At 32.6% G+C, this 144179-nt stretch overlaps 5 protein-coding genes, 1 non-coding gene and 1 pseudogene across 17 annotated transcripts; 3 read left to right on the top strand and 4 right to left on the bottom strand.

Annotated features, from left to right (window-relative positions):
* Positions 1-961: 961 nt before the first annotated feature.
* On the bottom strand, positions 962-5061 carry LOC145949594 (uncharacterized). 12 transcript variants are annotated; one of them, XM_083060023.1, is made up of 9 exons: positions 4416-5059; positions 4134-4187; positions 3571-4054; positions 3055-3256; positions 2537-2668; positions 1865-1998; positions 1720-1772; positions 1491-1518; positions 962-1160 (listed from the first exon to the last, which is right to left on the bottom strand). In XM_083060023.1, exons 3-8 carry the CDS (start codon positions 3605-3607, stop codon positions 1516-1518), a joined length of 561 nt encoding a protein of 186 aa, XP_082916149.1. In that variant the 5' UTR covers positions 3608-4054; positions 4134-4187; positions 4416-5059; the 3' UTR covers positions 962-1160; positions 1491-1515. The 12 variants fall into 12 exon arrangements, 9 of the variants coding, with proteins under 9 accessions (XP_082916149.1, XP_082916150.1, XP_082916151.1 ...); XM_083060024.1 differs by having other exon boundaries at positions 962-1150; XR_014427959.1 differs by having other exon boundaries at positions 1491-1772; positions 4416-5061.
* A 17532-nt stretch (positions 5062-22593) lies between these two features.
* On the bottom strand, positions 22594-30357 carry LOC109803762 (uncharacterized). The gene is made up of 3 exons (XM_020365438.3): positions 30129-30357; positions 28811-29298; positions 22594-22786 (listed from the first exon to the last, which is right to left on the bottom strand). Exons 1-3 carry the CDS (start codon positions 30143-30145, stop codon positions 22758-22760), a joined length of 534 nt encoding a protein of 177 aa, XP_020221027.2. The 5' UTR covers positions 30146-30357; the 3' UTR covers positions 22594-22757.
* Positions 26532-28331, top strand: LOC145953848 (acyl-lipid (9-3)-desaturase pseudogene; annotated as a pseudogene).
* Positions 30358-79541: 49184 nt separating the features above from the next.
* LOC109803903 (Riboflavin synthase-like superfamily protein) lies at positions 79542-91270 on the top strand. Its single transcript, XM_083060005.1, has 14 exons — positions 79542-80413; positions 80845-81004; positions 82442-82490; positions 83729-83842; positions 85686-86108; positions 86839-87222; positions 87310-87405; positions 88012-88127; positions 88221-88394; positions 88641-88800; positions 88879-89082; positions 89190-89318; positions 89448-89526; positions 90974-91270. Exons 1-14 carry the CDS (start codon positions 79822-79824, stop codon positions 91081-91083), a joined length of 2790 nt encoding a protein of 929 aa, XP_082916131.1. The 5' UTR covers positions 79542-79821; the 3' UTR covers positions 91084-91270.
* A 22434-nt stretch (positions 91271-113704) lies between these two features.
* On the bottom strand, positions 113705-116013 carry LOC109803761 (uncharacterized). The gene is made up of 2 exons (XM_083067698.1): positions 115447-116013; positions 113705-114830 (listed from the first exon to the last, which is right to left on the bottom strand). The coding sequence occupies exons 1-2, from the start codon at positions 115813-115815 to the stop codon at positions 114375-114377; spliced, it is 825 nt and encodes a 274-aa protein (XP_082923824.1). The 5' UTR covers positions 115816-116013; the 3' UTR covers positions 113705-114374.
* An 11205-nt stretch (positions 116014-127218) lies between these two features.
* Positions 127219-130768, bottom strand: LOC145949592 (uncharacterized). Its single transcript, XM_083060002.1, has 2 exons — positions 129519-130768; positions 127219-128795 (listed from the first exon to the last, which is right to left on the bottom strand). The coding sequence occupies exon 2, from the start codon at positions 128273-128275 to the stop codon at positions 127394-127396; it is 882 nt and encodes a 293-aa protein (XP_082916128.1). The 5' UTR covers positions 128276-128795; positions 129519-130768; the 3' UTR covers positions 127219-127393.
* Positions 130769-133293: 2525 nt separating this feature from the next.
* Positions 133294-133399, top strand: LOC145954009 (small nucleolar RNA R71). Its single transcript, XR_014431220.1, has one exon. It is a non-coding gene; the product is annotated as a small nucleolar RNA R71 (small nucleolar RNA).
* Positions 133400-144179: the final 10780 nt, after the last annotated feature.

Here is a 144179-nt window from a genome sequence, read left to right as displayed (position 1 = left end):
AACTCACTACAAAAAAATGTGTGATTTATGGTGGTTATTTTGGCAGTTAAAAACCGCCACAAATCGCGTTACCGACGTCATTAATAACCGCCGGATCTACAGTCGCCAAAAACAGTTTCAGGCAGATATTTCCTAAACGCTGGTTTTGAGCGCCAGGAAATTCAATCTCTTTTGTGGAGGTTTGAAACAGCCACAAAATGCATTTTTGTTTGACTTGTTTGAAATTTTGTGACGGTTTAAAACCGCCACAAAATGTATGTCAACTTTTCTTTTTACTACATTTCTGGCGGTTTTAAACTGCCACAAAAGAGATTGAACAATTTACAGCTGATAGTGAGCTCCTGGTCCTAGACTGCATAAGATTGTTCAACAGAGATTGATGAATGACAATATATATAAGGTACTAAGCAGCAGCAAAGGTGCCTAGAGGATAATTTAGCATCAAAATATGTTCAGGTTTATCAACCTTCTAATTTTTCTCAGTTTTCTATTTTTGTCCCTGCTTAGTTCAGAAAGTTAACAATTTCTTAATCTCCTTTACTCCCTAAAAGGGATATTATCAAGCCTCTGCAAGGGAATTAATTAGGATCAATGGAACCACAAAAACTCCTGTCATGAATTTTGCATCTGAGACATCACTTGGTGTAGTTACTGTAAGAGCATATAACATGGCAGACAGATTCTTTAATTTTAATGGAATGGTTAGTTTTAAGGATTAAAGCACTTCAAAATTTGACAGTCATCATTGCAGCTTTGTTGCTTATTCTAGCTCCTCAGGGATATGTGTCTCTAGGTATAATTATATGAAATGTTAATTACCTCGATAAGAGAAATCAGAGGCTGTCAAACATAACAAGAGTACACTACACTATGTTGCTAAAAAAAACAATGTTACAAAAACTCAGTGGAAGGACCAATGGATTAAAGTATAATATTCACATGAGATAAATCTACAAAAACCTTTGTCAAAAATATCATATGACATTGTGAGCATTTTAGAATCTAAAAACAAAACCAGAGGCTGGAAAATGAGAATCCAAATAAGTTTACATCTAATAAGATTATTTATACCTCCCAACTCTTCCCACAATGCAGCCAAGAGATTTAGCAGAAAAACGATTGGTATAATGAACTGTTGTCTCAAAAGAACCTGTGCCAAACTAAATGAGTTGAGAAAGAGTTAATTCAGTACAGGAAAAGATGATTTTTTGTTGTCTAAACCAAGAGGATATTGATGAATTTAACATTATTATGTAGCGTCTAGAATATCACTATATATTAATTAATTGTGAAGATATAAATGTTGTAGTTGAATGCATTTTTCCTTAAGGTACTTTACTGATTTAGTAGAAGGTTTTACTTGTCAACTAGATCTCCACATGATTTCAAGTTTGAAACATTATTTACATCTTACAATTTCTACATGATTTCAAGTTATACTTATGCGAGTTTTATACTATTTCGACTTTCAAGGTGTAAGTGACACTCACACATAGGGGCTATAACATAAATTTGCTAAGCACTTTCGGAAGGAATCATGAAAAAAATTTAACTCCTCTGAGGGCTTTCTTAATCTGTTAGACATCTTAAAGTAGCTCTGTAAGTTTTCATTATTAAGACGACACAAAAAATGAACTAGGCAAGCTTTGTTCATATAAGTACTTTAATGCGATTAGCATCAGACAATTGCCTCGCCAGGATATCTTTTCCTAATAGCTGGCCAACATATTCCACAACTGGAAGAGGTTCAATGAATGCAACAGAAGCCATATCTATGAAATGCAAGAAGAGTACAAAGAGAAATAAAAGGTTAAGTAACGTACTTTCATTAGCAAACAAATGATATCTATGGTGAGTAATATACCAATATTGAGGGAAAGACCCATTTGAGTAGGCCTTATGCTTTGGTAAAATCCACACCATGACTCCAAACCCTCTCCAAGCCGTTGAGGTGTTCTAATATCAGGTGAAAAGAAGGATCTCCCGATTGGACAAAACCTTTAGAAAATGCAGATTTTGTGAGAAAATTTAAAAACACATACTTTGGACAAAATCTGGAGTGCTTCCTGTGGAGCATCAGCACGCTTACTAGCTAAAAACTGACCCAAGTGGTGCAAGTTTTCCCTGGCAACAAACTTGATCACCACTCTATATTCTCTTTCCCTTCTGAAAATGGTGCAACTGTCAGTTGGAAAATGAACTTAATTCTAATATCAGTTGGAATTCAAAACAGAAGTGAATGTGATTAGCCAAACTCATCACAAAAACTTGGTTCGCCTACTTGGATATTGTGATGAGGGAGAACATCGCATTTTGGTGTATGGGGCTACACATTTAATTATATATTTTTCTTTTAACTATTTGGTATATAATTAAAAAAGAAGAGTTGGTTAATTAGGCATTCTTGTAATGTTTCGAGGCAAGAGACAAGAATAGGGAACTTAACTACAAATTGTAATACAAGATTTTTAAATATATTTGTAATACTTAAATATTCAAGAGAGAATAAACATAGGGGAGAAGAAGATCCACTTACTTTGGTCCATGAATTAGAATTGCAAGATCTTTAGTCATCTTTTCTGACTCCACTGTCTCAACACATGCAACACATGCAGCTTCCAACTTATAAGTAAAATCCCCTAATTTTTCATTATTATCTAGCTTGGCTCTAGTAAATAATAACATAATCATGTCAATAACAGGTTCAGAGAAAAGGGAGAGAATAAGGGAGAACATGAAAGAGGTTAAAATAAATAAATCAGTTTATACAAGAACATAAATATAACATAATTAAACCAAGCGCAAGGGACAAGTGGGCAATTAATCCGACTGATGAGGCAATGGCAGCATGCAAAGGGAAAAATTGCTAAAATATTAATATTCTAATTCGCACCAGCACAGAAGTCATGAGACCCAATGAGCCAAAATCTAATAAACACCTAAAAATCTAAACAAAGAAACAATAATCAGTTGTTATATACGAAAAAGAGGAAATTATCTACATGTAACATCCTCCTAATGCAACAAAAGCTAGTCATAAAATGATGAAAATACCTTCTGTCATGTCTAGATTGATTCTTCTCTCTTTTCAACATTCCATTAGGGAGAAACATCAGTTTGGTTTTCCGGCTCCCAGCAACATTCCTTAAGTTTTTAAGGGGATAAGGCAACTTAAAATATGCATAAATGCCCAATTTGGTTCTCATTCTATGAGCAGATTCAGCCACCCTCTTCACCTCCTCCAGCAAATTATAATCTACACACAAAACATCACAAAATAAATAAACATAGCAAAATTAGAAAAACAGAATTGAAATGAAAACCATTAAATAGTAACGAGTTTTTAAATTATAGGCTAAAATATATATTATTTTTTCTATTTTCTTATACATAGCAAGTGCTACACTTGGGCCTTTGAAATTGTAAACATCAAGCTCCGTTGGAGCATCACCATCTTCTGGGACTAAATTCGACATAAACACAAGTTTGTAAACTACATGCTTGATATTCTAATGAATAAATTAAAAAGTTTCAATTCCATTGAAAGCGAGGCTTTGGAAATTAACATACCAAATACCAACTTAAGTGATGGGATCCTCCCTTCCATGGATGATTTCGGCTCCTTGAAGAGAGTCTCCTTGCCCAAAGATCTTAGGCTCACCAAAGGGAAAAGGTCACGAAGATGAGAGAGTGAAGGGTGATTTTGGACGTAAGGTGATGAAGGGTGAAGGATGGTGTATGGTTGCTCAAGTAGGTTGGCTAGGACTAAAATACCCCAAAATACAAGGGTAAAATTGGCAAATAAAATAACCCTATACTAATGAGGCTTAGGAGAGAAACTAATACTCTATGATCATGAGGAGAGTGTCCCTTGGTGTGTGAACTCCCTCCTCCTCTTCAACTCTCCTAGCCATGGACCTAGTGATGGGGCCCACATGTGTCTTCAAGGATGGTCCTCCATCATCAAGCTTCCATGGTTTGCTGATTATTGCGTCAGTGGCCTTATACTGGTCACCAAAAGCATGCCTACCAATACAAATGGGTATTTTCCATCCTGTAAACTAAAAAATAAGTAAATGGTGCTTAGTTGTATTTCAACTCCATTAATGATCAAACTAGAGTTGAGGCATTACCAGAAACAATTCTCAGTATGTTGCGGCATATTATGGGTTCATGGAAAACAGTACCTAGAAGGAAACATAAAAGAAACATATCACGAAAAATTTTGAAAAAGTTTTGGAATAGAAGAAAAATTTTAAACAAACAAAGAACAAATTCCAGAAGTATTTGCATGCTTCAAACTAAATACTCATCAAAATATGATTCCAAACCGTAAGCCCCAAACCATTTGGATCCCAAATTCCAATAAAATCATCAATAACCCTAACAGAATCAATGTTTCCAACACAAAATACCTGTAGATTCATCATTTGAATGCCAAATTATCGCAATCAACGAGCGAATCAAAGTAATAATCACAAACGTTGCCTCCGAATATGCCCAAGCTCGAACGCACAACTTTTTCAAACCGAAACCATCGAGTCTACCTCTCTCCATCAACGAATCTATGTAACGTCTACGTGAATTGAATGCTCACGCTCACGGCAGTAGCATGGAGAATTTTGAGCGAAGAAAATGCTTTAACGAAGGAGAAGTACGAACGTGCCCCTCATCGCTCGAACATTTTTATTTTTATTCTTTTAACAATAATAAAAAATATTTTAATTGAATTGGCCACGTGGTTGCATAAAAGCTGGTAATAACATAGATAAGTATTTTGAATATTGTGGAGGTTTTAAACCGCCAAAAATTCAAATTTTTTGTGGCGGTTATAATAACCGCTAGAATTACAACATTTTTTAGCGGTTTAATAAAATCGCCAGAAAATAACCGTTATTAACTACATAATTTTTTGTAGTGTTTACACTCTTCATCCTTAAACTCTCAATCATGGTCATTTCTAATGGTTGAGATGCATAAACCTTATTTACTCTACAATCGCTTACAAAATTTTAATATTTCAAGTACACTTAAAGACTCGTGTTTATGGGCTAACTATTTAAGAAGTTTTGCCTTGAGAATCTAAAATAGTCATTCATAATGACTAATAAATTTTTTTTTCCACCAAGCCTCATAAAATACTTTAATAAGAATTGCTTGTGAAGTTCTTAGACTTGAGAATCGCTTTTTGGTTAGTACCACCTTGGAGGAAGATGAGTTAGCTACCAATTGTAAGAATTAGTTCATGCAGAAGAATCAAACCATATACATGAAAAATAATTAATTTGTGTATATGAATAATTTCTTGGAGGGTACACTATTGGAAATGTCGAGAAATAGATTGAAGAACAAAAAAAAATTATATACTAAGTAAACTATATATTAATTGTAGCACTTGCAAACCACTCCTTTAAGATTGCTTGAAAGTTAGACTAAAAAAAACCTAATCATTGCATGTTTGCTTTGAAATAATATTTTAACAGCTAGAAATTGAAAAATGAGATTTTATAATTTGTTTTTGAAATTGTACAAAAATTATTAAAATAACACACACGCACACACTATAGCAACCTTGGTTACCACGGGATGACAAAAATAGATTGAAAAATACGGATTCGTCACTAATATTTATTTCCATGGAAAAACATTAGAAAAATTACAAAGTAGAAAATGGTCTACGAAAATCAGATTTTTGAGTTCGGGAATCAATTACGTGTAAGGAATATATTAGCACCTCACAACGTTCGTCCTAAGACGATTACCTTTAATTAATTAAACAAATTATTTATAATTTATAAAATATTTATCTCACCCTAGATTAATCGAAATTAACTATAACAATTAAATATATTTTATTTAACTAGTGCATTTATTTTTGTAAAAAATCAAAATTATTATATAAAAAGATAATATTATTTTTTGGGGCTCGACAATATTTATTTCTTGCTCCTACGTATCTCCATATGCAATGGAGAATCAGAGTCACGTAGTTCTTTGTAGAAAATATTTATGTGTTGATATTTTTTAAATTAAATTCTATTTTTATTTAATTTAGGATTCTTGAACTGTTTCAGCTCATTCACCGTAAAATATAAAATTGACTGAGTTGTACACCAAAGTCAACTCAATGAAATTTTAATTATAATTGTTATAGATATTATTATCTTGAAAGAATTTTTGGTTGAATATTTTTGTTTTGGAGAAGAAAAAATTAAAGATATCAAGTCGTCACAACTTGTATTTTAAAATCAATGGTTAAAAAGATGTCACACCTAATTAACCATTCCTCCAATAAATTTTTGATATAATGACTTCCAATATTTATATTGAATATTGTAAAAATATATTTTTGATATCTAGTCATACTTTGAATTTAAATAAAGACTTTAAGATGACTAATTGTCACGACTTGCACCTTTAAGCTCTAGAATCAAGAGAATGTTACATTTAAATAATCCTTTTTTAAAATGATAGATTATTAATATAAATGTTGATAAGAGAATATCACGTTAATTATTATTGTTATTATTATTACTATTATTATTATTATTATTATTATTATTATTATTATTATTATTATTATTATTATTACTGTAGGATCTTTGAACTGTCACAATTCACGTGTCTTGCAGGATGAAATCAACTAAGGTGTACTCCTTAGCTAATTCTTTTTATAAAATGGTTTGACATATTTTAAAGTTCTAAAAAGAAGTTTTAGAACTATCAAATTATCACAGTTTGTGCTTCCAAGCCTCTAGGATTAAATAAATCTTTCATCTAATTAGTTCATTCTCTTTAAAACAAAATGTTAGAAAAATCCTCCCCTTTTTATTGTAAATAAAATTATTTTTTTATTATTTTATTATAATGACTTAATCTAGATTAACAATTATGAAATATTTCATTTTTAGGAGAAAGCTTAGAACTACAAAGTTATCACAACTTGTACTCTGAGACTTCAAGATTAAGAAGACATTACATCCAATTTATTTCTTAATAAAATAAATTTAAATGATGATTAAGAGTATTATAAGAAGGTAATTTAAAAAAAAATGATCAAATAAACATCCAATAGAAAAATATAGATTACTTAAAACTTAATTTATAATATTACTTATCTTTCTTCTTTTATTTTATTTTTAATATTGCCTCGTTAGTTTAGTGTATATTTTTATTAATTCCTTATTGATGATATTAAGTATGTACAGGATTTAGGCATAATTCTTACAATATAAACTAATCTAAGTCTACACAATAGTAGAAGTAATATATTTGACGAATAACTTGTCACAAATTACATAGCTGAGAATTACCAAATACATATTACTAAATTCATTATTGACTAAAAAGGTAAAACATGTTTAAGATAAATGAAACTAAATAAATGGATGAATATAATGAGAATTGCGCGCAACAGTGACAATAGGAAAACAATTCGTGCGTGATTTCTTTGCTTTTCATTGTATATATATATACTTTTAGAAAGTGACTTGACGTGAATGTAAGAATGACATGAAACGACAAAGGCTTTGACGTTGTGACTTCTTGTGCAGGTTCCGTGTGCAAGCTAATAATATAATCTAAGCTAAAAAAAAAATAAATGAATAAAGGGGGTAACGTGAATAGGTTGAAAAACCATTTACCTTACTGCTTCTTCCTTCCGCTACGGATTCTTCCTTCCTTTCTCTGCTTCCGAACCTCTCCTCCTTCCACTCTGGATTCTTCCTTCCTTTCTCCACTTCCAAAACCTCTCCTCCTTCCACTGCGGATTCCTCCGCTTCTAAAACCTCTCCCCCTAGAAAATGAACCTCGACCCCTATATATCGTCCCCTATCCTCACCTATGAATTCCTTCTTTTTCTCTTATGCTTATGTCGAGGATTTTTTTCAATCAAAAGGGAAAAGCCGCAGGGGTACCATAAACAACCTTTAAGGAAAACAGGGCTTGTACTACCTTGTATGAGAATAGGAGGAACGTAGGGTGCAAGAGAAAGTCTTTGTTTCTTAAACTCAAAATGGTGCCTCCCAATTCTTTTACTTGGTTTTGTTTTCTGACTCATTTATACACTATTTGATTTTCTTATTTCTTTCTATTTTTGTTATTTTATTTTATATTATATTTTAGAAGGAAAAACTATAATTAATCACTCTATTTTTATTTTAAATATACAAATCACAAATATATATATATACATATATATATATATATTATTCTTTTATTCTTTTATTCTTGAATAATTAATTTGGAGATTTGAGAAAGAAATTATTAGAAAACTTGATGGAACAAAATTGGTGTTTACACACACACACATATATATATGAGGAGAGATCTCTTTACTTCAAGAGTAATTTTACCTAGAATTATTTTGTTTCATAACTCACGTTCTACATCAACTTTCAATGATCCAACTCTTGAAACTAAAGTTTTTAATGCATAGGTCAAGTCTATAATTTTTTTTAAAAATTTGAAAATTATTTGATACTTCGTTTCATTAATTTAAATTAACATATAGAATATTTTTATGATTATCCATCAATTTGAATTAATGAAACAAAGTATCAAATAATTTTTAAATTTTTTAAAAATTCACAAACTGGACTTATGCATTAAGAATTTTAAATTCAACGGTTGAATCGTTGAAATTTGATGTAAAACATGAGTTATTGAACAGAATAAGTCTAGATAGACTTACTTCTAAAGTAAATGAAGCTCTCCTCATATATACAGATGAAGTTTGCAAATTTTTACAAAATTTGAAAAACTATTTTATACTTCATTTCATTAATTCAAATCAACATATAAAATGATTTTATGATTATTCATCAATTTGAATTAATGAAACAATGTATCAAATAATTTTTAATTTTTTTTTAAAATTTGCAGACTTGATTTATATATTAAGAATAGGGATGACAAGTAAACACATACCTATAGGTAATGTCTGAAACCACCTTGACTTTGACAGGAAATATCTGATTTGACCAAACAAGGATATGGGTACGGGTAATACCCGATTCATTAAATCGAGGACGGGAATGAGTAAATACATATTCGCCCTATACCCATACTTGTAGTTGTACCCACTTAAAATTTATAAATATTTAATTTTTTTTTTAGAATTTACTTAAAATTTATGTAATTTCTTGCTATTTTTTATTTATGTTAAATAAAATTTAATTAATGTAATTTTGTAATTATTATTCTATGTTGAAATCCTTATTTTTATATTATTTTTTGCAAAAAAAAATAATATTTAATTAATTTTTGGACGGATACGAGATGAGTACTGATATACTCGGTACCCGACAGGTACGAGAATAAGAATACAAATTTCATATCTGTCGAGTATGGAAACAATGATAGATATAAGATACAGGAATAGTTAGAGAATCAATAAATCTCCCTTGATTACGGATCCTATAATCATGGATGATCATGAGAATCATGATATGAATTAGTCAATCCCTATAGTTAAGCTATTCCATATTTTAGACTTTAATGTAATCAATAATTGTCATTATTGTAGAATCATTGCTATAATGACTAGCATGATTATAGGATCAGCTACTTCTCTTTTTACTGTATATATTCAGGTATTCACACATGTAACATATGAAAGTGAATATACAATATTCAGTTTTCTATCTTGGTATCAGAGCTGTTACGCCTTGAAGGCTCTTGATCCGAAAAACAAACCATGTCATCCGCTACCAATTCCAACCCCAAAAATGACCTTCCATCCACTGTATCTGTCAAGCTGGACAGAGACAACTTTCCCCTATGGAAATCACTGGTATTACCTATCATCAGAGGTGCCAGGCTCGATGGTTACATGTTAGGGAAAAAGGAGTGCCCTGAAGAATTCATCCTTGCTGCAGATTCAATCAGAAAGACCAATCCTGATTTTGAAGACTGGCAAGCAAGTGATCAACAACTCCTTGGTTGGTTAATGAATTCAATGACTGCTGACATGGCAACACAGTTATTACACTGTGAAACCTCAAAACAACTTTGGGATGAAGCTCAAAGTCTAGCTGGTGCTCACACAAGGTCACGAGTTACTTACCTTAAATCTGAGTTCCATACCACCAGAAAAGGAGGCATGAAAATGGAAGATTATCTGTCCAAAATGAAAATCTGGCTGATAAACTCAAACTTGCAGGACATGAAATCTCAAATTCTGATCTACTCATTCAAACTCTGAATGGTTTGGATTCTGAATATAATCCAATAGTTGTCAAATTATCTGATCAAACAACACTCACTTGGGTTGATCTACAGGCTCAATTGTTGACCTTTGAAAATAGAATTGAGCAACTAAACAGCCTCACCAACCTAAACCTCAGTGCAACAGCAAATGTGGTTACCAAAGCTGATCACAAGGGTAATAGGTTCAACACAAACAGCACCTGGAGAGGTTCCAACTTCAGAAGTTGGAGAGGAGGCAGAGGAAGAGGTAGACCATCTAAGCCTACATGCCAGGTCTGCAACAAGATGGGACATACAGCAATGTACTGCTACTACAGGTTTGACAAAGCCTACTCAAACTCTAATAATTCAACAGACAATGAAAAACAAGGACCTCCCAATGCCTTCCTAGCTTCTCAAAACTCTGCTCGAGACTATGACTGGTACTTTGATAGTGGTGCAAGCAACCATGTCTCACACCAAACAGACAAGATTGGTGATCTAACTGAACATCATGGTAAGACTTCTCTAGTTGTTGGAAATGGTGAAAAGTTACAAATTGCTGGAACTGGTTCCTCAAAACTTAATTCTATCAACTTACATGATGTTTTATATGTGCCAAATATTACCAAAAACCTATTGAGTGTGTCCAAACTAGCTGCTGATAATCATATTCTTATTGAGTTTGATGCAAATTTTTGCTTTGTGAAGGACAAGCTGACAGGGAAGGTACTTCTAAAAGGGAAACTTAAGAATGGATTGTATCAACTCTCAGAAAAAGAAAAAGACCCATGTGTTTTTGTATCTGTCAAAGAAAGCTGGCATAGGAAACTTGGACACCCTAATAATAAGATCTTAGACAAGGTCTTAAAAGACTATAATGTAAAATTATCACCTAGTGATAATCTTAGCTTCTGTGAGGCTTGTCAGTATGGCAAGCTGAATTTTTTACCTTTTAAATCCTCTTCCTCTTATGCTCAGGATATCCTTGAATTAATCCACACTGATGTATGGGGTCCTGCACCAATAATATCATCATCTGGTTTTAAATACTATGTCCATTTCATTGATGATTTCACTAGGTTTACATGGATTTATCCTTTAAAACAAAAATCAGATACTGCTCATGTCTTTATCCAGTTCAAAAATATGGTAGAAAATCAGTTCAACAAAAGGATTAAAACAATTCAGTGTGATGGTGGTGGTGAATATAAAGCTGTTCAGAAGCATGCTATAGAAACAGGGATACAATTCAGAATGTCATGTCCATATACATCACAACAGAATGGCAGAGCTGAAAGAAAACACAGACACATTGCAGAACTTGGGTTGACACTGTTGGCACAAGCTAAAATGCCTCTGAGTTACTGGTGGGAAGCATTCTCCACTGCAACTTTCATTATAAACAGGCTGCCCTCACCAGTAACCCAAAATAAAAGCCCTTATTATGTTCTATATAAAAAGGAACCCGACTACAACTACTTAAAATCATTTGGATGTGCCTGCTACCCTTGTCTCAAGCCTTATAATCAACACAAGTTGCAGTTCCACACAACAAGATGTGTGTTCTTGGGCTACAGTAATTCTCACAAAGGGTACAAATGTGTCAATTCTCATGGTAGAATCTTCATCTCAAGACATGTTGTTTTCAATGAAGATCACTTCCCGTTCCATGATGGTTTTCTTAATACAAGAGTTCCTTTAAAAACACTAACTGAGAATCCATCTAGTTCTTTTCCATTGCGTGTTACAGGTCCATCACTTAGAGAAGACATTGTTCCTGCTAACAATGACTTCCACATTGAACCAGAACCACTTGGGAACCCAGAAGCTTCCAATGAACAGCTTCAGGAGAATGTTACTGAACTTGCTGACTTAGACACGAACACAGGTCTTCCTGAGGCACCTGCTGAATTAGACACAAACACAGGGTTTCCTGAGGAAGGCCGGATCCACACCAGAAGCAAAAGTGGTATTCACAAGCCAAAGCTTCCGTATATTGGATTAGCTGAAAACTGTGTTGAAGAAAAGGAACCAGCAAATGCACAAGAAGCCCTCCAAAGTCCACAGTGGAAAGATGCTATGCACAAGGAAATTCAGGCACTGAATCTCAATCATACTTGGACCTTAGTACCATATCAAGCCCAAGAAAGCATCATTGACTCCAAGTGGGTGTTCAAAACCAAGTACAAAGCAGATGGCACCATTGAAAGGAGAAAAGCCAGATTAGTTGCAAAAGGATTTCAACAAACAGCTGGATTAGACTATGAAGAAACCTTCAGCCCTGTGGTTAAGGCCAGCACAATCAGAATCATCCTTGCAATTGCAGTTCACCTTAATTGGGAAGTAAAGCAGCTTGACATAAATAATGCCTTCCTCAATGGTTATCTAAAGCAAACCGTATATATGAATCAACCAGAAGGCTTTGCAGATCCAACCAAACCCAATCATGTTTGCAAATTATCTAAGGCAATCTATGGACTTAAACAAGCACCAAGAGCCTGGTTTGACAGCCTCAAAAATGCCTTGCTAAAATGGGGTTTTCAGAACACAAAAAGTGATACCTCACTCTTTACTCTAAGAGGTAAAAATCATATTACTTTTCTTCTAATATATGTTGATGATATAATAGTGACAGGGAACAACACCAACTTCCTGGAAGCCTTTGTCAAACAACTCAACATTGTGTTCTCCCTAAAGGATCTTGGTCAATTACATTATTTCTTAGGCATAGAAGTTCATAGAGATGCAACTGGTATGTACTTAAAGCAATCCAAGTACATAAAGGACTTGCTAAGGAAATTTAAGATGGAAAATGCATCACCCTGTCCCACTCCTATGGTAACTGGCAAGCAGTTTACAATTGAAGGGGAGAAACTGAAAAATCCAATCGAGTTCAGACAAGCCATAGGAGCATTGCAGTACTTGACAAATACAAGACCTGACATTGCTTTCTCTGTCAACAAACTTAGTCACTTCATGAGCTCTCCAACTTTAGATCACTGGCAGGGTATCAAGAGAATTTTAAGGTACCTCCAAGGCACTATGCACTACTGTCTACACATTAAATGCTCTGCTTATCTAGACATAGCAGGTTTTTCAGATGCAGATTGGGCCACTAGTGTGGATGATCGAAAGTCTATGGCAGGTCAATGTGTTTTCCTTGGAGACACACTTGTTTCTTGGTCCTCAAGAAAGCAGCAAGTAGTGTCAAGGTCCAGCACAGAATCAGAATATAGAGCCTTGGCTGATCTAGCTGCTGAAATAACCTGGACTCGTTCACTTCTTACTGAATTAAAACTCCCTCAGCCAAGGAAACCGATACTATGGTGTGATAACTTGAGTGCCAAGGCATTAGCTTCAAATCCAGTCATGCATGCTCGAACAAAGCATATTGAAACAGATGTGCATTACATTAGAGATCAAGTACTACAAGATAAAGTCATTGTAGCTTATGTTCCATCAGCTGATCAAATCGCTGACTGCCTCACCAAAGCCTTGACACATACAAGGTTCAATCAATTAAGAGACAAACTTGGGGTGACTCCTTCACCATCAGTTTGAGAGGGGAAGTTAGAGAATCAATAAATCTCCCTTGATTACGGATCCTATAATCATGGATGATCATGAGAATCATGATATGAATTAGTCAATCCCTATAGTTAAGCTATTCCATATTTTAGACTTTAATGTAATCAATAATTGTCATTATTGTAGAATCATTGCTATAATGACTAGCATGATTATAGGATCAACTACTTCTCTTTTTACTGTATATATTCAGGTATTCACACATGTAACATATGAAAGTGAATATACAATATTCAGTTTTCTATCTGGAATGAGGATGGGTTTAGAGAAACCCGTACCCACCCCGCCCCATTGACATCCCTAATTAAGAACTTTTAATTTAATAGTTGAATTATTTAATTTTTTTTGTAAAATATGAGTTATTGAATAGAGTAAGTTGGAGTAAGTGGATCTTTTTTTTTCCTCTCTCTATATATATTGTTTGTTTATTTGTTTACTTTTATAAGCTTATCTTTGTAAAGGTTTTAAATTAAATAAATGATTCTTCTTCCAAAATAAGTTGAATTATTATTTTTCTCTAATTCGAATACACCTTTACATCAATACTTGTTAGAACCCATTTAATTGTTAAGATAACAAAGATAGAATAAGATAAGTTTTGTATCCTATTTTACTCTATTATATATATATAAGACAATAAAATATGATAAACATATCTTATTTTCTTATAATATCTAGCCCAATAGTTAACTTTATGGACTTGTTGGATTGAGAGCGAATTGGATAAGGTAGAAACATTTTCATAATTATTAACATTTTTGTTTGACCACTACACAAACTACCACCATTACCATAGGTACTTATGATATTTAATTACTACCTAACTATTTTTGTCACAATCATATTATTATTGTTGTTTCTAATATTATCACTACTAGTGTTTGTGTTTGTCACTACTCCTACTACAACAACTACCATTGCTACCATGACTACAACTTCAATGCAACCACCAAGATCTTGACAATGTTTTAGTTACTAATGTTGTCATTTCCTACTACGACAACTACCATTGCTACCATGACTACAACCTTAATGCAATCACCAAGATCATGACAATGTTGTAGTTACTAATGTTTTCATTACTATTAAAGATGTGAAGTTTCCTTTAAATTTTTTGCCAATTAAAAAAGAAGTATAGAAACATAAAGTAGGTGTCTATTGAGCATATAGGTACAAAATTAATGATAACGAATCTGTTGACTAAAGGTTTTCCACCCAAGACATTTATTGGCCATGTTGAAAGGATATAGATAAGTCCTTCACTACAAAAAAAAGTCAATTTAGTCACTGAAATTAGCGACCGATTTTTTTTTGTCGCTAATAGCGACATAATTAGCGACCGAATATGATTTGGTTGCAAATTTTAGTTAGCGACCAAATTTTTTAGTGGCAAATAATCGGTCGCTAAATCGGTCGCTAAAATAATAATTATTGATTAAAATAGCGACGGAACGAGTTTCGATCGCTAAAAAAATAAAAATATTATTATTTATAATAATTTTAGCGAACAAATTAAAATCAGTCACTAAAAAAATAATAAAAAATATTATTTATAACAATTTTAGCGACCAAATTAAAATCGGTCGCTAAAAAAATAAAATATTATTATTTATAATAATCTTAGCGACCAAATTAAAATCAGTCGCTAAAAAAATAAAAAAAATTATTATTTATAATAATTTTAGTGACCAAATTAAAATCGGTCGCTAAAAAAGTAAAATATTATTATTTATAATAATTTTAGCAACCAAATTAAAATCGGTCGTTAAAAAAATGAAAATATTATTATTTATAATAATTTTAGCGACCAAATTAAAATCGGTCGCTAAATGTAAATTTTTTTAAAAATTTAGAAATATATTTCTTTTAAATGAAAGCAAATATAAAAATATATAATATTATTTTTATAATGATAAAAATATTAATGATAAGAAATAAAAATCAATACCCTCCTAATAAAATTAATTTTTTTTTAAATAATACAAATATATTTTAAAATTATATTAATTAAATATGTATATAATAGTTTATCTTAAAAATCAATTCATTTAGATATTATAAAATATTTTATTTTAAACATCAATTAAATAATACCTTGCTACTTATAATTTATTTAAATATTTATAAATGAATATTACATTAACTCCATTGATTATTTTAATCCTTGTCTTTAATTTTATTATATATAAAAATTATTTACCTAATATATTTTGAAATTATTTTCATGAATCTTATTTTATTTTAATTGTTATATATTTTAAAAGTTAGGCTTAATCATTCAATGCAATTGATATAATCGTGTTAGTTTCATTGTTTAAAAGCAATTGACATATACAAAAATTAGTAAGAATTTGTGAAACAATTATAAAATGAAATATTTTTTAGTAATTTAAAAAAATTATTATCCTTTGATTTTAATATACTCATAGATGTTCATAGTATTTAACTTATGATATATACACCTCCTTTTTATTACAATTACACCTGCTTTGTTTAAAAAGGCTAAAATTGCTGACACTAGAGTTCGAATCCACACACATACTTACGTGAAGAAAATCTTAAGTCTTCCCCCTTAACTAATTGGGCAAACCACCTACTGGTTCTTTTTTATCAGTTTTTAATACATCACAATGCATTTCCTTGCTTTTTTCTCTATCAAATAGAATATGTGACTGTTTTAACAAAGTTTTTTTTTATTTTCACATTTATTTTAAAGTTTCATGTTGAAATAAAATTCCAACACAAATTAACATATTTTATAACTAATATCTGGTTTTAAACTTGATATGAAAATATTATGATATAACTTGATAAGATTTTAAATTAGTATTTTATTAATGGTTGATAATTAGAAAATAAAACAAGGATAAATACATTTTTTGAATTTTATATCTTAGATTTAAGATGAATAAATATATTAAGTTAATTAATAATTTATTTAAAATGTGAAAATTTAATTTATAAAAATAATATTTTAAAAGAGAAGTGTTATAATAACACAGGTGTAACTTTTACTAAGTATTACATCGCTCAATAACTTTATATTAAATTTGAATTTTATAAATTCAACCGTTAGATTGAAAGTGTTTTACTCTTAGATCATATATACAAAATTTTATATGAATTCAAGATGATTTGATACTTCATTCTTGTAAAATAAAATTGACGTAACATATACATTTCAAAATATATTAAAATATGGACACTTTGATTACCTTCAAGTTGTTGTTCAATTTTAACAAAACTTGATATAAACATATAAAGTGATATGAACTTTCAATTTAACGGTTGGATTTACAAAATTCACATTTAATATAAAGTTATTGAACAATGTAATACTTAGTAAAAGTTATATCAGTGTTATTATAACCCTTCTCATTTTAAAATATAAAAATTATTATTTAAAATTTTAAATTTATAATAGATAATTTAAATTGTATCATAATATTAATTTTAAATAAAAATAAGTAGATTGTTAATTATAAAAGTAAGTATATATAAATAAAGATTAATTAAATATAATATAATTATTATTATTGGTAATATAATTATTAAATATATTATTATATTTTTATAACGGTTCGGATACACCGAAATGAGAGGGATCCAAAGATAGTATAAGTATGAGATTGTATATTTGAGGATGACTTAAATGAATTAATTTGTATTACCTATATTGACAATATGCATATGCCTTTCTGTAGCTTATCTCATAAGAACTCCACAGTTAAGCATGCTTGACTTGGAGTAATATAGGGATGGGTGACCTTTTGGGAAGTTTCCCAAAAATTGTGTAATTAAGGACAAAACATGCTGAAAAGTGAAGTATTGTGAAATAGAATCATTGAGAGGCCAAATATGAGTATTTCGTAGCGACTGAATTTGCAACCTCTATAAAATTTAATAAAATAAAAAATAAATATTTAGCGACCGATTTATTCGGTCACTAATTTGGTCTCCATACACATCAGCAACCAAAATCATTGCAACCATTTTGCGACCGAAAATTTCGGTCGCTAAACAGCGACCAAAATTTTCGGTCGCTAAAGAAAAATTTTCGGTCGCTAAATAGCAACCAAAATTTTTTTGGTCGCTATATAGCTTTGCGACTAGGGTTTTTGCGACTACTTAAATTCGGTCGCTAAGGCAAATAGCGATCGATTTTAGCAATTTAGCGACCGATTTTGGTGGTCGCTAAATCCAATTTTTTTTGTAGTTCTTGTTAACTATGTACTGTGGTGTGTGTGTGTGTCTATATATGTGTGTGTGTGTGTGTGTGTATGTATGTACATTATTATAGCTATAATACTCGTATTGTATGACACTTGTGAATTCAATTATAGTTGTTTCTATTTATCTTGTCATTCACATTATATGGTACAAATCATTGTTTTAGTGAGATGATAAAATATGTCTTAGAAAGGACAATAAAGACACATGTTACGGTATTAATTAAAATTGAGTTGAATTGAATGAATTGTAATACATGGAAGGAACTAAGTTAATATAACTTGCAATCGCCATTATTCAATTATTTTAATTTAATTATAAGGATGGTGATTTGTAATTTTAACATATGGTGCACTCTTACAATTTAATGATGAATCTTCAAGTCATCACATGAGCCAAGTGGAAGAGTGTTACATTATTTAATTTAATGGTGCATCATGTATTTAAGGAATGACTTTTAATGAAATAATGTCTAATGTGATGGTTGTTAGACTTAAAATATATTAATTAAGAGTCATTGGAGATTATTTTAAAGTTATTAAAATTAATTCCCTCCCTTCTCACTTCATCAAAAGGGTAATTTTGGCATTAAAGAAAAAGAATTTGAAAAATGGATCGAAAGTTAAAGGAGATTACAAAAGTTAAGTTGATTTTATTAACTAGCATAACTTCTTTCATCCTCTCTCTCTCTCAAGAGTTCCATATTTACGCTTCCTCACAAAACATGTTTTCATGGAGGAAATTATGAAAACTTAGAATTGCCAAGAATCAAATAAAAGAGGTTTACATACCATCATAAAGACCAATTAAAGGAAGTAAGAGAAGGGAGCATAACTTATTAGAGATACTATATTGCATTATGGATCCTGATATGTTTTCTAAACTTTCTCATAAAAATTATAGAGTATAAGAATAGTGAGAAATATGTTATTTGAGATCCTTTGAGTGTGATTCTCTTAAATGATGAATTCTATAAAATTACATGTGATCATAAAATTTACTAACAACTACCACAACCAATATTATCATTATTGTTGCTATCATCAATACCACTACCAGTGTGATTGTATTGTCACCACTAATATCAATGTTGTCATCATTCTTATTTTTGCCATTACAATAATTGTCACATCATTACCATTACAAAAATAATCGTTATTATTGTCATTATTCACGACCAATGTCACTACTATTGCTATGATCACCCACACCACTAAAATTATCACTACCATATCTTTTTGTAAGATAATTTCTTTCATTTTAATGTAATTCATATTACTATTTATTAGGCCATGTGATGTACATTAAACACATATTTTGGAATTTATAAATTAAATTTTATCTATTTTTTTATATATAAAACTCTCCCAATCTTTTTATTATTATTTAAAATAGTTGAAATTTATGATGAATTCAAGATCTATAATAATTTTAAAATTTTAAAAATTATATATATATATATATATATATATATATATATATGATACAAACTTGAAATTTATAAGATGAAATTATGGTTAGAGATGAGGGAAATTTGAGTTTATTTTTATTTTTATAAATTTTAGTATTAGATTATAAATTTTAAAGGAATGATTTTTGTTAAAAACCCACTAATTAACACCAATTATTTGTCTCAAAATGTAATAAATATTACTTAAATTTAAAAATATTTTATATTGTACTTTTAGTCTTTCAATTTTAAAACTAAAAAAAATGAAAGATTATTTTAATTATATAAAAAAAATTACTGAATTCTTCCGTTTGTTTTAGAAAGTTCACTATCTAGCATCATGGTATATCTTTGAATTTGGGTTTGAATTTAATTTAATTTTTATAGCTAGCTCATAGGATGAAAAATTGTTCTTTATTTATATATACCATTTTAACATATTCATTGGTGAGTTTAAAGAGACCCAAAATAAAGAAGATTAAATGACTTAAGAATTTTATAGGATGAGTCTAAAATATTATCTTGTAAAATTATTTAGTTTCTATTTTAATTTCTTAAAAGATTAGATCACGACACGTAAAATTGTCATTCATTTAGTTAGTTATTTGATGTAGGGTTCATCAATGAAAAAAAAGAAGAAGTTTTTATCTGTATATTTTTTTATAGTTATTTTTGTTATCTTCTCAGTGTAGTTTTTTAATTTGTAGATTTAGTTTTACAATAGTCAAATTTTAGCATTCTATCAATTATTGTTTTCCCTCCTTCTACTCTGACCTTGTTCCTCCACAATGCTTTCACTTACTCATCATAAATCCATGACTCCATTCCAACAACATCACGGTTACTGGTCACAACAACCACCACTTCACATGGCATATCCCCATCATTATCACCAACTATCTCAACCTCTACAAGTCCCTTGTTTCTCCTCTTCCATCCAATACTATCATTTCCAAACTATGTCCTCTAAATTGTAACCTTGTTTCCTAGTATACCCTACTAGTTTCATACCCACCATAAAATTTTTCCCCATTGAACCACCCAATTTCTTCTTCTTCATTGACCCAATTACCACATATATACACACATTTTTCTCCGATAAACAATTTTTCCAACCCATCTACTCCTTTGATTTTTCAACCACAACACTTTTTAGTTTTACCCGCACACATCTCTCCTATATGCACTTTTCTCTATGCATTTATCAAACAATCAATACTCAACAACCCACATCACTCTAATCATCCAAAAAAAAAATTATCCCATGCAAGTTTTGCAACAAAACCTTCTATGTCATTCATGATTGCTGATAAACTAAGCAGTGCACTGCCTATGGTTTCTACAAAGGGTAAGTAGTAACTCAGGTTTCTCTCCAATATCACCACAAACATCACCATTTGGTTTATTTTTTTGCAATTTACTATTCACCCTTGCAACAGTCTTAGCCTTTGAATCCTGTATTTGATTCCAAATTTAATATTGCAATGTCATGTGTTACCCAATGAGCCACCATATCCCGTTTTCCTTGGATTTTTTCACCACTTTTACGTGCCAAAAGTCCCAACTTCCTTTTTCAAGGACTAGTCTGATCCATATAGCTGACATCCATTATCCTTTTCACATGCCATTCCCTCCATTCGATGCTCAAAATTCCAACAATTTCAAAATCAAATTCACCCCTTTCAAGTTCAACATGCTTGTACTTATTCTAAATCCCAAGACATGCATTTCTTTCCAAAACTATTATTCACATGCTTTTCAAGTTCACCACAAATCACCATTATTCACCTTTTTTCCAAAAACAAAATCCACACATTATCAATTTGTGCAACTTGCAACATGCAATGCAACTTTAAGGACCAGGTTTTATGTCACCCTGACGACGATAATGATAGGTTAGGTTTAATGAGACCCAAAAGGAAAAAGATTATGTGTGTTAAAGATTTTATAGTATGTGACTAAAATATTATCTTGTAAATTTATCTAGTTTTTATTTTAATTTCTCAAAAGATTAGATGGTAACACATGTAAGGTTGTCATTCATTAATTAGGTTTGTTATTTAATGCAAGGTTTACACTATCGAGTTATCAATGAAGAAGTATCGGTTTTTGTCCTTATCTTATATGTAGCCTTTTATCTTCTTTGTAGTTTTTTAATGGTCGATTCTTATTTTTACAATAGCCTAGTTTTAACATTTTATCACATCTATCTCTTGTTCTCAATAATATTGGGTTTGATGCGTGACATGATACTTGATTAAATTATAACAAATTTAGGATAATCTTTTATATCATCTTAAAATTAAGTTTGGTCTTAACTCAATTCTCAAAAGTTAGCTCACAAAATGGAATTTATCATTCACTTATATACATTATTTTAGTACTATCTTATTTTAGCATTTTCTCTAATCAATGTAAAACTAGTATTTTTTTTAATAAATTCTATCTCCACTACTGCACTTGTCAAAGTATCTCTAAATCTAAAAATATTAAATTTTAAAATTTTTAAAGTTACAAGCAAAACATAATCAAAGATGGAAGAAACTAGTATTTTTTCGAATAAATTCTACCTGCACTGGTGCACTGCTCAAAGTATCTCAAAATCTAAAAATATTAAATTTTAAACTTTGTAAAATTACAAGCAAAACATAAGCAGAGATGGAAGCACAAGTTGCATTACTATTATATCAATTAAATGAAAAATATAGAAACTAAAAGGAATAAATATTTGTTTGAATATATACGAAGGCTCATGTCGACAATCAAGTTAAATTTATTTTTCATGCATGTATGAAAATGCATATGTGGATATCTAATGTTTCTATCTAAGAAGTATGCGAAGTTCAGAGAAGGACCTGAGATATGAATTTGAAGCAACCACCATCTCACAATGAAACATGATTAAGATGCAAACGAACCCTTAACCAAGAAAAATGTTGCTTGCATTGAGAACCACCCAAACAAAATTTATAGGCTTAAACAAAAATGCTCTTTTTCATCAAATCCTTGAATGGTCCATTAAAAGTTGTTCCATATGATAAAACAAATGCGTTTAATTAGTTAGAAAAGCACGTGAGTCTAGAAGATGAGATGCATAGGTCTTAACAAAAAAAAAAATATAATTATAACCCCTCTAACAAAAAATTGCTGCCAAGGCGCCTGAAATCTTTTTAACTAGTGTATTATATCATACATAAGAAATAAGAAATCAGTACAAAAATATGGTAACAAAGAGATCAACTTTTGCACCTTATGCCAACCTATGATCTTGGACGTGCAGACACATTGGAACAACTACTTACTCTTCCTCAGTTCCCGAGCATCCAGCTACAATTTCACCACAAATTCAAAGGTTACTAAAAATATAGCAAAAAGGAAAATACAGACAAATCTGTTAGTAGTTACAATGAAGTTAAAATTAATTGATTTTATGCACCCTTTAGAAAAGAACCATCTAAGAGAATGTTTAAATAAACTTCTCCAAAATGAAGTTTTAGAAGAACAAAATTAGGAAAAAAATTGAAATAATTTTATCTATAAACTAAAATTATCTTATGCAAAAGTTAAAAATAAGATTTTAGAGAAGTTAATATAAGAGAATTTCTACAAATTTATACTTACATTAATTTGAACTTATGGAGGAACATATTTCATTTATCCTTTCCATATTTCTCTTCTAGAAGTGCTTTTGAAAAAATTTAATCAAATAGGCATTTAGTTCATAATGGTTAATGATATTTCACCATAGAAAAATATCACTATAGACATGAAATTTGTATACCTACCTCCACCCAACATATATATAAATAAAATTAATTTTGTTCATAATTTATTAGAAACTAAATGAATTTAATTGTATATAATTAACAATATATGATTAATATAAAAAGTTTCATAATTGTTGATGTTATTAAAATATTTAATAATGATTAATTTTACATCACCAGTGACTGATAATGTCAAAGGTTATTGACCATTGTTAGTGGTTAAAACAATATATATAAATATGATCAATATTGTCTACAAGTGTCTACAAGTGTTATGAAGTTATTAATCATCACATGTGATTAATTAAATATATAAATATGGATAATTTTATTTCACTAGCAATTAAAACAAACGGACATGATTGTATTCATTATCAACATGTGGTTAATAATATTATGAGGTTATTGAAATGTCTATTAATGACTAATTTTGTCTCCAAAGTGGTAATAATGTTATGAGATTATTGAAATATTTATTATAGTAGTTAACCATTTGAAAAATAAAATTAACCATGTTATAAACATAATAATTAACCATGTGTGTTGGAGGTATACATGATGTAATTAACCACTTGTGTGAAAACCTTTCATTAGAAATCAAGCTTTTTTCCACTTACACCAACAAATGCCAAGAAAGTCTTTTGAATATATTATTTATAGTTAATAAAAAAAAATACTCAAAATCATATAGACTCCACACAATAAAATTTAGGTATAATAAGTAATAACTTTAGTGTTTTTAGTGGGGCTTGTTAATCAAATTTAGATTGATATATTGTATAATGAATATTAGCATTTAAAGTTGTTGAAAAAATTTAAGTCTAACATTAACTAAAGATACAATCAAACCAATGTATATATATGTTGAAAAACTTACACTTTACAAGTCAATTTTTTTAGTGTTGTGTTAGATACAAATCTAATTTTAAAATAATACTAGAGTTTATCCTAGATTTATTAATGAATATTATCCATGTATCAAGCTTGATGATGTTTATGATGAGGATGTATGTATCAGTAAAAATCCAAGTTTCTCATCGATTAAAAATAAGATAGTACTAATATATAAATGAGGGACAACAATTACCTTATAAGGCTCAAATACATATCGAAGATCATAAATATTTCAAACAACCTTTTTATGATCTTCTTATATAATAGGATAATAACCTAGTCCTTCAAATGAAACTATAATTCAAAATGAAAATAAAACCCTAAACAATTAAATATAAATTTTATCTTCCAATTTACTTAAAAAAAACAAAAAATTGTATAAAAAAAACCACTCTATCCTCTCTCAAATTACCTCTCATTTCATAAATTTTCTCTAACCCATAAAATATATCTTGCAAACCTAATTTCGATATTCATTCCCACAAATGCTTTTGAGACATTTTTTTATATTAAAAATGGAAGCAAGCCAAGATATAGAAATTGAGGCATTGAAAAAGAACAACATGGGAGTTGGTTTCTTTTACATAAAGGGAGAAGCCAATTGGTTGTAAGTAGGTATAACTAATAAAATATAAGGATGGGTCCATTAAGAGGTACAAGACGAAATTGGTTGTTAAGAGTTTTACTCAAACTTATGTGATAAATTACTTACTTTTCTCTATTGTAAGGATGAATATAGTTTGACTAATATTATCTCTTGCTGTAAATTATGGTTGAAAATTACAACAATTTGATGTGAAAATTGTTTTCTTGCATGGGGAACTTGAGGAGAAAATCTATATGAAGATCCCATCAGAATGTGAAATTGTTTCCAATTCTTTATGCAACTTAAAAAAGCTTTATATGGTCGAAACAATTCCCTTAGGCATGGTTTGAGAGATTCACCAAGGTCATGATAGCCTAAAAATACAATCAAATCCAAGAAGGCCACACTTTATTCATCAATTACTAAACTTTAAAGGAAATGACTCTATTATTTGTGTATGTGGATGATATTATTGTTATTAATGATGATCGAAAATAATAAAATCTAGCAAACGAGCTTGAGATAAAAAATTTTGGGAGTCTACTATATTATTTTGGATTTGAAGTGTCTCACTCCAACAAAGGCATTTTTAAATCTCAACTAGGTATTTTCATATCTCAACAAAAATATGTCACAAATTTTCTTTAAGAGATGAGTATGACAACTTGTAAACCTGTAAGTACTACTATAGATTCAAAATTTAAATTGGGTAAGCAGTAATGCACAATGAGGTCAACCAACATTTTGTTGAAAAAATAATTTACTTGTCTCACACACAATGCCAAATATCGGATATTTTGATAATTTTCTAGTGAATTTATTCACTGTCTTGGAGAAGTCCACTTAAGGAAAAACTAGGAAGAGGAATTTTATATAAAAGACAAAGGATTATAATTCTTGAAGCCTACCGTGATATTGGTATTGACTATGCAAGGACAATAATAATAGGAGATCTAGTACCACCAATTTTTGCACCTCAGAGGAAACTTAGTAAAAGTAAAACATAATGTTGTAGCTAGCTAGATGTAGTGCTTAAGTTGAAATTCAAGTTATGGACAAGGTATTTGTCACTTAATATAGACTTGAAGATTAAATGGGAAGAACCTATGAAACTCCACATTAATAATAAGTCAACAATTAAGATAACCCATAATTCTACTCAACTCAACATGGCTAAACACATTGAAGTGGATATGCATTTTTGTTGGGATGCAAGCAAAGTCCCACATCGTTCAAACAAGAGGATGGACATGGGTTTATATACACACAGTTGTCTCCATTGGTAGAGAGGCCTTTTGGGTGATGTTCAAAAGCAAAACCGTGAGGGCTTGGGCCCAAAGCGGACAATATCTTACCAATGTCGAGACATGGTATGTGTGTGGTAACCCCAATACTCAATAAGTGGTATCAGAGTCGATGGTCTAATTAGGTGACCGACTCGACGAGTGTGATGGCTGGCAGGTGGATCAAAGTTTGAGATCCCTTATGTCGAATGTCTTCCTAAATGGTGGAAGGTTAGGAGACGTGTCCCACTGTCATGAGGGAGGTCATGATGGAGCGGCGATGCAAGCACACTCAGAGTGTGAGTGAGCTTTGTGGGCCACCATCGGATAATACTCATAGTTTCCACTGCAGGGGAGGGGGTAAACCGTGGTCCTTTGTTTGAGGACAGGATTGTTGGGATACAAGCAAAGTCCTCCATCGTTCAAACAAGAGGATGGACATGGGTTTATATACACACAATTGTCTCCATTGGTTGAGAGGCCTTTTGGGTGGTATCCAAAAGCAAAACTGTGAGGGCTCGGCCCAAAACGGACAATATCTCACCAATGTAAAGACATGTGTATGTGTATGATAACCCTCGGTGCATAACAATTTTATTAAGCAAAAGCTGGATAGCGATTTGATTTGTTGATTTGTACTCCATATGTACCTTCACAAGGTTAACTTGATATTATTATTAAAGGATTGTGTGGTTCAAGTTTTGAAAGAATAATACATAAATTGGAAACGATAAACATCTATTCTCTAACTTGAGTGAGAATATTGAAAATATAGGCATTTAATGTTCATTATCCTCCAAAGTAGCTTAGCTAATTTTAGCTATGTTCAATGTCTCTTAGGAATTTGTGATATTTTAATTATTTTCTTGAAAATAGTTACAACTATTTATTATCTTGTAATCATTCTAATTACTTTTTTTTGTCTCATAACAACTTCAGTTTAAGATTTTTAAATACAGATTAAGAACAAGTATCACTTTTTTAATGCAAGTTTACTAAAATAGATTACTATCCCAATAAATGCATTATTTTGAATTGTAGTAGTTGAATAATTTATAAAAGAATATAGGCTAAAATCCTAATTTTGTCCCTTATAATATTAAAAAATTTTAATTTGGTCCCACTTTAATTTTTGGTTTCAATTTAGTCCCAATTTATTTTAAAATACTTCAATGTGGGACTTCCGTTGAAATTTCACAAGTAGTGTTAAAGGTCCATGAGAATCACGCCCATGATTCCAAATCACGACCGTGATTCTCACGGCCTGGGGACCAATCAAAATGTATTTGTAAAGGCCCGCAAGAATGTATTCTCCGACCTCTCCCATGCCAACCTCTTTGATCGCAAAGGCCACACCATGCTCACCCTCATTTCCCTCATCCTCCCCCTCCTCTCCCTCGTTGTCACCGACATCCTCCTCTCCGAGCGCGCCTCCGTCCACCTCCTCTCTATCACCCTCATCAACTTTGCCTGGATCCAGAGCCGTTGGATCAACTACTACAACGTCATGTCCGACCTTCAACACCTTCCCTTCTTTGTCGTTTCCTCTTCCTTCTTCACTTCCCGCTTTTACGACTGAAAACTCAACTTTGATTCCCTCGCTAGGGTTCTTGTCAGCTACCAGCATTTCACCTTTTACCCTGTCATGTGCTTTGCTAGGCTCTACCTCTTCACCCAATCCTTCTTCCTCTTGCTCTCCAACCGTAAGGTCGACCATAGAGGAGTAGAGCTTCTTGGCCTACTCTTGTTATGAATTTGGTATCCTCTCTTAATCTTCTTCTTGCCAAATTGGTGGGAGAGGGCTTTCTTCGTTCTTGTTAGCTTCTCTGTTATCGGAATTCAGCACGTCTAATTCTGCTTGAACCATTTCTCCTCCAAGGTCTACCTTGCCCCCCCTAATGGCTCCGATTGGTTTCAGATACAGACTAATGGCACTCTCGATGTTAGTTGTTCTTCTTGGATGGATTGGTTCCACGGTGGCTTGTAGTTTCAGGTGGAGCACCACCTCTTTTTGCACCTCTTAATCTCAGGTGGTTCCCAGGCCATGAGAATCACAGTCGTGATTTGGAATCACGGGCGTGATTCTCATGGACCTTTAATATTATTTGTGAAATTTGAACGAAAGTCTCACATTGAAATATTTAAAAATAAATTGGGACTAAATTGAAATCAAAAATTAAAATGAGACTAAATTAAATTTTTTTAATATTATAAGGAACTAAATTAGGGTTTTAGTCAAGAATATATTACGAAAAAAACTAATTAATATTACATTGAAAAGTGAAAACATCACTTATATATTTAAGAACATTTTTCAGATGTTAAAACTACAGTTATTGTGAAACGAAGTGAGTATAAATAAAGAGTAATATTATACATACAACAAAAATTATATAATAACTTCCAAAATATCATTTTTTGTATCTTTTTTTTTTTTATCGTTAATAATATCTCTCCTCATAATAAATGAAGTGATGGAAAAAGATACACTCAAAAATAATGTTATACAAATTGTATATTATTTTTTGTACGTGTAGCATTATTCATAAATAAATCAATCCCTAAGTAGAAATTACTGTCAAGCACATTCAAAAAAACAATCTTCTCACTTTCTAACAAAAGTTGATTTAATTATCTAGAGGAAACAATTTTGGATGAAAAATGATACTAAAAAAACCTACTATTTGTTTGGACATATTGACAATTAATTGGACTAATAAATCTCATAACTAAGTTTTAACAACTCCTAATTAGTAGTGTACATTGGAAATATCTAAAACAAGATCGCCATTAAGTAATGAATTGAATAGAAATAACTTACGCGCACTTTCACCATTCTTCTCATTCTCCATGCACTTGAGGAGGAACTTGAAGGTCTCAATCTCGCAAGGGAGCGTGAGTGCGCCACTGTGATCAAACCCAAACTCCTCTGCAGCCTTTTCCAGCAATACTTTGAACAAATGGTGGCTGAGGTAGCTCGTGGGAATGATGAACCTCCTGAGCTCAGGTCCAACATACACTGCCAAGTAACCCTTTGGAACATCCGGTGGTGGAAGCGGTTCGGGGCTTTGGCAACTCTCTTCATCTGATTCGCAACTCATAACATTCACCACCCTTTTGTTGATCAGTGGTGACATCGTCAACATGGTCCTCTCGTCGTTGGTGGTCTCGTCTTCGGAACTGGGAATGATGTTGGAAGCAGCTTTTGAGCGTAATGTCACGCTCTGCCACTTCTGCAGCATTTCCTTCAGTCTCACGATCTGCCTGATTCCAGTTAATTTAAAGCCTCCACGACTATCCATTGTTAAACTTCAATCACACAAGACAAAGGTATTAAAATCTGTACGTGGGTCATGATTGCATTTTCGAAATAAATGCAAAGAGTGCCAAATCTAACAGTAAATAGAGACATAGATTAAAATGTAAAAATTAATTGCTTGTATAGAAACTAAAAAAATGAATTTATACGTTTAAGGACCAACATAAAAAGTTAGCACTAATTTAAATTTCAAATGATTAATTAAATCTTTGTGAAAATAAATCCAAATGGTAAAAGGAAGAAAAAATGACTTATTTTCCATCGCCATGCAACCCACGTTTATTGCAGCTATTTCCACATCTCTCCAACTAATGAAAGGGAATCAATAATCTATGTTTATGGCAATCTCTGAGATTTTAATTAGTTTATCAAGGCAAAATATGGGAACGTTTTTGAATTTTTTTCAAAGCTCAACTTGTCTGAATTCAAAATTCATTTATCTTGATATGTATATTAATTAAGCTCCATGATCTAGTGCTCTTGTTTTCTCAGGTATCAAATTAACAGGTTCCACAAAACCTTAATTAGAAATGGGTATCAAATTAACAAATCCCAAGCCAAGATCCCCCACAAACCCTTAAGCCAAAAAAACAAAAAAAATCTGAAGTGCATACTATGTGCCTTTAATCTCATTCTCTGATACTTTAGCAGATTCCTTATTAAGATGATAAATTTAACCACAATTAGTAATGACTATGTTATCATTGAATTCACATTCAAAATATAATAAAAGGAAAGAAAAGGCATCATGCATGAGCCAGTAAGAAATAAAAGCGTTTGAAAGAGGAATAATAATGCATGAACATGAAGAGATTGATACCTGAAATAAGAGGGCATTAGCTATGAGCGAGATGAAAAAAAGCCATGCAGCTTCGGAAGTGGAAGCGGAAGTAGCGAGCTCTCCAAAGATAGAGGAAATGAAATGAGAGATAAGATCTGTTACGATAATGTTTTCTCTTTCTGCCTCTATTTCAATCAAATAATCCTCGCAACAAGTATTCGAATGATGACAACGTTGGTGTTCCAGCTTTATACGCTGAATTATCGGCGAAAAAAATAACTTCTTCTTGTGTTGTTTTGGTTTGTTTTACCTGTGTTTCATGCATCACTTGCTTAAGCGTCGCTGTCGGAAACACTATTTTTTAGTTTCCACCCAAGAATGAAGCCAACGACTTTTGTACACAACTTGCGTCCTCTTGCATTTTCATTTTATTTTAAATCAATAAAAGGAAAAAAAAATATAACTTATAAATTAGTAATGACAATGTTGTATTAGGGAACAGCACAGGACCATGGATCAAAGATTGAAAAATTATTTTCATACAACACATTATATGCGCGCTTACAATTCCTTTTACAATGAGAACAAAGAGAAGAAAATTAATCAATAAAAAGTGCAAGATAAAATGGTGGATATGACGGAAAATTATAAAAAAGAAAAAGTGATTTTATAAAAAAGGTTGTGAAAAGTGTTATATGAACAATATAATGATTAAAATAGATAATTATGGTATGAAAAAGATGGAAGAAATAGTTTTAAAATAAAGAAGGGTTTATTAATTTAGATGTTGTGCCTCCCAAGTGTATCTTTTCCGTGAATTTGTATAATTACTTAGTCTTTTTTAACTCTGTCACGAATACTCTCGGTGCATAGAGACATATATTAATTATGTTTCCATTAGTATAATTGTTGCTAGTCCAAATTTTTTTCACACATAATAAAGTGTACTTTGGTTTAACTACCTAATTAAATCCTTAAAACTACTTTTATTAAAAATAAAAATAAAATCTCCCATTAAAAAGTCAGGTTGGAATCTGACTTCCTATGGGTTGCTAAAATAATGAATGGAAATCGAGTTTTGAGGGGAGTGGGAAAGGGTGGGATTTTTTAGGGAAAAAAAAGTAGTATTTGGATAAATATATTGTGAGATGGTATTTTTTATAAATATTTTTTAGTATTATTTAAATAAAAATAAACTTGAACAACTAGGATCAGTTTAGTGTTAGAGAATTAGGACTAATAAACATGATTTTATATTCCAATTTTAGTAGTATTATTCGAATTAGGACTAATAAACCCTGACTTTTTAATGGGAGTTTTTATTTTTATTTTTATGGTTTTGTAATTCTGAAATAATTAATTATTTTTTATTTAATTAATATGTAGTTCAATTTTTAATGATAAAATATTAAACCAAATTACAATGTTCATATAACTTAATTATAACAATAAAAACATATATAATTATATATAATTTTAAAATAAAAACATCATACATATGTAATTGTCTCTTTAGTGCTATCCATCTCCACGTGGAAGTCTCTTATTTCGTGAAGGTTTTGTTCTTGTGTTAGGATACACACTTCACTTATCCTTGTTGTAGCGAGTCTGATCCTGGGTCTCGGTCTTCTCGTTCCTATCCGGGTAGTTCGATGTGAGGGGGGTGTGCCTGCAAAGACACTCCAACGCTCAAGTAAGTGCTCGGCGTAATAAATGCGGTAGTTGAAAGTTGGTTACATACCTCGTTGGGGTCCTATTTATAGGTGTTCTTATTGGGCCGTGATTAGGGATTGGGCCCCAGAAAATTAGGGGGGCTAATCCGATGTATTATATTAATTAAGCTCTCCGTAATCATCCTAGCGCAGGTACGGGGCTCGGCCGAGGGCACCGAACGTTCCGTTAAATCCGTGAGTGGTCGGAGATCTCGGGTATTCGACCTTAATGTTCCGTTCAATTCGCGAGTGGTCGGCGGGTTCGGGTTCTCGGGCTCGGGTATTCGGCCTGGTCGGCCACCATACGGTATACAACCCCCGCAGCGTCGAGGATGTGGAAGACGAAGACGATATTAAATGTGTGGTGTTGTGGTTATCGGCGCGGGAGAATAAGGGCCGGTTTCGATTGCTATCAGCGATGTGCGTATTCACTGGTTTAAATTGGCCTCGGTGATCATACCAGGACGTTACCAACTACTATGACCGAGCATGCGATCCTTATTGAGGGGCGACGATAGCGATCGGGCTGTAGCATAGGAGGCGTAATTGGTGTTTCTAGTGGATTTCGTCGACTGAACTCTAAGCCGGAATCCCTGGCGAACGAAAACCCCTGCCGAGGTCTCGAGTGAGAGAAGTCTAGGCTGAGATCTCAAACATGTGAAGCCATGCCACGGCCTCGGTTGGATGAGACCTAGGTCGACGCCTCAGGCGTATGAAACCTGTGTCGAGGCCTCGACTGAGAGAAGACTAGGCTGAGACCTTGGCTGAACGATGTTTAGGTCGATATCTTAGTGGAACGGAGCGTGTCGAGGCCTCGAGTGAGAAGTCTAGGCCGAGACCTCAGACATGTGAAGCCATTCCATGGCCTCGGTTGGACGAAACCTAGGCCGAGACCTCGGTTGAACAAGCTCGATGGAATGGAGCGTGTTGTGGCCTCGAGTGAGAAGTCTAGGCCGAGACCTCAGACATGTGAGGCCCTACCGTGGGCTCGGTTGCACGAAGCCTAGGCCGAGACCTCGGTTGAACAAGCTCGGTGGAATGGAGCGTGTCGTGGCCTCGAGTGAGAAGTCTAGGCCGAGACATCAGACATGTGAGGCCCTACCGTGGGCTCGGTTGCACGAAGCCTAGGCCGAGACTTCGGATGAACGAAGTCTGTGTCGAGGTCTCGAGTGGGAAGTCTAGGCCGAGGCCTCACACATGTGAAGCCGTGTCGCGGCCTCGGTTGGACGAAGCCTAGGCTGAGGCCTCAGACGTACGAAACCTGTCTCGAGGCCTCGAACAATTGGAACTTATATTGAGGTCTCGGTAGGCGTGGCCTGCCATGTTGGCTCTGGTGGTTACAGGCTCAACGGTTACTAAATCTGGACTGTTGGATGATCAAGATCCAACGGTTGAGGTTCCGAGGCGTCCTTTCACCTCCCCGTTTTACCCCGCCTATAAATAGGGGAGGGGGGTGCCTGGGATTTTACTTGTTGTAAATTCCCGAGCTCTCTGCATTCAAGATTTTGTCCGAGTTCACCGATTAAGGTATAGTTTTGTATTGTTTATTATTTGATAATAAATGGATAGGGGTTACTCTTCGGCTAGGAGCTGGACGTCCTCGGAGGTGTCGGGTGATGCGTCGAATAGAGAGGGGTCGGGTTCGAGTGAGGTATCGAGGCTACCCCCGCAGCAATGTGAGGTGGTGTTTCCCTCCGACCTTCCCGAACAGGACAGTGGGGATGAGGTGGTAGAGGTGTCGCCCCCGGTAACTCTAGCTGTGGCTTTGGCACAAGCAACCAAGGTTGACGACAGAGGCTTAGGGAAGGTCGGCCAAGAAAACCATGCCAAGGCCGTATACGCCGAGGCTAGTGGAGATGAGTTGGAGGTGATCAATGACAACCGAGGCAAAGGTGTGGCCGGGCCGAGTGCTCAGGTGAAAACGAAGATTGACTATGGCACCGTAGAGGTGCCTGGGTACGAGTGGGTGGACGGCGAGGTCGGAATATACTTCTCAAAGTTATCCGACCAAGCACTTTTAGACACGTTCGTGTCCTTAGAAAAGTGTTTTGGGGCTGGGGAGGACGAGTTTCCCTTGCTTGCCGAGGCGTTCGAGGATGATGGACCGAGCGCTGAGTTCGTCTTTTTGGCGTCGGGGCCTGATGAAGACGACTACTTCTACGCGTACATGTGCTGGTTCGAGGACCTCGACATAGAGTTGCCCTTTGATGATTTTCAGATGGGGGTTCTCCGAGCACTAAATGTAGCGTCGACCCAACTACACCCTAATGCTTGGGCGGCCTTGCAAGCGTTTCGGAACTTGTGCCTCTACCTTGCCCTTATACCCCGACCACTAGCCTTCCTCTTCTACTATACTTGCCGTCCGAGCAAGCCAGTGAAGTGGGTTTCCTTGTCTCGAGTGCCGAAGCGTGGATTTTTGTCGACGTTCACCTCGTCATATAAGGGTTTCAAATCCGGTTTCTTCAAGGTTCGCTGGGGGTCAGAAATGAAGAATTGTTTTTATGACCAAGAGGGGACTCCCCTATTCCCCTTCTACTGGACGAGGCACCCGACGCGTTTCGAGGCGATGCCCGCGTCCAAGCTCCCTGCCTAGGCCTTTTAGACATTTTTGAAACGTCTCATTTTGAGATGGCTTTGCTAGGTATGTGTTTTAGGCTTCGGTAATTTTTTAGTGTTTTGAATTGATGTTAAAATTTGTTTTGTTGTAGGATTGATGGCCGGAGGCAAGTTGGACATGACCGTTATGCTCGCCAAGAGGGCAAAAGAAGCAAAGGAAAGTGGACAGGTTCCGCCGGCAAGGTCGGCATTGAAGGCGCAACGGGATAGGCCTGCTCAGGTATTGATCCCCTTGGCCGACCCTAAGAAGAAGGGTAGTACGTCTCAGGCAAGCTTACCACTTCTGTGAGGTCCCGGCTGACTTTCAGTTTGACGTTAGCCGAGACTTCTTAGATGGTAAGTTCATGAGTTATGTTGAGTTCCCCCAAGGGGCCCAGCTCGACGCCGAGGCTCCTCGTCAGGGCATGTCCACCCGAGCTCCCGTGCAGTCGACCGAGGAGGAGGATCCGGTTATCGACGTGGTCGGCGATGGGAATCCCCCGAACTCGGCAGCAGTTTAGGGATCGGCTTTGGTAATGTTAGGGTAGGGTTAGGAATTTTTGCCTCTTTTGTAACCGGGCCGTCAGCGCCTTTTGTAACTTTGGCCGTTGGGGTCGGTGCATAGATGATGATTTGTTATTTGTAAGTAGCCGTTTTGCTCGGCCATAATTAATGGAACATTTTTCTTTAATTTTGCATGTATATTAACACCTATCAATAAAATAAACCGACTTCACACTTGGCAGAGGGGGATGATTTCGCGATTTGAACGTTATAATAAACCTAGAGTGTTCGGTTGGAGAGACTTCGCATTGTGATCTTTCAGGTTAAACATGCTCGGACCTATATTATGCGTTTTAGCGCCATGTGTTGGGTCACGCAAGGGTGATCGACATGAGAGTGCTCAGGTGTGTTTTTAAGGGTCTGGCCGAGGATTGCTCGGCTTCAACGTATGGTGTATTGCTCATGTACATCCTTGGCTGGGGAATGTACCCGGGAGGAAAGCCTGTCGGGCTCGCGTGCACCTTTGTGTGGTCGACCGAGGGTTGCTCGGTGTTGGTCCGTGGGCGCGTAGTGCTCGGGCTAGGTACATCCTTAGCCGAGGAGGGTACTCGGGAGGGAAACCTGTTGGGCTCACGTGCACGTTTGAGTGGTCGGCCGAGGGTTGCTCGGCGTTGGACCGTGGGCGCGTAGTGCTCGGCCTAGGTACATCCTTAGCCGAGGAGGGTACTCGGGAGGGAAACCTGTTGGGCTCGCGTGCACGTTTGAGTGGTCGGCCAAGGGTTGCTTGACGTTGGACTGTGGGCGCGTAGTGCTCGGCCTAGGTACATCCTTAGCCGAGGAGGGTACTCAGGAGGGAAACCTGTTGGGCTCGCGTGCACGTTTGAGTGGTCGGCCGAGGGTTGCTCGGCGTTAGTGCGCGTTAACCGAGGTCGGACTTGCATGATCGTGACCTAAACGTATGCATACAGTTAACTAGGGAGAGAGATGATTAATATTCAAAAATGTCTTTGCATTAATAAAGTGCCTCGTTAAAAACCTTGCCGACCCAAAACCCTCCTTAGGGAAAAAAGAGTCGGCCAAGGAAAAGAGTGCACTATTACATCAACTATAATACACTTTTAAATGTGAGGAGTTCCAGGTTCTCGGAATTGGTTCTCCTGATAAGTACTCTAGCTTGTATGCTCCGTTGTTTAGGTTGTGTCGTATTCAGAAGGGTCTGTCCCAATTTGGAGCAAGCTTTCCTTGTCTCGAATCTTTTCTCGCTTCGCCCGTGGCTCTCCAAACAAGATCTCCCTCTCTGAATTCTCTATGCTTCACCCTGCTGTCGAACCTTCTCTTGTAGCGTTGTTTCGTGGCCTCGGCCACGACTTGTGCTCGGTCTCGAGTGTTTTCTACGATGTCCAGGTTTATTCGGAGCTCGGCTTCATTATTCGACTCGTCAAAATGGGCTCGGCAAAATGAAGGCTCCCTGATTTCCACCGGAATCATCGCGTCAAACCCATAGACTAACCGGAAGGGGGTCTCTTGTGTGGTTGACTGAGGGGTGCATCGGTAGGCCCAAAGTACCTCGGGCAACTGTTCAGCCCATGCTCCCTTTGCTTCTCCCAGCCGCTTCTTCAACTCTGTCAGAATGACCTTGTTGGCGGACTCGGCCTGACCGTTCGTTTGTGGGTGCTCGACAGATGTGACCTTGTGTTGGATTCCTAGGCCGGCTAGAAACTCGTTGAGTTTTCGGTCGGTGAACTGAAGGCCGTTTTTGGTCACCAGGGTATGTGGGATGCCGAACCGAGTGATGATATTCCTCCATAGGAATTTTTGGACTTGATGGGCCGAGATACATGCCAAGGGCTCGGCTTCAATCCATTTGGTGAAGAGGTCCACGACAACAATGAGGAACTTGCATTGCCCCTTAGCAATCGGGAAAGGACCGAGTATGTCGGCCCCCCAAGTGGCGAGTGGCCATGCAGGAGGAATACAATGCAGCTGCTCGGCTGGTTGGTGAATCAGGTTGCCGTGTTTCTGACATGGTTGACACTTCTTCACAAACGTTTCGCAATCGGTGTTCATGGTCGGCCAATAGTACCCGGCTCGTAGTAGATTGGAGACGGTCGTTCTGGCTCCGAAGTGCATTCCACAAATTCCCTCGTGAACTTCCCGTATCACGTAATCAGCCTCGGTGGGGTCTAGGCACTTGAGTAGCGGAGTGGAGAACCCACGCCTGTATAGCAGGTCGGCGATGACGACGTATCTGCTAACCTGCGTTCTCAGCCGTTTTGCCTCGGTTGGGTCGGCTGGGGTGACACCATTGGTGATGAATGCCTTGATTTCATCTCGCCAATCCGGAGAGTCACTCTGGTCGGGGAGCTCGGTAACAACGTTTGCCACGACTTCTTCCTCAACACTAGGGTGGGCGAGTTCTTGCTGAATGATGGTTCTTAGTTGGCCTGGCTTCTTGGTTGCGGCTAATCTGGCCAATTGATCGGCTTTGGTGTTGTCCTCGCGCGGGATGTGCTCGACCAACACTTCTTGAAAGTTTGCCTTCAACTTTTGGTAAGCATGGTAGTACTTCATCATGTTGTGGTCTTTTACTTGGAAGCTACCGCCCACCTACTCGGCCACAACTTTGGAATCGGTCAGGCATTTGATTCTCGACGCACCCATGTCTTCGGCTAGTCTCAGTCCGGCCAACAGGGCTTCATACTCGGCTTGGTTGTTCGAAGCCTTGAACTGAAAACGGAGTGATTGTTCTAAGACTATCCTTTTGGGTCCCTCCAGGATCACTCCTGCTCCACTTCCTCGGCAATTCGAGGAACCGTCCACGTGGAGGGTCCAACAGTGCTCTTCGAATTGACTGTGGGGATGGAGCTCGTTTACGAAATCGGCCAGGCATTGAGCCTTGATCGGTCCTCTCGGTTTGAAGGTGATATCGAATTGCGAGAGCTCCATTGACCAGGCCATCATTCTTCCGGCGAGTTCAGGCTTGCCTAGGACTTTTGAGATCGGACAGTCAGTGTGAACGACTACTCGGTGGCTCTGGAAATAATGTCGTAGGCGTCGGGAAATGTGTATTAAGCCAAGCGCCACCTTTTTGATCAACTGGTATCGAGTTTCGGAATCTTGTAGGAGTCGGCTAACGAAATATACGGGAGCCTGGGTGCCTTCTTTTTCTTGCACTATAACCGAGCTGATTGCCTCTTCGGAAACGGTCAAATACACAAGTAGTGGGCTCAGAGGATCTGGTCTCACGAGGATCAGCGGCGTCGCTAAGGTCGTTTTCAATGTTGTAAAGGCTTCTTCGCACGATTCGTTCCACGAGAATGCCGAAGCCTTGCGTAAGAGCTTCGTCATCGGACTTATCTTGTCGGCCAAACGGGGGAGGAATCGGGACAGCGCGACCAACCTTCCTGACAGTCGCTGTAATTCCTTGAGGTTATTTGGGCTTCGCATGTTCAACACGGCCTGGCACTTGTCTCGATTTGCCTCTATCCCCCTTTCTGAAAGCATAAACCCTAGGAACTTGCCCCCCTTCACCCCGAAGGTGCACTTCTCGGGGTTGAGTCTCATGTTGTGCTTGCGTAGTTCACCGAAGATTTCGGCTAGGTCAGCTACGTGATCGGCCTGGGAATCGGACTTGACCACCATATCGTCCACATAAATCTCAATGTTTCGGCCGATTTGACCTTGAAACACTTTGTCCATTAACCTCTGGTAGGTCGCCCCGGCATTCTTCAGTGTGAACGGCATGACTCGGTAACAAAAGTTGGTGTTCTCGGTGATAAACGCCGTCTTCTCCTCGTCGGCCGGGTACATCTTTATCTCGTTGTAGCCGGAATAGGCGTCGAGGAAGCTGAAGATGGAGTGTCCGGATGCCCCGTCAACAAGTCGGTCAATGCAGGGTAATGGATAGGCTTCCTTGGGGCAAGCTTTGTTGAGGTCGGTGTAGTCGGTGCACATTCTCCACTTTCCGTTTGCTTTTTTGACCAGAACCACGTTAGCTAGCCAAGTCGTGTACGTAACTTCCCTTATGAATTTAGCCTGTAGCAATTTTTTTACCTCAGCATTTGCGGCCTTTCACTTCTCGTCCCCCATTTTTCTTTTCTTTTGTGCGACTGGTCGTGCGTCTCGGCATACGGCCAGTCGGTGGCACATGAATTTGGGATCTATTCTTGGCATGTCTGATGCCGTCCACGTGAAGAGGTCTCGGTTGTCCCTAACTACACGCTTGACTCGGTTTGAGTCGATCTCGATCAGCTGGGATCCCATGTTTGTTACTTTCTCGGGTGTTCTGCCAAGTTGAAAAGGCATGAGGTCCTCGACAGGCTCGATTCGTTCTTCTTCACCTAACCGAGGATCGAGGTCAATGTCTTCAGTCGTCTGCTGCCTTACTACATTCACACCTTTCGTCTTCGGGGGGTCGGCTAGTGGCTGCACTTTAAGGCTGGAGAGATAACACTCTCTTGCCGTTTTCTGGTCGGCATGCACGGTTATCACTTGTCCATCTCTCGAAGGGAACTTCATGCACAGGTGGGGGGTCGAGACGATGGCTCCTAGTGCGTTGATCGAGGGTCGGCCTAGAAGGATATTGTACGATGTGTTCGCGTGCACCACAATGTAACGGATTTTAATCTCTTTGAAAGACTTTTGATCGAAGCCGAAACGGGTGTATAGGTCAATACATCCTCTCGTCATCACTCTTTCGCCTGAGAAGCCTACCAGTGGTTCGTGGTATGGTTCTAGGCACTCCTCCGGGATCCCAAGCTGCACAAACGTATTCCAGTACAAGATGTTAGCCGAGCTCCCTTGGTCGACCAATGTTTTCTTCACAATGCAGTTGTGCATTTCGACTGAAATCACCATGGGGTCGTCTCGGACGGGGTCGACGCCCTGGAAATCTCGGTCGGAGAAAGTTATAGAAGGCATTCTCGGCATCTTCGGCTGGTTTACACTCACTGTTCACTGATCGTACGGCACGGAGGTGTCTCTTTTGCGCGGAAGATGTGGAACCTCCCCTGGTGAAGCCTCCGGCTATGGTGTTTATTACCTTCCTTGGTTGGTCATTGCCTTCTCGGGAATGCCGCGAGTGATCTCTCCTTTCGGCCGACCGGGATCGGCGCCGCCGATCCCTCGGCGGTGGTGCTTCCCGAGAGTTGTAGTCACCTCCCCTTGACTGGTGGTTTTGAGAGGTGAAGAAGCTCGTGAGGTGACCCTGTTTGATAAGGTCCTCAAGCTTGTCTTTTAGTGCTGAACATTCTTCCGTTGAGTGCCCCCTGTTTCGGTGGAATCGGCACATCTTGGCCTTGTCGGTCCTAGGGGGTGTTTTCGCCCTTTTCGGCATCACGAGGATCTCTGATGCAAGGGCCTGCTCCATTACTTTGGCCCTACTCGCATTAAGGGGAGTATACGCTGTATAACGTGGGCCCCTCGGGGGACGAGTGCTCGAGGGGTCGGCATTCGGCTTTCTCATCGGCTCTCGACCAAATTCTTTTCGGCTATGGCCCTCCTCGGCCCTGGCTTGATTTTTGGTCTCTGCCAGCTCCTCCATTTGCATATACTTTTCAGCTCGGCGTCGGAGATCATTCATATCAACAGGAGGCTTCTTGCACAAGCTATTCACAAATGGCCCCGACCTGAGAGCAGTGATCAGCCGGTCCATCGCCACGGTCGGGTTAAGGTCGTCGATCTCCATGGCGACTTTGTTGAATCGGTCCATGAAACTTCTCAAACTTTCTTTCTTCTCTTGATGAACCCCCGCTAAGGCTAAAGAGGTCGTCTTGTACGGTTTACTCGTCGTGAACTGGAGGGTGAATTGGGATGACAACTCGTTGAACAAGTCGATAGAGGAACTCGGCAACCTCGTGAACCAACTCAGGGCCCTTCCTTTCAGTGACATGGGGAATATTCGGCACAAGGCCGAGTCGTCTTGAGTAGAGAGGGTTGTTTGTGTTAGGAAAACATTCAAGTGTTCTTCGGGGTCGGTGGACCCATCAAACTTCTCGATTGGAAAGCTCTTCCAGTGGTCTAAGAAGGTTGCTTCCATTATCCTTCGGGAGAAGGGATGCCTTAGTGAATGAGTGTTGGTGTCGGCCTTGTTGCCTATCAAAGAGGTGGCTGGTGTTCGAGTGACCTGATCGATCGGAATGTGATAGGCTGACTCCTCTATGAGTGTAGGAGTGGTCGGCACGTAGGTTCGGTTCAGATTTCGGAGCTCGGCATTTTGTCGACGCAACTCTGCCAGCTCCTTGGCATCGACTTCTCTCTGTCTTCGGATAGCCGCCATTTCTTCGCATGCGCGCAAGTCATCTTGGAGGTCGGGCTGAGCTTGATTAATATTATGCTGGACCTCTTGTATCACAGGATCCGGTTGGGTCTGAGGCATTCCGTATGGAAAACGTTCCTGGTTATTCATGGCGGGATTGTTCTCGGGAATATGTATCGGTTGAGTCGTTGTTGATTGTCCTTTGCGTGTTACTACCATATCTCGGTCTCAGTCATAGAATTCTAAGGGGCTGAAGCGTCTCTTCGGCCCTACGGTGGGCGCCAAATGTTCCTGTGTTAGGATACACACTTCACTTATCCTTGTTGTAGAGGGTCTGATCCTGGGTCTCGGTCTTCTCGTTCCTATCCGGGTAGTCCGATGTGAGGGGGGGTGTGCCTGCAAAGACACTCTAACGCTCAAGTAAGTGCTCGGCGTAATAAATGTGGTAGTTGAAAGTTAGTTACATACCTCGTTGGGGTCCTATTTATAGGTGTTCTTATTGGGCCGTGATTAGGGATTGGGCCCCGAAAAATTAGGGGGGCTAATTCGATGTATTATGTTAATTAAGCTCTCCGTAATCATCCTAGCGCAGGTACGGGGCTCGGCCGAGCGCACCGAACGTTCCGTTCAATCCGTGAGTGGTCAGGGATCTCGAGTATTCAGCCTTAATGTTCCGTTCAATTCGCGAGTGGTCGGCGGGTTCGGGTTCTCGAGCTCGGGTATTCGGCCTGGTCGGCCACCATACGGTATAGGTTTTATTTTGTCAACCTTTTTTAAACTATTTTTAGTGTTTTGACTTAGCATTTGTCTTGTATCATTGCATATCCTTATTTTAATTTTAATTTAAATGTGAATGAGAATGTGATTGAAAATTTGTGTAATATCACCGTTGTCCGCCAAAGAACTACCAATCTTCTGGCAGTGGTACAATGAAACGCCAAGTTAAAATATATCTTGTATGCAAGGCATTAACGAATTTCAGCTGTTAAAAGTTTGCACCAAAAAGATTTGTCATAAAATCTTCCAAAATGTGTAGAAATAAATGTTGGTGATTGTCGAAATTTTCTTGAATTTGTTGTTGTGTTGGAGTGAATGCAAATGAATGAATAGATTGTTCCTTATATTCATTTTTCATAGTTTGAATTTCTAATTGTTAATTAACGGCTTTGCGGTTGTTGCGTCCTAATGCAAAGAAGTTTTTGAGAGTGAAGAGTGGAACAAAAAACAAAAATGGGAGAGTTGGAAAGTAACTTTATCAAAAAGACAAGTTTTGCGCTTAATATACAAACTACTATTTAATTATGTATAAAATATTTATTATATATAACTAAAGTTTATAGTATATATATATATATATTAATATATATATATATGCTATATTTAATATATAAACTATATTTAAAATGTATATAAATAGCTATTTTTAAAATTTAAGTTATATTTTAAACTTATGATAAATAATTTATATTGTGACAATTATTTTTATTTATTAATAATTTATTTTAAAATATTAAAATTTAATTTATAAATAGATGTTGATAAATAAAAATCGAATGAAATCAGAAGTTAAAAACAATTCTTGAAAACTCTTTCGTGGAAGAAATGCACTTAAAAACTTGTTTTTGAAAGAGAAATTTCTAAAAATATTTTCGTTCAAAATAAATTTTGATGTGTCAGAATATAATTAAAACCCAACAAAATGAAAACTAATAAAGTCCTCTTGGAGTTCTAATCCTCATAACATCAACTAGGAGATGGAACATGAGTTCAACTGGACAAACATCCCAATATGAGTGTCAAATTGCTAGAAGCACCAATCTTAGTTAATGTATATGAACATTTGTTACCCTAAAGGATAATGACCAATTTTGTTGCTGAAGGGACCTAATCTTTTGAATGATAAGGAGATAAGGATGCCACCATAACCAATTTCATCAATTAAAGATTTAAATTCCAAACTCCAAGTCAAATTCAAACCATGATCAATGGCCAAATGTTAAACATTTAGACTAGTAGAGATACAACAATTTCTTGATAATCCTTGTATCCAATTTCCATGATGGTCCCTAAGAATGCCACCATAACCAGTTTCCCTGGGGTTACCAAAAAAGTTTGTCTATGTTCAACTTCACTACCTTTGTAGTAGGATGACACCACTAAACAATGATGTTACCTTCGACATGCTCTATGTTGGTATCATCTTGAAGAATGGAACCATAGATATTATTTAGGATTTGTCACTCAGACCAAATAACTTGTTGAAATATTTTCTTGTTCCTAACTCTCTACAGCATCCAACACGTGACAGTAAAGAGGATTCCATCGTTCCCTCTAACATGTGTTTTAAGCTAGAAGTCACATCAAAGTTATTCTTATTTATATCCAAGTGAGACCCCAACTTAGATCAAATATGCACAAACTTGTGATAATCACAAAGCACATGATAAATAGACTCCTCCACATGGCCACACCTACAACAAGAAGCATCTAAAGAAATATGTCATTCAAACCAACATAAGTTAGTAGGAAGGGACTTTATGTAACATAACCAAAGGAAGTGTCTAATATTTTTGGGAACATTCAAAGTTCAAAACCAAGAGACATTTTCAAATTTTTGACCCTAAATGCATGGTACACCCTTTAGACAACCACTAGTAAGTAGTTTTGGTTAAACAATATCCTGATATCAAGGGCTCTTAAAATGATTACATCATCATAAGATGGATTCAACAAAAGACTTTTTCTTTTTGTTGAATGGCAAGTGGGATGTTTGTGTAACACCCGACTAATTCCAAGCATCATTCTTCCAAATATTCTAAACTTGCATGTGAACATCATGTTGAGAAATAGTGTTATTTGAGAGCCATTTGTCAAACCACAAAGAAATATTTTCTTCCCTAATCTTAATATGAAAGAAAAGTGTAAAGATATTAGTTGCCTTCATAAGAGACCATTAGTTATAAGAGTACCCATATTAAGTGCTCACTCAAAGGATAACACAAGAGGGGACGCATGTATCTACCAAAATTTCCCCTATAGGTTATCATATTCATGCATTCTAGACGTGCTTCCTGAATAAGAATATATTTGTTTCTTGGACAGGACGAATGCCGAGACTCCCTTTGTTTTTAGGAAGAATTAAGGTGTCCCAATTAACCTAATGAATGACATTATTTTCCATATAAATCATCTAAATGAAGAATCTATCGCATCACAAACAACTCCATGGATAATCCCAAGCGTGTGGTTCAGCAGTAGGGGTTGATCCACGCTTAAGCAAGGTCAAGGGTTCGAATCTTGCCTTGTGTATGTAGCCGCGTTAAATCTTGGGACTAGCTATCTCACCCTTTGAGGTGCCTCTAACGTAGCGAGGAGATTAGTCACTACTATCGGCGGTGGATATTCCAAGGACGAACAAAAAAAAAAACTCATCCATGGATCTATAAATTTTACATGGTATATAAAAGAATAATTGTATAGAAGTAAATTGGTTTTTTTATATAACAGATTGTATTTAATATATAAGAGTAAATTATTTTATTTTTTTTCAACTTGAAAGAGCTCTCATTCAATTATTGCTTTTGTGCAAAAATTACATGTTAGGAGTGGGCCAAATAAGACTTACTGGGCCGAATAGAAGAGTCGAAGTGGAACCCTGATTTTAGGCTTATGTCATCAATAAACCATTATCAGGCTTGACCAGTAGCGAAAATCATTAATGTAAGGCCGTGGATACAACTAAAGAATAAAATGATCAGGCCTTTGGGCCCGTCTATGTTTTAAAAAAAAAAAATCAGACGTCGTACACATACAACAACAGTAGAAACTAGAAAGCACATGCATGATTCTTTAGAGCTTCAACTAATTTCACCGTTTGTGGTTAATTTATAGGTGCTAAAAAAAAGAATAGAATTTTCTATTTTCAATTTTTTTTCCATTTAAATGTTTTCTTTGTTACATAGCAAGGAACTCAATACTCTTAAACTTTTTAAATTTCTACCAATAATCAATAAGTGCATTAATATTAACAATAGTTAAGGGTATAATAAAAAAGATATTTAATTTTGCATTAACATTGTAAAACAATAATCAAATTAAAATATATAAAAATTGTTAAAATGTCAAATAAAATAAATTAGGAAGAATATAATTTCTTATAGTGCAATAAATTATCTTAGAATCAACACTTCTCCTGTATGCTTATCAAGTTGCCACTGCATTTAAAGTCAAGATTGAAGTAGAATGAATTGAAGCAAGCTGCGATAGCTTGTTTTACGTTTGGAAGTTTGGTGTTCACCGTATGTTACTATGAATCTAGAACGGGGTTGGTGATCAACAACTTCCATGATTTTAAGTGTCAGAAGACTTCAATTTGACAATACTCCTAACATATAAAACACATCTAAAACGAACTATGACATAAGAGAAGATCGTCCATGCAATAAAAATATTTGATAGAAAATGTTTATAATTTCTCGTAATATCTCAACTTTCATATTCCGTGCCTACCATGTACTCGTAATCTTTTTTACTTTCGTACAAGTACTGCACCCAAACCAAATCATTGGTTATATATGCATGCAATAATTGACAACGATGTTTTTCTATAACACGGACAATTATTATCGCCAATATAGGACAATCATATATAACCACAGACAGAGATTAAAAAAAAACGTTTTTTGCTGCAAAGGGTAACGTGTAAGAATTAAAAAATTATCGAAGAATATAATATTTAAAAGGCTTAAATATGTTTTTAGTTCATAAAATTTAAGATAAATTTATTTTTGATCTCTTAAATTTAAAATAATTATTTTTGATCCTTGTAATTTTCAAAAATCTTGTTTTAATCTCTCATATTACTAATAATATATCTGAAAGTGACAAATTAAAACAATTATGTAATATCAATTAGATTTAATATGATATTTTCACTAATAAGAATATCAATAGATATATTTTATACAATAATATTTGATAAATTTATTAACAAAATTTGAATATAAAAATTAAAATATGATTTTTTTTTGAAGTTATAAGAACTGAAAATAATAATTTTAAATTTGAAGAACCAAAATTAAATTTGTCCTAAATTTAAGAAACTAAAAACATATTTAAACCTATTTAATATCATCAATATATTTTTTGTAATTTTTTTTTATTGATTTCTTGACCCTAACCGCAACTTTTTATTTATTGATTAATTTCTTAATCAGAACAGTTGAAAAAATGGGTGGAGCGGGAGCATTTATTGATTTATTCATGTCAAAGCAACAAAGTAGAACCAATTATTTTCTTGTGTCATCAGATGAACCAAGTAACCTAAATTTTGGACAAATTTAAGTGGCTTAGATTTCAGGCTTTTCTTTTAATCCGTCGAGTCATTCATGTATGGGGAGTCTGAATGAATAAAGAGAGAAGAACCACTTGCATGGGCTTAATTTGCTTGATTACGAAGTTAATAGGTCAAAAATAAATTGATGTGATGCCTTCATATATAGAGTCACGAAAGTGAATTGTATACTTAGTGTTAGATTTTGTGTAGTTGTCACATAGAATCATGTTTCCCATGACGATTCTACCCAATGATCGAGTATCACATATATAAATTGTCCATTTCAACCGACAATTTGTCATTTACCCACTGATTTGTAGGTTTCACCTAAATGCCGAAGTGCAGCACAAGAAAGGAAAACTCCTGCATTTTTCATGTCTCAGTACAATTTCAGTACCATATGAAAGTACACTATATATGCTTATTTTTAAAAGTTTATGTTTCATGCAGTAAATAATAATGAAAAAAAAAAGTATCTTTGAAATTATTTGTCAAAATGATCATACATTAATTAAGATCAATATGCTTTTTTTTATTATATTAATTCATATCCATAGGTCTCTGCCACAGGTGAAAAAGATATGATAGAATTGTATGAGACATCATCACCTTAATTTCCTTGTATATATTTAACAATTCTACTTGCTATTTAATTTCTCGATTAAAAGTTTATTATTATTAGTTTAAAGTGTCGGGTATTTATTTGGTTATGTTCACTATGAATTATAAATGGAAAGGTATGATCACGTAAGTAAATCGTTGGTTGAAAGTCATTCAGTCAGTTTTCTAACTGCACATAAATATATGCATCCTGAAAAAGAAATGTTCGCGTCCAATCAAATAGTTCAGTATGTTTTCACGATATACTAATGATTGATCACGTATTAATTACACATTTACAATTCTATTGCAATTTGTATTAATCTAACATATCATATTGACATAAACCAAGGAATTCTAAGGAATTATAAGGTGATTTGAGTAATTTGGAGAGGAACATAAGATTAGAATGATAAGGAAGGTATAAATTTGAATTCTCCATTAACATAATAATTAATAATTAAAAAATATTGACATAAATCTATTTTTTGAATATTAAAACTGGTATCAATTTTAAATACTATTTAAAATGAGAAAAATATTAATACAATTAATTTCTATTTATTATTGCACAATTAATTTTCTTTTGTTTATGAAATTAGATTTGAGACTTTATATATTATAAAAAAAAAATCCTTATCAAAATGTTGCTTAAATGACTCACATCCAATAATTATCAAAAGTTTTAGATATGATCATTATGTAATGTTGACTCACTTTTTATAATTTTCAATCATGCAATAGCTGTAAAAAAAAATGCAATTATAACTGCTCACATGTACCCTTATTAATTAATGAAAATGTAATGCTTAGTGACCAACTAATGAGGTCATCGCTTATACTTACAATCAAGAATAGAGATGCATATATTTTTACATAGGCTAATGATATTGTTAGTTTGATAACAAAATGACAAATGGTTATTTTACCCATGATTTATTTATAATTGATTGGTGTAGAAGAGATAATTAGATGTACAAATAATAAATTGATAAAGTTTACAGATTCATTCTCTGAAAAGCGTTAATTTATATAAAAATAAAGGATTTATAATTAAATTGTGCATATAATTTTTTTTTTATTTGAGCTACAATAATTAATTTTGACAAATGAGTCTCATCAAAGATATTTTTTACGTAATAAATTATACACAAACACATGGCTTTAATATATAAAAAGATAAGTTAACGATTTTTTTCTTATTTCTAATCGATAATATTTATCATATTTTATATTTATATATATATTGGTCCAAGTGATAAGAAATATAATTTCTTTAAAAGAAATACCTTTCTTTTTTTTCCTTACGAGAATATGAATGAAACTTTACATTACAAGTTTTTAGTATATGTTTAACATTTAATTCAAATTCAATGATAGAACTAACTTTTGAGTCGTAACTTTATAATTCTAAATTGGAAATTAAACCTCAATTCTTAATTAATCAAAGAATTTAAATGGAAAGTCACTTGTAATATAAAGCTACCTTGGTTATCATTAAAAAAAATTGTATCAATCCTCGTGAAAAATAGGTGTGTTCATATATAGGATTTTAAAAAAATTAAATTAAATTGAATCGATATGTTTTATAAAAGTGAGTTGGTTTTTATTTTTTTAAAATATTAATAAGATTTTTTTAAATTTGATTGATTTGGTATGGTTTGAATATCCATTTTATATTCATATATATGAGTTGATTTTTTAAAAAATTGAGTCAAATCGAACCATTTTATAAAAATGGATCAGGTAATCAAATTAGTTTTGCAAAATGGATTAGATCAACTTTTTTTCTGATAATGAATCAAATTTTTTTTAATATAAATTGGATCAGTTCAGATCGATTTGAATTTTTTGTACTCCCTAATGAAAGAGAAGACACATTCAATCGACCGAAACAAAAAAGAGTATACAATTATGATCACTTTGGTTAAATCAATTTTGTTGGAGATCCCACATAGACTAATGATAAAGACATAATAGTGCATATAAGTGAGAAATAATTCTTATCTTATTAATATTTTGCAGAGAGAATAACAAACTCATAAAAGTGAAAAATATCTCAATTGCTCATTAGATCAACTCAACTGAAAAGATACATGGACCTAGCTATATATATTGAGCCAAGAAACAAAAAATAAGTCTAACCACCTCTAACAGAATGTGGCAGCTAGTAACAAATAATATAAAAAATCTATTTCTAATACCCCTTCTCAAGGTAGGTTGTGGATGTCAATATGAAACCCAACTTGGACACATTTTCTTGAAATGGTGCTGGATACAAAGACTTGGTGAACATGTCGGTAAGTTGATGTTTGGAAAGAACATGAGAAAGAACAAAGAGACCTTCAAGAATTTTTGCATGTATAAAATGGCAGTCCACCTCAACGTGCTTGGTTCTTTCATGAAAGGAGGAGCCAATTTTATAGCAGATTCATTATCACAAAATGTGGGAAAAGGAAGAGGAATGTCAAGACATAAGTCATTAGCAACATATTTGAGCCACTATAGCTCACAAGCAACTGAGGCAAGAGCCCTGTATTCTGCCTTTGTATAAAGTTTTGAGAAATGGTGTTTATTTTCTTAGATTTCCATGAAATCAAGCAATTACGTACCATAAAAAATGCAGTATCCTATAATTGATTTTTGAGTGATGCAGCATGGAGCCCAATCTGAATCAGAGAAGGGTTGAATTTTGTGAGGATTGTGAACAGCATAAAATAGTCCTTTACCAAGTGCATTCTTTAGGCATTTAAGAATTTGAAATGGAGCTTGTAGGTTTGAATATCTAGGCTTGGACATAAATTGGCTAATCTACTACACCACAAAACTAATATATGGCCTAGTATTGGTTAAGTACAAGAGTTGTCCAATTAATCTTCTAAAAGTAGTAGGGTCAGTAACAGGGTCACCTTCATCTTCATTGAGTCTAATAGAAGGATTTGCAAGAGAATTGGTTGATTTACATCCAGTAATTCCAAATTCAGAAAGAATTTCAAGGCAATATTTCCTTTGATTCAAGACCAAACCTCCCTTGGATCATGCAACTTCAAAACCCAAAAAATACTTTAGTTCACCAAGGTCATTGATGTGAAACTGATTATCAAGGTAACCTTTGACTTGATTGATCATGCAAAGGCTGTTACTATTAAGAACTATGTCACCCACATAAACTAAAAGTTCTATGAAGGAATCAGTAGTATGCCCCACAAATAGAGAATGATCAGCTGGACTTTGATTGAAACCAAAGTTGGTTAAAGCATAGGTGAGTTTGGCATTCCCTTGTCGACTTGCTTGTCTTAATCCATACAAGGATTTTTGTAACTTATAAACAAGTTTAGAAGAAGGAATATCTAGACTAGGTGGTGGCCTCATATAAACCTCTTATTTGAGGTCACCATGCAAAAAAAAATTATCTACATCTAGTTGATGTAGCAACTAGTTGGAAGAAACTGCAATGGAGAGGAGAAACTTCACAATAGTTAATTTGACTATTAGAGAAAATGTTTCAAAAAAATCTAGCCCCTCTGTTTGTGTGGCACCTTTAGCAACCAACCTTGCTTTATGTCTTTCTATGGATCCATCTGCCCTGTATTTGGCTTTGTAAACCCATTTACATCCCACGATTTTCTTTCCTGGAGGATGTCTAACCAATGAACAAGTGTTATTCCTTTCTAGAGCTTTTAATTCAACTAGCATGGCTTTCCTCCAACATTCAAGTTAACTTGCTCCTTTGAAAGAAGTCGGATAAATTGTACCAGAAACAGACAAGCAAAAAGCAGTATGAGAATTAGAGCATTTGAAATAAGAAAGATAAGAATGTAAAGAATAATGAGTACTATAAGTAACATTAGATGAAGCTATTGTAGGACAATGATAATCAGCTAAGTATGAAGGAGGCTTCTTAGTCCTTGTGGAAACTCTTGTTACAGGCTGAGTGATTTGGGGAAAGTCATGATGAGGAGATTCAATATTCTCTGTGGGAACAACTGAATCATGATCATGTATTGAAGGTGTACTATCCGTACCGCGAATCCGAGCTCCAGCTCGGCTTCACAGCGCAGAACGACCTCGGATACGCACCTCGGACACGCACTGGGAGACCTCGGCTAAGACGAGGTCCGCTATCTAAATAGGTCATAACTGATCTCAGGCTCAAGGCCCAACAAAACCCTAATCCACACAAAGTACGTGCATTACTTATACGAGACTCATACACCCACAAAAACTAACTTTAGCATTGGAGTCTCTTTTGCAGGTACCACCCTCATCTTGGAGCAACAAATGTACTAGTAAAGGAGGCTCGCCGATCTTACCCAGCAGATCGTCCCCTACGACCGATCTCCGGTATGAACAGAAGGTAAAAATTTTGTTTTGATCATCAATGTTTAGATTCAAATTAGGAGTCTCAAAAGTAATAAGAGCATCAAACTTTGAAGTATTAGTAATGCTACTTGTAGTATCTATGTTAGAAGAATTTAAAGAGTTATTGGCATAAGGAAAATGCTTTTCATAAAAGATGACATTTCTAGAAATGGCCCATGATTTGTGTTTGAGATTATATAAAATCTATCCTTTAGTTCCAACTTTAAAAACTAAGAAAATGCACTTGGAAGCTTTTTTGTCATATTTCGTTCTTCCAGAACTGATTGTGTTAGCATAGGCCAGACATCCAAAGACTCTTAAAAGGTTTAAATTAGAAGCATGACCTTACTCTAGTTCATAAGGAGTTTTATATTGTAAAAAAGGAGTAGGTAGTCTATTAATTATGTGAGTGACATGTCTAACAGCAAAGAACTAAAAACAAATTGTTAAATTTGCTTGAAACAATAAGGCACGACTAACATTTAATAAGTGTTGATGTTTCTTCTCAACAATACCATTTTGTTGAGGGGTCTCAACATATGAAGTTTCACGGAAGATGTCTTTTGTAGAGAAAAAACTGTTTAAGTAAAACTCTATGCCATTGTCAGATTTGAGTTTCTTCAATTTTAATTCAAACTGGATTTTAATTAATTGAATGAAAGAAGGAAAAATGAATTTGACATCAGATTTAACTTGTAGTGGGTGAATCCAAGTAAACCTGGTAAAGTCATCCACTACAGTCAAAAAGTATTTAAAACCATCAATAGAAGAAGTGGAAACTAGGCCCTATATGTCCACATGTATGAGTTCAAAAATTTTGGGACTTCTAGTGTTACTAATAGAAAAAGGTAATTTCTTCTGTTTTGCATAGTGACATGTATCACAAGGATGTAAGCTATCAAAAACAATATCATTGTATTTAGAAGATAAATGTTTCAACACTTTATTTGAAGTGTGACCCAATCTAATACCACAACATAGAACTATCAGTAGTAATTACATTTTAAAATTTTGAAGAAAATAAAAGATTATTAGGAGGAGATCCACATGAGCCCAAGTCACTTGAGTCTTGCAAGTAGAATAAGTCATTCCATACCTTAGCTGCTCCAATCATCTGAAAATTGAATTTCTACACAATTAAACAATGTGCATCATAGAATATAACCATGCAACTAATAGTGGAAATAAGTCTAGGAATGGATATGAGATGGACAACAAAATTTGGTACATAGAGAACATTGACAAGAGTCAGTTTTCCTAGATGAATATTGCCAGAGAAATTAGCAATGATGATTATATTATTTGGTAATTTTATGTGAATTGGTTTTATAGGTTTTAGGAATCCAAAAAAGGATTTGGATGGACAAATATGGTCTGTGGCACCACTATCCAAAATCCATGAAAAGGGACAAGAAAGATTACCTGAATGATTCACAAGTGATGTTTGAGTATGGTTGGCAAATGATGAATTGTCCTTGGACTGTTGAAGAAGAGCCATAATAGCCTGATATTCACTACAAAAAAATATGTATTTAACTGGGGTTTTTTAATGGGGGTTATCCTAACCCTCGGGAACATAAGTAACTAACTGGGGTTTCAATAACCCTCGTTAAGTATTATTAAGTTACGGGGGTTAAAATTTAAAACCGTTGGTATATTTTAATAATATATTGTTTTTTTTTAATCTTTGTAATGATAATTATTTTTTTTTCATTTCCCTCTCATTTATCTTTTGTTTCCCTCTCTCACGAAACCCGTGAGGCTCTCTAAGAACACTCCTTCATCAGAAAAATGCAAATGACCTAGCCTCCCTCTCCGACGCTCTCCGACGTTCTTCGACGCTCTCCGGCGCTCTCCGACTGCCTGTGATTTCTATAGCACCGACCAAGGTATGTTTTCCACATTTATCTCTTGTATTACTCACACTCTTGAGATTTAGCATTGGAAAAATTCCCTCATTCGTTGTTCATTTGGGGTTTTTTCAGATTGTTAGCAGAAAATCCTTGAGCTTGGACCAGTTAGTGGTACCGGAAACTGTGTTTGCACTCACTGAAAAACCCTTTGTTCCTTTAAGGGCCATCTCGATGATGTGCTTGACCTTTGTTGGTCCAAGTCTCAGGTTAGCTACTATTTTGAAGATAGGTGTTGTTCTGTAATTCCACTTGTGTGTTCTATGTGTGAATGTAAGCTTGTTTTTCACTCGTATGTTGGCATTAGTTCACATTAAAACTAGTTGACAACCTCATTGTCTTCGATGGATCCTCGGAGTACAGCTTAAGCTTGTCCTCCACCGGCAACTTGAAGAATCCATGTGCCACCTCTTCCATTTCCTTCACTGCTTCTAGACCCACCCCATGATTAATTTCCTATTTAATTATTTCCAAGTTATATAATCATTCTAAAATATGTAACTTCCCAAGATATTTATCAATAGGTGTCTTCAACTTATATATATCAAATTGATAATAATAAAAATGGAGAAAAATGTTGAAACATGCCTGGAAAAAGCCATAGAGTCTGCAAGCTTCATCGATTAATTACCGATTTGTTGCCATAGAGTCTGGCAGATTTGGGTAGTGGATTCCAAAAGAAAGTACCTTTGTGTCCATTATTTGATACCCCTTCTTAAATACTACCAAAGAATATGTAAAAAGAAAAGAAAACTTTTTTTGGGTCCTGAGAAGTGGAAAGTGATGAGTGAGTAGCTTCCAGGAAGATAAGCCTAAAGGGCAACACAACATGCATTTATATACAACTGGATGCAGGGGAGTGAGAACAGGGGTACTCTATTTTTGCTTTTTTCTTTTTAGACCCTATTGTGGACCTTGTCTAAAAATCTTACTGTTTTCTTATTATTTTAAAGGTTAAAATAATAATTTGTTCTCTATACTGGACAAATTAGTGTCATATGACAAAATATATATAAATTTTATTCTCTAAGAATATCTTATGGTTACACTTTAATCCCTCTTGTTATTTTAACCTCTTTTTTTTTTTTTTTTAACAAGCTAACATGGCTAACGGAAATTTCAGGTAATGGCTATGTTGACAACCCCACCATATTTGATGACAGATTGGATGTTAATTTCCGAATTAAAAAGATTGGATGTTAATTTACAGCAAATATCTAATGTCATTCGGTTGTACTTATTATACACCAAAATAGCTAATTAGAAGAGGTCTTTTGGTTCCCATCAGTTATCAATATTATATTTGTTGTCATCATTGTACTTAATAAATTTTTTTTTGAGTAATCTTTACTATTCTGTGAATTTAATATTACAGTTCTATGACATAAAAAGTCTAGATTTGGAGTTGATTGAAATTTGAAATTAACTTTTCTACTGCAGAAATCAGTTTGAATTTATTTTTAATTGTAAAAATGAAAGTAAAAATCTAAAGATACTCAATGTTTATAAACATGCACGTTGAACCTCACACACATAGGGTGTGTTTGTATTGCAGTTACTTACGTTTAATGTAATTGAAAAAACAACACCACACTTGCTTTTGCTTTTTTACATTGAAAAGTGGAAAAAATCTGTTCAACGGGTGTTGAATGGTTTTCCAAACGCACTCATAATAGTAGAATAAGACTTTGTGTTGTCAATTTACTTTCTTATATCAATAATTGCAATAAATTTAATGGTTGCTATTTTCAGATACTTGGTTTCATCTGTGCTGGTGTGGTACTCAATCAGTTTGGTTTAATTAGAAACATTACAGATGTTAAATTTTTATCAGAATGGGGGATCCTTTTCTTGGTAAGATACATCTCACCACTCAGTAAAGGTGCCATTTTTTTATTATTTATTTATTTATTATTATTATTATTATTATTATTATTATTTTGTTTTGCATTTTTTTCTCACTCTCAAATTAAGCATTGGAACAGTGATATGTAAACATATTTTAGCATGTTGTTACTCTATTTCATAAAAACTAATAATCCAAAACTCCTAGGTATTAGCCTTTTTTTAGTACTCCATTTCATAATGCCTGTATTGATTGCTTTTATTTTCTACACAGTTTCTGAAACTCATAGGTATCAACAACCAACTCGATAGAAATTGAATAGTGGATCAAGGAGGAATGAAATGAGTCATTGACTATTAGACCAAAATTAAACCCTATAAATATTAATTAACAAGGTCATAAATTCTAATCTTGATATTGTCATTATAAATCTTATTGATGAAAAAATTGACACTAGTGTACCACTAAAAAGTGTATATTTACTATATTTTAGACTGCTGAAAAATTGTTTTTATATTTGAAGGTGCACCAAATCTGAAATAGATAATTTATAGTTTTTTATATTATATGTATCCATGTTTTCAAATTAGTTTATGAGGGATACCAGCAATTCAAAATGAACTTGAGGAAACAGAAGATACATAGATGTAGAAGATGGGCTTCTGTTTAGTACCCTTCTAAAGGCAACCTTGCTTTTTATAAACAGCTTTTAAAAGGCTCCTTGCAATATCTTTTGTTGCAATGGAATGACTATCGTTTGGAAGTTATTGGAGATATGATTGTGCTTTTTTTAAATAGTTATTTGTAAAGACTTGAAGCCGGCTGGGATTTATGCCTACCAGACCATGTTTACTGTCATGATTTTCCTCCGTCAGAATCAACAACCCCAGATTTTAGACCCAATATTTGGATGGTATCCTTACAACTAAACAAGCATTAGCCTTACATATGTTGTACATGTTTAAAAAAAATTATCTTATGAATGCATACATGATTAGTTTATTTTTTTATTTTTGTAATTTGTACTTTTTTCACCATTTGATGTTCCTATTATTCTATTTTTCTTTTTTGTTTTGTATGTATGATGGAGGAGAAATATCCTTTGTGCTCAAAGTTTATGTTAACTTATGTTAACAATATCATATAATTTTGATGTTTTGGTGATAACAGTTCTACGAGAGTTGTAGTTTGGTTGGCAAAGTGAAAGAGGAATACAATAAGCTTCAATTTTAAAGGTAATTTCTAGACATATAATTTTAAGTGTTTTTTCTTTTTTAATTATTGATGCAGAATATAATTATGAATTATATGTTATGTTCAAGAAGCATACTATTCTACAAATTCTATATATTATATCTTATACTATTATATATATATATATATATATATATATATATATATATATATATAACATGTAAACATGACAAGTCAATTAAAACTTTTAAATTTTATTACAATATTAAAACTTGTCTGTAATGAGTAAAAAGCTTTTTTAAATACTTCATATTTTCCCTTTATTTCAATTAACAAAAACATTTCATTTATATAACTGGTCCAATTTTTTTGACCTTAACAGATTTTTTTTTTCAATGGACAAGTCTTGGATTGACTTGCCTCGAAATAATCCTCTATATATAGAAGGATTGAATAAATTCTTAGACTTTGCATTTTCTAATCGAAGTGTTGATGGTAAGATAAGATGCCCATGTCCTAAATGCAAGTTCAACAAATGGCAAACTCGGGAATTAGCATACGACCACCTAATTCTTAAACCTTTTCCTAAAGGGTACACAGTTTGGTTGAGACATGGGGAGACAAGTACTCTACATACTACAATTGAAACAACTACAATGCCACAACAAAATGAAGAGAGAATTGTTATTAATGATTCCATATGTGACATGGTCAATGATGCATTTGGGCATCATTCTAATAATAATGATATGGAGGAAGATGGTGATGTGTGTCCAGAAGAAAGCCAAACAATACCAGATGATATTACAGAGCTTTTGGAGTTAATGAGGGATGGAGAACAAAGTTTGTATGAAGGATGTGATAAATATTCAAAACTTTCCTTTTTGATCAAGTTTTATCACATCAAATGTCTATGTAGAATGAGTGATAAAGCAATGTCAATGATATTAGAGTTGTTAGCAGATGCCTTTGAGCATGCTAAAATTCCACGTTCATTTTATGAAGCTAAAAAAATTATTACTAAGCTTGGCCTTCATTACACAAAAATTGATGCTTGCCCGTATGATTGCATGTTGTATTATGGAGAAGACAAAGATAGAGAAACCTGTAAGAAATGTAGTACATCCAGATGGAAACCAGAAAGTAAGAGAATGGTTGATGGTAGCATTATTCATAAAAGAAAAAAGGTGCCTGCAAAAGTTTTAAGGTATTTTCCTTTGAAGCCACGTTTACAGAGGATGTTTATGTCTTCTAAAATAGCTGAGCATATGCGATGGCATGCATCTAATAGTTCAGATGAAGGCATGTTAAGACATCCAAGAGATTCTGAAGCTTGGAAGAGATTTGACTTAATGCATCCTCAATTTGCTTCAGATCCTCGGAATGTACGACTTGGTTTGGCTACTGATGGGTTCAATCCATTTGGCAACTTGAGCAATAATCATAGTATTTGGCCAGTTATACTCATACCCTACAACCTTCCTCCTTGGATGTGTATGAAGCAAAGTTCGTTCATTGTTTCCATGATTATTCCTGGTAAGAAAGCACCAGGAAATGATATTGATATATATTTACAACCATTAATTAATGAGTTGAAAGAGTTATGGAATACTGGATTTAGAACTTTTGATTCATATAGTAGTGAAAGGTTTAACATGCACGCAGCTATATTGTGGACTATTAGTGATTTTCCAGGTCTTGGAACCTTATCTGGATGGAACACACACACCGGGTTAGCCTGTCCAAGATGCAACTTTGATTCAACTCCTACTCAACTTCATAATGGGGGAAAATGGTGTTTCATGAATCATCGTCGATTTGATGGAAATGTGGAAAATAGAAATCCGCCTTTGACTATAACGGGTGCAACTGTGTTACAACAACTTGAAAATCTTAATGTTGTCTTTGGGAAAGAACCAGAAGTTGAAGTGCCCAAAAGAAAGAAAAGGGGTGTTGGTCATGGTAAGGTAGACCCTTTACAATGGAGAAAGAAGAGCATATTTTTTGAATTACCTTATTGGGTAGACAATTTATTGCCCCATAATCTTGATGTCATGCACATTGAGAAAAATGTGTGTGATAATGTGGTATTCACATTATTGAACGATTCTCAAAAATCAAAAGACAATTTAAAGGCTCGCAAAGACTTACAAGAATGGGGTATTAGACCTGATCTTTGGCCTGATGTAAATGGTAGATATCCTCCTGCTATATACACGTTGACAAATGCTAATAAGGTAATTTTTCTCAAAACTTTGAAGAATGTTACTGTTCCAGATGGCTACTCAAGTAACATTAGTAGATGCATTGATGTCAAACAACGTAAGCTTGGAGGATTAAAAAGTCATGACTCACATGTATTAATGGAGCAACTTCTACCTTTAGCAATGAGAAACACACTCCCAAAGCAAGTGTCTGCTGTTCTGATTGACTTGTGCCTTTTTTTTAGACAACTGTGTAGTAAAGTATTAAAAGTTGATGAACTTGACCAACTACAAAGTAGAGTTGTCCTCACATTATGTCACATGGAAATGTTATTTCCACCTTCATTTTTTACTGTCATGGTTCATTTGATTGTGCACTTAGTTGAAGATGCCAAGCTTGGAGGACCTGTCCAATATCGGTGGATGTATCCTATTGAGAGGTATCTAGGAAAATTAAAGTCTTATGTGCGTAATAAGGCTCAACCAGAAGGCTCAATAGCTGAAGGTTACTTAGCTGAAGAGATTTTAACCTTTTGCTCTAGATATTTAGATGGAATTGAGACTAAATTCAATCGACTAGGCCGTGTTGATGATGAACCTGATGACATTGTGCCATCTAGTGTGAGCACTTTGTTTCCACCAATTGGAAAACCTGTTGGAGGTTTTACTTACTTTACTTTATCTCCAAGGGAAAAGTTACAAGCACATCGTCATGTCTTGACTAATTGTACACAAGTTGACCCATTTCTTCAGTAAGTACTATAACTTTATAACTTATTAATATTGGTTTTCACTTAAATAATTAAGAATATAATTTATGTATGCCATGTAGGGAATTTAGAGACATTCTACGAAGACAATTGAGGAGAAACACACGCTCATCCTCTGAAATAGACAAGAGGGTTCATAGGGAATTTGTTGAATGGTTTTCACGTCGTGTACGTATAATTATACCTTTGAACTTCAAATCTTTGTATTATAAAACTTTTATAATTTTTTATTCTTTTTTTTATTTAGATACGAAATGACTCAAATGGATCCTATTCAAATGATTTGAAGTTTTTAGCTATGGGTCCAATCACTTGTGCAAAACGCTATACTGCGTATAATATCAATGGACTCAAGTTTCGTACACTGGAGCGAGACCAGGGGCTTAAAACACAAAACAGTGGAATATTTGGAACATTTGGGACAAGGAGTTATGCAAGTAGTAGTGACAATCAAATGCAATTTGGTGGTGTTCCTTATTATGGAAAATTGGTAGACATAATTGAGTTAAACTACCATGGTCGATTCTCAGTTACTTTGTTCAAATGTATGTGGGCAAATACAACTACTCGTAGAGGAATTGTAACTGATGACCTAGGATTTACATCTGTAAGTTTTTCACACTTGATACATACTGGTGATAATGACGATGATGAGCCATACATCCGGGCTTCAGAAGCTCAAATGGTTTATTATGTAGAAGATGAGTTACATAAAAATTGGAGCATACCTATACACATAAAGCCACGAGACTTATACAACATGGGTGAAGATGATAGTGTTATTTTTCATGAATGTGAGCCATTCGAACATCAAAATTTGGAAATATTATTTCCACAAGGGGAAGAAAACATACATTTAACAAGGTTTTATTTTTAATATTCATTTTCTTTACTAAAAGTTGATGTCTTATTTACTAATTGTCATTTTTATCATATACACATGCGTGCATTATGTTATTTATTAAATTGGTGTTTGTCTTGTAATAATGTTATTATTTTTTAGGATCTTTGAAGATGAAGAAACCTTCCACCAAGAAGACTAGTGCAACACCACATAGGACCAAAAATGGCTCGTTTAGCCAAGTTCCAGCCACTCCTAATAATAGTAGTTCTCAAACTTCATCTACACAAGCAACTCATCATAGTACAATGCGTCCACCATTACCTATTCCAACTCATCCTAGTAAGTTTCCTTACTAATTATTAATATTTTAAAAAATTCCATTTAAATACAACACCTTAATAGTTTATTTATAATATTTATTGGTTGTTAGGAACCTTAAAGAAGCCTAACACATTGAAAAAAAATAACTCAACGCTTCTGTTGCATGCACATCATCCACAACCTAGTGTTGAACCTCCACCCCCACTTGTACATCAATGTAGAACATTACCTTCCCCGACATGTCAACCTCGTAAGATATCTCACGTGACATTTTAATTTAGTATTCAATATTCAATTGCATCACGTGATATGATTCTTAACTTTTATTATTCTCATGGCTTTACAGGAACCTTAAAGTTGAGGTTATTTTCCACAAACAAAACTAGCTCTGCACCTCAACTAAATCTGTCACCTCCACCTGAATCTCAATTTGATTCTCATCCTACACATCCACCTCAATCTCATAGTCAATCGAAAGATGTTTCTCAACCTGATTCTCAACCTTCACTTGCATCACCATTTGGTTCTCAGCCTATACTTAGTAATGAACCAGAGTCTGACTTTGATAGTGAAGAGGAAGCGAATGAAAACATTGAAATTCAAAAATTGCAACCTATAGCTCGTAAGAGAGCCTGGACAGTTGATGTGATTGGTAAGCACTTTACAAGATTATTGTATGTCCTAGTTTAGCAACATTTATTCAATCAATTGGGTCAATAAATAAAAATATACCATTAAATTAATTTTTTTTAACATATTTGATAATTTGTTAGATGACCAAGGCACAAAGAACACAAAGCCACTTACGGTGAATGATGTTTGGTCGTTGCCTTCTAATGAAAAGGTTGTTGTAGAATGGAATGATGAGGACCAAGCAATTGCAGATAGTGGAGCATTGTTAAATAGGTTCTTAGGTCACCTTGCAAGAGACTCTGATGTATTCCCTATCAGTTATACTAGTTGGAAGAAGATTCCTAAAGACTACAAGCAAAATGTACTTAAGGACATCATTCAAGTAAGTGGTTATGCATTTTACTTACATTATATATTCAATTGTGCTACAAATCGTCTCTGACTTTGATCATTGCATACTTTGAAGGCTAAGTTTGAAGTTGAGCATGATCTTCACGTGGCTTATATCTTCAAATCACTTAACATAAAATGGAGAGAGCATCGTCAAGAATTGTGGCAACAAAGGGATGATGGCACTCATAATAGAGATCAATTGATTGCAATGGTCCCAGAAGGATTAAATAAAGATCAATGGGCATCTTTTGTAGACTATCGTTTAGATTCAAAAACTAAGGTAAAATTAAATTTTAATTTATGTTTGATTTTTACTTGTATTTACAAATTGCTTTTATGTCAAATATTAGGAAAAAGCCCAAAAAAATAAAGATAATAGAAAAAAGCAAACAATTCCCCACACAGGTGGTTCCATGAGCATTGCACGCAAGAAGCAAAAGATGGTAAACATATGCTTCTTAATTTTTAATAATGAAATAATACTTTCTATTTTTTAAATATAATTCTTGTTTTTTTTTTTATTTTGTAGGAATTAGAGTGTGGCCGCAAAGTTAGTAGGGGAGAAATATGGATAGCAACACATAAACATACTAATGGGGAATTCGTGAATGACGAAGCCAAACAAATTGGAGTAAGTTCAACTATATTAATGTTGAAAATGCTCAATATATTTTTGAGGTTAACTTAACATGTTTCTTTGTGTTTTATGTAGGAAAAAATTGAATCATATGAATTGAGTGGAAGCATTTCAAAAGACATATCAAGTCAAGATTCCTTAGCTCAAACTTTAGGAAGTCAAGAACATTGTGGACGTGTTCGAGGATTAGGATTAGGACCTTGCCCATCCCGTGTGTTTGGACACACAGTACGCTCATATAGTGGGATATCATCATTTTCTCCTTCTTATAGAGAGTTACAAAATGAGGTTAGTAGTATGCTACAATTTCCTTTAGAATTTCAATGTTAGGTTTTAACTCCTTTAAATTGTTGTTTTATCTTCTTTGGATCTCAAAAAAATAGAATATTGAATGGTACCTACTTGTATAAATCATTTATCATTAACTAATTAGATGTTATTCATTAAAATAAAGATTAGTTTTATGTCCCATTCAATAATTCAGCTTAATTGGTGTTATCTATTCAGTCTGATATTCGTGTTATCTATACTGTTTGAATATATATCGGAATCTGCAGGCTTAACTACCTAAAATGTTGCAGCAACTTCACTTTCAATAAGCAGCATAATTTTGGATCAATTAATTTTTTAAAGTTAGATTCACCCCAACCTTTTGTTTCCAAAACAATTCAATTTGGTAAACAAAAATTAATATGGCTACTTATTTAAATCTTGTGAACTTAACTAGGTTTTTAATCGAAGTGAATTTGTTTCAAAAATTTTGGAGTGGTAAAATGAGAAGGCTTAAATTTATTCCCTTTGCTCAGCTCAGTATAGGAGGAATTGGAAATGAAAACAAGTAGGTTATAATTTCTAATCATACGGATTTAATTGTCCTAGGATTTTATTCTCTCATTTCTTTAATTACTTTATACTCTCTTGTAGCCAAACAAGGTGACATTTTCTCCTTTTAATTCAACACTTAAGAGTTGCCGAGTCCATAGAATTCACACCTAAAAAGGCATGGTGACATCACATCTAGTAAAAATGCTAGTCATAACATATACAGACCGGTACATATGTTACCCCTGATGGTGCATAGTGTATATATGTCTCAGTGTGGTCCTGCATCAATAAATTTGATTTATCATCTTGTACAAGATAAAATCCCACGCCTTTAATTCGGTACTTTTGCATGTTCTAAATCTTAACCATCGAGTCATTTTCACACCAGCTTGTACTATTCAGGGCTCTAAAATACTATATTTAGTTGCATATGTTAATATTAACATTAGTTGCATATGTCCTAGTTTTGCATTCTATTTATGTCTTTATTTGTGTTGATTTTTCTTTTGAAACAGGTTATTGAATTGAAATCTCAAATGGCTGAACAAAATCAGAAAATAGAAGAACAAAATAAAAGATTTGAGACAATGATGAATTTTTTTGCACAGAATTATCAAGGTCAAAGGCTTCCTGACTTGCCTGTATTTCAATCTTCACCGGTAATATTTTAAATTTGAATTAATTTTATAAATATTTTAAAATATACTTTATATTTCTAACTAAGTTTTATATTTAATTGTAGGTATCTGACCAAGGAAGTGCACAACCAATTAATGTCCCTAATCATTCTCCAACAAATTCTCAAGATAGACAATAGGGCTATATTTGTTAGGGAAAGATGTTGACCTTTTTGTTTTAGGAAAATAAATATTTTGTTGGATATGTTTTTATTACTTCTTAAAAGTCATTTTGGATATTACTAAACTATGGATGTTGCTTGTTAGGAATTTTTTTGGATGACTTGTTTATGTACATTTGCTTATTAATATATTAAATTTGTGGATTGTTTGTTCATTTTATTTTTTAATATTTATATAACTTGTGCATTTCAAAATTTATATATAGATTGAAATATTATACATGGTTAAAAACCATTTATAAGCTACAGGGATTTAAAAATTACAAGTACAAACAAGATATTAAAAATATAGTATGGCGTTAACCAAGGTTTACAACCCCTGGTAAATTACAGGATTATATAAACAGGTTATGTGATGACATTAACGGGGGTTTAAAGCCCGTAGTAAATTACGGGGGTTATCACAAACTGCCGAAATTAATGATGGTGTTAACGGGGGTTTACAACCCCTGGTAGACTATGTCGTTAACGTGGGTTACAAAACCGTGGGTATGCTATGGATTTCCGGGGGTTGTCAAAAACCGCTGGTAAATCGCTTGCCACGGATGCTTTCCCGGCGAAAATCACAACCGCAGGAAATACATTTTCCAGAGGTTTTAACCGCGGGTAATGCCAAAAATAACTCACGTTAACTCTATTTTTTCTTGTAGTGATTGTTCCTTTGAGAAACTAAATTGGTCACAGTTAGAGCTATCAACCAAGTTAGAGTGATGTGAAGACGAATTTGAATTTACTTACACTAAACTAGCAGAGGCATTTGAACCAGATGAATTGCCTTTGTTTGACTTTTTGTATCCAATAGGAAAACCAATCCTCCAATAACAAGTTTCAATGGTGTGATTGGTTTTCTTACATTTCTCAGAATATTTGTTGTTCGTTCCATTAGTTTTACCAAAATTAGGGTAGTTCTTATTCACTGTGGTATTACCTTTATTGTTGTTATTGTATTTGGTTGCATCATTTTGAAGAACATCAAAAGCAACAGAATCTTGAGAAGAAGGTTTGAAGTAGTTACCAACAAATTCTCGTTCATGCTAAAGTATCATGGAAAATCTCTTGACAATTGATGGCATTGGATCCATCATCATCACTTGAGATTGCACTTGAGAATATTCATCATTCAAGCCTCGAAGAAAATGAATGATGTAATCATCTTCCCTTTCTTTCAATAATTTCCAAAGGAGTCCACAAGAACAAGATGTCAAACAGGTGCAGATTAGAGCACACATGTATATTTCAATTTCTTTCCACAAGATCTTCAACTGAGTGTAATACTAGAGACACTTGAATCACCTTGTTTGTAGTTTTGGATCTGATCAATCAACAACAAGAAATTTGTCAACATGTGAGAAACGATCTTTGAAGTCTTTACACATTTGAGTTACGGTGTCCATCCCCATCACAGATTACTTAATCGATGGACTCATGGATCGTGTGAGCCAAGACTTCACCATACGATTACAGTTGCGCTAAGCATCATGAAGAGGATCTGTGACCGGAGGACACAAAAGCCTGCCATTGATGAATTTCTATTTGTTCTTTGTTTCAAGAGCAACCACCATGTCATGTTCCCATTGGTGAAAGTTGCTCTTAGTCAAGAGTGAAGAAACAAGAACGATCCCCAGATTTTTTCTAGGATGGAGATATAATGGATTTGTCGGATTAATGAGATGATCCAATGATGGAGTTTGAGTGAGAACACCATGGTCATTGTTTTGGCTTGAATTTTCCATGGTCGATCAACAATTTGAGCAAGAGATGAAGAGAATTTTCTTGCTGGAAAACGAAGAAGGTTGTTACAACATTGATAGCATATTAGTATTTTGCAGAAAGGATAACAAACTCATAAAAGTGAAAAATATCTCAATTGTTCATTAGATCAACTCAACTGAAAAGATACATGGACCTAGCTATATATATTGAGCTAAGAAACAAAAAAGAAGTCTAACAACCTCTAATAGAATGTGGCAACTACTAACAAACAATATAGAAAATCTATTTCTAATATATCTCATAGATTGATTTTGTAAGATTTAGTTGGACTTCAATCTATTTAGTAAGATAGTCATATTAGTTTGTTATGTGTTTTGAAAAATTATTCCTAAGTATTGTTCATTCATAGAAATGTCTTCATGCCATGTTTCTTACTTTTTTTATTCTCGTGTTGTAGGTGTGAGAATGTTATATTCCTAACAGAATATTGAGAGTTACATCTTAACACACTTATTACTTTGTCTTCTAATTATTTTATTTAAATTATTTTAAATTTGAACATATTCTAAAGAGTGTTAAAATATAACAAAATACATTTTCTAAAGATACTTGGGTATAACATTTTCTAATAATAATAATAATAAAAGTGTGCCTCTCAAGGATAACGAGAGAGGAGGTTTGCTTCTCACAAATGATCATCAACCATATATGTAATAGTTGACTTTGAATATATAAACCGTTAATGTTTTTAACTATAATTTTCAGTAAAACGTTAACTTCATCCATGATTTATTTTCATAGGTAGAATTGGTAGCTATTAACTCTAAACAACCTATTATCAATGAAAAATATGACATAATAGTCCAGATTACGTTTCAACTTTTATCCCTTTCATCCTTGTCATTATTTTTTACCTTTGACAAGCCATGTCAGTCACGTTGAAGTGACAAAAATATATATCCGATTAATCCATCCAATACTAAGACTACCGTTTATATATATAAATATCATCATTAAATCTTCACCTAAAATTCATATAGCCGAGAATTGAGATAATATGTTAATAGTTTTAGATTTTAATCATATTGTTGTCATTATAATTTTTAATAAAAAAAATTATCTTAAGTTTAGAAAAGTACAAGTTAAATCTCATGTATGGAAATAATGGTAAGTATAATTTTAGTTGGATCGGGTCCATTTTTATCTAAATTTGATTTAATTTTTTGATTGAACTGTTAGATAAATTTTTATGATCATATATAATTTCATAGTGTTCATCATTTAAGATAATTACATTCCATAAATTTTAAGAATTTTATATAATATATTTCTCAGTATTCTTATATTCAATCATTTTATGAGAAATTTAGAATTCATAATACAATTCAATTTTCTGCAAGTTATTTTTTCTTCTCTTACTTCCTATAATTGGTCTCTTGATGGTGTTGAAAACCCCTTTAAATATTCTTGACAATTCTCACAATTTTCTTTGCTTTCTTTTACAAAAAACTCCATCAACATAGTTATGAAGAAAAAGAGTAGTAATGAAAAGGAAAAAGGTTGTCCTTTTCTAAAATAAAAAAACACCTTTTAACTTCCATTTATTTATTTATTAATTTATTTGTCAAATTACTTTTTATTTATTGTCAAAATTATCCTTAATGAAGTAAGAAGGATGAGAATTAATTTAATAACTATAAAATAATTCCCAATGACTTTTAATATATTTTAAATCTAACAACCTTCATATTAGACATATTTTCATTAAAAATCATTCCTTAAATATACGAATCAATATTAGATTAAATAATCTAACATGAACCATTTTCTAAAATTCAAACTCGACTTAAGCAAGGCCTGAAAATGTATGGGACAAGGTTAAGGTTTATTATATTGATTATAGAGGGGTAGAGGGTGTCATTATTTTATTAATTATTTTTTCAAAAATATCTTTACTTAATTAACAAGTTTTTAGGTAAAATATAATAAGATAAACCCATTCTTTCACTTAATAGGATTGGAGAAGATGATAAGTCATAATTTTCAAGCATATTCATAAGTGAAAAACAATTAAGTGGAAAAATAAATGATTAATTTTAAAATGCTAATTTTTGAAAATTAATGACAAATTTAATATTAATTGTATAAAATAACCAATTTTTTTAAAAAAAAATTAAATTAGTTAAAGTGGTCTTTTATATATAGGAACAAGGTAGTGAAAACCATTAAAAAAAGAAAAATAAAAAGTACCAGTTATTAATTGAAACCAAATAAAAATCACAATTTGAATGGGACTGATATAATTTGGTATTAATTGATTTTATTGAATATATATATATATATATATGAGTAATGATTTATTTATTTTTGAAGTAAGATTATTTAGATTTACTTCATTCAATAACTTATATTGTATATTAAATTTTAATGACCAAATTGTTAAATTAAAAGTTCTTAATGCATAAATATACATACAATTTAAAAAAATTAAAAATTATTTGATACTCTATTTCATCAACTAAAATCAACATATAAAATATTTTTTATGATTATTCGTTAATTTGAATTAATGAAACAGAGTATCAAATAATTTTTAAAATTTTTTTAAGTAGATTTGATCTATGCATTAAAAAATCTTAATTTAACAGTTTGATCGTTAAAATTTGATGTAGAACAAGAGTTACTGAGTAGAGTAAGTCTAGATAGACTTATTCTTAGATTAAGTGAATCCTTCTCTACAGAGAGAGAGAGGGGGATGAATCAAAGTTACCTCAAGTAACTCTTGGTAAAGTTATTACATTTAATAACTCATGGTGAATGTTGAATTTCAATGATCCAACTGTTAAATAAATTTTTTTTAATGTATAGATTAAGTTTACAATTGTTTTAAGAAAAGTGAAAATATATGATACTTCGTTATATAGATTCAAATCAACATATAAAATATTTTTATTATTACTCGTCTATTAGAATTAATGAAATGAAGTATCAAATAACTTTCATAATTTTTAAAAATTTATAGACTTGATCTATACATTAAGAACTTTTAATTTAATGGTTGGATCAGTGAAATTCAACATACATTATGAGTTATTGAGTAGAGTAACTTTATCAAAAGTTACTCGGAATAATTTGATTCCTAAAGAGGGATCCAATTACTCTAAGAGTGAGTTTACCTATATTTACTCTAATTAATAATAACTCATGTTCTACATCAAAACTCAACTATCCAACCATTGAATTAAAAGTTCTTAATGCATAGATCAAATATGATAATTTTAAAAGATTTGAAAACTATTTGATACTTTATTATATAAATACAAATCAGTGTATAAAATATCTTTTATTACTATCTGTCAATTTGAATTAATAAAATAGGGTATCAAATAGTTTTCCAACTTTTTTAAAATTTACAGATTTGATCTAAGTACTAAGAAATTTTAATTTAACAGTTGGGTTGTTAAAACTTGATATATAACATGAATTATTGAGTAGAGTAAATGTAGATAGACTTATTATTGGAGTAAATGGATCCCTTCTCATATGTGTGTGTGTGTGTGTGTGTGTGTGTGGGTTGGTTGACTTACTCCATTCAATAATTCATGTTTTAATATCAAATATCAATGATCCAACCATTAAATTAAACATTCTTAATGCATAGATCAAGTTTACAAAGTTTTAAAAAAATTGAAAACTATTTAACACTCTGTTTATTAATTCAAATTGACAGACTGTAATATTCTAAATTTATGATACAACATTCTCAATTTTATATTATATATATATATATATATATATATATATATATATGTGTGTGTGTGTGTGACACCCTTACTACCCCAACACATATATAATATAATTTAGTTAAGAAGAATAAACTTTCAAAGGGTTCGTAAAAGGGTTCACATAAAACTTCGAAATTGTTCTTTCTTCAATATAAGAAAATGACTGAAAAATAAAACTTGAAAGGTAAAATTTAAGAGTTTACAATTTTAAACACATTACAATACCAAATCCATATAATATTCTGTCCTAGAAATCCTCTGCCCCGATGTCACATTATCAGAGCATTCCCATAATTTAACTGTTGGCATTCTAGATGCCACTCGTAGCCAGATCTTCTTCACCTAAAATATCCACAGTTTATACGGTGAGAAAAGAAAATATCTATATGCAAAGTACATACAAACACATCACAATATAATCTCATCATAATTCCTTATTTAATAAAATATATATCAATCATTCATCATCTTCAAATCTCAATTCACATTTAACATATCTCATTTCACATACATATCTCAATCCATCATAATCCACACCAATTATACAATTTACAACATCATTTCCATATTCATAATTCATGTCAATCTTACAATTAACAATATCATTTTCAAATCCATAATTCACATCAATCTTACAATTAACAATATCATTTTCAAATCCATAATTTACATCAATCTTACAATTAACACTATGCCAAGACCTCGCCACATCTGACACAAGTGATACGGGTTAATTGCCTCCCACACCAGACCAGGGTCACGCCCTCCCTGTAGCATCACTTACCCAGGGGCTGTGCCATCCCTAGTCATTAAGGAGTACGCTCGTCCCTGAAGCATCACCTACCCAGGGTTCGTATCATCCCTGATCATCCGGGAGTACGCTCGTCCCTGAAACATCAACTACCAGGGTTCGTATCATCCTTGATCCTTTAGTGTGAGGAACCACAATAAAATTACAATCCATACAATCTCTTGCAATTAACTCTATGCCAGGGCTGCCATAATCGACATAAGTGGTGTGTGTTAACTGTCTTACTCATCCCACACCATGCTAGGGTCACGCCCTCCCTGTAGCACCACTTACCCAGGGGCCGTGCCATCCCTAGTCATTAGTGTGAGGAAACACATCGCAATCATATTCTTAATCATTTCCATACAACATCTCATCTCATATCACAATTCCATATAACATACACAATTTCATATCACATACTCAACACAGATAAGTCTAACAAAATAAGGGTTTACAAATCCCTCAAGCAATTCATATCTCGATCATCAATTCTTATAAAATAATATAACAAGAACGTTAATAAAATAATTAATAGAATTAGTAATTTAATATAATTTCAGCACAGTAAAACCCCTAATTGTTCCAAAACCTAGTTCACAGACACTTTTCTACAATTTCGTTCTCTCTCCTAGAGCATCATTTTTACAAATTATTAGCATATTTATAATCCTCAACACATACCGAATCTAATGATATAATTAATTCCTCAAACAGGAATAATCCAATTTTTCCAAAACCTACCCTACAAGCACTTTTCTATAATTTCGTTCTCTCTCCTAGAGCATCATTTTTACAAACAAATTATATATTTATTGTCCCAATAATTCTTCAAACAGAAATAATTGTAAAATTACTCATAATCCTAAGGGCTCTTCTTCTACCCAATTCCCTCATGCAACTCCACATATAAATAATCCCCTTTTCCCCCGTACCTGGATACATAGGAACTCGGGCAGAACCTCCTCTTTTTCCTTAAATAAGGATCGGAACTAAGACTGGAGCAGAACCTCATCCTCTGAGTTCCCCTTGGTCTTCAGAGAGAAGAAGAGGAACGAAAGAGAGAACAGAAGAGAAGAGAGAGTGAGAATGAGAGGTGTGTAGAAATGAGAGGATTTGAGGCCTATTTATAGGATTTTTCGCCCACCTACCACTACGGCCCGTTCCAAAATCGGAACGGCCCGTTCTGGGCCCTTCAAACCTACGTAAATTTTTCAACTGGAACGGCCCGTTCCCAAACCAGAACGGCCCGTTCTCAACCCCAGCAGAACGGCCCGTTCTCCAAACCAGAACGGCCCGTTCTGCTTCTCAAATTTTGGGCCTTTAACTTATTCCAGAACGGCCCGTTCACTTTTGAAACGGCCCGTTCTGGGCAACGAATTGGGCCGGGCTGTTACAATATATATTTTTAAAAAATAGTATTTCTTTTAAATTTTAGTTACCTTATTTAAAATAAATAAAATTGGCTGTATTATTATTATTATTTAGATAACTCACATTTTTAGAATAATATTTTAATCATCATGTATATATAAATATATATATATATATATATAAATAATTATATTTAAATAAACATATATATAAATATATATATATATATATATGTATATATATATATGACATCCAATAATATTATAAATATTTATAATATTATAATTATATATAAAACTATCTATTATAATGTATATAATAACTTATATATTTTAATAAGTAATTAAATATATTTGTATAGTTAAATAATAAAAAATAAGTAAGGTATTACGTATGACGTGTGTGCTTAGGTGTAGATAATATGAATGGTGTACGTGTAATATGTGTGCAGTGAAAGATGGGTGGAGAATGGTATACGTGTATGTGACATGTGAATAGGAATAGATAAATAGGAATATGAAGGCAGTGAAATGATGAGTAAGATAAATATGAATGTAAATAAGTACAGCAGTAGATAACGCATAATGTATAAATGTGTAGAGTAATTATTGAGCAACACAAAGGTTACGCATGATCTTACGTAATCCAGGGGGTATTACACCCCTATAAATAGGAGTAACCATTGAAACGTTCGAGCATTGTGAAAGAAAGCGAGAACGTAAAAAGAAAAGTACGTGAAAAAGAAAGACATTGTTTTAGAAACAATTTTATATCTCTACTAAGGTAAGAGGGAGAAGAACTTTATCTCTTTAAAATTTTATATACTACTATGTTTATTTATTTATGTTATATTTTATGTATATTTATTTAGTGAGGTGTCCCTAACCTCATTTATTTGCTTAATCTATAATTATTGTTATCCATAATAATTATTAATATGTTCATATTTTATATTATTTAATTATTTTATAATAATTATCCTTGTCATTTAATTAATAGGTGCTGTTAATATATTTTATTTACGTATATTTTATTTAATTAAAGCTCAAATAATAATAAATTCTCAAATTTATTTAGCGTGATTATTTTTATGATTGATTATAATATAATTTTGTTAAAATGTCTTTGACTCATTTTAAAGATAAATATTATTCTATGGCCATAGAAGATAAAATTTGAATTATTTGTAGCTGGAGGTTTGACCTTGGGGATTTAAATGAGTAAAGAATGAAGGTGAAATATCTTATTGTTGGTTAAGGTGAAATATCCTTTTATTGGTGGATATTATAATAATGCTCATTTATCCTGATTAGTCACTACAAGTATAATTCAAATTTTAATGTTAATCATCATTAATATATTTTTTTAGTATTAATTATTGCTACGCATGTTATGTGATTATAAATATTTATTTGAAAATTGTTCTCACTCCTTATGTTTCTTGTGTAATATAATCATAAAACTAATTAAATAAATATAGATGGATGTTCCAGCAATTCCAGCTCCTTTTCCATCAGTAATTTCTGCAGTCTTCTCTGGCACAACATGGAGTGTTGATGTTGTAGCCAACTCAGTTACTTTCAATGGAGTAGTTGTATCTTCATTCACTTTTTCTCCAAATTAAGAAATTCCAACCGTGATAGATGGACCCATAGTTGTTACTTTTTACTTACCTCCAGCAAATCATGTGAGCCCTATTGTAAATTTGTTTCAACCACCCATGTAAATATTATAATAGAAGTAGAAAAAGAAACTATGATATGTAAATAGGCACGTATTGTAAATATTTTCAATAATATGTAATATATATGTAAAAGTAAGCAACTACGCACGTAGTGGTAAATATTTATGGTATGGTATGATGTATAATATTATTATTACGATACATGTGTTTTCTAGCTAGAAATATTATTTATATATATATGTATATTACTGAGATTAATATTAATACGACTAGGCGTTACACAGACAATCATAAAATACTTTACAAATTGATTTGAATTTATATAATGAAGTATTATATAGTTTTCAGAATCACTATTATTTCTTTCACAGCTATCAAAATCACTATTATCTCTTTCACAACTACCATTGTTGGTGCCAATATTGTTGCTACTGCTGCCACCACCATCGCTATCTACAATAGTTGCATTTGTGAGAACAATAACAATGATGACAATGATAGTGGTGCTAGTGGCATGCCGCCATTATCATCATCATCATTGTTACTACCATTGTCGTTACCACCACATGGCAGTGACAACAATGGTAGCAACGACAACATCAATGATAATGGTAGTGACAACAACAATTGTGATAATGACAATGACAATAATGGTGTTAATGACGATTTCTCCAACGTGGTTACCATTGTCATTGTCACTATCATCATGATTATTTCTACCATCACCACCATTGTTGACTTTGTCGTCGCACCACTTGACGATGAGAATGGTAGCATTGGCCACAACAATATTGATGTTGATAGTGGTGGGGATGGGTCATAGTGATGTTAATAGTTATAGAAGAGATCATGACGATGTTGATGATGATGATGATGATGATGATGATAATAATAATAATAATAATAATAATAATAATAATAATAATAATAATAATAATAATGTCTATAATTAAATTTTATTATTTAATTATTTTTATCTATAATCTAAATGTTATCATTTACTTCTCTCATCTCTCATAATAAGACACCCTCACATTGGATATACTCTCTCTCTCTCTCTCTCTTTATATATATATATATATATATATATATATATATATATTAATTTCCTAAAAATTTCATAAAAGTCGTTGGTTGTCATTGGTTCAAGTGGTACTAAAATTGGTCCCCTTAAGTAAGGTTTCGAGTTTGAGTCTTATGTATGAAAAGAACATAGTTTGGAAGCATTGTGAAAGATTCAGATAAAATAGACGATACAAAAACAAGAAAGAATGAACGTAAAATGAATGAAAAAAAATAACTCTATTGATTTTAGATCATGAGAATTACACTAGAAAATGATTGAACAATCGTGTATGTTAAATATATGGAATGGTTTGATTTGATATGATATATTTCATTATAATTAGGGAAACTTATATAGTGAAAATTAGGAATTCTACTCATTATTATTACTCATTATCTTTTATTTTTGTATTTTTATTCATTAATATAGATAGAGGGTTACATGTGTGGTAACAAACACACAATTTCTACCATTCTTTGGAAGCATGTACATTTTTTCGAGAACAATACTGCAAACCTCGAAGCTCTGTGGCCTACTATCAATACACTCTTTCTCTAGCTCAACCACAACACTAGAGTTTCCACTTTCACGTGACCACCATGCCATTAGAAATGTCATCACACATGTTTAGATGCACTGCCTTTCTTTGACGCGTGCGTTTTTGAGTAAACAATATTGTGCACAATGGTAGAGCTTTGTGAATATGATGAGATGATGTGAAAAATGATGATTATGTGAATATGATGAGATGATATGAAAAGTGATGACTATGTGAATATGATGAGATGATGTGAAAAGTGATAATGAGACATGATAATGTGATATGGGAATGAGAAATGATAATGAGATATGACAATGCATAGAGTCTTGAATGACATGCATCATTTGCATAAGTGTTTTAAGGGTACGATATGGAATACACCGCCAGAGAAGGCCCCCTAGTGTAAAAGCTTTGGGGATTAGTCCTTGGAGATAGCTCGGTTTGGAAGTCCCAGTCTCGCCCATTGTGTGCATGGGATGTATCTTGCGCGGCTTAGCTATCCCGACGAGACTCTGGTAGTATATCCTTCTAGTGAGAGTGCGCAGAGGGTGTGACCCGGCATGTACTCCTAGACTACTCTTCGTGTATTGCTAGCGGCAATATGCCATGTGATGTTTTACTGGCGCCACATGCATGATAATATGTAGTCCGTGTCCATGCATATGCATTCTTAATGTTATATGATAAAGTGATGGTTTATGTCTTGGATGAGTGTGATGTTATTATTAATTTATCTATGTTATACTTATTTTGTTTGTGTTTGGCTATTCGGCGTATATTTCTACACTGTGAGCCAGAGTGAGATGTTTCTCACTCCCTTTTCTCGTGTTGTTCTGTTTTGACTGTTATACAGGTGATCATTAGTGTGAGGCTGAGGATGTTGGTGATGAAGCTTAGGCTTCTATGTTGGGTTTTGCTCTGATAGGACATGTGACATCGGAACATAGATAGAATTAGTTTAAAGATGTTCTTATTAAATTATTTTAGAAAATTTAGTTTTATTTCTTTGTAATTTTATTAAATTATTTGGATTAAGTTTATGAATGTGAACTCTTTACCCTTACGTGGCTGGAAATTTGATTTTTAATGATGAATTTTTTTTTATATTTTTTTTATAATTACTGTATATGTATGTTGGGGTAGAGGGTGTCACATATAAAATTGTTAATAAAATATAAGTTCATTAAGATAATATACATAATATTTCAAAAAAAAACTTTTAAATTCTAATAAAAAAAATTGTCTTGTAGATTGCGACGGTTTATAGTAAACCCGTCGCAATGCTGAAAATTTTGCGACGGTTTATGACTAACTATCGCAATGTTAAAAAAAATTTGCGACGGTTTATGATTAACTGTCGCAATGTTAAACAAATTTTACGACGGTTTACGATAAACCGTCGCAATGTTGAACAATTTTGCGACGGTTTATGATAAACTGTCGCAATGTTAAACAAATTTTGCGACGGTTTTGAAAAACTGTCGTATGAAGGGTCGCAATATCAAAGCGACGACGGTTTCTAGATAACCGTCGCAATTTTTCCGTCGCAATTTATCATTTTCCTTGTAGTGACAAGAAAGAGTGAATGTAAAATGAATGTGAATGTAGAAGATCAATTGTATTGATTTCAGAGTATGAGAATTACACCAAACAATGATTGGACGATCGTGTAGACTATTACATCGATGTTTGTTAGTTCTATCTAGTTAACTCATACAACTGTCTCATATATATATATATATATATATATATATATATATATGGTCCTAACTCACTAACTAACAAAAAATGCAAAACTAATTGAAAAAGTAAGGATCTCATGTCATAGTTAACCAGAAGAAAGATCCCATTAAAGGTTGTCAGTTAGGTTCTTCAACGAAAATTGATCATCTGCAAAATTGATGAATACTTTGTACTACTAATATGGTTACTCAAAAAATAAGAAGTTAAAGGCTTAAATTTTCACAAAGGATTAATGAGTCACATAATTATTAAATGCTAATTTTATTTTAAAAAAAATATTATTGACACCAAATTAAAAAAAAAACTAAATCAATTTTAAGAAATAGATTAAGGGACGAAAACTTCAAAAGCCTAGTTTAATTTAAAAAGAGGAATTACGGATCAACTAAATATGAAACTCTAAATTCATTTTAGGAAATGGAATAAGGAGCCACGAAATCCAAATCGCTAATTTAATTTTAGAAAAGGGATTACTTGAGCACCAAAATGAAAAACGTAAATTAAATTTAGGAAACAGAGCAAGGACCAAAAATAATAAATAAAAGATATATAAATAAAAAAAACTAACTTAATTCCAGGGATTAAAAGGCCACAAGATTTTCGAAACCTAATGTGATATATTACAAAGAACAAAGGTAGTTCCACAAAATTTTCAAATCCCAATTTGATTTCATAAAGGAAATTAAGGTTCGACGAAATTTAAAATCCCTTATTCATGTGAGGGGAACAATTACGTACCATCAACTAATTTAAATAACCCTAATTTAACATCAATAGAATGAGATAGACCATTATGAACTCAGGGGCACACATGGGGACCATTAACATACTAAACCCTAAAAGTACTACTTTCTTTTTTTGCTAAAGTACTACTGTACACTGTACTGAATTTCCATTGCTCTTTGGTGTTTTACAATCTCTCATTGATTAAAGCAAAGCAAAAACACATAAGGTTTTGTGTATTTCACAAGAAACCATAATCATAATCATATTAAAGAAAAAAATGATAACGAGGTTGTGTTTGAGTAGGAATTCTAGAGGTGTGGCAAGTCCGTTTATAAGTTAGTCGTTAAAAAATGATTTGGGAAGTGGGAGACACGAACAACACAACAAGATTGGATTTTATTATCTAACTAATTAATTAAACATCATTGATAATATTACTACTTTTTTCTTTTCACGGATAATATTTTTATTATTTGAATATCAAAAAATTGACCCCATGTATAATATTTTCTATATAGTTATTTTTATCTACCACTTACCTTTTTCTTTTTATATATATACATACATTTTAAAATATTGTTAAAAATAGAAGGGTCAATTTTTTGTTGTCTCAAATTTGTGTTGAAAAACTAACATTTTCTAACAGTATATCTTGAGGGCCCAAATTATATCATCGATATATATTGTTCAGTAATTTAAATTAAATATAATTAATTAAAAATATAAATTAAATATTATAAATTATATGTGCAAAAAATATATATAATTAACAAAGATAGAATTAAAAAAATTAACTAAGAGTTAAAAATGATATAAATTTCTTTTCCATTAAGAATAAAATAAGAAATTAGCCTGTGCTTAAATTATATATGCAATGTTTTCTTTTATTTATTCATAAATCTCAAAGTTGAGACTTTTCTTAAAGGATTCAGATCTAACAGCATGTTGGTAAAACTACTCTAATAAAATGTACAAATTAAAATAAATTAATCAGTGACAAATATATTTATATATATACAATAAATAATAAAAGGCTACTTTGATAATAAATCCCAAAATATACTTACTACGCAATCGTCAATCTTGATAAGTATATATGTACAGCCTGTTTCTATATAAGAAACCACATATTCTAATTCTAAATATGATCATTTTTTAATCTCCAAATTAAATTGTAATCTGACAATACAATTATTTGGTAGAGATGATTACAACTTGTATTAGCAATTAATTAAATTATTCGAATAGTAAATTCACTAAAAATATAATTCACAAAGTTTAATTATAAAACACAATTATATATTCCACATTAGTGTTGATGACATGCTTATTCTCATTTAGAAATTTATCTAATGATTATTTTAAGGAAGGAAAGTCAATTGAAGCATCATGAAATTGATATATCCAAACATTAATATAATCGAAGAATTTGGATGTTACAACCGATTTATGTCAACAAGTGATAAAAATATAGACATGTAAATATTTAAAACGAAATCATCTTTAACAACTTGAAAGAAAAGTTTATAGTTCAACCCCTATAACTGGAGGGGTCAATAATGTTTGCAAAAGATGAATATTTTAATCTGACACATGATGCATATCCCCTTCTCCATGACCATTGCTTACGTTAATTTGGCTTTGGTTAATCCAATTCTAGGTCGCCTTCACTTACCTTACACCTTGACTTGTTCCCTATCCATCATTCACGAACTCGCCTCCATTATGGCAACCAAAATTTAACTACCCTATTTTACTAGTCTAAATTACTTCTATTAAGCATTTCCTTTCCTTTCTATTCATGCCTCAATGAACCCTTGAAAATAAAATATGAAATCTCAACAATGAATGAAAAAAATTATCACCTCATATGTTTGCAATTGTGTAACAAATGTGAATGTGATTCTTGTCTTTTTCTTATTTATTTATATCAATAATCAAGAAAAGATAAAACATTGCCGCAACAAAGGTTGGAGGTAGTACAAAAATGCTTTAAAGAAACCATTGACAAAGACGTACGTACTGCATTGTGTGTCTGCGATAATTAAAATTTTAAGCTAAGGTATATATATTGAGAATGAGATTATATAGAGCAAATAAATAGAATACAAAGGGTACAAAGATACGTCTCGTATTATTAGACGTACATGTGGATGAAAGAATTATAATATATATAAAGAATGTTTGGTCTAGAGTAAAAAAGAATGCATATATAGAGAAATTGAAGATCCCATTTCCCAACTACTCTCGTAGGTGCGGCAAGATCACATTGGCGTTGAAATCGTGTGTGCAAATTCGTTGAGAGGTGTTTGTCTTGTTTTCTAACCATTGCGTTTCTTTCTTTTTAATACAAACCTCCACGCCCAAACGTGTGAACCAAAAACCCTCTCTCTTCATACTCAAACTCTCAAACCTTTCTCTCTCTCTCTCTCTGATTCTAGAGAGAGAAGAGAAATCATAAACCGCATTGCGAAAAAAAAAACAAAAAAGAAAAAGAAAAAGAAAATTCGATGAGAACGGCGTCGTTCGGGAGGTGCAGCGCCGGAGAGCTCGAAGTGCCGGAAAGCTGCGGCACTTCGTCGCCGGCGGCCGGAGGACACGCCTACGGCGCCATGCTGCCGGTGTTCCTGAACGACCTGCGGAGCAACCACCACAAGGAGCTCGTGGAGATCACGCTGGAGCTGGAAAACGACGCCGTGGTGCTCTGCAACGTGGCGCCGGCGCCGTCTTTGGCTCCGAACGCGTCGCCGTCGTCGAGCGGTGAGGGAGGCGGCGGAGCGGTGGTGGCGAGGAGCCTCTCGATCACGTCGAGGATTCGGAGGAAGTTCCCGTGGCTGCGGTCGGTGTCGTCGGCGTCGTCGGCGGAGAGTGCCGCTGCCGCCGTGGCCGTGGAAGATCCGGTGGCGACGGCGCGAAACGCGCGGAAAATGAGAGCGAAGCTGGAGCGCACGAGGTCGAGCGCGCAGCGAGCGCTGAAAGGCTTGAGGTTCATCAGCAAGTCCGGCGAAGCCAGCGAGGAGTTGTGGCGAAAGGTGGAAGAGAGGTTCACCTTGTTGGCCAAGGATGGCTTACTCGCTCGTGAAGACTTTGGTCAATGCATAGGTAATAAGGAAATATATAATTCAAACAAAATAAAATAACATTACAATAACTCATTTAACTTGCATAACTAGTGTTCAACCCAGTTAATTATAGAGTTTGTTTATACAAAATTTATAAGTGATTTTGAGATTATTTTTAATAAAAAAATTTCAATTCTACTTACAAGTTTTTATTCGAAAATACTAGTGGTTAGATGAAGAGGGATCGAGCATAATTAGAAACATGAGAATCTAGGTTTTTATTTGGTATAGATGCAGATACAAATTTAAATATATTTTTGAAATTATTAATTAAAATTAAATAATAATTTTCAATAAAAAAGTTCTTAGAAAACAGTTTTAACTTGTACACAGATATACTGTGGAGTAACATGATTATGTGCATATATTTTGCTAAAATAATTGTGAATTTGGTGAATTGAATGATGAAAGGGATGGAGGATTCGAAGGAATTTGCGGTGTGTATATTCGACGCATTGGCACGAAGGAAGGAAAGGAAAGTGAGTAGCATAAACAGAGAAGAGTTGCATGAGTTCTGGTTGCAAATTTCGGACCAGAGTTTTGATGCTCGCCTTCAGATTTTCTTTGACATGTGAGTTTTTCATCACCTTCTACCACCGCTGTGTGTTTTCGTTACAATCATTAAGAAACACTGTCTTTTTTCCCATCACCGCCCGAGAAAATTCGTGGCTTATTAAATGTTTGGATAATGTATTTTTATACGTCATGTTTTTTTAGTTTCTTTAGAAAGAAAAAAAAAAAAAGTTTTGACTGTGCTCGGTGACTGTTAGCGTTATAAAATCACTAGTTAGAGGTTTTGTTTTTTTGGTACATCACTTGTTACAGTTATAAAGCAATAAAACATACGGATTAAATTGGAAATGAATAGTATGAACAAGGATTTATAATACTATTAGTTTAATTAATATTATATCTCAAAATAATTTTATATCAATCTTATAGTATTTATTACGTCAACAAATGAAAGGAGTGAATATTAAAAATATATAAAATAAATTAAATGAAAATAATTTTAATATAGAAAATTAATATAATCTGCACCGTAAAAATAAGAACAGAAATATATTTTTAGCGTAATTTTTTCATGACAAAATTGGATATAGGTTTTTGTCTAAATTATAAGATATTTGCTCCAATTTTTAATTTGTACAAGAGTTTACGTATATAACTTGTGCAATATTTTTTTTTAAAAAAATTTCCCTTATTTTTCTTTTGCTATATTAGTTAAGAGGAAAACAAAAAGTCCACGGGATGATCGCATGAGTTTTGTCATTTTTCTTTTAAGATTGCGTTGCTTAAACACACAGAACACATAGAATCTTATGAAAAATAATAAAATGAAGTTTAAGAAAGCCATTTAGCTTAAAATGAAGTTTAAGAAAGCCAATTTAGCTTGAAAAGGATTGTCCTATATATAGTTGCCAAAAAGGAGATCGCCGTAATTCGTAAAGAAATCAATTAAATTCAAGTAAATCAGTTTATTAATGTAATTTCAAGTACCATTATATCTATAAGTTTATTTAAACACAATTTGATAGCTCAAACTCAAATAGTAGAGTTAGGGGACATGTTGTAAAAAATAAAAGCAGGGTTCAATTGTTATGATCCTAAATATCCCACCTCAATATATCCAACTCCAATCGTTTGACATACAAACAACTCAGAATCTTATCTATATGTACTACTTTATATCAACCTATCTCTCATTTCAATCAATCTTTACTTTTGAATTTGATAAAAAAAGAAAAAGTAAACTATTTAAAGTCAATTTGATATTGACTTATAATTTAAGAATGAGATATTAATTTTCATATAAAACTTATATGATAATTTTCACTTAAGACAGTGACAAACAGCCCCTTGAATTAGGATGAATTATTCGTAAATTTTATTGCAACATCAATACGATTATTCTTTCACCTATAAACAGCTGCTTGCCGGGAGAACAAGCACTGAAATTTTTGATAATGTTTTTTAAATGTTAAATTAAAAATTGTATTTATTTCAGGGCAGACAGTAACGAAGATGGAAGAATTACTAGGGAGGAAGTACAAGAGGTAAGATTTAAGATACCGAAAAATATACATATAAATATACCTAACTCTTTACTGAAGTTTCACCGTACAGTACCATTTGTAAAACTATAATATAATGTAATATTCTATAAATACAATTCTTAAATGAATGATATTGAAAAACTGAATGAAAGATTAAAAAAAAAAAAAAAAGGAAACAGGACATGAAAATAATAGTTTTTGCAATTTTCTTACCACCACCATTATTATTATTATTATTATTATTATTATTATTATTATTATTGATAAAAAAATAAATAAATAAATCATCTTATATTTGTGAGTTGTGACCTTAATTAAGAAGCTAAAGTTTTGAACTAGTACGCTTTAAGCAAAAGATTTAAGAGATTAACAAACAGTACGGATAATGTTAACTAAGGAACGACAAGTTAATCTTCAAGCGGATTTAAACACTATTTGATGTGATGGCTCTATAGCTAAATTTTACCATATTTAGAAATTGAGATAAATATGTTTTTAATTTTTTAAATTAAAAGTAATTTTTTTAATTTTTAAATTTAAATTAATCTTTTTATTTTATATTTTTGTTTTTTAATTTTTATACTTAAATTTTATTAAAAAAATATGTTAAATATTATGATATAAAATCTATTTATCAAATATTTATAAATGAAAACATCACATTAAATTTAATTAATAATATATGATTATCTAAATTTATTATTTTAAAATATGTTATTGTTGTTTGAAAGACTATTTTTTTTTTATAAAAATTATATGATTAAAACTAATAATTTTAATTTTAAAAATTAAAAATAAATTTACTCTTTTAAGAGTTAAAAAGATATTTAACCATCATAGATTTTATTACATCTAGTAGCTTGATGTATGTGTTAACAAAACCCAACAGGTGATCATATTAAAATGACTTCATAAATTAATCATATAACTATCCACCGCTTTATTTTTTATTTATTATTATATATAATTGGTAAACGAAGGTTCCAAACAAATATTAATTTAATGGAAACCGTAGAAGTTTACATAATTACATTGTAGCTTACATTCATTCCGACAAATTAAATTGAATTAAAAATACATTATTATATTTATACTCATGAATCGATTGTAGAACAGAAATAAAGCGAGAGAGATATTGAATAGTAAGAGCGTTGGCAAATTTATTTTATTACTTTTCTTGTCGCTGACGTGAACATCACGTTCTGATCATACTCTCTGTTTTCAATTTTATTCAACAGCTCATAATGCTCAGTGCTTCCGCGAACAAGCTAGCTAAGCTAAAGGAACAAGCTGAAGGATACGCCGCGCTAATAATGGAAGAATTAGATCCAGAAAACCTGGGGTATATCGAGGTAAGAGTGTGACACAGAGAGAAGGGAAACGAGAATAATTTGAAACTTCAAACTATTAATTACATAAGAAAAAAAATATTCCATTCGTATCATCCAATTTTTTTATTTTATTATTTGTTTTTGCAAACACTTAAGTTGAGTGACATCACTTATTTAATTTTTTTTAGTAGTATCAATTATATCGTTACATAGTCTCTGTCTCTCTTTTATATATATACAGTTAATCATTTATATACTATTAGTGTAGGATTTTTTTACATTAATAACTAATTAAATATTTTAATATCTTTTTATTGTATAATGATACCAATCATATCATTATACATTTCTTCAATCTTTTTATATCTTTCAAGATCTTTACACGTTTTGTGAACACTGGAGTGATGTTAATTTATTTATATCTCTTCTTGTTGTGAGACACTATCAATCATATCATCACATATTTTTTCTTCTTTTTATATCTTTCAAGATGTATACATGTTTTGCAAACACTCGATTGATGCCACTTATATAATTTCTTTATCTCTCTCCTTGTAATGTAACATTATCAAATAATCATCACATGTTTCTTCTTTTCTTTTATATATTTTAAGGTGATTACACATTTTCCAAAAATCTTATCTCTTCTTATATATGTAACATTATTAATCATATTATCGCATTTTTTTATGTGTTTTTTAAGGTGCATGTTTTGCGAAAACTTGACACTATTTATTTTAATTTTTTTTATCTCTCTTCTTCTTGTTGCGTAACATTATTAATCATATTATTGCATATTTCTTCTTTCTTTTATATATTTCAAGGTGTTTACACATTTTGCGAATACAGAAATGATGCACTTGTTTTTTTTTTGTTTTTTTGTTTTTATATATTTTATTTTATCTTTCTTATTATTATGTAACATATTATCAATCATATTATAACACATTTCTTCTTTCTTTTTATATCTTTCAAAGTGTTTGCATGTTTTAGTGAATTCGTAAGTGACACCATTTATTTTAATTGATTTATCTCTTTTCATGTAGTGTAACATTATTGATCACATCATCACACATTTTTTCTTTCGTTTTATATCTTTCAGGTTGTCTGCATGTTTTGCATATACCCAAGTGATACCATCTTATTTCAATTTCTTTTTTTATCAATCTTTTTATTGTGTAACATTATTAATAATATTATCACAAATTTATTCTTTCTTTTTAAACCTTTCAAGGCATATGCTCATTTTGCTAAGTAAGGTGTCTTATTTTAATTCTTTATCTCTTTTTCTTGTAGTGTAACATTATCAATCATATAATTACAATTTTCTTTCTTTCTTTTTATATTTTTCAAGGTGCTTAAACGCTTTCCAAACATTCAAATGATACTATTTATTTTAATTTCTTTATCTCCTTTCTTATTGAGAAGCATTATCAATCAATTTATCAAAAGAAAAAATTCTCAATCACATCATCACATACTGCTTTCTTTTTATATCATTCAAGTATTTTGTATTTTTTGTGAACACCCGAATGGTGCCACTTATTTTAATTTCTTTATCTATCTTCTTGTTGTGTTACATTATTAATCATATCATCATATTCTTTTTGTCTTTCTTTTTATATCTTTCAAGGTGAATGTCTGAGCATTTTATAAATAGTCAATTGTTGAAACTTATTATAATATCTTTATCTTTCTTCATGCTGTGTGACATTATCAAACGTATCATCAAATTTTTTTTATACTTTTCAATGTGTCTACATTGAAAGGTACTATCACAGAATTTATTTCCTTTTGAATAGTATATTTTTGTTTACAATTTTTGTTACACTTTCTTGATCGCTTAAATTTGTCTTTTATTCAGTTGTGGCAACTAGAAATGTTGTTACTAGAAAAGGATAGGTACATGAACTACAGCAGACAACTCAGCAGTGCAAGTGTAAATTGGAGTCAAAATATGACGGACTTGAGGCCCAAAAATGAAATCCAAAGATTTTACAGGGCACTCCAATGTCTTGCATTGGAGTATTGGAGAAGGGGTTGGGTTTTGATATTATGGCTGGTTATCACTACTTGCCTTTTTGCCTGGAAATTCTACCAATATAAAAATAAATCAACTTTTCAAGTTATGAGCTATTGCATACCAGTAGCTAAAGGTGCTGCAGAGACACTGAAGCTCAACATGGCTCTCATCCTCTTACCAGTTTGTCGAAATACGTTGACATGGCTTCGTTCTACCAGAGCTAGAAAGTTTGTCCCTTTTGATGACAATATTAATTTCCACAAGGTATGTAAAATAGAGATGATGTCAACTTAGGATATTTTAAATGCAAAAAAAGTTCTGTATAATTTTCAAATAGTAAATCTCTTAAAACAGAGGTTTTAATTAATACAACTTAGGGTGCTTTAAATTATTCATTATCATTCTAGCTAATAACTACTACACCCATTTCAAAATAACTATAATTTAATATTTTTACACATTAATAACAACAACAAATATATCACTTATTTAATACAATTTTATTTCTTAATAAAAGTATTACTTTTAGTTGTAGTGGTTAAAGAAATTGTGAGCGGCTAAATTAGGAAAGAGAAAATTAATATTTCTTTGAAAACTGAGAACATGAGTCTTTTTGAAAAAAATTTCAAATGTTAAAATTGTAGTTATTTAGGACAGAGAGAGTACTTTGCTTAAAATTAAAAAGAAAAATCCAAATATAGTAATTGTAAAAAAAATATTTTTAAGAAGTAAATAGAAATTATTTTAAAAAAAATTGATTTTTTTTTTAAATAGCTTAGTCAAACATAAAAAATAAAAATTAATTATTTAATTAGAAAATATTTTTAAATTAAAAAATTAACAAACATGCCCTAATTTATTTATTTTGCTAATTATGAAGGCTCTACTTATAGTATTGAGACATGATATTACTTGCTCTCCAAAAATGGCAATATTTTAAATTAAGCTGGTATAAATTCCTCACAATTTGATTGTGTCCTTGTCCATTTTATAGATGATTGCATTTGCCATACTTGTTGGAGTTGTTGTTCATGCTGGCAATCATCTGGCATGTGATTTCCCTCTTCTCGTAAACTCATCTCCAGAGAAGTTTTCGATTATATCTTCAGATTTTAATGACAAAAAACCCACATATAAATCACTTTACATTAGTGTGGAAGGCATGACTGGAATCTCAATGGTTATTTTGATGATAATCTCTTTCACTTTAGCAACTCACCACTTCCGGAGAAATGCAGTGAAGCTTCCGTCACCCTTTAACAGATTGACAGGCTTTAATTCATTCTGGTACTCACACCATCTTTTTGGTTTGGTCTATGTTCTACTCCTCATCCATGGGTCATTTTTGCATTTAACCCACCGTTGGTACCATAAAACAGTAAGAATTTCGACTGCTCTACAACATGGGATAAGTGAGTGTTGTTTAAAGAACATACATCAACTTACCGTTTCCTTTTAATTTCAGACATGGATGTATATCTCTGTTCCACTGTTGCTTTACGTTGCAGAGCGTACTCTACGCACTCGTAGATCAACACATTATACTGTGAAAATTATGAAGGTAATGAAAACAAGTCCATGTTTATTTTTCAAGCTTAAATACATCCTCAAATATGGAGTAAAAAATTTTAAATTTGGAAGACCGAAAACAAATTTACTTCATATTTAAGCATATTTCTATTTCTAGTAGTGGGTGAATACACCAAGAAAAAAAACCACTTATGAGTAGGGAGTAATTTATGACTAGCCTTTTCTTTCTTTGATGAAAATTTGCATATGGTCTTTTCCTTGGTCATTATCTCTTTGATTTTTTTATGAACAAAATTGATTATTCTGACTTTTGAGTGTATTTGATTCCATGTTTGAATTGAAGGAAATGAGTCCCCTTTAGATAATCCACGTGTATTTTGGAATAAAAGAATTTATGGAGAAATATTTTAAGGAAAAATATGTCATGTCTTTTTGTATTTTGGCATGAAGAAAACTAGGATGAAGAAAAAATAAAACCTATCTAGACTTAAGAATATGGATTTGGACATAATTTAATCTTAGAAAAACTAACTTTTAACATGAAGATTATCCATCACTTATGCAATATATTTTGATTATATCTCTAATTGATATGAGATTTCTAATACATGTCAATTTCCTAACTTTGATCTAGCAGGTTTCAAGGTTGCCCGGAAATGTCTTCAGCTTAATCATGTCCAAGCCTAATGGATTTAAGTACAAAAGTGGACAATATATATTTTTACAATGTCCAAAAATTTCTCCCTTTGAATGGTGAGTGTTGTTCTAATTCTCAGGTCTACTAAAAAGTTATAGACATGAGAAAATTCAAATTCAAATTAAATATTTTCATGAAATATATTTTAGGCACCCATTTTCCATTACCTCGGCCCCAGGAGATGAGTACCTAAGTGTTCACATTCGCATAGTGGGAGACTGGACCCAAGAACTTAAGCTTCTTCTCACAAAAGAAGATGAGAGATTACCTTCACTTAATTGTCGTGCAACATTTGGTGAACTAATGGAACTGGATCAAACAAGGTAAGTAAGGTCAATTGTTTTTTCATAAATGCAATGGTAAAAAAATGTTAGATTGCTTAAGTTTTTGTCCTTTGTATTTTAATAACAATAGTTTTGATCATTATATTTTTTAAAATGTGGTGGGTTTGATCCTACAGTTTGTAAAATACTAGACTAAGATTAGTTTTGACCAAATATTAAGAGACTCAACATTTTACCCCAATTTCGTGAATGAAAATTATTAGACAAAATAGAATTTTGTTTCAGACAACCGAGACTTCTAGTTGATGGTCCTTATGGAGCTCCAGCACAAGACTACCAAAATTTTGATGTAATGCTCCTCATAGGATTAGGAATTGGAGCAACTCCTTTCATTAGCATTATCAGAGATCTCCTCAATAACACAAGAACAACGGATGAACTAGTGGTACTAACAAAACTCTAGCTCACTTTTCAGAAAGTTGATTCCACTTTTATCTTCAATTTTCAATTTTCTTATATTCAGGTGCAGGAATCAAACACAGAAACAAGTCAAACAACTAGATCAGACGAAAGCTCTAATAGTTTTACATCTTCAAATTTAACACCAGGAGGAAATAAGATATTAAGAAGGACTACAAATGCTTATTTCTACTGGGTCACTAGGGAACCTGGATCTTTTGAATGGTTCAAAGGAGTAATGGACGAAGTTGCTGAAATGGACCACAAAGTAATATATGATGTTCATAAATAAGTTTCAATCCTACTTATAAATAGTTCTCTACTATACTAGCTGTCCCTGTTTTTTGTTATAAATTGTTTTTTACTCTAAATCAGGGTCAAATTGAGCTTCACAACTATCTTACAAGTGTCTATGAAGAGGGGGATGCGAGATCAACCTTAATCACCATGATCCAAGCTTTGAACCATGCCAAAACTGGTGTTGATATCCTATCAGGCACTCGAGTAAGATCTTCAATACTTGAAATTGTTAACATAATGAGCAAGTTTTTTTTTTTTTTTTTTTTTTTTGCTTAAGTTGATAATGATTACTCACCAAAATATGACACTTTTTTAAATTGTTTTCAACTATAGGTAAGGACACACTTTGCTAGGCCTAATTGGAGAGAGGTTTTCACCAAGATTGCCTCTAAACATCCATTTTCTACAATAGGTAAATTTCTTGCTACAAGATGCAGAACACTTCCTCATAAAGGATATTTAATTTTCCTTTTCATCCGGTAATATTGGGACAACAAATGATTTTTATTCATTTGCCTATGATATGCTTCACATAAGGGTCAAGCCATAAGTCTTCTCCATTGATATCATTGGGTTCACAACACTACAAATATGGTGGTTACAATGAAAACGATTGATAAAAATGAAAATACAATGCAGTAGTAATTGACTGAAATTATGAATGATATCATGATATAGAATTGTGTAATGGTCAAAACAATCAAACTTATAAGGAATTATGAATCTATTTGTTCAATTGATCATGATGAAGAAATTGATATCTAATTAAACAATTTTTCAATTATTTTATGAAGACTAAATTTTATTGGTATAATTTTTTTTAAGAAAATAACACATATATAAAGATAGAGAAAAATAAAGAAAGAAGTAGGGGTATACCAACATTATGATATACTAAAGTATATATTAATATTTTTATATGAACAAAACTGAGTTGATTAGATGCATCGTATTAATAATACAAATTTATAATGTTTAGACTATAAATTCATTTCATGAAATTAAATTTATGTTAACAAAGATATTTCCAACACTTAAATCAAAGTAATCCTTCCTTTCAATTTTTTTTAGGGATTCTAATTGTTTTTTTTTTCTAAAAGAAAATGTTGTTTTAAAATTCCAATAACAAATTAGACTTTTTTCTCTCAATTATATCCCTATTTAATAATATTTCTCTCCACTAACTGCTCATTTAGTTTTACTAGAGGGTAAGCTACACAACCAATGAGCACACAAGTATTAATGTTACTAATAGATATTAAATAAGGACTTTTTAGTCCAACATTTTTAGTCCATGTTCATTAACCTTAAGCCATTAAAGAAATGAGGGAAAAGTAGTTAAAATGTACTTGTAATAGAAATTAACCCTCCTTTTGTATCCAAAAATAATCAATGTTATTTACGATTTACTACTTAAATAAGTTTGGTTGGTTAACTACTATAATGGAATAAACAGCCTTATAACCTTAATGACACAATTTTTTCCTTTTACTTTTAATATTTTGGAATGTATGTTCATTTTTTTTTTTGAAACATTTTAAATGGTTTCTAAACATGTCCTTAGTCATTGACTTTATAACCACTGTTGGAATACGATTAAATAGTTGGATAGTTAATTATCCCTAAAAGATTTAAAGTATCAACAATTGAGAAATTGTGATTTAGAACAAACAAATGTCAATTATGAACCAACCTTATTTGTAAACAAAGAATATTGATAGGTACGGATGAACAATTGGTTTGTTTAAGAGAAGGAAACAAGTAGTTTATTATATGTTCACTTATAAAGTGTGATCCATTTTTTTTTACTTCTCAATATTAGTAAATATTAACAAGAAAATGATGTATAAAAAATCCAGGTGTGTTCTATTGCGGGATGCCAATGTTGGCGAAGGAGCTAAAGAAGCTATCACTTGAGCTAAGTCACAAGACAACTACACGCTTTGAATTTCACAAGGAGTACTTTTGATTTAGAAAATGAAATCTAAATAACTTTTGTTTATTCTTTTGTATTTAACAATTAGATGATTCAAAAAGGAAATTAAGAAATGCTTAGGCCATGGTAGAAGGGAGAAACATGTAATTATAGTACTTATGCAAATACAGTACAGTAAAAAGAATCCAATAACAGAGGAAAGTATACATTGATTTCAGTATCAGCCAGAGACCATTTATGCAAGTTTTAGACAACATAAAAGTTCATTTAAGGACTAATCGTACGTAGTGCCAACACACACCGTCTCATCTTCCAATCATACTCACGGAAAATTTTAATAGTGATTCTCTCAATATGACAATTAATACAACACATCTTTGTATTGTATGACAACTTGAAATATCAACATAGAATTCCTCCTTTTATAAACCTTTATAAATCTTTTATTTTCAACATAACTTATAAATCTTAATCATTTTAAATATGTACTATATTAAATCTCTAAAATGAATTAAATAATTTTCCAGTCAATTTGCTACAACATTCACCCCTAGTAATGTTTTTAAAAACTATATCAAACTAGTGGGTTGAACCCTATATAGTCTTGTCCTTTCTTTTTTGCTTTCTCTTTTACTTTTGCCAAATTTTATAGATGAATAAAGAACAAATAGAAAAAGAACAAAATAAATGGGTAAAAAATTGAGTAATTTAAATTGTAAAAAATGCAAATCGTCTGTACCATATTTTCCTTCTATCCATACTGAAGTGGTAAACTAGATGAACAAAGACTACAAATTCTATAGTTTTTAACAATTTTTAAGATTCTAACATTTGAAGTGTGCTGAACAACACTGCACAATATTTTGTAGGATGGTCAACTAAATATGCTAACTTTATTCATAATATCACATTGTGTTATTAGAAGTTGAATATAAGTGTTTTTTTTTAAAATGTAAACATGCACATAAATCCTTCATATAAAGCGACTTGATTTTGAGCTAATTATTCCAAAATTTATGTTGTTCATTTCATGGTATAGGACACCAAATGATTGAGTATTAAGTAATATATAATCTAGAGATTTTAAATACATTATTAACATATATTTTGTATTTTTTTTCATATTTATACTTTAATTGAAAAGCATAAGTTTGTATACCCCTTTAATATTTGGGATATTAAAGAGGTATGTGATTGTTATTTTAATCTATATAAATATTTTTTATAACCCATGAGAATGAGAATCTCCCATGCTACTATAGATCCTTTCCCACACAAGTCTATGTCATTAGTCTAGTGAAATAACTACCTATGCCATTGTTTCATGCAAATCATCAATCCAGTATAGTCAGAAGCAACTAACAAATGATATATTACTAGGAAGATTTACACGTTTAAGTATATGTAATTTTATAATCATCAATTTTTGAATTATGAGTTTAAAGGTTAATATATATTATTTATTCGAGCAACATTTGTGAAATATAATATCTTATATGAATTAATTATTATCATAGTTGAGGAAAATTGTGGTGATTCAATTAATTAGTTATTTGGCTAGGCACTTTCTTATATGAAATTGGTTAGGCACCCTCTTAGAAACTAATAAGGAACTTAGTCAATTATATAAGAAATTGGCTTGGTACCCTATTATATCAAATAGGCTAAGTATTCTCTTAGAAACTAATAAACAGCAAAGAGAATTTTGTAACCCATCAACTACACTTTTTGGTTACCATCTCATATTAGTAACTTAGCTACCATAGGCATCATTCAGACCCTTAAATAGGCACCATAATTTGCACCACCATAGACAATTGCTTATAGTCTAAGTTATTAATAAATATAAAAAAAAGCTAAAAATTAAAAACAAAAATAGAAAATATAAGTTACCTAGTTAAAATAAATAAGTATTTTTAGTTATATAGGAACTAAAATAGTTACTATCATAACTTAAACACTATATAAATTACTATAGATTAAAAATTATAAGTTATTAAAATATTTTTTTAATCATAAAAGTTTAGGTGAGTTATGGTTTCAAGGACTCACTAGCGTTAGAACAGGCCTCAAGACTCTATGAGACGTTGAGCGTTTATGAAGGTACTTACAGATTACCACCAAAATAGTTTAGTTCCAAAGCTCCATACGAGATTCTTACATATAACTAATTAAATATCTCTTAGATAGACAAATTAGGTACCTAATTTAGAAAACTTAAGTACCTTGTATATTATTATTTTTTTTGAAGAAAGGTAGATATGGTAAGGCATCACTATGTGGAAAAGAGATCTTAACTAGGTTAGCACCTCAATCCATACTAATCATCTGCAACATATCAAAATACACTAAATGAAAAAGAAAAGAAAGAAATACAAGTACAAACGTCTGTCACCACCGATCCTAAGAGACTCTAAAGTGTGGAAGCTTTCCACGGTCCATAGAATAAGTAGTCATGATACAAGATGGAACAGATAGCCACCAATGATAACCAATGTGTCTAAGACCGAAGCCTACTAGACTATCAGCACATCCATTTCCCTCCCTAAAAATGTGAGAGAAACAAAATCTCATCTGCCTAATATGGAATAACATGTTCAGCCACTGAACATACAAACTACAAGGAACTAAAGAGGGGTAAGAGAAGGCTCTAATGGCTAGGATCGAGTCTGTCTCTATCCATAGCGCCATCCAGCCATGTCTCCGAGCGATCTGAACTGCATGAATGATCGCCAACATTTCTGCTTCCAGTGTTGATTTGGCCAAAACTGTCTCTACTAGGCAACCAATCAGGTTGGCTCTACTATCTCTGAAGATGATCCCACATGCTGCTAAAGAGGAGAAGGTAAAAAAAGCTCCATCCGTGTTACACTTGATCCAGCCTGCTGAAGGGGGAAACCATCTCACCTCTACAAACTGGTCCATTCTCCGGCCCTTGCAAGGAAACAAAAAACTTTTTAGTAGTTTAAGTTCCTTCATATTATTATGCATAGACAAAGGAGAAAGAGAGCTACAAGAGTTAACAAGTGATAATATTTTGTTTTTCAAATATTCAAGTGTATTGAAGCAATTATGATATTTTATCAAGTTCCTACTATTCCATAGTTCATCAATGGAGAAAGTGATAGCTGATAAAATTACCAATCTAGCAAATTTGCTCCATGTGTTATTTAAAATATCCATAATGTTTGTAGTGTTTAGAGTGACATCCATTAATCTAGAGAGCCAGTCCCAAATGTTTTGGGCAAATGAACACTCAAAGAACAGGTGATGAGAGGTTTCGAGAGCATTATAGCAATGAAGGCAAACAGATGTAATGATTACCTCCTTTTTCCTTAAGAGATCCTTAGTGGGGATCTTCCCATGGAAAAGTCTCCAGACTACAAAAGACTTAGAGTGGGGAATATATTTATGCCAGATTGTTTTAGCCTAGTTAATTTGAGGCTTGGTTTGCCTTATGAAAGAGTATGCATCTCTAAATAGCATGTCCCCATTCGGGGATAAGTCCCAAATGAGGGAGTCTTCCAATTCACAAAGAGGTATAACAATATTGCCAAGTTGATTACCTACCCTGTCACGAATAGCTGGAAGGAGGTGCCAAGATCCATCTTTGAGGACTACAGTATTGCTGCCAGTACCAGTTTTGTGAGTCAACAATGCATCATGTGTCTTGATTACATTTGCAGCAGTTGCTGCCACAAAATTGTTTGCTTTAGGCACCTTTACAGATGCCTTTGCCAGCAAAAGTGATGCATGTTCCGAATCAACCAGGATAGCAGTAGGTGCAGCAGATTGCGTGGCCGTGACAGTAGCTACATCAGCACCTTGATGCAAATTTGCATCAGTTTCACTTGACTGAACCAAAACAACAGCTGCACTTGAATGAACCAAAACAGTAGTTGCATCACTTGCTACATAATCAAGACAAGCAGCCATATCCATTAGGTTTATGATTCCACCAACTGGCTGGAATGGACCAGCTCTAAGCTCCTCAACACTAGGCACACTTGCGGTGACCTTTTCCAGCTCCAGCTGGACATTTATACCTGCACCAGCAGCACAAGGCTACAATACCAAACTAGCACCAGCTTCACAATCTGCTGGTTCACCTACGTGCTGACCAGCATGTGCTCCCTCAGCTGTTGCACCTTTACTTGAAATTGAAGTAGCTTCTACACCATCATTTGAGACAGAAGCACCCACTGCACCAGCAGATTTGCGTGACCTCTCATGTGGCTCCTACATGTTTTGTGGACGTGTTCCGTTCCTGCATGCCTGCATGCAGAATCAAGTGTCCTATACAATGACAGTTAGAGAAAAACATAGGAAGTTTATCAAACTCAAAGAACACAAAGAACGTATATCCTTCCCGTTCAACCAGTAGTTGAGTAGGAATCTAGTTTGTGAGATCAATCTCAATCAATACTCTAGCAAAGTGGCCATATGTCTGATTCAAGGTAGCCTTGTCCAAAGAAATTGGAGTCCCCATGGTTGAAGCAATTGCAAGAAGAATTATTGGATTCCAATACTCTTGAGGTAGCTCCAATATACGCAGCCATACTTGTGCAAACGTGTTCTTGTGATTTCTTAGATTGAAGTATTTCTTCCAAAGGGACAGTCGTAGTAGTCCTGGTTCCAAGTTCCACGGACCAGCCGCAAGAACCACTCCAACATCATGCGAATTCTGGAATTCTTATGTTTTTTTATTTATTTTTCATTTAATTACGGGTTGGTTTATTTATTTATTTTTAATTTTTTATACTAATTGTTCTAATTTTTCTTAATAAATATTTATAGATCGATCATCATTGCCGCTATAAGACATAAAGACCATTAGTGAGCAATGGGTTACATTTTTCATTGAGCATTACATTGACTAACTAGGACTTATATTTTCAAGTTTCACATCACTACAAAAAAATCAAGTTTTAGCGACCACCAAAATCGGTCGCTATTTAGGTAAATTCAGTCGCTGTTACATTCAGTGACTGAAATAGCGACCGAAAAAATCCATCGCTAAAACCTTGGTCGCTATTTTAAATAGCGACCGAAATTTTTTCCGTCACAATTTAGCGACCGAAAAATCAGTCGCTAGACATTAAAAATCCGTCGCTAATATTTTGGTCTCCTAACTTCTCGAGACCAATTTTGCGACCGAATTTTTTGGTAGCAATTTCCATCGCTAATTTTTTTATTTAATTAATAAAAATATTTTAAAAATCAGTCTCTAAATCGGTCGCTAAAAACCTGAAATAGCTACGAATAAATTCGGTCGCTATTTCGGTCGCTAAAAATTTGAAATAGCTACAAATTATTTTGTCACTATTTCGGTCGCTAATAACTTGAAATAGCTACGAATTATTTCGGTCGCTATTTCGGTCGCTAAAAACTTGAATTAGCTACGAATCATTTCGGTCGCTATTTCGGTCGTTAAAAACTTGAATTAGCTACAAATTTTTTTGGTCGCTATTTCGGTCGCTAATGTTAACCAGTATTTTTAAATTCTTTTTAAATTATAAATTTATACCTGTTAACGAATATGAAATGAACAATATATTTAGTACACAATTTATAATAATAAACTAGAACATACTAAAAGACATAATCTCATCGATGTAAATTTATATTATAGTGAAAATTAAATAAAATATAAGTATGTCAATATAGTATGCTAAAAACACAATAATAACATAAAACGTTTAAACTTCAACAAAGTAATAGTGAAATACAATAAAATATCCTGAAACAAGTAAAATAAAGAAGCTTAATTAAGGGTCTTCTGCTATGTCATCAAGAGCATCATTAACAGCATGGTCAGGATCATCTAGGGTAGTACTCGACTATAAAACAGAACAGAGGACATGCAGAGAGATGGAAGTGATGAATCTTTTAAGTGATCGGTAGCAGAGTGTATCGAGTGAAGGTTCAAGTTCTCAACTATTGAAATATATTGGTGAAAAAGTATAAGTCCTCAAACACTAGATATATTGATGGGTATAACAAGATTAAATGTTACTTTCAAGTCTCATTATAAGATATACTATACTTCTTTCCGATCTTAATAATATCTAAACTTGTTGCAATTTTTCTATAATCAATGATTCTATTTCTTTTATATTACAAAATGCTTAACAAATAAAATTATTTATCTAACTATGAATCGTGTAAGTCATTTTTTTCCCTCATTCTGGTTATTAACGAACTATGGAGACTCCAAGTCCAATAGAGTTTAATAATATGGTTCATGTATCTAAGTGTGATTTATTAGAGAGATGAATAAGTGAGTGTCATATGACAAGGATTTATGCTGATGGCAGATCTGAGAAGGTGGGAGGAAAGGGTTACCACACACACGTGCACCGTTACCTTTTCTTGTTCTGTCAGGTGCGTGTTGTTCAAATTGCCCTTAAACCCACAATCAAAGTTACCAAGAGCTCTCAAACACTGTTTCCTTTTCCTGTTCTGTCAGCCATATTCAAACTGCCCCTAAACCAGCAATTGTGGCCGCAGAGCAGCCGCCTCACTCCCACTCCAGTAGCAACATTGAAAAACCACATGATGGCATCAATGTAGCAGCTCCATGCCGCTCCGACTGCTATTGACAACCTAGGCTTCACTAGCATTAACTAGCCTAATAAATTTGTTAGTTTGCCATAGATCAACTTCCAAAATCAGCATGTGAAAGAAGAAAATCTTTTTGGCCAGCAGAAAAGTTACATATATGTTGAAAGTAAAACGCTTTTAAATAATAATAATAAAAAAAATACATTAAAAGAAAATGCTTATGCCTATATATTCCAAGTTTTACAGGTTTAATAACTAATATTTAGTTGGTGCATAAATATCACTCTAACCACCAAACATGACCTGAAGCAATTAATTAATAACAATAGAACATGAAAACATGGAAAAGGCCTTTGCCCGATGTGCAATTGGAACAATGTCATCATCTAACAGAGGCCATTCCACAACAAGCTTTACACCCATTTTCAAAACAGCACCTTGAGTATTGACTTCCTTCTTCCACTGTTGGACTACACAATGGAAGGCCGCACTCTCCTCCTCGTTTCTAAACTGGATAGTGACTTCCCTGGAATACAATGTCTGGTTCAAAATAGCACAGTTAAAATGCATTAGTATTTGGATTCAAATATAGCATAAAATACATTAAGACGATTTAACAACAAGACAAACCTTACAAAAACAAAAAAATCATCACCCAGGCATTGAAAATTTCCAACCATATATAGCTTAGCACAAAGATTTTGCTCGGTACCTTTTTGCCAGCATATCAGATCTTTCCACCACGCACACCGATAAAACAGGACTCACCTTGAATAACTGTCAAGTTAAACCACAAATTAACAATAATTAACAGATTCTAATGAAGATTTTCGTCTCATTCACTGAATGCTTCGCCATTCAGTGAATAAAAGAAAGCGACATGCAGCATTAGATTCTAATGAAGATTTTATCAATACAGTAACTAAAAGTATTATAATAAATAATGAAATTAAATAAATTAAATCTTATAATGGTTATTTTTTTAATGATACTAAATTAAATATTCTAATTATTTTACAATAAATTAAAATGAAAAGATAATAAAATATTTTAACTGATATTTCAAATAAAACACATTAAAATATTATAATCAAAACAAAATCCAATATTAAATCAAAAGATTATAATTAAATATTTTTTCAAAATTTAATTAAATATTTTTATCAAAGAAACTGATACAGATTTTAGATTTTATTTACTATATTTTATAATTAAAAGAAATCTAATATTAAATTATAAGATAATAAAAATTATAAGTTTCTGTATTATATATATATATATATATATATATATATATAATTACTTTCAGCGAAATATCAATGAATCAAATTGGCGTAGCGGTTTCGTGGTTGGCCCATGATTACCCCCAGGACCAGGATTCGGTCGCTAATTCGGTCGCAAAATAGCGACCGATAAATTTCGGTCGCTAATTTCGGTTGTTATTTTGTATTTTTTTTGTAGTCATATGTTTCGTAGTTGAAGATATATAATATTATTTTACCAAGTTCACTTAACTTATTATGTTCATAAGTATGTATTTCATGTATTTAAAACACTTTTGATTTTATATATATATATATATATATATATATATATATATATATAGGGTTTAGGGTTTATATGGTTAACATTTACCATTTCTTCTCATTTGTACATGATTTGGTCCATTGAGAAGTAAAATAGGAAATATAGACATTTTGGTCAATTGAGAACTCATTAATTGACGAAATCATATATGAGCTATCTTGTATTCTTTGATTTGTGTGTCTTGTTTTGGGATACTCCTAAAACATACCTACTTTTAAAATTTTTTTTACCACTTTTAAAATTAGTTGTTATAATTGATTTTAAAAGTCAAAACTTTTAAAATTGATTATTTTAAAGTCGATTTTAAATGTTAAACTTTTAAAAATGGTTATTGCATACTTGATTTTAAAATTGCACTTCTAAAATTGATTGATAATCGATTTTAAAAATTTAACTTTTAAAATTGACTCTTTTAAAATCATTCAAATAATCGATTTTAAAAGTGAAAAATAATCAATTTTTAAAGTCTTTTTTTTCACTAGTGCTAATTTTAATTTACAAGACAATAAATGGCTTAGTGGTTTGTACGTTGAGCAACAAAGGTGGGTACCTGTATTTTTGAAACATCATTTTTGGGTTGGAATGTCAACTTCTCAATAATTGAAAGTATTCATACTTTCTTTGATGGATATGTCCACCAACTAACAACCTTGGAGCATTTTGTTAATCAATATGAAATGCACTTCGAGATAATGCAAAAAGAAGTTCCAAGCTAATTTACAATCTTCTAATAGCGTCGTATGTTATAATACAAAGTCTCCTATTGAAAGAAAATTCCATGTAATATATACTCATGAAAATTTGAAAGAGGTCCAAGCTAAGTTTAGGCTACAACTAATTGGCATGCATCATTAACACTACAAGAAGGTTCTATTTGCACTCACAAATTGGAGGAAGACTTGACCTTTGGGTAAAACCAAAAGAAGTAGAGTCTATTGTGGTGTTTAATAGAGACAATCATGATACCAAGTGCAAATGTCTATTATTTGAATTTCAGGGCATTGTGTGGAGGCATTCACTTGTTGTGCTCGGTATAGAAAAAGTAAAATAAATGCATTCTAAATATATTTTATTGAGGTGGGATAAAAACATAAAAAGAAAGCACACATATTAAAAGTAGTTATGTATTAAGGTTGAAATCTTATATTTAAGAGTATTAATGGAAGTTGAATTAGAAAAAGCAGAGTAGGTCTAAGCCTATTTAGACCAACTAAATCTCATTGAGGGAAAAAGGCTTAATGCATTTTTCCTTGGCCAATTATACCAAAAATTATTGAAGAATGCATTTGAAAATAAAGTACACCATTGGGAGTTTTGAGAATGAGACTTGGTGCTTAAGAGAATTCTACCAAATTATATAGGACCTTATGTAGTTAAGAAGGCTTTCTTTGGAGAAGCGTTGATCCTCACAAACATGGAAGCAGAGACCTCTCATATCCTGTGAATTTTGACATAGTGAAGAAATATTATGCCTAAAAAAAGAGCTAACTAGATTGAAAACCTAAAAGTGCAATTTAGGTAAAAGTTAGAGCAACCTACTTGGTTGAAAACTTGAAAGAGTGATTTAGACAAAAATTAGGATCAAAAGAAAGCAACACACAAAACAAAACAAAAAATGCATAACAAAATTATCATGTAAAATTATGAACTAAGAGGTATTTACTAGGGAAAATCATGTGCAGAACCAAAAACTGGGGCAAATAATGTATTGAATTATCCTTTCAAGTTTATTGATGAGTAGTCAAAGCTATTGAAGTGTAGTACTAACATTATTCATCTAGAAAGTGTCTCTTATACCACAAATACCTTTCATCGTTACATTTTAATTCCCAAAAGTTCATTGTACATATGTTCCATTTTGGCCTACAATGACCATCTTTGTAATTAAATTATCACTTTCTTGAATAAGATTATCTTGTTTTCAATTCATTTTTCATTTTATGGTAATATATTGAAAGGAAATGTGTGTTACATCTAAAAAAGAAAGGTCAAAGCATTACTATTTTTATAAGCCACAATATGCTTAATAATTTGTTGATAAATACGAAAAAAGGCAACCAACAAAATAATGTTATTTGCAATGACTTAAGAGTAACCCAGTGGAATGATCAACTGTCATTCAAGTCAAAGAGAGATCAAAGGTCTCTCCTACCCATGAATCCTAGGTCGTGTGCCATGATAAGAAATAAGGGTTGTAAACTCTCAAAGAAAAACAAAAGCAAAAAGAAAAGGAAAAAAAATGTTTAGTCTTGAAAGTTTTGTATCTCATGATATTTTGCATCATATCATTACATTTCATTTGCATCTCTTGATTCTTAAAGCCTATGACTTGGTTTTCTTAGGTCTTTAGAGCCAATAGTGTGGATCCTTTAGGTCGAGTACTTGTTTAACATATTTGACTTTTGGTTTATGCCTAGTATTTACTTGGCACAAGTTACAATTTTCTTTTTGTATAAGCTCAATATATGCCTGACACAACCCATGTTCATTCTAGTGCCAACACTTTGGTCATTCTTGCACTAGCATTTTGACCATTCTAACAATAGCATTGGGTTGATCCAACACTAACATTTTGACCAATCTAATGTGACACCCTCTACCCCAACATAAATATGAAATCATGATAAAAAGAACGTCTTATTGAGTTAAAAATGTTTAAAATTAAAACAACAATTCTAATAACGTGAGAGTAGAGAATTCACATTCATCAACTTAAAAAATTATCAAATGCGGAAAAGATAAAACATAAGTTTTTCCAAACAAAATACACTAATGAAATCCTAACTACGCCTAGCTATACCCCGATGTCACATATCCTATCAGAGCATGCCCAACTGAAGCCTAAGCTTCATCACCAACATCCTCATGCTGATGATCACCTGAAACAATTTTAAACACATACAAGGAACAACAAGGGAGTGAGAAACATCTCACTCGGTTCTAAGTGTAGAAATAATAGTTAGGCAACACACATACAGTTCATACAATCACAGTCATAGTCACACATTATTTAGGTACAAATTTAAATTATACATATAACAATAACACATGCATAATCATTCATCATGCAATGATCTCATGGACTCGACTCATAAATGCATGTGGCGCCAGTCACGTGTCTCATAATCACATTTCTCATCAGTTCATCACTGGTGACCCAAGGTACACCTTGTTAGCTTGGTACATCACTTGGTGACACAATGTACACCTATTAGCTGGTTACGTCACTTGGTGACCAAAAGGTACACCTGATTAGTTGGTTACATCACTTGGTGACCAAAGGGTACACCTGGTTAGCTTGTTACATCACTTGGTGACCAAAAGGTACACCTGATTAGCTGGTTACATCACTTGGTGACCAAAAGGTACACATGATTAGCTGGTTACATCACTTGGTGACCAAAAGGTACACCTGATTAGCTCATAAATGCAAATGATGCATGTCACACATTCACAATTTCATGGACTCATCACTTCACATTTCACATTCATCACATCTCACATTCTCATAGTTATAACTTATCTCATTTCATCACATTTAACAATATCATGTCTAATGTCATTTGTTCCTATTTCACATAGTCATACTTATAATTATTCCTCATAGGGTTTCTCACGGAATCCACAGAGCACTCTAATTCATATTAGAACTAATCTAATTTCAAAATCAAATACATATTTACACTATACATCACACAAGGAACGTAACAGAACATTCAAAAAGCAAAACTGAAAACATTCATATTTTGCTTGTTTTCTCATAGGGTTTCCAGTAGGAACCCACATAGCACTCTAATTCACATCAAAACTTATCTATTTTTAAAATTAATCACATATTCATACATCTCATTCAATAAGGAGTACAACAGAAGAATCAGAAATTAAAACAGAAAACATTTGTATTTTTCCTGTTCCTAGGAGCATGCATCAGGCTAGGGATTGGGGGCCAATCCGACTACCCAACAATTATTCCCACACCCCGAGCGAGGTTTCTCACTCCCCCCTTACCCGGATAAGCAGAAGAAGACGCTAAAACTGGATCTTGCTGGTCTCTTCCTCTAGGCTCCCCTTGCTCTTCAAAGAGTGTAAAAGAAAAGAAGTCAGAAAATGAAAATTGTGCTTTTTGGGAGTGGCAAAGAGCTCAATTTATAGGCATCAGGCTTTGCCGGAATGGCCCGTTCTGGACTCTGACGGCATGTGTAAAATTCTCATCCAAAACGGCCTGTTCTCAAACCAGAACGGCCCATTCTAGGGTTGCACTTAGCCCACAACGGCCATATCTGGAACGGCTCGTTCTCAATTAGGGTTTTAGGCATTTTTCGTGATTGGGAACACCCCATTCCAAATTGGGAACGCCCCGTTCTCATCTAAAATTTGTAGACACTTTTTGTATTTTAGAATGGCCCGTTCCAGTTTGGGAACGACCCGTTTTGAACTATAAAATCACTCTCATTTTAGTAGTTTGGAACGGCCCGTTCCAATTTGGGAATGGCCCGTTCTGGGCTACTAAATCACCCTAAAAATTACCAAATTACCCTCAATCAAAGTATGAGAATTGGGGTGTTACAATTCTTCCCTCCTTTTAGAAATTTCGTCCCCGAAATTCTCTTGAAAATAGAAATAAGTAGGATCCTCGCATCTTGTTTTCTAATTCCCATGCAACCTTACTACCTTACTCATGTACAACTCTAACAATCTCACCAAGGAATATATATTATCAACAAGGGTAAGGCAAGTAAACTTGGTGGGTCCAACCACTATAACCCAAAAAGAATCAAATTTCGTAATCATCTTAGGCAAGCCTACAACCAAGGTTTATCTACACACCATCTCATTTCCAAAATGGGACGTCTAAAGCCTACAAAACTCCTAAATACTTCTAGCATACTAAACACGAGTACACAAATTCCTTCACTCCTCTCCTCACCTTAGGCCACTACGCTTCCGCTACGCCACTCTCATACATCTTAGTAGCTCCTAAATGAATATTAAGAGTACTCTTATGTCCTTCCTCTAAGATCATCTTCCTTAATTTGGGGTTGCTAGGCACATAGATTTTATCCTTGAATCCCAAAACACCATCAACTTCCATTCGTAAAGGGCTATATATACCCCTACTAATCATCTCCACTTGGTTCACTGAGAAAAGATTTAACTTTTGGACTACTCTAATCTCATCCATTAATTCACTAGTCACTTTCGACATATCCAATCCAATGCTCTTAAGGGTGAGCTCACACATCACACTTAAGTCTCTAACCTCCTCAATCAAATCCAACCCTTACATCATCAAAAACAATGGATAAATGATCATCCTACTCAAGGCATCTGTCACAATATTAGCTTTACTTCTGTGACCCTCTCCCAAGATCAAACACTTAAGCATAAGTTCACTAGGTACACATACCAAATCTCTAATTTCACCACTCCATCTACACCCAAGTTAAACTCTTATCCATCACCTTATCCTATAGCCTCATGTCTTGTCACCAAAATGAATCAACTAATTATGTTTCTCAAATTTCCTTCAACAATCCACTCGTTCCTCAAGTCATACCTAGTTTTACACTATTAAGAGTAAACTCACCTGTCAAACTTAAATCCCTAATTTGAGCTCAAAGATCCATCTTTCTAATCACGAGGGAAGATAAATATAAAGGTTTCCTACTCAAAACATCGGTCACCACAATAGCTTTGGCAAAATAACAAATAAGATCAAAATCTTATTCCTTAAGAAATTCCAACTATCTCTTTTATCTCATATTCAACTCCTTTGATCAAAATTTGATGAGGCCATTTCAATTCTTGAAGCTTTTAAGCCTTATACAAGAACCCTGCTCTGATACCACTTGTTAGTCCCTTAGCCTCAATTAACTTAAGAGGGGGGGTGAATTAAGTTTACTAAATTTCCTCTTATAAAAAACTTTTCAAATTACTTCTTTATCAATTTATTTCCTTAGACAAATTTGAAGGAATGAATGATGATGCAAACTACACAATTATAATTAATAACAAGAAATTAAAAGTGTAGGGAAAGAAGAATTACAAACTTGATTTTATACTGGTTCAGCCAATCCTGCCTACATCCAGTCCTCAAGTCACCCACTTGAGATTTCCACTACTCTTGTAAACCTTACAAGAAAATGAATCCTCCAACACCTCGGAACTCCATTTCCTTGTGTTGAGATTCAAACACCAACAAGGAGAAAAACCCTTTCTCCTTTACAGATCCAATGATCTATATTAAGTATTACAGAATGACTCTCTTGAAGAGTGGATATTACATTTTCATGATCTTTGATGAACCCTTTAGAGATTTTGCAAATGATTTTGGCCAAGTAATTTGTAAAGATTATTTTCACAATAGAGTTCGTCACCTTTCTCTGAAAAATTATAGGTATTTATAGAGAATTGTTTCTTGGGTTATGTCTTTTTATGAAGAGTTGTAACTCTCTATAATTTTTCATAAAATAGGCTCTGGTAATCGATTACAAGACTTGGTAATCGATTACAACGGTTAAAGTTCAAAATGATTGAGACGTTGTATAATTCAAATTCAAATTTTGACATTTTCTCTTCTGGTAATCGATTACAATTACTGGTAATCGATTACCAGAGAGCATTTTAACATTTGAACTTTTGATAAGAGGTTTTCTTTCTCTGGTAATCGATTACAGCAAGTGGTAATCGATTACCAGACACATATCACTTGTTTTGGCTTATGAAAATTTAAGATATAGAGAGCTTCTATTTTTCAGTTAAAAATATTTTTGTTTAATCTTTTGAATACTCTTTTTGCTTTCTTTTCAAACAACTTATTCTTATATTCAAAAATATTAAGTTTAGGTTTTCTTGAAATTCTTATTTTAATGGCCGTGAAATTTGCAAATTCTAAAAGTTCATTTTACATACTAAGCTAAGCAGTCAAGACTTATCTAGTTATTACTTGAGATCTTGCTTCTTGATCAGTTTGCTTTAACTTGACCTTTATTTTCTTCAATTCTTTGGCATCATCAAAACTTTGTGCATATTTTCTTCCACATTAGCTAAAAATTCAAAAATCACAACAAATATATTCAACGCTTACAACTAGTCTTCTGATCACCAAAGCAGTTATAACTGAAGTTCTAGACCTCTGTTTTACCTAATTCCAGTCCCATTGGAAAGATAACATCCAAAGCTACAACTTTCATGAAGACTACAAAATCTAATTATGTCAATATGGTACTCATACTAGCACAACAAAACTGCAGAAAAATATCTTCTACACTAGACAACAATAGTTTATCAATATATCTAAGGCCACAAAAATACCTCAATCCTTCCAAACTCACACCTGAACTTCATATTCAAGCTTCCCACTAAAATCCTAAACCAAAACAACTCACATATTTAGCACAACAAACTTAGAAAATAAAATTCACATGCAACCTAAACCATAAAAGGTTAAAAAGCACCAACACTCGAGGAAAAATACCAACATTTCAATCTCTCATCAAGAAAACTTCCAATTCTCAAGATACAACCTCCTTGGATTCAATCGCTAAAACTATAAATTCCAGAAACTCCATCAACCATAAAATCTCAATACACTCGACAAATCAATGTCTCACCCACATCCAAGATTCTAATAGTTTCTAGTTCGTTAGCACAAGGCTTCGTCCACAACTACTAGTACATATGCTCGCAACACGAGTGATACCACTCAACCACTACTTCTTACATAAGCAAGAAGTATCAAAAACAAATAAACAATCATGAATAGCATCAACTAAGCTATATCATGTCTTTCAGCCAAATTCTGAGAAAACAATATACAAGTAAGCACAACACTAACAACACAAGGGAAACATCAACATCATCATCATTATCCTCATCATAAAGCAAAACATTGTTAGAGTACACACAAACATAATCAATCATCATACTAGCATATCAATAAATTCCACAATTCATTCCATCATTCAACTACCAGACAAGCATAGTAGACTCATAACTCACAGTCAATTGGATCGACCTGCTCTGATACCACTAAATGTGACACCCTCTACCCCAACATAAATATGAAATCATGATAAAAAGAACGTCTTATTGAGTTAAAAATGTTTAAAATTAAAACAACAATTCTAATAACGTGAGAGTAGAGAACTCACATTCATCAACTTAAAACATTATCAAATGCGGAAAAGATAAAACATAAGTTTTTCCAAACAAAATACATTAATGAAATCCTAACTACGCCTAGCTATACCCCGATGTCACATATCCTATCAGAGCATGCCCAACTGAAGCCTAAGCTTCATCACCAACATCCTCATGTTGATGATCACCTGCAACACAATTTTAAACACATACAAGGAACAACAAGGGAGTGAGAAACATCTCACTCGGTTCTAAGTGTAGAAATAATAGTTAGGCAACACACACAGTTCATACAATCACAGTCATAGTCACACATTATTTAGGTACAAATTTAAATTATACATATAACAATAACACATGCATAATCATTCATCATGCAATGATCTCATGGACTCGACTCATAAATGCATGTGGCGCCAGTCATGTGTCTCATAATCACATTTCTCATTAGTTCATCTCTGGTGACCCAAGGTACACCTTGTTAGCTTGTTACATCACTTGGTGACACAATGTACACCTGTTAGCTAGTTATGTCACTTGGTGACCGAAAGGTACACCTGATTAGCTGATTACATCACTTGGTGACCAAAGGGTACACCTAGTTAGCTTGTTACATCACTTGGTGACTAAAAGGTACACCTGATTAGCTGGTTACATCACTTGGTGACCAAAAGGTACATCTGATTAGCTGGTTACATCACTTGATGACCAAAAGGTACACCTGATTAGCTCATAAATGCAAATGATGCATGTCACACATTCACAATTTCATGGACTCATCACTTCACATTTCACATTCATCACATCTCACATTCTCATAGTTATAACTTATCTCATTTCATCACATTTAACAATATCATGTCTAATGTCATTTGTTCCTATTTCACATAGTCATACTTATAATTATTCCTCATAGGGTTTCTCACGGAATCCACAGAGCACTCTAATTCATATTAGAACTAATCTAATTTCAAAATCAAATACATATTTACACTATACATCACACAAGGAACGTAACAGAACATTCAAAAAGCAAAACTGAAAACATTCATATTTTGCTTGTTTTCTCATAGGGTTTCCAGTAGGAACCCACATAGCACTCTAATTCACATCAAAACTTATCTATTTTTAAAATTAATCACATATTCATACATCTCATTCAATAAGGAGTACAACAGAAGAATCAGAAATTAAAACAGAAAACATTTGTATTTTGCCTGTTCCTAGGAGCAAGCATCAGGTAAGGATTGGGGGCCAATCCGACTACCCAACAATTATTCCCACACCCCGAGCGAGGTTTCTCACTCCCCCCTTACCTGGATAAGTAGAAGAAGACGCTAAAACTGGATCTTGTTGGTCTCTTCCTCTAGGCTCCCCTTGCTCTTCAAAGAGTGTAAAAGAAAATAAGTCAAAAAATGAAAATTGTGCTTTTTGGGAGTGGCAGAGAGCTCAATTTATAGGCATTAGGCTTCGTCGGAACGGCCCGTTTCAAATTCGGAACGGCCCGTTCTGGACTCTGACGGCATGTGTAAAATTCTCATCCAGAACAGTCTGTTCTTAAACCAGAACGACCCGTTCTAGGGTTGCACTTAACCCACAACGGCCATACCTGGAACGGCCCGTTCTCAATTAGGGTTTTAGGCATTTTTCGTGATTGGGAACGCCCCGTTCCAAATTGGGAACGCTCTGTTCCAAATTGGGAACGCCCCGTTCCCATCTAAAATTTGTAGACACTTTTTGTATTTTAGAACGACCCATTGCAGTCTGGGAACGGCCCATTCTGAACTACAAAATCACTCTCGTTTTAATAGTTTGGAACGGTCCGTTCTAATTTAGGAACGGCCCATTCTGGACTACTAAATCACCCTGAAAATTACCAAATTACCTTCAATCAAAGTATGAGAATTGGGATGTTACATCTAACACTAACATTTTGACCAATCTAATCGGAAAGGACAAACGAAAAAGTTAAAAAACTTGAAGACATGTGAATTTTCCAAATCAACATTTCGAACTTTAAGTGATTGGCGTTGTGCACAGTGATCATATGTGAAATATTTTGGAGGTATTGCACAATTTTATCCTTGAATTGCCTAACCTACATAATCTTTTCTCCATTTTCATTTCTTTTGTATTTATTTCATTTTTAAGTTTATGTTTGATGATTGTATGCGAATATCAACTTTTATTCTTTATTATATATAAATAAAGTAGGAGCATTCAGGAAAAATAGCATTGATCTTCCGGCCTTTGCTTGAATTCAATTATTATGTGTTTTATTTTATTCATTTTGAATTTCATGTACTTCGATTTTTTTTTTCTCAATTTTTTTATTTTTCTATTATTTTATTTCATGGTGTTTTTTTTTCTTTTTTGATTTGATGAATGTTTAAAGATTTACATTAATGGTTCTTATAATTATTTTTATTAAGTTGAAGTTTTAGGATGTTAAAAAGATTTATCTTCACTGTATTAAAATTTGAAGATCATGGCTTTGAGAATGTATATGTTATAACCATTGTATATTAATGATTCTATTTTTTTTTCTTTCCTATCAAAAGTGATAATTGTAGTTTATGAAAAAATATGATTTTACCTTGTTTTTATTATTAAGATATAGTGTCTTTAACTCATGTAATAATTAGTGACATTAATTGAATAGTAATTTTGTCTTTAATGTTACTTAAAACAAAGTTTGTAGGATAATCGTTTGTTATCACGAATTTTTCATATAAGTTAAAATAAAAGTTCTCATTTTTTAATAAATGTTTCTTTAAAAATTATTCAAATATACAACAATCAATAATTTCAATTGAATAACATTTTTTATCTTTGAAGTTATTTGATTGCAAGAGTTTAATGACTATTCATTTGTTAACTTAATTCTTGCGAAAAGATAATTTCTAAAATATGGTTATTATCTTTTAATTAAAAAATATACAACAATTGATAACATTAACTGAATAATTATTCTATCTTTAATGTTATTGTAAATATTTAATGATTAGTCATTTACTAGCTTAAACTTTTGTGCATGTTTTTTTTAAATAAAATTAAAATTTTCTTTTATATAAAATATTGAAAAATAATAAAAATATATAGCAACTAATAATATTAATTGAATAACAATTATATCTTTAATGATATTAGAAGGATTTAATGATTAGTCATTTACTAGCTTAAATTCTTATGCAATTTTTTTAAAAAAAACAAAAAAAGTTTTTTTTATAAATAAAGGATCAAAAAGTATTTTTTAGGGGTAAAATAAATACTTGTAAGGTTATATACTTTTGCATAATTAATTCAAGACACTATTTTTAACAAGTGTTGTAGAATGTTAATACATTCTTTAGCATTATAAGATACTAATGCATTCCTTATACGTAATTGACTTTCGAATCCAATTATAATTTTAAAGAACATTATTTTTTTAAAGAGTTTTTCCAACATTTTTCTTTAAAATAAAATATCGGTGATGATTTCATTAAAAATATTTTTTCGTCATTTTCATTGTAAATTCAATTATGACACCCAAAACTCAGATTTAAAATTTAAAATTTCAAGAACTAGATATCATACTAATTGATTTAACAAATATTGATAATTTTTAAAAATTTTAAATATAAAATTATAGAGCGATTTGAGCCACTGATATATTATAGCTAGAATAAGCTCATTAATACCGGTTAACATTCTTATGCCAAGCATAATGTCCTTCAAAATCAAAAAGAGAATTTAAAAATATATTATGAACATCAAATATCATATAAATAACCTAAACCTGATTAAAAGTAACTACGGAAAATGTTGCTGGAGAAGAACCCATGTTATTTTGGCACATATATAACTAGCTTCCGGTGGAATATCTAAAGCACGCGTTAGCTTTTCTTTCTTTTTTTCTTTCTTTTTTTTTAAACAATTTTACATCATAATTAAACAATAAGAAATATAAACTAGCTAGGAACCTATTATTGATTTTTACTTAGGTATTTTTTTATTATTTATTTTATAATTATTGTTCACTCCCCTGTCATGATAAGAAACCAAAAGTCCCTTCTTTAATCCCTAGTATTTTTTTTTTTGGTAGTTCTTAAAATGTGGAAGAAGCATAAGGGGGTCTAGCATCGACAAAGGTGTTAGAGTGTTGTAAATCTTCTTATTACTACCCTTATTCGTTTGGGATGAAAAAGAAAATGTGGAAGAGGCTATCCTCCTATAATAGGAGCAAACAAATAGAGAAATACAAAGATATGCACACGAGCAAGAAAATAGTCAAATATGCAAAATTTAGAAAAGGTGAATACAGGTAATGTTAAAATTATTATGATTATATTTATCATTATAAATTATAATGAATTCCTTTTTTGTTTCATCTTAATTTACATTCATCTCTTTTATAAATGCCCATAAATTAAATTAAATCAAATTTTAAACCAAAATATCAACTTGTACCGGAGAGATCGTATCGGTCACGTGGGCCAACACGTGCCATTTCGTCAGGCACTCATGCATAGTAAGCCACGTAGAAGCATTACCATCAACGTCAGCTCGGCATGAGGCCGAGAACCGACATCAATCTGGTTAATGCCAATATGGACCATCATCACTCATCGAGTCGGCTCGGTCAAGTACCGTTCTGACATAGATCAAACCGGAAGTATACAAGCTGCCGTATACGGACTAGACGGCTCGGTCATTTGCCGTTCTGACTAGTATTGAATAGTCGGCTCGGCCTCTTGCCGAAGGGTTAAACAAGTTATAACGGTAATCACAATTAAGAAAGGTAAGTACATGATTAAAGCCTAACAACCAATTAGTACCGTATTACCTAATTTGGTAAATATCTGAGAGGGCCCATCACGCTCAGGCCCATGTCAGGTGCTATAAATAGGTCACACATAACAAGGTATGTCACTGTTCATTAATTATCCTAGAATATCGTGTTTATCCTGACTTGAGCGTTGGAGTGCCTTTTGCAGGTACCTCCCCCCTCTGAAGAATCCGTTTGAAGTATCCGTTCGGTCCTTCTTACCAAGAAGACTACGAGTGTATCCTTAAGCAGGTACACAACTTAAATATAATTTTAAAAACCAATATTACAAATTACAATCACTATATACAAAATAAAAATATATAAATACTTACATAAAATATACTATTTAATTTATATCATTCTCAACACAATAAATTGTAACAATTGCATGCATAACTAGTAACAATATAATGGTAACACAAAATATTCTCATTATTTTTTTTAATGAGATTCACAAGCCGCATCATTCTTAAATAATTCACACTATATTTTTACAAATTTTTGTTTCAATAATGAGATCTTATAAGTAACTCATATTTTTATATTTTTTTATTCACATTTCACTTTTTGATAATATAAAAAAATTAATATAGTTATTATAATTAAATATTAATTTAATTAACATAATAAATAATATTTTAATATAAAAATTACTAATAAAATTTAGACAATCAATTTAATGCATATTCTTAGAAAGTGAATAAGAGTTTAACTTAATCTTACAAAATTAACTTAATTATAAGGTGAGAATTGGTCCCCACATATATACATTATTATAGTCTTATTCCTAGTCGATATGAGATCTCCAACATACCCTCACATCAAGGACTCGACATCTTGAAAATGAAATTTGTTCCCCAGTTATATACACTATTTTGGCCTTATTCCTAGTTAATGTGAAATCTTCAACACACTCTCTCACGTCAAGGTTTGGACATCTCGAGAGTGAAGTTCGTAGGATTAAAATCTACGGGTGATCTAATAGCGAGTGATTTGATAAGCCTAATAACATTCATTAAGATAGGCTTTGATATCATATTAAGAAAGTCAGTAAAAAGCTTAACTCAACTTTATAAAATTGACTTGTAAGGTGAGAACTACTCCCTGCATATACATATATATATATATATATATATATATATATATATATATTATGACCTTATTCTTAGTTGATGTGAGATCTCTAACACATTCTCCTCATGTTGAAGATTGAACATCTTATGCGTTAAGTTTGTAGGATTGAACATCTGCGGATGGTGAAAGTAAAGAAATTACATAACCATCACTACTAGAAAAAATAAAATTAGAGAGGGAACAAATTCGTCACTAAATTTTATAAAATCCGTCACAAAATAAATTAGTGACGGAATTTATGACGGAACTGATTCCGTCACAAAAATTGGCGTCACAAAATATTTAGTGACGAATAATTTCAGTACGTCACAATTAGTGACGGAATTAAGACATCACAAATAATATATTTTTCGTCACTAATTTCTAACAATAAATGTTTATAAATTAATAAAAATTCATCGCAATTTGTAAGGGATTAAATCCGTTGTAATTTGTGAGGGTCTAACTCCGTCACAAATTTGTGAGGGATTGTGTATCTTATTACACAAGTGGAGAGGGATGTGCGTCCGTCACAAATTGTGATGATGTATAAAATCCGTCACAAATTGTGATGAACAGAATCCGTCACAAATTGTGATGAATAAAATCCATCACAATTTGCGATGAATAAAATCTGTCACAAACTGTGATGAATAAAATCCGTCACAAATTGCGAAATCCGTCACAAACTACTGTGATGAATGAAATCTGTCACAAATTGCGAATTATTGATCTTATAAAGAACTTTTTTCGTAAATTTGTGAAGAGTATGTTTTTGTCCTGTAACTGTGATATAATTTTTTTTAATTATGAATATAACAAATAATTTATTAATTAATCAAAAATTTGAATTTATTGTCTATTTGATTAAAAAATTAACAAAATAAATAATTAGGAAAAATTTCTCAATTCTATAAAAGCATGTAACTAAACACGAATATAAGAAATTCAAGCATACCATAGATACAAATACCACCAAAAATAACAAAGTTTATGACTTTAGTTGATCCCTAATGTATGATAAGTACTATAGTAAAACTTAAACATAACAAATTATAAGTTTAAAGCATAGTAAATATTAATAATAGTAAAAGATAATGCATCCCTAAACATCTATATCATGATCATCATCTAACTCATTATCATCAGATTGTATAGTGTCAGTATCATGTGTAGGAGGAGGTTGGGGAGGACGAGAAGATTGAGAAAACATCTCCATAAATTGCTTCAGTTGCGCACGAACCAACCGAGACTCTTCCTGTGAAGCACGAATCAAATCTGCATGGCTTTTTAATTGTTCTTTCAATGTTTTGTTTTCTTCAGACAAATTTGAAACAAGATTTTTCATTTGTTCATACTCAGGATTTGAGATACCATCTAAGAATGTAGAAGAAGGTTTATACTTCCCAGCCTCTGGACCTAAACCAAATATTCTTCCTTTATTGTTCACACCACCAACAACATCATAGAAAATACTATTTTCAGATTGCACACTAGAGGCAACATGATCTCCCGATAATTGTTGTGACTCTCTTTCAGATAACCGTCTTTCATACTCATTCTATAAAAGGAAAAGTAAGAAATAAAAGTATATAAACATTAATGACAATAGAAGATCTCATGAATGTCATGAATGATGCAAAGAATCATGCAAGAAGAACACACAAAAATACTTAGTAAAAAGTCTAAGATGTAACTTATGAGCAACATCACTAGATAAGTATGAATTCCAATGAAATTAGTAACTTGTAAACCTAGATGCAACACAACATACACATGAATCTCATTGAATTTAGCAATTAGTAAACTAAGATGTAGAGATGGTGGCACTTCACATTGCATGAAACTAAAATTGAGCACAACCAATAAGGTGAAATGATTCTATGTTCACATAATTCAGTAAAAAATTCAAATCATATAAAAAAATTACATACTATAAATGGTATGGCTTGCAATTTTGAGACCATTGACTGTAACCTATCTTAATATGTCAAGTCGACAGTGAAGGACGGAACATGACAACTTTCACAGTACCATAACCATTGTTGAAACATAACCATTGTTGTGTCTCTAATATAACCATTATATGTCAAGTCTTGCAAACATAATCATTGTTATCTCTCTAACAGAATCAATCAACTTCTTCATAATTCAATATATATAAAATTATAACTTACCGCTATCCTTTCTACCTTGGAAGACACCCATGTATTCCCGTTCGCTGTCTTATGGGTGTTTTGGAATAGGTCCCAACATGTTGGAGTCATATCTGTAGATACTTTCTGAAGGAACAAAAAGTAATCTAGTTTAATTTTAAATTTTGCTCTTGAAAATAATAAGTAAATATTACTTACCAATCTCTTAAAATGCTCAGAAGTAGGAATGGATCCTCCAGTATGCAATGAACCATTAGAAGAATTTCTATTATTAGTATTAGTCATTGACTTTTGTTTCCAATTCTCATCATTCCATTTCTGTTCAAGTTCTACACATTTTTGCTTTGGAATCCAACTCCCTAGATCAATGCCTCGTCGCACCCTATACATAGCATTTTAAAGCCCTTCAGATGCTTTATGGTCAAATGCTTTTCTTATTTGTGCATCATGATCAGGCAGCCACTTGAACTTTCTCTACATCAAAAATTTATAAAATTTTATTTAAACAATGTTCAATTTAATGCAATGAAAAATATAAAATGGTTATTATAATATTTGTAGTTCTTTATACCTGAAACTCTTCAAACCACGTGTTTGCCACACCTTCATTAGTGCTTTTAACCTCTCCATATGATTCCCATGACCCTTCAAACTTCCCTTTGATTATTCTTGAAATTTCACGGGTAGGGTGAATTGGTGGGTCGAATCTATAAAAAAAATATAAGAACTAAAATAACTTATAACACGAAACATGTTTATATTGATCTAAAAGAAAAGAATTATTAATACTTACGTGTTTTGTGGACCTGGACAAATCCAAATACATCCATCAAAGTCAAAACTTCCAATTTGTAAAGATGGATCAATAGAGGATGATGATCCAACAATTGGACTACCAGTAGCATCAATGGAGGGATTTGTCTGTGGTGTTTTAGTCATATTTGGGGATTGTGTCAAAGAAACATGAGGGGTAGGTATAGACTGGTTAGTTTGAGGAACTAAATGTGGTTGGGAAGTGGAAGTAACATGAGGGGTAGTTGTGGCTTGGTTACTTTGGGGAGTTGTAGGTGTTAAGGAGGTGGAACCATGTGTAGGTTGTGTAGTACAATGAGGGGGTTCTCCAATAGAATGTGTTGGCTGAGAAGTAGAAGGTGGTGGCACAATGGTGGTACCTCTACCTCTCCCTCTTCCCCTACCTCTACTAATACCTCTACCAGTGCCTCTCCCTCTTCCTCTATCAGTCATGTTATTGCTCACAATCTATATACACAATGTACAACATTAACAAATGAAGTTTATTAAGACATCAATAATAAGTTCAAGATTAACAAATAATATCTACTATATAGTAATATATGCATATCCACAACAACCACAAGATTATGACATCAAAGTCTATTAATGTACACATATCAACAACAATTACAACATTACTTGATGTCAATATGAAACATGAAATTAAGTTAATTCTTCTTCTTCTATTACATAAAAGAGTCAATATGAAACATGAGATTAAGTTAATTTGAAACTATATCTTCATAAGTTTCATCATAATCGTCTTCATTACTTGATGTCAATTGTATGTCTTCTTCTTCTTCTTCTATGTCATTTAGAACTTCCTCTGCTATGCCCATAATATCAACAAGAGTTTGTTGAAAATCATCATTTGAAACAACTAAAGGCATTTGTTGTAGATCATCATCTTGGTAAGCAACATTTGTTTCAAATTTATCATTTCCTAATGACTGAATTATATTTCGTGCCTTGGTTTTTATGACACTAAACCAACCTTGTTGTCCCTCAGGAAAGGATGTAAAATACACATGTTCTGCTTGTTGAGCTAGTATAAAAGGATCATAGCTATGATATCTCCTAGATTTTTTTTATTTCAATATTGCCATAAATATAACTATTTTTGTCCCTTGAGAACTGCAATCAAACCAGTCACATTTAAATAAAACTAACTTTTTGTTAGGCCACCCAGTGTACTCCAATTCACAAATATCAATTAACAATCCATAATAATCATATTCCATTACTTCATATTGGCCTCCTCGCACACAAACATGATGGTTTGTTGTACTCATTCCCTCATTTTAGGATTTAGTTACAAACTTGTATCCATTGATAACACAATTAGGCCATTTTGTGACTTTTCTAATAGGGCCCCATGCCAAACTCCTTAAAATCACATCATCAATTGCATTATCAGGGTTAAGCACCTATATTTGATACTTTGTTAGTCAAAGCTAATAAAATAAGGTACCTTGTTTGAAATAAAATAATCATTTCACGTACATGTGTTTTAAACCAAGTAGAAAAGTTGATGGAAATTTCCTTGTCTAGGTTGGCTTCATTTATCTCAGGGTTTAATTCCCGTAACAAATGCGAGTACATACTGCATATCCAAGATGAGGATTTAATCATTTTCAAGTCTGATTTAAATTTATCACACGATGTTTATATTAAATATACTTACTTTCAGTAAGGAACCACCTCTGGACAATTTAAAAGCACATACAAATGTGCAACTTCCATTTCCTTCTCTTCCAAGGTAAAATTTATACGTTTCCCAAACAGACGACATGAATAGTTGAAAATTGACAATGGAGGATATGAAGAAGATTGTTCACCGTCATCATTTCGTGACACTCTTGTTCTTCTTGATGGAATATGAGAAGGATAATAATATGATGCAAATGTCGACATCTCCTCAAGTAAATATGCTTTACAAATTGAGCCTTCCACATAAGCTTGGTTTGTAACTTTCTTTTTTAACGATCCTATAAACCTATGGAAAAAGTAAGTCTTAAAATTGAAGCAAAAAAAAAATAAGGATGTTGCAATAGATTCAATATTAATAATAACTAACCTTTCAAATGGATACATCAATCTATATTGAACAGGGCCACCAACTCTTGCTTCATATGCTAAATGAATTGGTAGATGTTCCATTGAGTCAAAAAAACTTAGAGGGAATATTTGTTCTAGTTTGCACATTATGATTGGAATGTTATCTTCTAGCACACACAACTTCTCTTCTAAAAGCAGGGATGAAGTAATTTCTCTAAAGAATTAACTAAACTCAGTAAGAGTGTTCCATATAGGCTTAGGCAAGTCTTTGAATGCGAGTGAAAGCAAACGTTGCATAAACACATGACAATCATGACTTTTCATGCCAAATAACTTTGCTTCCCTCAAGTCAACACACCTACTCAAATTGGAAGCATAACCATCTGGAAGCTTGAGACTTATAACCCATTGACAAACAGCTAGTCTTTGGTGTTTGGTTAATGTATATTGTGCCTTTGGCTTTACAAGGTTCCCAATCCTGCCGACATGTAGTTCTAAACCTCTACGCTTACAATGAACTTCCAAGTCCTTTCTAGATTTGATAGTATCCTTTGTTTTTCCTTTGGTATCCATGACTGTGAACAAAATATTGAGAAATACGTTTCTCTCAATGTGCATCACATCAAGATTATGTCGAAGAAGATTTGTCTTCCAATATGGTAATTCCCAAAAAATACTTCGTTTTGTCCAATTGTGCTCTTTCCCATAGCCTGATGGATTTTGTTCTTGGGATTCTTCAATACTTGGTAGATGTTGCACCCTTTCCCATATTTCTTGACCACTCAACCTTCGTGGAGGAGTTAGAACCGCTCAACTTTGTCTTTTGTAAATGAAGTCTTATTCCTTCTATATGGATGATCTTGTGGTAAGAATCGACGATGGCAATCAAACCATGATGTCTTTTTACTACATGCAAGGCTAAACCCTCTATTATTTTCCATACAAATTGGGCAAGCATGTCTTCCCATTGTCATCCAACCACTTAACATCCCATAGGCTGGAAAATCGTTGATCGTCCACATCAAAGCTGCTCTCATCAAAAAAATTTGCTTCAAGGACACATCATAAGTCATAACTCCATCATCCCATAGCATTTTCAATTCATCTATAAGGGGGCGCAAGTACACATCAACTTTATTCTTTGGGTTGGATGGCCCAAGAATTATAATGGTTAAGAACATGAACTCTCTTCTCATACACAACCACGACGGAAAATTATAAGGAGTAACAATTACAGCCAACAAGAATAAGTCCTACCAGTTTTTTCAAATGGAGCAAAGCCATCAGCACACAACCCTAATCGAACATTTCGAGCCTCTTGAGCAAAATCAGGCCATGTTTCATCAAAGTGTCTCCAAGCTTCTGCATCTGAGGGATGAGGCAAAGAACCAGGTTCTCTTTGATGAGTATGATGCCATTTCATTTCATGAGCTGTTTGCATTAAAGAATACAATCGTTTCAACCTAGGAACAAGCGGGAAGTACCACATACTTTTAAGTGACACTACTTTGTCCTTACCTCGTCTTGTAAAATGTTTATACCGTTGCCTTTGACAAACTTTACAATTTTGTAGCATCTCATATTCCTTGTAGTACAACATACATCCACTTGGACAACAATCAATTTTCATACTTCCTAACCCCAATTCAGCAACTGTTTTCTTTGCTTGGTAAATATTTTTAGGCAAACGATTGCCATCTGGCATTATATCTCCCATAAATTGCATCCATTCATTAAAACATCCTTCGGATAAACCATAGTCTTTTTTCAAAGTTAAAGCTCTTAAAGAAGCAGACAAAATATAATATTTATCACAACCATCCCATAAAGTAGATTGTGCATCCTTTAACATTTGAAAGAATTTTTGTGCTTCTACATTTGGATCTTCCATCATTATGTTGTTGTTGTCATCATCATCTTGGTCAAGGTGGGTTCCAATTTCTGGTCCAGCAGCATCCATGACCAATTTTTGATAATTATCAAACATTTCCCTAGGCCCATTACTAGCATAGTATGATTGATCTGCAATCATAGGAGGAATTTGGGGTATTGGTTCACCATGATTTGTCCAATGATAATAGTTAGCCATGAATCCTTTCTTGCAAAGATGCACCCTTACTAAGTCAGGTGTTTCATATCTCCTACACTTACATTTCTTACAGGGCACCTAATCTTCCCTTGTCCAATATCATGTTCATCGTGTTCCAAAGCAAAATTCACAAATTCATTAATTCCGACAATAAATTCTTATGTGATACTTCTATGACAATCCATGCAATTTAGCTAGGTAGTAGGTAATAATTTACATCATATTTGATTTTTCAAATGACTTTAAATCTTATTATACAATAACTAATCAGATCAATTTTGTATCATTGATACAAAATATACAATTCAATTATTCTTTTCATGCTCTTTTCACTAACTCTCGTGAAAAAATTAGCTTGATTTGATAACCTTGATTCATGTACATACAGCGCACACACTAACAAGGGAAATAAACTAAAATAAAGTTGTATCATATATAATTACAACAACATAAGACTGTTCTCACTCAATTTAGTTCTATAAAAGCTCTTACGTATGATAAATGATGTTGGCATTGGCAGTAGTGATCACAATGTAAAGCTTGTATGTTGCCTCAACTGCACGTATAGATAAAATTTAAAATTTATATAATAATAATAATGGTTTGTGTTTAAAATTCCCAATAAGAAATTGGACCAACAAAAGAACAATAATGACTAGTTAAGTACAATAAACGAGCCACTGGGCATCCCATCTGATTTAGTTGCAATCTGACAGTTTCTCTTATAGGAGTGCTGCCAACAAGCCAATTTTAAACAAGACGTTGAGTGAGGAAGAGAATAGAGTAGAAAGACGTTGAGTGAGGAAGAGAATAGAGAGACATTTGGGAATGAAATTGGAAACCCTAACCTTAGGAGGGGCGGCAGAGTCCTAATTTTTTCGGGAGAGAGAGCGAAAATGAATTGTAGAAGGCGCCCTAAATTTTCATCCTTCACGGACGGGTTTGGGACTCATAAAGGATTTTGTTTTATTATTTATTTTCATATTTTTTAACAATATTTTTTAAATAAATTTTACATTAAATTATTAACTATAGTCATATTTTAACTAAGTTATTTAATTTTAGTTTTTACAATTATTTTTTTATTATTTTTATACTGAATTTAAATTTATTCAACTTATTAAAAATCTAAATTTAAGATATCTCTATTTGTCAAATTCATTTCTTTTATATAAAATAACATAAATATAAATTGTCTTTATGGGTTTTTTAATTACAAAAATTCAAATAACTAAATTTATGTTTTTTTAATATTTTATTTGGAAATTTGATTTCTTTTGAGTTTTTTCCAACAAAAAAAAATATAAAAAAAATCTACAATAAATTATTACATCTAGTCATTTTTTTAATCTAAATCATGTTTACTCATTTTTAAAAAAATTAATTTAAACTTATTTATAACTTAACTAAAGGTAAAAGAAATACAAAGGTTTTGGTTATCCAATTTTATAGTTTTGTTGGTTTTTACAATAAAAATAATAATTTAAAACAGAAAAATTATTGACGGTTGAAGGAGGATGGAGCAAAGCAATTCTTGCATTTCAAAATCAAAGTGTTTAGGGTTTATCGAATATGCTTTCCAATTCATCATAGTAGTAGTACTTTCCATTTTCATTCGAATTAAATCTTAGATATAAGGTTCCCAACCTCTCCATGTTCTTGTTAATCGAATTCATAACGACCATATTTGGAACACGCCGTTCTCAACTACAGTTTATAATTATTTTTAATAGTTTGGAACGGCCTGTTTTGACCTACTAAATCACCGTTTTCTGAAACCTGGGTGTTACAATTTTTACTTTATAAGTCAATTTTATAAAATTGAGTTACATCCATATTTCACTTCTTAATATACTATTAAAATAAAAATGAAAAATAGGAGAAAATTTATAATTTTAAAAATTGAAAGAAATTAAAATCATGTTATCAAAATTATATATACTAGAGTGGCTGAGGCACTTCGTGCCTCTAATAGTTACACACAAACACATATTAAAAATTACAGATAGTTATTTACAAAGAATAGAAAAATAATATAATTTTAAAATATTGTATATATATGTGTATATATATTTATATATATATATATATATTAAAAATCACTTTATTCAATGATTTTTTATTTTTAAATGGGTATGTTTAAGTGCACTCATTTTCACTACACTTCTTGTGTGTTCTTATCAATAAGTGTGTTCTTGTCAAAGTTGTGGTTGAGCCAAGTACTATAGTATTGATAAAAATTGATTCACTAGAGTGTGGGATTGTTTCTCATAATTTGTTAGATATGAATCAATTAAGGGTTTCAAGATTTCTTGTTTTCTTACTTCTTTTCTTTGATTTAGGAGCAATTAAAGTAAAAAAAAATAATAATAAACTTGTAAATTATCCTTGTTACTTTTAAATCTAAATTAGATTAATTTATAAGTTTGTTTTTAAACATAAAAATAAAGAAATTAAAAGATATTATTTTATTAACATAAAATAAGAAATTTTTTATTTTTTAACTAAAAATTTAAATTTTAAAATAAAAAATTATGAAATTAGAAAGACATTTTTCAATAAACAACTAAATTAAAAAATAAGAAATCAATAACTTACAAAAATAAATTGACACTTCTAATTTCTTTACTTAAATTTATAAGTATTTTTTTAAATTTATTATATTATAATTAAATTATTAAATTAAAAAAATTTATTTTAAAGTATTTTTTAATTACACATTCATTTTTAACTTTTTTAGCTAAGAAATTATAAGCTTAATTGTATTTTTGATCCTTCAAGTATTGCAATTGTGCAATTTTGATCCCTAAGGTTTTAATTGGGTAATTTTAGTTCCTAAATGGTTGCAATTGTGCAATTTTAGTCCTTCAATTTTTAATTGAACAATTTTAGTCTATCAAATATCATAATTGTACGATTTTAGTTTCTCCCGTTAAAAATTTAATAATTTTAATATATATATATATACATATATATATATATACAATATTTTAAAATTATATTATTTGTCTATTCAAGTTAACGTATATTATAATTTTCATTAATATATCAAATTGTAACATCCCAATTCTATTAGTATAATACTTAATTATTATTTATTTTATATTTGTGGATATTATGTTCTTATAGTTATTTTAATGGGTTTTATAGAACGTTTTAAAGGTTTTTAATAATTATTAGTATTTTAATAATGAATGTTTTTATTTTTGCAATATTTTGATTTTTAGTAGTCTAGAACGGTCGTTCTTAAACTGGAACGGTTCGTTCTAGACTACTAAAATAGCCTATTAAAATTACAGCGGAACGAGCCGTTCTAACACATGATTTTATGAGTAATACGCCAACCCAGAACGGGCCGTTCCACTTTGGGAATGGGCCGTTCCAAAAATGGTTGTTGTACCTTAAAATGTTATCTCAGAATGGGCCGTTCTGGTTTGAGAACGTGTCGTTCTGGATATATGTGCTTCTTTTTTTGTTTTTCTTATATTTAAATATAAATGTATAATTTTAATATCTCTATGGGTTCCTATGGAAAACCATAAGGAAATGCATTTTTAATTGTAAGAGACAATTATATGAGTAAGATGTTTATTGTATGGATTAGATGTTTATATGAGAAACATGCAAACTATGAAAGTTTCTGTTTTGCTTTTTGATTGTTCTATTATATTCCTTATTCTATGAGATGTATGAATATGTATTTAATTTTGCAAATAGATGAGTTTTGATATGAATTGAAGTACTCTGTGAAAATTGTGAATGACATGTGATAATGTGATATGGTGATGTGATAGCATGATGTGATATGATAATGAGACATGACAATGTGATATGAGAATGAGACATCATAATATGATAAGGGTGTGACCCGGCATGTACTCTGATGAAGATTTTCGCAAACCTATCACTTGGCAAGTGAACCAAGTTTCGAAATAGTATTTAAAGATCGTCCTCAGGGATTTGAGTGATTAGTAATTCTTACTCTAATGATTTATAAGAAAATGATGTTCAAATTGCAGATGAATGAAAATAGATTAAAACAACACAATAAAACAAATGTAATAAGGACAATGATTAAGAAACAAGGATTGGTTCGGAAGCACTTGTTAACTCATATATCTTCTTAAAATAAATGCTATTCTAATTCCATTATTTCCACGTTCATTAAGTAATCCAACAAGATTCCTCAAGGTTGAATCCTAAAGTCATTAAGCTCAAAACATGATTCCTCTATGTTTTGAGTTTAACACTTCGCATTAAGACCAAGAACTTGAACAATGTGACTAACCAAATCAAGTCTATCCCTAGAACAAGAATTGATTAGGTGCAAGATTCAGTTCGGGTTTTCAAAAACGTTTTCCAACTGGATTCAAAAACCAAAAATCATACAACGGGTGATCAAGCCGATATAAGCATTAAGGAAAGAATCAAACACAAATAATGAAATTAAAATGCATATATTTAAGAAGAAGAAGAGTTAATAGTTACATCCAACCAATCCTCAATGAAATTAGCCACTCATGGCCATTACAAATTCTGCAGCAAATTCCATAAGAGAGTACAAAGTTGCAGATCAAAAATAGAGGTTCAGGACTCCTCCTACGTGACTCCCTAGCTGCAGCCCCCAATCAGTTCGTTTTTTTGAGCTGTAGTCTCCAATCAATGTATATACAGCTGTTTTTGCATTATTGGTTCAATTAGTGGTTTTTCCACTAATGATTTTCCCCTTTTTCCTTGTTTGTTTCTCCTTAATTTAAGGCTCCTTGTCTCTCTTTTTAATTGAGTGCTCATGTGCTTCTTGTTTCTTTCCTTAATTTTGTACCCCACTGTTTCTCTCTTTTCCTTTGTTTATATCAGCTTTAAAATAGGGGCAGAAAAGTGATTTTTATCTCCACAGCTACAGCTGTAGATTCACAGCTATAGCTCCAACTTTCTGGACCCTTTTCAGACTTCCACAGCTCGAGCTCCAGATTCACAGCTCGAGCTTCAGCTTTCCAGATTTCCACAGCTCGAGCCCCAGATTCACAGCTCGAGCTTCAGCTTTCCAGATTTCCACAGCTCGAGCCCCAGATTCACAGCTCGAGCTCCAGATTCACAGCTCGAGCTCCAGATCTACAGCTATAGCTTCAAGTCTCTGGAACTTCACAATTTTTCCCCAAATTTTCACAGCTCGAGCTCCAGATCCACAGCTATAGCTGTGGATTTCTGCCTAGCCAAAAATTCTGCAAAAATATGAGGAAATTCCTTAAAATTGCTACTACTCCTCTACTCTTATAATATAACTTAATTATTTAAATAAAAAGAGTGAAATAACATACATATTATCTCTAATTACCCAAAAAGAGTACCAAAAGTTGAGTGCAAAACAAGCCTAAAAATGCACTCAACAACTACCCCAACTTAATCTCTTGTTGGTCCCCAACAAGATACCAATCAAAAACCAAAAAGGTTACTTCCTACCATAAGATTTCTTCTATATCAACAATAGGTAAACACTCAATCAATTCACCATCAAAAACCAATTTCTACTCACTGAGGTGCCCACAACAACAACCATGCCCAAACACAAAAATTGCAAGGCAAATCATAGCATGAACATTACAAACCAATATCTGAACATACTCTCTCAACAATGGCTCTCCAGGGTGAGTGTTTCTCTCAAGTCCATTCATCATTTCTATGAACATAAGCATTGATATCATCTCTTCAGTACTACTCTTTGAGAGAAATTAAGGATCACAAGGACTTTTTTTTGGAAAGTTGAGGGTTGACTGAGGCTTGGTTAACAAAGGAATGTGGTTTTTCAGATTAACAGGGTTTAAACTCAAGAGAGTAAAATGAACATGAACCAAACACTCCACTTTGCTCACTCTAAATATTCAACTCCAACCAAATCTCTCAGCCCAAAATCTTCCTCTAATTACACACCCTCTTTCCTTAAAGTTCTTTGCCTAGATTTCAAGAGGTCTCTCTCTCTTTTAAGACTTTTTGTACAGGTGCTTGCTTATTTGGCTCTTGATTTGTTTTGATTTTTGTTTTTTTTTTTTTTTGTTTTTTTTTTTATAATGAATACAGGATAATGGTAAGATGAAACTAACAAGCACACTTGACTATAAGCAGAAAAACATGAAAGAGAGGTGACTCTTCCCTTCAAATTGCATTGGCTTACTTTCTCCATTTTCTCTCAACTTGACAACTCTAACCAACTACCCCAACTTAATTCCCAATTCATTTTCATTTCACTCTCAAAAGTTTTGGAGGGTGATGAGTTGGCATTTGGGAAAGGTTTAAGGTGATTTGAAGGTTAAAGCTGAAACAGGTTTTGAAGAATAGATTCAATTCTGGCTGGCTGTTTGGTTCTAGGCTTAAAAAGATTTCAGTTATTTACAATGGAATGCCTTGATCCTGTCCAAAACTTTCTCACAAGAACAATCATTCAAGATTCAACCAATGCAAACACATATGCTATGATGATGGCTCTCAAAAGTGGAAATATATATGACATATGCATTGTTTAGTCACTCTCACTCACCAGCTTGGCTAAATGTTCATTTATTGATCTTTCATGCCATGCTAATCAAATAACTCACAATTTCATGATCAAACAAAGTTGGATGAGTACAACCTCAAAGCAAGTTTTAAAACAAACTAATTCAAAGTGAATCAAAAGAGGTGTTTTAACTTTTTGTTGATCTAAAAGTCATCTCATTTCCTTTATTTTCAAAAAATTTATTTATTTATTTATTTATTTATTTTATTTTTTATTTTTTATTTATTTATTTTTTTTTTTTTTTTGACTATCCCCACATTTCAACCAAAGACATTAAAAATGCAACTATGAACACAACAAGTTCAAACCAAAACATCAGATTAATAAACCATCAAAACAGGTAATGACCACCAAAAGTTCAAGCAAGAACACTAAAACCAGTAAACCAGCAAAATAATCCAAACGAAATGAAAACTAAATAACTGAAATTAAAATGACTTGAATTTAAGCTGGCATAATTAAAATTAAACTCCTCCTCAAAAGGTGGGTGATAGTGATCCATCATCTCCTCTTTCCTCATCTTCTCCTTCAGAGTCCATCACCTGTTCGCCTTGTGCATCACCCCCTCCTGGAAAAACAGGGCTGTCCCCAGGCCAAAGGATAGCTTGTTGAAATTGCTCTGGAGTAGGCCAGGGATACAAGCTTCCGCCGGTGCCGGCTTGATGTAGAGTGTAGTTATAAAAATATGAGTGCAAGGCCAACTGTCCGCGATGATTAGCAGCCTGTTGCAGTTGCATATGGCGCAGATGGGCTATCTCCAACTGGTGCTGCTGCTCAATATGCTGGAATTGTTGAACTATGTATGCCTGCATGGAAGAAAAATCAAAGGGACCCGGTGGAGGAGCTTGAGGTATAGATACTGGGGGTGAAGGTTGAGGCTGGCTAGGTGGTGGGAGGTTTGTGTCAGATGCCCTTGGAAACTCCCTCCGATTGTAGCAACGAGCATTAACAAATACATGATCGATTTGCCTCCTGATTGGGACCAATGGTTGAGGAATCACCACTCCTTTTTCTTTGCATAAACCTGTAATCAAACCAGGGAAAGCTAGTGGTCTAACAGCACCAGATTTAGAAGGTGTAGACAGGACAATAGCATGAATCTCATTTGATATTAAGGTTGCTATGTCCACATCCTTCTGCTGCAATATACAAAAAATTAGCTTTGCCTTGGAGATGGTTATGTCAGAGGTGTGAGTGAGAGGAACAACATTGCTGTAAAGGAAGGCCTGCCATAACCGCACAAGGGATTTCAGATCAGCTCGAAGGATGTGTGTGGGTTGGCCCTTGGTGCCTGTCTGGTATTGGCTCCCTGGAAGGCTCAGAGTCTCAAGCATCAATGTTGACATCTCTTCATCCATTGCAGTTCTCAGGAGCTTCCTATAATCATCTTGTTCTGGTATGCTGTACTCCGTGTGTAGGTAGGTGTTAATTGTCACTGGATCATAAGGGATGATCTTACCTCTCACCCATGAGACTCTATCTTTGAAATCAGGGTTGATAGGAAAGGCATTAGCAAAAAATTCTCGAATAATGCTTGCATTGTATTTTTCTTGTGGCTCACCAAGCTTAGTCCAATTCCTCCTTTGATATTCATGCGAGAAATCTAAGAGAGGACATTTCAACCACTGGACGTTCAGCTATAATCTGGCGGCCTTCTAGATCCAAAAATCTTTGTTGCTTGTGCCTGGTGCGAAATCGGCTTGGCAGAAAAGTGAACTTTCTGGTTGGCCGAGGTGAGGGTGGTGCTTCTTCGTCCTCAGAAGGGGTGGCTGATGAAGTTGGTGAGGAAGTGACCACTTTCTTTCTTTTTCTATCAGCTGAGATCTCATGAGTAGCTTTAGAACTCCTGCCTGTACCTGCCCCTCTTGAACGAACCATCTGAAAAATCAAACCATGCTTGCAACCATGTTAGCACACAAGTGATTCAGAAAATTTTTCAAGGGGCAAAAGAGATATTGCTATCATTCCACTACATGAGGCTCAATATAGTTCATTTAGCTTTAAAATTGTATACAATGCATGCCTGAAAATTACACACATGAGCACTTACGCACAACGCATGCCACACATTGAAACCCACCACAGAGGTTATTTTGCTTGAAAAATGAGATCATTTTTGACTTGAGCATTTTGTTAACACATAACAGGCAGAGATGAGAATTAGCCATTCATGCACACCAAAACAACCCTCCATCTAAACTTTTCAGTTCAAGAAGAAAATCAATTCCACATTGTATTTTCATGATGATTAAAGAACCCAAAACTGATGAATATGCATGTTGTTCATGTGAGATGAATAGTGCATAAAAGCTTCATAAAATTCATGACCATATAAGAATAATGTGCATTTGGCATTTAAATTGAAAACCCTTCTCATTGAAGCATTTTATCAAACACAAAGCAAGCACGAAATTTGAGAGCTCATGCATGTATTACATTAAAGATTCAATCACCAAAATTCATGCTTTTCACACTTGTGTACTTCAAGCCAATCAAAAAGTTCAAAATTTGAGAAGATGATTAAGAAAAGAATTCAAGAGGATGAGAAGCACACAAACACGAAGAGCATTGTGAAGGAGGAAGAAAAGTGAAAACTTTTACCTTGATATCTTAGCAAATAGATGGATGCTTTGGTATTTTTGGGTGAAATGGTTGAGGAAAAATGGAACCTTGATGCCTCAAATTGGAAATTTTATAGAGAGAATGTGAGGAGTAAGATGAAGAGTGGGGAGATTGGGGGGTTTCGTGTGTGGGAGAAAAGAGAAATGAGAAATGAAGGGGTGGAGAGAGAATGGTTCAGTTTTATTTCAGAATTGGCGCCAGAGACTTGGCGCTTCAGCTGCAGATTGTGGCGCTTGAGCGTTGGAACTTTTAGATCAAGGGTGATCTCCAGAGACTTGGCGCTAAGGCCATGGAAACTGGCACTGGAGCTGTGAAATTTTAGACACAAAATTATCAAACAGAGAGTTGGCGCCTTAGCTGTGGGTTCTGGCGCTTGAGCTGTGCAGTTTCAAAATCAAAGGGGAGCTCCAGAGACTTGGCGCTATGGCTGTGAAGCCTGGCGCTGGAGCGCTGAGTATTATGGCACTTACAGAGAGATGGCGCTATGGCCATGGAGCTGGCGCTACAGCGCTGGGATTTTGAACAACCAAAGTAAACTCCAGAAAGTTGGCGCTAAGGCCATGAATCCAGCGCTGGAGCGGTGAGAATTTGAAGTTCTAAAGAAATGGGCAGAGAGTTGACGCTATGGCTACAACTCTTGGCGCTACAGCGGTGAGATTTAGCATGTAAAACTGGACCAAACAGAAACTTGACGCCTTAGCTGAGACCTTGGGCGCTTCAGCTGTGAGGGTTCGTGAGTTCAAGAAGGAACTCCAGAGACTTAGCGCTATGGCTGTGAGCCTGGCGCTCTAGCTGTGGAATTTGGCGCTTCTATATGACAGAATTTGGTCATGTGGTCTTCATGAAAGTTGTAGCTGTGGATGTTAGCTTTGCATTCGTTTTGGAATCACCCAAAAAGGAGGTCTATAACTCCAGATATGACTGTTTTAGTGAACATGGGTCAGGCTGCCAGCGTGAGTTAAAACTGTTGCGGTTTTTAGAACATTTAACATGGTAGATGAAGGAATTTGAAAATGGATTCTTCATAAAAGTTATATTATTTTATCTTATCTTTCTATTGACATAAATTTTGTATCATTTGGATAACCACAGACAGAGTTATGCCCCAAAAACCAAGGATTGCCAGTCAGCCCAATTTCAAAGCATCACAAAATTCCATACTAGATATTAAGTTTAACATGTACTTAGCCAAAACCCATTATAACACCACAACCAACATTGAACCAAACCTCTCTATGCACAAAGATCTTTCACTCCACACTCCAAATCATTAAACTACTTACAAACCCCACATAAACAAAGATATGTAAAACATATAAACACACAACATATTAAACACACACATAAACAAAATGACATCCAAAATCTTAACTGACAACACAAACAAAACTTACTAAACCAGAAATGTTAAACATATTCCACAACATGTAAATCATCAATCACACTTAATGAAATTAAAACAAAAACATGCTAATTTAATGTCTTTAGCTTGACAATCCTGTTTGTTCATGGCTCCTTCAAATATGTGCTGGTAGTGGATCTCTCCACCTCACCACCCAAATAATGCTTGAGCCTCTTACCATTAACTAGCCAATTCCTTCCAGAGGCAGGATCTTCAAGTTCAATGGCTCCATAGGATTTGACAGATTTAATTGAGAAAAGACCTGACCACTTAGATTTGATCTTCTCAGGGAAGAGTTTCAACCTGGAATTGAACAATAATACCTGCTGGCCAGGTTGGAAGTTCCTATTCAGAATCTTCTTGTCATGATATATCTTGGCTTTGTGCTTGTAGGACTTAAAAGACTCATAAGCTTTCAATCTCCTTTCTTCCCATTCATGCAATTGAAGCTTTCTTTTCTCCCCTGCTGCCTTCAAATCATAATTTAAGGCCTTCAAAGCCCAAAATGCTTTATGTTCCAATCCCACTGGAAGATGACAAGCTTTACCAATGACCTTTTCCAATTCTTCATTAGAGATAGGCAAAGCCTTCTCTAGTGGCAATGAGCTCTTGAAATCATTTTGAGTTTCCAAGTACACATCATCTAATACATCAATTCTAAAGCAATCTTTGTTGCCTTTTGGAAACTTCGTTGTTTCAAATACATTGAAACTCACTTCCTCATCTTGGACTCTCACCTTCAGCTTTCCATCATCCATGTCTATGATAACTCTAGCTGTCTTCATAAAGGGTCTGCCCAATATCAATGGAATCTCCACATCTTCTTCCATGTCCATCACTACAAAATCAACTGGAAACATGAACTTATCAACCTTCACGATCATATCTTCCACTATACCATATGGAAGCTTGATGGATCTATCTGCCAATTGCAAGGTCATCCTTGTGGGTCGTACCTCTACATCTCCAATCTTCTTCAGCATAGATAATGGCATTAAATTGATACTGGCTCCAAGATCTAATAGTGCCTTACCCACTGAAAGATTACCAATTGATACAGGGAGAGTGAAACTACCCGGATCTCTAGATTTTTGAGGCAAAGATTTTTGTATGATGGCACTACACCCAGCCTCAAGCTCCACAGTTTTTTCTTCAAGAATTCTTCTCTTCTTAGTCAAGAGATCCTTCATGAACCGAGCATAAGTAGGCATTTGTTCCATGGCTTCAGTGAAGGGAATATTTATCTGGAGCTTCTTGATGATGTCCAGAAACCTTGCAAATTGTCTTTCCTTCTCTTTCTTAGATGGGGCATGAGGGTAAGGTAAGTCTTTAATAGGAACAGTGGAAATGACTTCCTTGCCCTTCTTTTTATTTTTCTCCTTCTCAACTTCATTCTTCTCTTTTATTTTCTCACTATCTACACCCTCATTTTTATTGCTTTCTCCCTCATTCTTCTCAATCTCTTCCTCAACCCCCCTCAATTCAACATTTTCTTTCTTTTCATTTTTCTCACTTACCCCAACATCACCACCTACCACCTTTCCACTTCTTGTTGTTATGGCTTGGCAATACTCCTTGGGGTTGGTCTTGGTGTTGGCTGAAAATGGGCCTTTAGACATGTCAGCTAATTGTTTAGCTAGCTGACCCACCTGCACCTCTAAGTTCTTGATGGATGCCTCTGTATTCTTCTGGTTGTTCATAGATACCTGCATGAACTGGTTCAGAGTATCCTCCAACTTGCTGGTTCTTTCATGCATAGAAGGATAAGCAGGCTGGTGTTGCTGTTGTTGTTGTGGTGGTGGCCTATTGGATGATCCAGCTTCATTCCTCCATCCATATCCTTGGTTGTTATTGTTGCTTCTCCAACCTTGATTTCCCTGCATATAATTGTTAGTGTTATAATTACGGGAATTAAAATTACCTCCTTGTTGTTGGTTCCCCACATAGTTGACCTCTTCTTCATTTGGAATTTCTGAACAGTGACCATTAGGATGATCTCCTCCACAAAAATCACATTTTAAAGAAGGTTTTTGTTGGGTTGAAGAAGAAGCAATAGCATGAAGCTGTTGCGGAATCTTGGCCATTTGCTTAGTCAATGCTTCGATCTGTTGAGACAGCAGTTTGTTCTGAGCAAGAATTGCATCATTAGTGTTAAGATCGAGAACTCCTCTTTTATGAGATTGATGTCTCCCATGCTCTGCTTGGTGATCAGAAGATGCCAGAGATTCTATGATTTGAGTGGCTTCCTCTGGACTCACAGTCATCATAGTGCCACCAGCTGCTGCATCCAATAACATCTTCACCTCAGGTTTGATTCCATTGACAAAGAAATTAAGTTGAGCTATATCTTCAAACCCATGGTTAGGACATTTTCTGAGCAATGACTTAAATCTCTCCCAGGCTTCACAGAATGGTTCATCTGCACCTTGCCTGAAAGTAGTGATTTCTGACTTGGCCTTAATATACTTGGATGAAGGATAGAATCGGTTCACAAACTTATTTTCCACATCACCCCAGCTTGTCAAACTTTGATTTGGGTGAGATTGTAACCAAACTTTAGCTTTTCCTGTCAAAGAAAATGGAAACAACCTCAAATATACAGCTTCCTCATCAGCCTTAGGAATTCCCATAGTTCCACATAACTCATAGAAATTTGATAGGTGTGAGTATGGGTCTTCATGATCAAGGCCAGCAAATTGTTGTGAGCTAACCAAGGTAAGGAAGGCAGGTTTCATCTCCATGGCTCTAGAAGTGTTTGGAGCTACAATGCTAGAGAAATGTCTAGGACCCTGTTGTTGTGCATAATCACCTAGGGTCCTTCTGGGAGGCCTAGTTGGTCCATTTCCACCATTATTATTTCCTGTTCCGTCTTCAGCCATTGGTTGATTTGATGAAGTAGAAGAACTTGGAAAATCCTGTTGTTGTTCTAGGATTCTCTCTAACTGTCTCAGCCTTCTTGTTCTGCTATTATTCCTCCTTGCTGTTCTTTCAATTTCAGGGTCAAAATGCAATTCTTCAGCTGGAGTTTTTCCTCTCATACAATTTTTAAGAAATCTGCACAGGAAGGTGAATCCACAAAACACAACAAGACAGATATCTCTATATTGTAGCTATTCACAAAATGGATTATCTACACAATTGCAAAATCACAAGATTAAAAATTACTAATTAGCACCAAATCCCCGGCAACGGCGCCAGAAACTTGATGAGGATTTTCGCAAACCTATCACTTGGCAAGTGAACCAAGTTTCGAAATAGTATTTAAAGATCGTCCTCAGGGATTTGAGTGATTAGTAATTCTTACTCTAATGATTTATAAGAAAATGATGTTCAAATTGCAGATGAATGAAAATAGATTAAAACAACACAATAAAACAAATGTAATAAGGACAATGATTAAGAAACAAGGATTGGTTCGGAAGCACTTGTTAACTCATATATCTTCTTAAAATAAATGCTATTCTAATTCCATTATTTCCACGTTCATTAAGTAATCCAACAAGATTCCTCAAGGTTGAATCCTAAAGTCATTAAGCTCAAAACATGATTCCTCTATGTTTTGAGTTTAACACTTCGCATTAAGACCAAGAACTTGAACAATGTGACTAACCAAATCAAGTCTATCCCTAGAACAAGAATTGATTAGGTGCAAGATTCAGTTCGGGTTTTCAAAAACGTTTTCCAACTGGATTCAAAAACCAAAAATCATACAACGGGTGATCAAGCCGATATAAGCATTAAGGAAAGAATCAAACACAAATAATGAAATTAAAATGCATATATTTAAGAAGAAGAAGAGTTAATAGTTACATCCAACCAATCCTCAATGAAATTAGCCACTCATGGCCATTACAAATTCTGCAGCAAATTCCATAAGAGAGTACAAAGTTGCAGATCAAAAATAGAGGTTCAGGACTCCTCCTACGTGACTCCCTAGCTGCAGCCCCCAATCAGTTCGTTTTTTTGAGCTGTAGTCTCCAATCAATGTATATACAGCTGTTTTTGCATTATTGGTTCAATTAGTGGTTTTTCCACTAATGATTTTCCCCTTTTTCCTTGTTTGTTTCTCCTTAATTTAAGGCTCCTTGTCTCTCTTTTTAATTGAGTGCTCATGTGCTTCTTGTTTCTTTCCTTAATTTTGTACCCCACTGTTTCTCTCTTTTCCTTTGTTTATATCAGCTTTAAAATAGGGGCAGAAAAGTGATTTTTATCTCCACAGCTACAGCTGTAGATTCACAGCTATAGCTCCAACTTTCTGGACCCTTTTCAGACTTCCACAGCTCGAGCTCCAGATTCACAGCTCGAGCTTCAGCTTTCCAGATTTCCACAGCTCGAGCCCCAGATTCACAGCTCGAGCTTCAGCTTTCCAGATTTCCACAGCTCGAGCCCCAGATTCACAGCTCGAGCTCCAGATTCACAGCTCGAGCTCCAGATCTACAGCTATAGCTTCAAGTCTCTGGAACTTCACAATTTTTCCCCAAATTTTCACAGCTCGAGCTCCAGATCCACAGCTATAGCTGTGGATTTCTGCCTAGCCAAAAATTCTGCAAAAATATGAGGAAATTCCTTAAAATTGCTACTACTCCTCTACTCTTATAATATAACTTAATTATTTAAATAAAAAGAGTGAAATAACATACATATTATCTCTAATTACCCAAAAAGAGTACCAAAAGTTGAGTGCAAAACAAGCCTAAAAATGCACTCAACATACTCCTAAACTACTCTTCGTCTATTGCTAGCGACAATATGTCATGTGATATGTTACTGGCGCCACATGCATGATAATATGTAGTTTGTGTCCATACATATGAATTTTTAATGTTGTATGATAAATTGATGTTTTATGTCTTGAATGAGTGAGATGTGATATTATTATTAATTTATCTATGTTATATATGTTTTGTTTATGTTTGGTTATCTAGTGTATATTCTTACAGAGTGAGATGTCTCTCACTCCTTTTCTTGTGTTGTTTTTCCTAGACTGTCTTACAGGTAATTAATTATCAGCACGAGGCTGAGGATGTTGGTGATGAAGCTTAGGCTTCTATGTTGAGATAGGTAATTATCAGCACGAGGCTGAGGATGTTGGTGATGAAGCTTAGGCTTCTATGTTGGGATTTGCCCTGATAGGACATGTGACATCGGAGCATAGATATAATTAGATTAGAATATTTTTATTAAATTGTTTAGGAAGACCTTATATTATTTTTATGTAATTTTTGCTGATTAAGCTATTGTTTAAGTTATGGATGTGATACCTCTATTTAAACATGTTTGGTATTTCAATTATGAAAAAAATTATGTTATTCAATTTTTTTTATTTGTGTTATGGTATGTGGGGTAGAGAGTGTCACACAAATGATATATATTTATTATTACTAAATAAATAAAATTTATATATATTATTTTTATAATATTATTGATAAATTAATATCAATAATATCATTAGTATATTTATAGATAAACTAATAATTTGATAAATATAACTTAGTATATATTAATATACTTTTACAAAAATATAAATATACTAATTATAAATATACATATCTTCTCTATATTATATCTATAAATATAAGTATATTTATATTTTTGTAAAAGTATATTAATATATACTAAGTTATATATCAAATTATGAGTTTCTCTATAAATATACTAAAAATATTATTGATATTAATTTATTAGCAATATTAAATTATTAATAATATATAAATTTTATTTATTTAGTAATAATAAATATATATCATTTGTTACATTAATAAAAACTATAGTATACGTTAACTTAAATAAACAAATAATTGTATAATTTTAAAATATTATATATATATATATTAAAATTTTAAAATTATTAAATTTTTAATGGGAGATATTCAAATTGCACAATTATGATATTTGAGGGACTAAAATTGTTCAATTAAAAATTGAAGGACTAAAATTGTACAATTACAATTCTTTAGGGACTAAAATTATCCAATTAAAATCTTAGGATCAAAGTTGTACAATTACAATACTTGAGGGATCAAAAATGTAATTGAGCCAAAATTAAATTAACACTTTTTTTTTTCATTTCACGTTTTTTTTTATTTTAAATATTTTTAATAAATGTCTTAATTTCTTATGCTCAAAATTGACAATTTTTTTTATTTAATTAAATAAATTTCATAATTTTTTTCAGTCCTTTAATGAAAAAAATATTTTTAATTGTATTATTTTTTTAAAATTTTTTTAAACATATTTTCTTTAATTATGCATAATTCTTAGATATAATAGTTTTATAAATAAAATTTCATATTTTGAGAGGGAACAATCCGTCACAAATGTTTTTTTTTTTTATTTAGTGAAGAAATTTGTGACGGATTTTTTAGAGACGAAATTTATTTCGTGACAAAATCCGTAACAAAAGTCAATAAATGTAAGTCTGTCACAAAACTGAAAATTCCCTCACAAAATGTGTCACTATTAGCAATAATATTGTTTCCGTCACAAAATTCGTCACAAATATTAATTTTTCTAGTAGTGCATGAGAAATATATAATGATAATGGGTGACTAATTTTTTATTCGTGGGGATGAATGATTGATGATGCATGACTTATTTATTTATTTATTTATTTGTGAGAGTAATTTGTGTTCTAAAGCAACGTTAGTTATTTAAGAGTCGTTGCTTATTTGTAAGAAATTTCTTGTGTCATGTCATCACATTCCAATGAGAGTCACTTATAAACATTATTGCTTATTAATAAGATATATTACTAGCACACTCTATTAGAGATGCTCATTGTCATATACAACCTAATTGAATACTATATATTTATTACATTAATTATACAACATATTTTTATCACTTAGTTTCCTCGTTTTCTTTAAGGCCCCACCCTTCATAGTTTTCATTCTTTACATTATGTACCTGTCTAACGGGCACACTAGTAATCTTCTCGTACTCTCAAGACCGAACGAGAGCTCTAATCGAATATTCCGATGAGGGAGAGACTACCTGCAAAAGGCACTCCGACGCTCAAGTCAGGACAAACACATATATCAATAGTAATTAATGAACAATGACGTTACCTCGAGATGTGGACTATTTATAGTGACATTAATGGGTCCTACCCTCCATGGGCCCTATAATAGGGTTACTTGATTAGGTAATATGTCCTTAATTGGCTTATCTGCATGATTAACTCTTTATCCTTGGTTAGGGATGATTACAGGTTTCCTGACTTACTTCACCCAAGACTTCGGCCATTTTGTGGGCGATCGGGGGTCGGCCACCTGGTACGGTGAGTTTTGCCGACCTGCCTTAACCTTTTCGACCTTCAACTAGGCCGATTTGTTGTAAGTGACCAATATGTTGTCCTAGGGACAATCTATTCAACCATACCTTCTGGCCACGTGTGCCGAAAGGTATGATCGAACGGCCCTACTCGCACACATTATTTCTTAGAGGTAGCCAGAGATCTCAAACAACCTGAAAAATTATTGAATCCAAATTGAAAAATTCGAATTGGATTAAAAAAATGCAAACCCAATAAAATTGGATTAGATTATAAATTTTAATGTTAAAAATCCAATCTAATTTGATTCAACCGATCAATTATCTATATATCTATATATATTATTTATATTTTTTTTTATAAAGATTTAAAGTTTATCAATAGAAAAAAATTTAGTTTGGAATAAAAGACCAACCTGACTTTCTAGTAATTCTTAATATTATAAGACTTTAATCAACACTTTATATTCTAAACTAATCTACTTAAATTTAATAAAATAAAATAAAAAAATAGAAAAATACTACTCACACCAATTCGTGTCCACCACTATTAATTATTTCCATTTGATTTTACCAATCAAAAGTTGTGTTGTTCTTTCATTTCAATGTATCAACCAACTTTATCAACAACTTCCTTCACTAAAGTATTATAGTAATCTTGAAGTTAATATAAAACATTAATTTCTCCAAGACTTTAATATAAAACATAATGTTATACTTGGTCAGTAGAATATATATGTATCTTTAAAATCCAAAATATCAAGTAACTTATTAGAAAAATTTAAATTACAATTTTGCTCTAAATATATAATTTTAATTTCTTTATTTTAAAATAGAGACATTTAATTTTTTTATTTTTTTAAAAAAAATTTAATATATTTTTATTCCCTATAATTTAAGGTAATTTTTTTAAATCTTTCAAATTTGAAACTAGTCTTTTTAGTTTTTGTTATTTCAAAAAAATCTTATTTTAGTTTTTATACTCAAATTTTGTTAGAAAATTTACCAAATGCTATCGTATAAAATCTACTTAGTGATGTTCTTATTAATGAAAATATCATATTAAACTCGATTGATATTACATAACTATTTCAATTTGTCATTTTTTAAATATGTTATTCGTGATCTGAAAAATTAAAACAAGATTTTTGAAAATTACATGGATTAAAAATAATAATTTTAAATTTCAGGAACCAAAAATAAGGATAAATTTGAATGATTAAAAATATATTTAAACCTTTTAAAAATATAGAATTTTGTTGCACCATCAATTTAATATTCATTGGTTGTTATATTTTGATAACTTATCGCCATTTTAACTAATATAATATTTAGTGATGTGACATATAAAAATAAAAATTAAAAATAATGTATCAAATATCTTTATTTGTATTTATTTTAATGAGTTATTGGTATTTATTTTATTAATAAATTTTATTTACATGTTTTTTTTTAGTTTCTTTTATTTCCAAATGTCCTGTTATTAAATATTATATCACTTAAATATGTATAAATATTAAAAATTAATAAGTAATATATGTCAATTTGATGAAAGAATTGAAATTTCATGTTTTTAAAATTTGAGGGACAAAAGTTCTTTATTTTAAAATAGAGGAACCAAAGTTACGCATTAACAAAAATAGGAGAACCAAAAATGTAATTTAGTCTATTAAAAATGATACTACTCAATAAAATGCAAGAAATTGTTAGAATATTCAAAATTATATATATATATATATATATATATATATATATAGAGAGAGAGAGAGAGAGAGAGAGAGAGGAGGGATCGTTTTACTCTAGGAGTAAGTCTACCTAGACTTACTCCGTTCAATAACTCATGTTCTACATCAAATTTCAAGATCCAACCGTTCAATTTAAAGTTCTTAATGTATAGATCAAATCTGCAAAGTTTTAGAAAATTTAAAAATTATTTGATACTTCATTTCATCAATTCAAATTGATGGATAATCATAAAATTATTTTATACATTGATTCAAATTAATGAAATGAAGTATCAAATGATTTTCAAATTTTCTAAAAATTTTGCAGATTTGATCTATGCATTAAGAACTTTAAATTGATCGATTGGATCGTTGAAATTTGATGTAGAACATGAGTTATTGAACGAAGTAAGTGTAGGTAGACTTACACCTGGAATGAAAGGATCCCTCCTTTTATATATATATATATATATATATATATTGTATTTCTTAAATTTATCGTATTTTCCTATGGAGAATTTTCTATATTATTGTACCGTCTCGGTAGGAGGGTCAGATCGGATTCTGACCGAGATGACACACCTACATAAGAGGGTCAGATCGGATTCTAAGCACCTATGTAGAGGGGTCAGATCAGATTCTCTTACGTAGGTGTGTCGTCTCGATCAGAATCCGATCTGACCCTCCTACGTAGGCACTGATCCGATATCAGGGATAAAATCCTATCTTTAATGACAAAATATTCCCAAAAAATTGTCATAAAAATCTCCGCGCTCACGAGGCCATGAGGCCCATGAACAAGAAAATATAAGACCTAAAAACCCTAGAGTAAAGGAGACAAATTACACTCTTGAATGCTCTGACTCAAAGGACTGATCTAGGAGAAGAACCCTAGACCCCTCCTTGGTCCACAACAAGAAAAATGATAAATTACGACGGGCAAATTGCGACGGTTATCTAGAAACCGTCGTCGCTTTGATATTGCGACCCTTCATACGACAGTTTTTCAAAACCGTCGCAAAATTGTTCAACATTGCGACGGTTTATCGTAAATCGTCGCAAAATTTGTTTAACATTGCGACGGTTTATCCTAAACTGTCGCAAAATTTGTTTAACATTGCGATGGTTTATGATAAACCGTCGCAAGTTTAACATTGCGACAGTTAATCATAAACCGTCGCAAATTTAACATTGCGACAGTTAGTCATAAACCGTCGCAAAATTTTAAGCATTTTTTTTATTAGAATTTAAAAGTTTTTTTTTGAAGTATTATGTATATTATCTTAATGAACTTATATTTTATTAACAATTTTATATATACTTTCTTTAACATGAGGTACACGATTTTTTTTCTTTATATAATTTCAAAATCGTGACTAGAATATAAGTTTATCTTTCAACAAACTTATGAATTTATCTTGTATGTAAGATGTGTTAGAATATATAAATAAGTATAATTATCATTTTATAACTTAATTTTTGAGTTATCACATCACATATTATTGAATAATTTACAATGTTAAATTTTATAAATTTTATTTTAAATGTCCATCTTTTTAACACTATTAAAAATATAAAAATAAATATGTTAAATTTTATAAAAATCCAGTTTAATTTATTTATGATATAAATATGTTTTTAATATCTAATATATATTTTTAGATGATAATTTATTTTAAAATATATCTTATAATAACAATTCTAAATGGAATAAATCTTCTGATTTTTCTTATTTTGATTTTTTTCTTCAATATATACAATTTCACTATTTTGATTTTTTCAATCAACGTATACAATAAATAAAAAACACAAAAGATAAACATGCATGGTAAAAATTTTATTTTATCAAAAAACTTTTTATTTTAATATATTACATTATATATGTGAATATTAAGACATATATATATATATATATATATATATACATATATATATATATTATAATTAAACTTTTTTTAAAAATTAATTCATTATTAAGAATTTTTTTTTATTACATGAGAATTAATTTCTTTCAAAAATTTGACAAATATAAAATAAATAAACATTTTTTCTGAATCTATATTTTTATTTTATTAGAATATAATTTTTATTTTTTAAAATATATTATTTTTTTAGATAAAAAATTATGTATATGTCAAATAGTAGTGGGGCAAGTGCCCACAATTCCAAACGTACATCCGTCCCTGTATATATATATATATATATATATATATATATATATATATATATATATAATATAGGGGGTTATAATTATACCAATGTAACTTTTATTAAGTATTATGTTGCTCAATAACTTTATATTAAATGTGTATTTTGTAAATCCAACCGTTAAATTGAAAGTTCATATCACTTTATAAGTGTATATCAAATTTTGTTAAAATTGAACAACAACTGGAAGGTAATCAAATTGTTTATATTTTAGTGTATTTTGAAATGAATATATTACATCAATTTTGTTTTATAAAAATGAAGTATCAAATCATCTTGGGTTAATATAAAGTTTTGTATATATAATCTATGAGAGATATGAACTTTCAATCTAACAGTTGGATTTACCAAATTCACATTTAATATAAAGTTATTGAGCGGTGTAATACTTAGTAAAAGTCACATTTAATATATATATATATATATATATATATATATATATATATATATGTATATATATGAGGGGGTTTATAATTACATCAGTGTAAATTTTACTAAGTGTTACACCACTCAATAACTTTATATTAAATGTGAATTTTGTAAATTTAACCGTTAAATTGAAAATCTTTTACTGTTATATCATATATACAAAATGTTATATTAATCGAAGATGATTTCTTATAAAAACAAAATTAAATTTGTCGAAAAATTTATATTTTCGATGAGAAAATTTTTGTAGGAAAAGCTATATTATTGATGGAATATTTCAGAAAAATTTATATTTTTTGAAAATGTAAGAACTGGTTTTAAATTTGATATGAAAATATTATGATATAATTAGATAAGATTTTAAGTTAGTATTTTATTAATGGTTGATAATTAAAAAATAAAACAAGGATAAATACATTTTTTGAATTTTATATGTTTGATTTAAGATAACTTACAAAATAACTCTTGGTAAAGTTATTCCGCTTAATAACTCATCGTGTGAATTGAATTTCATCGATCCAATTAATTGTTAATTTAAAAATTATTAAATTTTACTAATAATTAATATAAAAAAATTAATTAGTTTTGGAATAAATTATTTTCTAATTAACAATATAATTGAAACATAAATTATTTTAAATTATTTAACTAAAATCTTATTGACAATTTACTATATGATCTTAATATTTTTGTATAACTAATATCTGGTTTTAAATTTGATATGAGAATATTATATATAAATAGATAAAATTTTAAGTTAGTATTTTATTAATAGTTGATAATTAGAAAATAAAACAAGGATAAATACATTTTTTTTTTAATTTTATATGTTTGATTTAAGGTAAATAAATATATTAAATTAATTAATAATTTATTTAAAATATTAAAATTTAATTTATAAGTATGTAATAAATAAATATTTATAATTTTATAAATTATATTGTCATTATAAATTAAAAATTTTAAATAATTTAAATTATAATTTTAAATTGAAATAAGTAGATGTTAATTATAAAAGTAAGTACATATAAATAAAGAATAACTAAATATATTATTATTATTATTATTATTATTTGTAATATAAAATTATTATATATTATTATTATAGTACAAATATGAGATTGTATATTTGAGGATAACTTAAATGAATTAATTTGTACAAGTTATACTGACAACATACATATACATTTCGGTAGCTTACTCATCAGAACTTCACAGTTAAGCGTGCTTGACCTAGAGTAGTACAGGGATGGGTGACCTTCTGGGAAGTTTCCCAGAAATTGCACAAGTAAGGATAAAACATGCTAAACAGTGAAATATCGTGAAATAAAATCCTTGAAAGGCCAAATATGAGGATTGTTACATTAATAAATTTATTAAAATAAAAAAAAATTATAATTTCCGACGGGTAAAAAAAGGGTTGTAATATTAATTTAGAGGCTGTTGTCTTTGCAGCAGTTCTAACCGTCGCAATGTAGGCCATATAACCGTCGCAAAATCGTCATTTTCTTGTAGTGGTCAGAACAATTATATTTACTATTTTATGAAATAGTAATAATATAAAGATCAAGATAAAGACAAAAGCTTCAAGAAAAAATAGAAGTC

The sequence above is a fragment of the Cajanus cajan genome, chromosome 1 (genome assembly GCF_000230855.2).
Source record: "Cajanus cajan strain Asha chromosome 1, NIPB_CcT2T_4, whole genome shotgun sequence".
NCBI lineage: Eukaryota > Viridiplantae > Streptophyta > Magnoliopsida > Fabales > Fabaceae > Cajanus > Cajanus cajan.
The sequence above is the reverse complement of the archived record's forward strand: the minus strand, read 5'-3'. Positions and strand labels throughout refer to the sequence as shown.

Excerpts from the sequence above, each read along its gene's own strand:
- LOC145949594 (XM_083060014.1), bottom strand. The coding sequence starts at position 3,607 with ATGGAAGGGAGGATCCCATCACTTAAGTTGGTATTTG. Across the intron at positions 3,257-3,570 it reads ATCACTTAAGTTGGTATTTG|ATTATAATTTGCTGGAGGAG; the intron begins GTATGTTAATTT and ends TTTTGTGTGTAG. Across the intron at positions 2,669-3,054 it reads CAATCTAGACATGACAGAAG|AGCCAAGCTAGATAATAATG; the intron begins GTATTTTCATCA and ends ATTATTTACTAG.
- LOC109803762 (XM_020365438.3), bottom strand. Across the intron at positions 22,787-28,810 it reads GAAGAATGGTGAAAGTGCGC|CTGGATGCTCGGGAACTGAG; the intron begins GTAAGTTATTTC and ends GTGAAATTGTAG.
- LOC109803903 (XM_083060005.1), top strand. The coding sequence starts at position 79,822 with ATGAGAACGGCGTCGTTCGGGAGGTGCAGCGCCGGAGAGCTCGAAGTG. Across the intron at positions 87,223-87,309 it reads ACCGTTGGTACCATAAAACA|ACATGGATGTATATCTCTGT; the intron begins GTAAGAATTTCG and ends TTTTAATTTCAG. Across the intron at positions 87,406-88,011 it reads ATACTGTGAAAATTATGAAG|GTTTCAAGGTTGCCCGGAAA; the intron begins GTAATGAAAACA and ends TTGATCTAGCAG.
- LOC109803761 (XM_083067698.1), bottom strand. The coding sequence starts at position 115,815 with ATGTATAGGGTGCGACGAGGCATTGATCTAGGGAGTTGGATTCCAAAG. Across the intron at positions 114,831-115,446 it reads CCAAGGTAGAAAGGATAGCG|AATGAGTATGAAAGACGGTT; the intron begins GTAAGTTATAAT and ends TTCCTTTTATAG.
- LOC145949592 (XM_083060002.1), bottom strand. The coding sequence starts at position 128,275 with ATGGATGAAGAGATGTCAACATTGATGCTTGAGACTCTGAGCCTTCCA.